The sequence below is a fragment of the Rhineura floridana genome, chromosome 3 (assembly GCF_030035675.1).
Source record: "Rhineura floridana isolate rRhiFlo1 chromosome 3, rRhiFlo1.hap2, whole genome shotgun sequence".
In the NCBI taxonomy this organism is placed as follows: domain Eukaryota; kingdom Metazoa; phylum Chordata; class Lepidosauria; order Squamata; family Rhineuridae; genus Rhineura; species Rhineura floridana.
This window is the reverse complement of record NC_084482.1, coordinates 121,531,165-121,662,084: the sequence shown is the minus strand read 5'-3', so window position 1 is coordinate 121,662,084 and position 130,920 is coordinate 121,531,165. Positions and strand designations below refer to the sequence as shown.

Here is a 130,920-nt window from a genome sequence, read left to right as displayed (position 1 = left end):
GTGTGTGTTTAATATTGCCATTTCTGATGTTGGATTTTTGTCCATTTTTTTCTTTTGCATGAAGACTGATCTGCTTGTCCTATGTAAAATGCAGAAGGGCACTGATGGCAGATAATAGCATATATCACAGTGGATGATGAACAGGTGAATGAATCCTTTGTGTTGTGGATGACATTATTAGGTCTTGTAATAGTGTTGGTAGAATAGACACATTGGGGACACAGTTAGCATCTGGGTCTCCTGCAATGGCTGGTCCCTGTTTCCATATCTTTGTTACATGATTTGTTGTTGCTGGTGACTTTATACAGTAGGGGTTAGAGGAAAAAAAGTGGAAGGCATCCAATAAAAAGAAACAGAAAAAAGGTTGCAAACCAAGATGCCAAGGATGAAAAATTTATGAAAATATATTTATTGTAAATCCTTAATAAGCTGCCCAACATGTTTCAGCCAAACATAGGCTTTCATCAGGGGATTATAATAGCTCAAAACTCAATATGCGCCAAAGAGGTAAACTTACAGTCCTGCATCAATCAAACAAATTTTACATTTCTTTCTTTCTTTCTTTCTTTCTTTCTTTCTTTCTTTCTTTCTTTCTTTCTTTCTTTCTTTCTTTCTTTCTTTCTTTCTTTCTTTCTTTCTTTCTTTCTTTCTTTCTTTCTTTCTTTCTTTCTTTCTTTCTTTCTTTCTTTCTTTCTTTCTTTCCCGCCCTTCCTCCCAGCAGGAGCCCAGGGCGGCAAACAGAAACACTAAAAACACTTTAAAACATAATAAAAAGACCTTAGAATACATAAAACAAAACAACGTTAAAAACATTTTTTAAAAAGCTTTAAAACATCTTTTTTAATAAAACAAAGGATTAAAAACATATTATTAAAGAAAACATATTAAAAGCAATTCTAACACAGATGCAGACTAGGATAGGTCTCAACTTAAAAGGCTTGTTGAAAGAGGAAAGTCTTCAAAAGGTGCCGAAAAGATAGCAGAGATGGTGCGTGCCTAATATTCAAAGGGAGGAAATTCCACAGGGTAGGTGCCGCCACACTAAAGGCCCTTCCTATATTGTGCAGAACGAACCTCCTGATAAGATGGTATCTGCAGGAGGCCCTCACCAGCAGAGCGCAGTGATCGACTGGGTATATAAGGGGTAAAATGGTCTTTCAGGTATCCTGGTCCCAAGCTGTATAGGGCTTTGTACACCAAAACGAAAACCTTGAACTTGGCCCGGTAGCAAATGGGCAGCCAGTGCAATTCTTTCAGCAGTGGGGTGACATGTTGGCAATACCCTGCCCCAGTGAGCAGTCTCACCACTGCATTTTGCACCAGCTGCAGCTTCCGGACCAACCTCAAGGGCAGCCCCACATAGAGCGCATTACAGTAATCCAGCATGGAGGTTACCAGTGCGGGGTCAACAGTGGTCCAGAAACTGCCGCAGCTGTCTTATCAGCTAAAGCTGGTAAGAGGCATTCCTAGCCACGGAGGTCACGTGGGCCTCTAGTGACAAAGATGGATCCAGGAGCACCCCCAGGCTACGGACCTGCTCTTTCAGAGGGAGTACAACCCCATCCAAAGCAGGCAACTGACCAATTATCTGAACTTGGGAACCACCAACCCACAGTGCCTCCATCTTGCTAGGATTCACTCAGTTTATTGGCCCTCATCCAGCCCACCACCGAGTCCAGGCAGTGGTCCAGGGCTTGCACGGCCTCTCCCAATTCAGATGTTATGGAGAAATAGAGCTGGGTATCGTCAGCATACTGCTGACACCTCGCCCCAGGGCTTCATATAGATGTTAAACAGCATGGGGGACAAGATGGTACCCTGCGGCACCCCACAGCACAACTGCCAGGGGGCCGAAAGACAGTCACCCAATGCTGTTCTCTGAGAGTGACCTTGGAGATAGGATTGGAACCACTATAAAACAGTGCCTCCAATACTCAGCTCACCAAGTCGGCCCAGAAGGATACCATGGTCAATGGTATCAAAAGCCGCCAAGAGATCACTCTCGCTGTCCTTCTCCCGATAAAAGTCATCCGTCAGGGCAACCAAGGCCGATTCAGTCCCATAACCAGGCCTGAACCCAGACTGGGATAGGTCAAGATAATCTGTTTCATCCAAGAGTACTTGCAATTGTTGCGCCACAACCCTCTCAATCACCTTCCCTAAAAAGGGGGTATTTGCAACCGGTCGGCAGTTGTCACAAACCAATGGGTCCAGGGTGGGCTTTTTCAGGTGTGGTTGGATCACCGCGTCTTTCAAGGTGCCTGGAACCACTCCCTCCCACAATGATGTGTTGACCACTCTCTGGATCCACTCGGTCAAACCCCCTCGGCAAGCTTTAATAAGCCAAGAAGGGCAAGGGTCAAGGGGACATGTTGCTGGCTGCATCATCACAAGCACTTTGTCTACATCATCAGGCAGCATCAACTGTAACCGTTCCCAAGAAGTTGCAGCAGACATTGCACTGGACACCTCATTGGGGACTACAGTAGATGTAGAGGGGGCATCAAGACTGCTACGGAGGAGAGCAACGCTGGCGTTAAACAACAACACACACAGGCCAGTGGGCACAGCAGATGAGCAACGAGGAACCCATCCATAAGAGGAGTGGCAGCAAGGAACAAGGCACAGATAGCCTTGTCCTCATCTTCTATGATAATTCACCACATCCCTATGGCTATATTTCCCTCTACCCATGATCACTGAAATTGGGGTGGCATCACCCATGTTCTTCTGTACTAAGACTCCTCCTGAACACCTGATATGGACCCAACATGAGCCCACCAACAAAGCCTGCCAGAGCCAATTATCCCAGAAGGCCTCTACGAGAATTGGGAACAGTCATACCCATTCAAACTTTTTCACACAGGGCCCATCTACGCTTCCTCCTGTGTCACATCCAGGGAGGGCCAGCCTTCTGCCAGTTACAGACTCTCACTCTGAAGGCATCTGGTGACTTTCTCCTACCATTCAGTTCACTGCACAAGCTCTCACCCTTTGCAGGAATTGAGTGGTATTGTAGTCTGAAGAATACCTGATTTTAAAAAATCTTAAATTGATGCCTGATTAATCTGAACAGATGCAGTTGTATCCTAGGGCTTGGCTGTTGGTGGATTTTGTGATGTGCTCTGGGTGAAAGCTGAAAGCATAAGTCTGTGTAGCGGTCAGTCAGTTTCCTATGTAAGCAGGGCTTATTTGTCCATTAGTTAGTTGTACAGAAGTATCCAGAAAGTTAACCTCTTGCATGGATTAGCCAAGGATCAGGTTGATGATGGGGTGAAAGCTGTTGAAGTTCTGGTTGAACTGTTCAGGGGTCACCTGTTCTTGAGTCCAGATGATAAAAGGCATGAAAATGAAATGGACTGCCTTCAAGTCGATCCCGACTTATGGCTACCCTATGAATAGGGATTTCATGGTAAGCAATATTCAGAGGGGGTTTACCATTGCCTCCCTCTGAGGCTAGTCCTCCCCAGCTGGCTAGGACCTGCTCAGCTTGCCACACCTGCACAAGCCAGCCCCTTCCTTGTCCACAACTGCCAGTTGGGGGGCAACTGGGCTTCTTGGGACTATGCAGCTTGCCCACGGCTGCACAGGTGGCAGGGCATGTAACCCCTGAGCCACTCACTGTGGGGGTGATCTTTAGCTGGCCCTTTATACCCTGGAGACATGAGTGGGGATTTGAACTCTCAGACTCTGGACTCCCAGCCAGGCTCTCCTCCAATCTTTTAAGTACAATTTGGCTCCTGATTGGTTAATTATCTCTGGCCTGTGGTTGGGGGATTTGCCATAAGGATCTTATGTGGTGACCTGCGGTGGTGCTCCCCCCGGCTTTCACCATCCCAGGAGCCAATTCCCAATCCAGGGCAATGGATCCTGGCAAAATATCCTTCTCTGCCAAGGCTGTGCATGCTCACAACAACCTTGCAGGGTAGACACTGCCACCACCCTTCTATACTGGTTAGCCACTCTGAGCCAAAGGGAAACTCAGAGCCCAGAAAACTTGCCAGAAATTCTAAAGAGCAAGAGCCAAGGAGACACTCCTCTCCCAAGAGCCTCATGCAAACACCCCAATTTACACAGTAGCTGTGGTCAATGGTTAGGACCAGATTCAGAACCAACCTTCTCCTGAAATGAACACACACTGGTAAATAGAAGTAAGTTTATTAAAGAATAAAAGAGTAAAAGAGGTGCACAATTATAGCAGCAAAATGGTTCCTTAATACCCACACCCAGCGGGGCACGGTAAAACATAAAACATGAGAGAGTTCAGTCACAAACAGGAAATAACAAAGACTGGCTAGTCTGAGCTATACTTACAACAAAGACTTGTAGTTGGTTAGCCACCTCTCCTCTGAGAGATAACAGACAGGATAGCTGATGGTAAGTTGGAACCTAACCAGGTCACATCAAGCAGGCATGATGGAACCCAGGGAGGAACAACCCTTAGAATTTTCTGCCCATATGGCAAAATTAAAGCTCTCCTCCCCACTTAAAGGATACTATTCATTTGTTGCCTGAAATTCAAACATCTTTCCTGAAGTTAGCATTTCTATTACAATCATGGGATTTTCCAAGCATGCAAAAGTGCAGTTTTGTAATAAAGCAACAGAGTTTAGGGCTTTCCCAGGGCACACATCCATTGCAATTACCATGTGACTGGGCAGTGGGCACTACCTTGGGATGGTAATTGTTTCCTGTAGTTCCTTAGATTCCTATGCCTGTGCCATTTGCAGATTAAGTTTTTTATTTATTTATATTTGGTTCTCTAGCAAGAGAACTGGGAGCAGAAGGCCAGCCCCTGAACTACACAACTGGGCTCTGTCTTTATTGTAATTAAATACCATCTGGTTCAGTAATCCAAAAAGAGACAGAGCTACCTCCACTTGTAACAGACATGGTTGACTCTTGCATTTAGCACACAACAGATGCACAGGACCTGAATGTGGATATTGTTTTTTCACTGCCTGCGGGGAAGGAAGCCAAAGAGCTTAGCCATTCACAGCCTCTATGGCTAGGCTCTATATCCTATACACAAACATTTTGGTATGGAGGCTGTCACCATTTCCTATATTATCTTAGTACATTATATTTGTATAAGCGTCATGCTACCCAAGAATGCTTCTGCGTAGGCACATGTCTGTGTTGAAGCATTCACAGGTAGCATGAGGCTTACAGGCAAGGAGAGGCAAACCTTGGCTGTGTTGGTGTAGCAAGGAGGAGCCAGCAACAATAATGAGTGGTGGCAGGGGGACCTGGTGAGTGGGGGTCTAGCCAGCACATGAGCAGCAGCAGCAAAGCCATAAGGCAAGTGGGAAGTGGGGGGAGGCTTGGAGACACTTGGCAGGGGTGGGGGACCCTTAATGGGGGTGGGGGTGAGGCAGAGGCAGAGGCTTGGAGAGCTTGGGGGGGCAGGGGAAAACTTGAAGACCCTTGACTGGGGTGGGGGAAGCTAGGACACCCTTGATGGGGGTGGGGGGAGGCTTGGAGACCATTAACAGGGGCACACTTCAGTGACCAGTGCACGCAATGGGGGCTCTGGCGACTCTGGTGGGGTTGGTGGGGGGATGGCTAGGGGCACTTGGCAGAGGCATTGGGGGGAGTGGTAGGGGGCAGCATGGCAGAGGGGATGCAGAGAGATGGCTGGTGGGGGGCCCCTGGGGGTACTGTAGGGTAGGGTGTAGGCAGCGTTGGTGAGTGAAGCAAGCAGGAGCAGCAGCCCCTAGTGCACCCATATCTTCCCATGGCAAATTGCAAGGCTGCTTGGGAAGCTCACAACCGCTAGCATAGGGGTGCCTCAATGAGGTTTTTGGAGAAGAAGCCCTTCATAGCAGTGAGCATTTAGTGAGCCCTTTGGTTTGAATTTTCTTCTTAAATTTAGCCCTCTGAAGAACTTTGTGTGCTCTTTCCATAGCTATCCTTAAGGAACACACAGTAATAAAACAATGCCCTGTTCCAAAATCCAGTAAGTGTGGATTGGCTGTTATACCACTGTCTTTGAACCAGACAAGGAGAGAGGGGTTACCTCATCAGAGAAAGGATAAAATGCAAGTTGGGCCATATCCTTACCTAGATCCCTAAGTAAGTATATAAAACTGTGTTGATGTGTGCGGTATTTGCGTTGTAAGTGCTGTTACACTACAGTATAAGTGGTCAAGAAATCCAAGAACACGACGTAGTGAGGGTTGCTATTCCATTTTTTTGCTGTTTTGAGTGTTCCTGTTTACATGTATATATCCAACAGCTCTGGCCAGCTTCATCCTCCTTAACTGAAAGGGTTTTTATTTTGTTACTCTATTACTGCCAATTTAGTCTTTAGAATTCTACTTGGCCTGCCTGATAGCAGATTTCTATTTGATTAGCCTAAGTGTTCAGGCTCTATTATGCCATTGCTTTGCTGCCTAAAGAATTTGACACTAACTGTATCATTTCATCTACTGTTATGTAATCCTCTTACTGGAGAAATTCTTTCACTAAAAGTGGGTGTGCTCAGTTTAAACACAGAGAGCTTCTCTCTCTCGAGGGTATAGGGTCCAGTTAACGCAACCCCATGTACCAAAGTCTGCACACCATGATGGAAGCTGCAATCCTATCACATTTACCTGAGAGTAAGTCCCATTGAACTCAACGGTGCTTGCTTCTGAATTGACATATAGGACTGCACTATTAGTTAAATCAAGTTGTCTCTCCTTTCACTGGTTCTGTGACAAAGCACAATCTCTTTTTGAATCTAGAAATTGTATCCATGTCATTGCCTCAATTGACATTTAAACCTGAAGGTAATTGAAGTTGCCCAGGATACAAAGTGTTATATACTTCTGCTGCCTCTCCCAATTTCTTTTTGTATTAACATTCAGTTGTTGGCAATCTTAGCAAGAGAAAGCTTAGTTGATTAGCAGCATGGGTTTTACTCAATTAAATTTGTGTATGAGCAAAGCAATAATTCTGAAGCAAAAACTATGCTTTGTTTGCAGATGTATGTATACATCTTAGAGGCATTTCTTTTTATGAGGAAGAAATGCTTCTTAAACCACCACTTTTAATAACTATACATATTTTTTATGGGTTGGATCAAGGCTTAGTAATTCTCTAAGTAAACCCACTCAAGACAATGGAACTTTAATTACTAACCTAAATCCCATTGATTTCAATAGATCCTCTCCAAGCATGGCTAAGGCTGCAATCCAATACAATCTATTCAGAAGTAAGCGCTATTGGTTCAATGGGACTTACTCTCAGGTAAGCATGTATTGGATTGCAGTCTAAGTTTAGATCCAACCCAATACATTCAACAAAATCCTGCTGAGTAATAGCACACTTGTCAATCAAGGGTGTGTTGCTTTTATTGATCAATCCCACATGGCCAAACTAAACTAGTACATCAGTGGTGGTGGTTGCTTTTATTTTAAGTCAATAGTAGGCACAGGGATCCTAACTGGGATTTTGCTGGGAGAATAGGGAGGCTTTAACTCTTTCTGCACTATTGCTGTCCCATAATCTAATATTTATAGTGGAAGGGATGCTTCCATTGCACAAATGGAAGCTTTTATTCCAATGGAAATAGCAGGTTTCAGGGCCAGATCTACATCAGGACCACCACAAACCCAATCCACCCAGGTTCAATCAGGCATCTCACATCTTTACTCTAAAACACTATTCACAATTGTGTGAATGGTGTCAGGTCTAGTTCGGACAGCTGAGACTTCAGCACTAACCCCTATATGTAGGTACCGTCCTTGGTGATTTTCTAGCCTTGATTGTCTTTCTGTATCCTTCATTCTACAAGTACAACTACAAATCCTCAGATTCACTCAGTTGTTATTAATTAAATTTAAATTTGCCCAGGGTGGCAAACAAAAATATTAAAGCACTCTAAAACATCTTAAAAACAAGAGTTAAAAAAATTATTAAAACAAAACATATTACACTTTTTTTTAAAGAACCACTTTAAAAACATCGTGAAAAGCAATTCCAGCACAGATGGAGACTGGTATAAGGTCTCTACTTAAAAGGCTTGTTAAAAGAGGAAGGTCTTCAGTAGGCACCAAAAAGATAACAGAGATGGTGCTTGTCTAATATTTAAGGGGAGTGAATTCCAGAGGATCAGTACCACAACACTAAAGGTCTGCTTCCTATGCTGTACAGAATAAACCTCCTGATAAGATGGTATCTGCAGGAGGCCCTCACCTGCACAGCGCAGTGATCGACTGGGTATATAAGGGGCAAGATGATCTTTCAGGTATCCTGGTCCCTTTCTGCATAGGGCTTTGTACTCCAAAACCAGAACTTTTAACTTGACCTGGTAGCTACTGGATATGTCTTTAATATTTGGGCTCCATACTTCTGTCTCCATCAAATGGTGTATTGTGCAGCAATGAAAAATGCACACAGTAAACATGATACTGTTCATTATTAAATACTAGGGGCCGCCACTCCTACTTGTTTGCTCACCAACCCCACCTAAACCCCACCCTACAGCACCCCAATACCTCCCCCACCCTATCTGCCAGGCACACCCTAGTCATCCCCCCCTGACTCCGCCTGGTGCTCCTAGTCATCCCCCCACAGATCACTGAAGCTCTCCCCTCAGTCCCCACTTACCTTATGGACTTGCTGCTACTGCTTGCTCACTCAGTCACTTGACCCAGTTGGCCAGACCCCACCAGGTGCCCCTCATCATCACCCCCTCCTTACCACCACTGCAGCCAAAGTTTGCCTCTCCTTGTCTGTAAACTTCACACTACCTGTGAACACTTCACCGCAGGTACCCGACTGTGCAGAAGCATTCGTGGGTAACATGATGCTTACAAAAATATAATATAGTAAGATAAGACAGACACCCACACACCCCCATTATTTAAGCGTATGTATGAGTATGGTTTGGTAGGGCAGAAGGCAGGGAGTTCGGCACTAAGTGAAGCCAGAGCCAACTAATTCTAGCTTTGTTCCCATCATCCTCTCCGCCGAGTTCTACAAAGAGCAACACTAAGCAGGAAGAAGCTGACAGAAAATGGCAGCTCCTGGGCTGGTTGTAAGTAAGAAGGTAAGCAAACCAGCCCATTAGTATCAGACTGCAGGGAAGGCTGGAGTCTTAAGGACAGGCAGTTGAAGTCTGGCAACAGATTGGACTCATTCAGGTGGTCTGTAACATATCTACACTAAGTATTCATATTAATTTATTTTTAATTGCATTTTATTGCTTCTTTTATTTCTTTTATTGTATTACAATTTGAATTCTGTGAAATACAAATTGTAATACAACACAAGAAATAGAAGAAGCAATAAAAATACAGTTCAAAAAATACATCTAGCACGGTGCATTACAAGTGCTACAACAGGTAGAAAAATAATTAACTGGTCCACCAAGACCATCAGCAATTTTCAAGTTGTCCATGGGGAAAAAAAGTTTGGGAACTACTAGACTAGATGAAGATCAGTGGCGGTTGCTTCCCCTTTAGGACTTGTGGGGCAGAAGGCAGGGAGGCCAATACTAGGTGGAGCTAGAGCCAACTAATTTGTCCCTCTCCCTGCTAAGGTCTATAATGAATAAGGAGGAAGAAACAGGCAGTTACAAGCCCTAGAGACTGTTGTAAATAAGAAGGCAGGCAGGGGCTGGCTGAGGTTGGTGAGGCAGTGTCCCATTTGCCCTAGTGGGCTAGCCTACACTGAGGACCATGTACCACCTAAGAACTAAACAAATATTTATCTTAAGAATCAACTCTAATGCTTCCTGCATTTACCGCTGGGGTGGTCCAAGTTGGCCTACAAGGCTCGCCTCACTCCCCCCACACACACTTTTCCTCCTTTTCCCCACCCTTGTATCTTCTTTTCTCCCCCTATTCTCTGTTGGCATTGGTATTTTAAGGGCATCACTGGGCATGAGAGAAATCCATCTCAGGGCTGATCTGCAAAAAACAGGTTCTCCTCCTCCCTTGCTTTCGCAGATCATTGCAAGAGGAAATTATATTGCATGCAGCAATGCCTGTAAAATACTGGCTTCTTTCTCCCTACCCCACCCCCAATGAAGAGGGGAGAAATAACTGTTTCGTTAGCCTTATAGTTGGCACTTTGGGTTAGCAATGCCTCTTGTGCTGCTGTTTTCAAGAACCCAACTGGCAGCTGGCTATTAGGAACTCCAGACAAGGACTTTTGAGAAGTGGATGGGACAACACACCTGTTAATCGTATGAATTCATGTGGTTGACAAGGGTGGTGGGGCCCCACCCCCCACCCATCCATCCCATTTGGCCTGCAAGGTCAATCTTGATAAGGATTTGGCCTCTGGAGCCAAAAAGGGTCCCCACCTCTGACATAGTGCAAGGAAAGATGCTCAGGAGATCGTTGACCATGGATAGGCCATTTTTTATAGAGATGTATCCCCTTATGGGGCAGCAGAAGACAGCCTTCCTTTCATCAAAACCAGACAATCTAGAGACATGAAAGCCCTGCAAGCCAAGAAAGGATCCAACTCTCTGGATCATAGTAGGTATTCTTTAAATATCCTGGCAGTTTCCAGACATGCCTAGATCTTAATGTAAAAACAAGTCCCAATCATGTGGCAGGGGTGCATGTAAGAATAGCAGACTTGGGTGCAAATGGCGCACTTAGTAACAAGGGCTTATGCACAGTAACAGGAACTGAGAGAACAGCTCTAATAGGGCCCAATAATAGTTTTCATAAAAATGTAGGAAGCAACCCAGACCGTCAATCACATGGCCTTCGATGTCTGTATACTAATGCCCAGAGTATGAGAAACAAACAGGATGCACATGAACTCTTAATACAGGAAAGTAAATATGACTTATAGGTATAACTGAAACTTGGTGGGATGACTCCCATGACTGGAACACAGCAATTGAAGGATATAACCTGTCCAAAAAGAACAGAAGGGAGGCGGAGTTGCACTCTGTTAAAAATATATATACTTGCACAGAAATACAGGAGGATGAGCTTGATAGCTCCACCGAGAGTATCTGGATTAAAATAAATGGGGCAAGGAATAAAAGGAATATGGTGGTTGGAGTCCACTACCGACCAAGGAGAAGATGAAGATTAAACTTTTGCAAAGCAAATTGCCAGTGTTTTGAGGAGGCATGATGTAGTAGTAATGTTTTCTTTAATAATGTTTTTAACCTTTTTTTAAAAAAAGATGTTTTTAAAGCTTTTTTTTTAAAAAATGTTTTTAACGTTGTTTTGTTTTAATGTATTTTAAGGTCTTTTTATGATGTTTTAAAGTGTTTTTTAGCATTTCTGTTGCCGCCCTGGGCTCCTGCTGGGAGGAAGGGCGGGATATAAATCAAATAATAAATAAATAAATAAATAAATAATAGTAATGGGGGACTTCAATTACCCCGATATCTGTTGGGAGAAAAATTCTGCCAAATATAGCTCCTCCAAGAAATTCCTGGCTTGTGTTGGAGATACCTTTCTCCTACAGAAAGTGGAGGAAGCCACTAGAAAGTTGGCTATCCTTGACCCAGTTCTAACCAATAGAGATGACTTAGTGGATGAGGTAGAAATTACGGGAACTCTGGAGGAAAGTGACCATGTTATACTAGAGTTCTTGATTTTAAAGGAAGCAAAAGCTGAGAGTAGCCACGCATGTACCCTGGACTTCAGGAAAACTGATTTCAGTAAACTCAAAACAATTTTAAGTAAGGTCCCATAGGAAGCCACCCTGATGAGAGAAGGAGTCCAAGTTGTGTGGGAGTTTCTAAAAAAATAAATTCTAAAAGCACAATTGCAAACAATTCCAACAAGGCAAAAATATGGAAGACAGCAGAAGAAGCCAATGTGGTTTCACAAAAAGCTTATAGATGACCTGAAAACAAAAAGGGCACATACAGGAAGTGGAAAGAAGGCCAGGCTACAAAGGAAGAGGACAGACAGATAGCACGGAATTGCAGGGATGGCATCAAGAAGGCTAAAGCTAAGAATGAACTTTGGTTAGTGAGGGATCCTAAAAGCAACAAAAAAGCTTTCAGGTACATCCATACTAAAGGACAGAGAAAATAATGGTACAGCTACTCAACGAGGATGGCAAACGGGTAACAGATGGCAAAGAAAAGGGAGAAGTGCTTAATTCCTACTTTGGCTCACTGTTTTCCCAAAAGAGGGTCTATGATCCTCTTGGCAAACGTGAGGGGGCAGGATTGCAGCTTGAGAGTGATAGACAAATGGTTAAGGAATACCTAATCACTTTGAACGAGTCCAAATCTCCAGGGCATGATGAACTACATCCTAGAGTATTGAAGGAAGAACTCTCAGAACCGCTGTCTAGTATATTTGTGAAATTGTGGAGAATGGGTGAAGTGCCAGATGACTGGAGGAGGGCTAATATTATCCCTATCTTCAAAAAGAGCAATCTGGGAATTACAGACCAGTCAGCCTGACATCAATGCCTGAGAATATTCTGGAACAAATTATAAAGCAGTCAATCTGTAAGCCCCTTGAAAACAATGCAGTGATTACCAGAAGCCAGCATGGATTTGTCAAGGACAAATCTTGCCAGACTTGTCTTATCTCATTTTTTGATCAGGTAACTTCCTGGTAGGATATGGGAATGCTGTGGACCTAATATATCTTGACTTCAACAAAGGTTTTGACAAAGAGCCCCATGATTAGCAAGCTAGCTACATGTGGGCTGGATGGAACAACTATCAGGTGCATTCACAGTTGCCTACAGAATCATACTCAAAATGTGCTTATCAATGGTTCCTTCTCAAACTGGGGGCAAGTAAGGAGCTGGGTACCGGTCCTGGGCCCAGTGCTCTTCAACATTTTTATTAATGACTTGGATGAACAGGGACAGGAAATGCTTATCAAATTTGCAGATTATACAAAATTGGGAAGGATAGCTAATACCTTGGAAGACAGAAACAAAATTTAAAATGATCTTGATAGGCTGGAGCACTGGGCTGAAAACAGAATAAAATTGAACAGTGATAAGTACAAAGTTCTACACCTAGGAAAAAGAAACCAAATGCACAGTTAAAAGCTGGGGATACTTGGCTGAGCAATACTACATGCAAGAAGGAATTGTTGATCTAAAGCTGAATATGAGGCAACAGTGCAACGTGGCTGCAAAAAAGGCAGATGCTATTTTAGGCTGCATTAACAGAAGTATAGTTTCCAAATTGTGTGAAGTACTAGTTCCCCTCCATTCGGCACTGGTTAGGCCTCATCTTGAGTACTGTGTTCAGTTCTGGACACCATACATTAAGAAGGGTGCAGACAAACTGGAACAGGTTTAGAGAAAGGCAACAAGGATGATCAGGAGACTGGAAACAAAGCCCCATGAGAGATGGAAAGAACTGGCCATACTTAGCCTTCAGAGTGTTAGCATTGTTCAAGTACTTGAAAGGGTGTCACACAGAGGAAGGCCAGAATCTCTTCTTGATCATCCCAGAGTGCAGGGCACAGAATAATGGAATCAAGTTACAGGAAGCCAGATTTCAGCTGAACATCAGGAAAAAGTTCCTAACTGTTAGAGTGGTACAACAATGGAACCAATTAACTAGGGAGGTGGTGGGCTCTCCAACCCTAGAGGCATTCAAGAGGCAGCTGGACAGCAACCTGTCAGGTATGCGTTAATTTGGATTCCTGCATTGAGCTGGGGGTTGGACTTGATGGCCTTATAGACCCCTTCCAACTCTACTATTCTATGATTCTATATTCAACATACTACTAAGGTGAATGTTCAGTCAGCACAAGGATTTTTCCTTGCATGCAACATTCTCCCCCTCTTCCTCCCCTCCATGCCCCCTAAATCTGTTCTGAGATACTCCCCAGCCCTCTGGAGCAGATTTGGGGATAGGGTGCATGCTGGGGGAGGAGATGGAGGAAATCCTGTTGTGCTAGCACAAGTATGTAGTTGAACATTATCCAAGGTCTAGCTCTGGTAAGCCTGTCTCAGGGCAAAGGAATATAAGCAAGGCTAAGAGGATGGATGTCGATTCCAAGAGTGAGTGGTTGCCCCAAGAATCCAACTCAGGACAGAAAAATAAAACTTGTTTAGTTGTAATACTTTAATAATGTTGAGAGCCAACAAAAGGTATGTGACTATTATGCCATGCCATGCCCATCTACACTGCTCCCCCAGAGATCCTGCCACCTCCAAGGGTCCATCCTAGCTGCTTCATACCACAAACTTGTTCTTCATCAGGGAACCGCTCTTGGTGGCAGTATCTGCATGAGCCTGATAACCAATTACGACTTTTGAGGACAGGCCCAGGCGCTCCTTGTATACACGCCTGAAAAGAAAAAAAAATTTAAGCAAATCCTTCTGTGACCTGCCTGCCTATATTTATCATACCATGGATAGCTGACTACCTTAGCTCATATCTTTTCTGTAGCCATCTCTAGCATACAGTCATAATCCATTCCAATGGAAGGGCCTAGGCTCCTAGAGACTTCCACAACCCTCTTCCATGTGTGGCTGGCTCAGCTAATGCATAAAGGCTTCAAATGCTCTTTAAAAAAAACAAAGTAAGACACCCCCTTAGTAACCTTATTCATGTTTAACTATGCAAACATGTTCTGCATTACAAAAGGTGGTTGGCATTAGTCCTCTTATATGTGTCTCAGCATTTCACGCCCACAGCACAAGAAAAGGAGCTGTTAGTTACCCAATATGAATGACCCCATCCCGGTTCTCTGCCTCTTGAGTCCAAATTGCAATCTTGTCCCCCTTGGCACGGATGTTGATGACCGCCCCACATACATCTTCACTGTAGTCATCGAACATCTCTCCAATCAGGCACAGCAGCTACACAGAAACAGCAAGAGGAAAATCCATGAAGTGCACAGAGAACCAGATGCAAGCATTTGCATGAGGTACTACAGTTAAATGCAGTGGGCAAGATTTCGCCTCATAAGGGCCTTTAAGCACGGCTTGGGAAGGACCAGAGTGCATAGCTCGACTCAGAGGCCCCAGCAAACATCAGAAGAACCAGGGTGAGGAGAAGAAATAGGAAAGGCCGCCTGAGCAAATAGACACAATATAGCCTTTCCTCTCCCCTTCCATCTCATGGTGTCATGTGGTGCAGGTCACTCTGAACACAATCAGCCAGGCTTTGCCAACCTGGTGCCCTCCAGATGCTTTGGAGTACAACTGCTGTGCTGGCTTGGGCCAATGGAAGCTGTAATCCAAAACATCTGGAGGGCACCAGGCTGGCATAGGCTGCAGTAAGCCATAATAGACTCAGCTGGGAATAGGAACTAATGAAGGAGGACCACTTTGGGGAGCACTCCCACCTGCCCAAGAGACAACAGGACAAACTTTATGCCCAGCCCAGAAGCATGGCCAGAAACCAGGCCAATGCCACATTTCAGAAAGAAGAAGCAAACACCCAGAGCTTCCTCCTTACTTACAGTCTCCAACCAGAAACGGTCAAGCTCCGTATGTCGCTGCTGCTTGGCCAAGGTGATAAGCCAACGCCCACCACGCTTATTCCGGTTATCTTCCCACATTGGCTCAATGCCATCCTGCCAGGAATGCATCATCTCAATACATGGAGGTCCCTCTCTCACACACACAGCTGCATGAAGTTGTAAGACATTCTTATTCCACCACAATGCACTCTATTCCCAACAAGCCATATCTAGTTCTGGGGCCTATGGCAAAGCCCATACAACAAGAAACCCTGCAACTGCAGTTTGAGACGCTCATCCTTATACTCACCTCCTCACAGGAAACACAATATTAACTGAACAGGGGGAACTGGGAACTTCTTGACATATGAGACTTACCTTGAAAAGGGAATAGTCACAGCCAGAGGTCAACTTGCTGGCCAGTTGGATATGGCTATACAGGCTGCAGTCGCAAGGAGAGAAGACAGACATGTCAGAAACAGAGTGGGTGGGTTTGAGTAAGAAACCCATTGCTCCTGATGTTGATGCAAGGTGCCTTGCATGAGCAGCACCAAAGCAGGTGACTCACCCTGGAAACAGTCCTGAGAGCCATTTCACTAATTCCAGGAACACGCCACTGGACACTTGGCTCCCTGAGAGCTCCCTGCAGCACCTACTTATTTCAACCACTTTTAAACATACAAGTGCTGCATGTAGGGCAATTCTTAAGCATATAGATACAAATAGACGTTTTTAAAAATGGATGGACTGAGGTGGAGAACCCAGCTCCCATCATTCCTGTTCATGCTGGCTAGGGCTGATGGCAGTTAGGAGTCCAACAACATCCAGAGGGCCACACATTCTCCACCCTTGGCTCTCAATCCCACAATGGTCTTTTTCTTCAAGGGAAACTGTTACAGGGACTGGTATGCACTCACGCCCAGAAGTCTTCTACAGTATCAAATTTGGTGACAAGCCGCAAGTTCTCCTGCCAGGTCTTGCTCTTGTCATTTTTGAAAAACCACAGGGCCCACCTATAGAGATGAAGAGGGGGCAAAATTAAGCCACTAGCTGCAAAGATAAGCACTCCCCTAAGTGAAGTTCTGTGTGCAAGCATACAGCAGCACATCTTGCCACAAGTCTGAACACTGCCTGTTCTACCTGGAAAGTGATGCCTTGCACTCATCTTAGTCCAAATTTGATTAGACCCACTAACAGGACAAACTTAGTTAGGATGTGGATTTTAAGGTGAGATATGAATTACCAATGATACACACTGGATTTTTTTCAGCCGCTCGAGACAGAATCCAGAAACTCTCTCCCTCTCTCAGTGAAGGGGTGAGGGAAAATAAAGAGGGGTTACTTCAAGAGATAATGGTGGGAGATTCAGGACAGGTAAAGGGAAGCACTTCACACAGCTCATAGTTTAACTGTGGAATTTGTTCCCCACAAGGGCCAGTGACGGCCACCGACTTGGATGCCTTTAAAAGATTAGACAAATTCATGGAGGATAAGGCTCTCAGTGGCTACTAGTCACAATGGCTATGCTCTGCCTTCATAGGCAGAGGCAGTATGCTTCCAAATACTGATTGCTGGAAAACACGGGAGGGGAGAGTGCTGTTTGCACTTAAGTCCTGTTTGTTGGCTTCCCACGGGCAACAGGTTAGCCACAGTAAGAACAGAATGCTGGACTAGATGTGCCTTTGTTCTGATCCAGCAGGGCTCTTTTAAGCACAAGACAGTTAGGTTCCCCTCTCCCCAGTTAGAAGAAGAGGAGCACAAACAGTTAAGGTGAGAGTAAAGATTTTTCCATGTTTAACAGCAATGATTTCTGGAAACACACATTAGCATCCCAAGTGTTCCTTGAAAGCAAAAACAGAAAGGATTTCTGGGCAATAAATATCTGCTGTATCAGAGCACAGCTTTCTTAGCCACATGTACCTTTCTTAGCCCTATTCTTAATTCTTAATATTCTTAATGTTTTAAATTGTCTTAGTATTTTAAGTGTATGTTTCATGGTTTTAATGTTACAAATAGTTTAATTCTATTTTAATTGTATATTTTTGTATGTTTTTTATCTATGTGTAGTTTTTATTTGTAAGCCGCCCTGAGTTCCAGTTTTGGAAAAAGGGCGGGGTAAAAATAAAGAGTAATAATAATAACATGTGGATGCACCTAGCGAGGAAATTTTGGTTAACAGCCACCAAGCAAGGAAAGTTAGTATTTCTCTCTCCAACAGTAGAGGCATTCAAGAGGCACCTGTCGGGATGCTTTAATTTGGATTCCTGCATTAAGCAGGGGTTGGACTTGATAGCCTTACAGCCCCTTCCAACTGTACTATTCTATGATTTTGTGATACATTATTGCACTGGAAGGGCAATGCAAAGAGGGCAAGAGCTATAGAAATGGGAGATCAGTACAATTTGTAGCCCAATACATTTTGCTGCTCTGCTAGTACCTGTTCTGCAGGGGGTGCTTGCCAAAGTGTTCCACAGCCACCTCTCCTCTCCTGGCCTTGTGCATCCGCTGCTCTTCACGAGGACTTGCCTGGCATTTGAATAAGTGGACAGTGCATTACAAGAGGCATTACAGGCCCCTCATGCAAATTTGTCAGGGGTATGTGGTCCCTGGCCTGTACAGGCTTCAACAGGCTGGGCAAAGAACCAAGGCAGACATTACAAGGGGGTCAGAGAGAAGGACTGTTCCTGCAACAAAGCATTAGAGGGAGAAAAAAAAGAAGACGACAAAGAACTACTATCTACTGAGGAATGAGGTATCTTATGGATTTTGTTCTCATGATCTCTTTCAGGGGCAGGAATAAAGGCCGGGGTGGGGAGAACCATTATAAATTGAGAAAACTAGGGTTGCCAGGTGTCCAGTTTTTGCCTGGAGCCTCTGGTTTTGGGGGGTGCTGTCTGGATTTCTGGGTGAGTCACCTTAATTTCCGGACTCTTAGCTTTCATTTTAAAAAAATTAAGTTTCTAGATGGTCTGGTTCAAAAGATATAAATGAAATGTCAGTCTCCCCCCCCCACAACTTCTGTTAGTTCTGACTGCTCTAATCCCTGCCCTTTCAGGTTTTTAGCTAATAAGTGAAGTCAGGGTTGTGATTGACAAGATTTGTTGATCCCCAGGCAATACCTAAACCCACAGTTTCCATTTCCTGCTCGGCTCACACCAGGGATTCAGTAAATATATAGCTTTCAGCAGCATAAAGAGTACTTTCTCTGTACAGGATTCGGACTTGCTTCTGAGTAAACATGCATAGGATTGCACTACTACAGAAGAGCACAGCAGGATCTTGGTAGGCATAAAAGTGTACATGCAGGGGTTTTTTAATTACTTGCAAAAATGGCATATTATACATTTTATCTTTCAAATAATTTTTGAATAGAAGTTTTAAAAAGTATACATTCTGCAGTGTTACACTTTTCTAATTAAGGAGCCAAACAAATTTAAATTTTACTGGACTGTTGAAGAGGGCAGTTTATATGTCTTATTCATAACCTGTTTTGAAAACCTTCCTAATATGAATTTTTCTGGGAGTAAAGCTGCAATGTTAATTCCACATACCTGGGAGTTAATTCCATTGAATTCAGTAGGACTTACTTTTGAGTAGGCATGGTTAGGATTGTGCTGAAAATTAATAGGACTTTTGAGTGAACATAAAAAAGGATTGTGTTGTAAATCTCTCTCCCACCCCTCCGATCCTTCTTTTTTTAGCAGTTAGGCAGGGCTTACTTACTGCTTTTATGTGGCAGGAAACTAATACTTATTTTTTTTAAAAAATGTTCTGCAATGGCCAACTGATGTTGACGACAAACTATTATATTGGGTGCATGTATTTTTACATCTCCAGTGTGTGTGTATGTGGAATATTTCCAACAACCTTGTGAGATAGGGTTGGAAACCAAGGCAGCTCACAACAAGAAATAAATCCCTTTAAAATCTAATAACCATAACAGAAGTATAAAACAGTTGCAAAACAGCTCAACTTGGCATGATTCTGAATTTTTGATTGCGAGAGTGAAGTTCCTTATCACTGAATCACAGTCCTATGCATGCTTCCCTGTCTGAGTAATGCCTATTGAATACATTGGGACTTGCTTCTTAGTAAACATGCATAGGAATGCACTATCAATATCTTTACAGGTTGTGTAAATCATAAACATCTTTGACATTCATGCTTATATAAATATTTCTTCATACTATGTCTTGATATGTATCTGATTTCACACTATAGTTGTAATTATTATTTGTTGTTGTTATGTGCCTTCAAGACGATTACGACTTATGGAGACCCTATGAATCAGTAACCTCCAATAGCATCTGTTATAAACCACCCTGTTCAGATCTTGTAAGTTCAGGTCTGTGGCTTCCTTTATGGAATCAATCCATCTCTTGTTTGGCCTTCCTCTTTTTCTGCTCCCTTCTGTTTTTCCCAGCATATATTTTCTAGTGAATCATGTCTCCTCATTATGTGTCCAAGTATGATAGTTTCTCATTTTGGCTTCTAGTGACAGTTCTGGCTTACTTTGTTCTAACACCCAATTATTTGTCTTTTTCGCAGTCCATGGTATGAGCAAAGCTCTCCTTCAACACCAGATTTCAAATGAGTTGATTTTTCTCTTATCCACCTTTTTCACTGTCCAACTTTCACATCCATACGTAGAGATCAGGAATACCATGGTCTGAATGATCCTGACTTTAGTGTTCAGTGATACATCTTTGCATTTGAGGACCTTTTCTAGTTCTCTCACAGCTGCCCTCCCCAGTCCTAGCCTTCTTCCTGATTTCTGGCTGTTCAGCTATAGTCCTGCTTTTGTGCTTTCCTCTTTAACTTTCATCAGCATTCCTTTCAAATCATTACTGGTTTCTGCTGGTAGTATGGTATTGTCTGCATATCTTAAATTATTGATATTTCTCCCTCCAATTTTCACACCTCCTTCACCTTGGTCCAATCCAGCTTTCCGTATGATATGTTCTGCGTATAGACTGAACAAATAGGGTGCTAAATACACCCGTCTCACACCCTTTCCAATTGGGAACTAATTGGTTTCTCCATATTCTGTCCTTACAGTAGCCTCTTGTCCAGAGTATAGAATCATAGAATAGTAGTTGGAAGGGGCCTACAAGGCCATCGAGTCCAACCCCCTGTTCAATGCAGGAATCCACATCAAAGCATTCCTGACAGATGGCTGTCCAGCTGCCTCTTGAATGCCTCCAGTGTCGGAGAGCCCACTACCTCTCTAGGTAATTGGTTCCATTGTCGTATGGCTCTAACAGTTAGGAAGTTTTTCCTGATGTCCAGTCGAAATCTGTCTTCCTGCAACTTGAGCCCATTATTCCGTGTCCTGCACTCTGGGATGATCGAGAAGAGATCCCGGCCCTCCTCTATGTGACAACCTTTCAAGTACTTGAAGAGTGCTATCATATCCCTCAGTCTTCTCTTCTCCAGGCTAAACATGCCCAGTTCTTTCAGTCTCTCTTCATAGGGCTTTGTTTCCAGTCCCCTGATCATCTTTGTTGCCCTCCTCTGAACCCGTTCCAGTTTGTCTGCATCCTTCTTGAAGTGCGGAGACCAGAACTGGATGCAGTATTCAAGATAAGGCGTAACCAGTGCTGAATAGAGGGAAACTAGTACTTCGCGCGGTTTGGAAACTATACTTCTGTTAATGCAGCCTAATATAGCGTTTGCCTTTTTTGCAGCCACATCACACTGTTGGCTCATATTCATGTGATCAACGACAACTCCAGGATCCTTCTCACATGTCGTACTGCTGAGCCAAGTATCCCCCATCTTATAACTGTACATTTGGTTTCTTTTTCCTAAGTGCAGAACTTTGCATTTGTCCCTGTTGAATTTCATTCTGTTGTTTTCAGCCCAATGCTCCAGCCTATCAAGGTCCCTTTGAATTTTGTTTCTGTCTTCCACGGTATTAGCTATGCCCCCCAATTTTGTATCATCTGCAGATTTGATAAGCATGCTCTGTACCTCCTCATCCAAGTCGTTAATAAAAATGTTAAAGAGCACTGGGCCCAGCACCGAGCCCTGTGGTACCCCACTCGTAATAGGTTGCTCATCAGAACAATCAGATGCTGTGGGACTTCCCGGAAGGATTGCTCCGCCTGTGGCTGCCTCTGAGATGAGCTCTGTCTCAGAGGAAGCTTTTTTCAGTTTAAAATCAGTCAAAAGGGAACTTTGACTGGTATAAATGTTCTCCCAGGCAAGGGTGAACCGAAGAGATTATCCACAGAAACTTAGTTGGGCTGTCGGTGGCTGGAATTGATCAGGAATTCCCTGGGAAAAGAAGGCATACCTAGCAGCCGAGGACGGAGTTAGGACTTCCAGCAAGCTGGGCTGAAAAAAGCGAGACGTTTTTTCTTTTAAACGATCCACAACGGGCGAGCTTTCTTCTGTCTAATCTTATCATTTGGCTTAAATTACTACAGTAAAAGAGATTTGTTTAAGAATCAGAAATCAAGATACCTGGGTGAGTTACACTTCTCTCTTTTATACAAGGAATTAAGGAGGAGGAAAGAAAATTTAAAAAGCTTATCTTATTTTTTATGGCAAAAAGCTGGCCTGAATTTCAATCAATCTTTATTGCGGCCAAAGGCCCATATAACAGGATTAATTACAAAAAGAAGGGTTATAAAATACATATTTGGAATTCCGACATACTAGGACCTTAAAAATCTTCAAGATTAAAATGCATAACAAACGTGAAGTTATGTCTCGCATAGTACTTTTCCCGCTGGCTATATTTCATAATCATATGAAGAAAGGGGGTCCTTCATCATGATAAATGTGGGATTAGGGCTAAACCCAGGGCTGGGTTAAATAATAAGCTGTTTGTTTTAGTGGTTACGTCTAAGAGGAATCATATCGTGGAGTGATGATATGAATTATTGGAGTTAATGTACTAACATTGGAGGATACTCCAGTAGCTTGTATTGAACCTGGGGAAGGATTTAATTTTATCGTTTGGCTTTTAGTTGGGGAACCCAATTCTTCAGGATATAGATAACGCATCGCGAGCCAAGAGGCACTGGTTGTTTGCTTAGCTGTACCCAGAATCGGGTCGTAATTTTGGGGTCTAAGTAGCTCGCTTTCCTTAGTATCAGTTATAGACCTGTTTTTATTACATGGGAGGGGGTCAGCTCTGTTTGGATCAGAACAGCGCTTTGTTAGGAGGGGGAGGGAGAGGTCTTCGTAGTCTGGAGCCTCCGACCCGCAAGACTGAAATTGGGCTTGGGCCAGGGGGTTAGTAGGGGTGGAGTATTTCTGGTTACTCTTTCTACGGGTGTATGACTGAGATCGAAATCTATCTTTCTTTGAATGTGAAGAGGGATGATTAAGGGATGAATTAGAAGAGGCCTTATTTACTTGAGTACTCTGTCTAGCAGGGGATAGCTGAGACCGGGATGTTTCTTTCCTTAATTGTGAAAAGGAATGTTTAAAAAGTGAATTAGGGGAAGCCTTATTTACAAAATAGCGTTGTATCCAGATACCATGAGTGTAAAAGTCTTCCCTGATTTTGTAAATCCACTCAGCAATGTGTGTCGATTGAAAGGTAATGATGGTGCGTCTTTCCGGAAAATGCGAATAGAAGTGAGACACATGCTTGACGCAGTTGTTAGATGAGATGTTCGGGAGATAAAGTTTAAGGTAAGATTCAAAAAGTTGTTTTATTGATGTAGTTGACCTCTGTTCCAACGACGAAGTTAGAAAGGTTACTGCTAGTTTGTCTCTTGTGAGTTGTAAATTCCAATTTGAAACGTTACAGTGGTTGTCCGAAAGTCTGTGAGTGCCTAGGGGTTTGTTAATATCCGGGCTCCTGATTCCATATTTGGACTTTTCAGAACAAGGCTCTCTTAAAAAATTTGCATTCCCCAGTAAGGGGCTAGACTTATTTAAATGGAGAGAAGTATTTTTTGTAACTGTTTTTGTTTTACAGTCTTGCGGAAGGGAATGCTGAGATTTAGTTGAAGCGTCTAGTAGCTTATATAAGGGGTTAAAATTCATTTTCTTTGTTAGGGCAGGCTTTAAGTTCTTTATGTTCTTTGTTTTCTTCATTTTGTTAACTCTCCGAGCAGTCTGGTGTGATGAGTTAATGTTTTTAACTTTCGATTTTGGTTTCCTTATCAAGGAGTTTCGAGAATCTTGGGTGACTGAGGTGGAGTTGGGGGACATTTGTTTCTCCATCAGGAATAGTCCCATAGATTTAGTCAGAGTGGTAAGTAGACTGTTCGTTTCGGTTATGTAAGCTTTTATCAAATTAAGTTCTTCTGTTACAGCTATTCCCCATCCCAACGACAGCAAGTTCAAGCCTTCCAGGCTCTGCTGTGTTGAAGGATTAATTTTGGGGTAGTTCTCTGAAGAGGCAATCCTGGAATCTTGGGGCACATTAGTGTCATCTATAGTTAAAATTTCAGAGGGAAGCTCTTCGTCCTTCTGTGTTGGGATGCAGCCAAAGCCTGCATCCTGAAGTTCTTCAGCGAGGCTTTTAGTGCCGATATCCTCCTTAGGTGGGTTGATGGTTAATTGGTGGTCTAATGACCAGTCATGAAGGTTAGTCGGCTGTGGATGGTCATTTGAGTTATTTATTGATATATCCGGAGGGTAAGGAGAAGTAGAATTTGGTAGGCAAGGTTGGATTATTTTGGGTTGAGCTGGTTCAGGGGGGATTTTCCCTTCCCCCAAGGAGATGCCTAACTCCTGGCATTTTTTCCTGGTAAAGATCATTGTGTAATCATCAGCATAAGCCTTAAAATGGATGGCAGTAGCACAGTTCGGTCCGTTTGGATGGCTGCGTTAATCACAAGGTAAGTAAATAAACTTTTCACTCTGCTAGTAAAGGGGTTTATGAATTAGTCCTAAGTATATAGCATTTATTTAGATGTTCTAAGGCATGGACATAGATATTTCACTTCAGTGTCCCATTTTTCTTGCTCCTTAGTTATACGTTCTGCTTAAGGAAGTCAGTTTGATATCTTAAATACAGCTATGTTTAGGCTTTGAAGTGAAGATTATAGTGCTGGGGAAATCGCCAAGTCTTTAAACTTCATGCCGTCTCTATTTCCATGAAGCTACTAGAGTTAAAGGGTTTAAAAATTATGAGCTAAGGGAGGAAAGATATCGAGCCGGAAAAAAAGCGTCTTACCGGGACCGGAACCGGATACCCCCCCCTCCTGAATTTGGAAACTATGAAGATTAAAACGGATGAGGGGCAACTTACCCGAAGAGAAAATCTGATTTAGATGATTATTTGATTGATATATGTCTGGGACTACTTTTTCTTGGACTACTTTCTTTAGACGAATCTGCTGTTCGTGTATGTTACTAATTGTTTGGCGCTGTGAACCAAATTTGTTTTGCATTCTTGGACATGCGGGAGATAAGAACTGTGCTGGCCAGATGATGTCAACAGGCCTGGAATATTAACTCCCTTATTGCTGGAAAAAGAAGCAAATTACTCTTTGCTTGGGAATTGTGGCTATATTGGAAATTTGAAGGGTTTTTTCTTCGGCTTTAAGAATGACAATCAAAGAAGTGGCAGAGACCCTGGATGTACCCCTGGAAGGGTTTTCCCCTCTGGATATGTTTCAGAAGATAATGGATGAGATTAAGATAACGAAACAAGAACTGGGACAGAGTAGACAAGAGATGGCAACTGAATTTGGTAAAGTGAAACAGGAGCTGAAAGAAATAAAGGATTATATGAGAAAAAAAGCAGATGGACAAGCAATAGAAGATGAAAAAGAAATTAAAGGGAAGGAGCAAATTCTGGAGACTGGATCAGATATATCAAATGTGGAATTGGAAAAAGATTTGGACTTTATGGCAAAAATTAAAGGGAGGATGCAAGTCCTGGAGATTGGAACAGATATATCAAGTGTGGAACTGGAAAAATATTTGGAGTTTGTGGATCCTGGAGATAAAGATTACTGTTTGGAATTCGGCGTCCCTGGAGAAATTGATGAAGATATCAGAGATAAAGCTATTAATGTTTCAATGGAATTTCTGGACTGGAATGATTTGATGGAACTTGAAATAGAGAAAATTTATAGAATTAATTCCAGATATGTGACAATGGAAAAACTCTCAAGAGATGTGCTAGTGCATTTCGTAAAAAAGAGGAATAGAGATATGACTTTACAACAATATTCCAGCAACGCATTCAGAATTGATGGCAAGGAAATATTTGTGATGAAGGAAATTCCCATCAGACTCTTACTATATGACTATGACTATGACAGCAAGATTATTAAGAACATAAGAACATAAGAAGAGCCTGCTGGATCAGGCCAGTGGCCCATCTAGTCCAGCATCCTGTCCTCACAGTGGCCAACCAGGTGCCTGGGGGAAACCCGCAAGCAGGACCCGAGTGCAAGAACACTCTCCCCTCCTGAGGCTTCCGGCAACTGGTTTTCAGAAGCATGCTGCCTCTGACTAGGGTGGCAGAGCACAGCCATCATGGCTAGTAGCCATTGATAGCCCTGTCCTCCATGAATTTGTCTAATCTTCTTTTAAAGCCGTCCAAGCTGGTGGCCATTACTGCATCTTGTGGGAGCAAATTCCATAGTTTAACTATGCGCTGAGTAAAGAAGTACTTCCTTTTGTCTGTCCTGAATCTTCCAACATTCAACTTCTTTGAATGTCCATGAGTTCTAGTATTATGAGAGAGGGAGAAGAACTTTTTTCTATCCACTTTCTCAATGCCATGCATAATTTTATACACTTCTATCATGTCTCCTCTGACCTGCCTTTTCTCTAAACTAAAAAGCCCCAAATGCTGCAACCTTTCCTCGTAAGGGAGTCGCTCCATCCCCTTGATCATTCTGGTTGCCCTCTTCTGAACCTTTTCCAACTCTATAATATCCTTTTTGAGATGAGGCGACCAGAACTGTACAGAGTATTCCAAATGCGGCCGCACCATAGATTTATACAAGGGCATTATGATATCGGCTGTTTTATTTTCAATACCTTTCCTAATTATCGCTAGCATGGAATTTGCCTTTTTCACAGCTGCCGCACACTGGGTCGACATTTTCGTCGTGCTGTCCACTACAACCCCGAGGTCTCTCTCCTGGTCGGTCACTGCCAATTCAGACCCCATGAGCGTATATGTGAAATTCAGATTTTTTGCTCCAATATGCATAATTTTACACTTGTTTATATTGAATTGCATTTGCCATTTTTCTGCCCATTCACTCAGTTTGGAGAGGTCTTTTTGGAGCTCTTCGCAATCCCTTTTTGTTTTAACAACCCTGAACAATTTAGTGTCATCAGCAAACTTGGCCACTTCACTGCTCACTCCTAATTCTAGGTCATTAATGAACAAGTTGAAAAGTACAGGTCCCAATACCGATCCTTGAGGGACTCCACTTTCTACAGCCCTCCATTGGGAGAACTGTCCGTTTATTCCTACTCTCTGCTTTCTGCTTCTTAACCAATTTCTTATCCACAAGAGGACCTCTCCTCTTATTCCATGACTGCTAAGCTTCCTCAGAAGCCTTTGGTGAGGTACCTTGTCAAACGCTTTTTGAAAGTCTAAGTACACTATGTCCACTGGATCACCTCTATCTATATGCTTGTTGACACTCTCAAAGAATTCTAATTATTCTATTATGGGTGCAAGGATGGAAGTTGGAAGATGGAATTAACACTAATAATGGAAAAATGGCTATTGAAATTACTGGACCTAGCAGACTTGATGAGATGGATTAATTGACTTTTTTTTTTTTTGGAGAAAAATCGATGGATATATTTCTCAAGGAGTGGAAACCTCTTTTTGACTTTTTGTGGAAAGAATAAAGTGATGTTAATGAGATTTGATGATTAATTAAGATAACTACTAGAGGAAAGTGATTTTTTAATATATTAAGAGACAGGTTTGTTATATATCATAGACCTATAACTGATCTGCGACAAATCGGAAGTCAACATTTTATTTTATTGTTTAATTTGTTTCTTTTTTGTTTTGTTTTGTGTTTGAAAATTTGAATAAAATTAATGATAAAAAAAAGAACAATCAGATTCTGTGGCACCCCTATTTCCTTTATAGCATTCCATAGTTTTTCATGATCTACGCAGTCAAAGGCTTTGCTGTAATCTATAAAGCACAGGGTTATTTCCTTCTGAAATTCCTTGGTTCGTTCCATTATCCAACGTATGTTTGCGATATGATCTTTGGTACCTTTTACCTTTCTAAATCCAGCTTGGACGTCTGGCATTTCTCGCTCCATACATGGTAAGAGCCTTTGTTGTAGAATCTTGAGCATTACTTTACTTGCATGGGATATTAAGGCAAAGTTCGATAATTACTGCATTCCCTGAGATCCCCTTTCTTTTGAATAAGGATGTATATTGTATACTGTATATTGTACATCATTTACAAATTATTATTTCCTCTACATTTTAAGTGTGCCCTTCTTCCTTGAGGTGGTTATGGTCCCCCCGTTGTTTTCACCCTGAGGGGCAGATTAGGCTGAGAGATGGTATGTAGCCCATGATCACTCAGTAAACTTTGTAGCTTATTTTCATTTTAAAATTTAATTAAAATGATTTATATGCAGGCAAGGTTTATGAAGTAATGCAGATCCACACAATACATTTAAAGCACATTCAACTCTCATTTAAAGCACATGACTTCCCCCAAAGAATCCTGGGAAGTGTAGTTTCCCCCTCACAGTTATAGTTCCCACCACCCTTAACAAACTACAGTTCCCATGATTCTGTGGTGGGATTCGTGTGCTTCTAATGTATGCCGAATTTGCTTTAAATGCATGGTGTGAATCTGCCCTAGTATGCTGTGCATTCATTAGTGAATTGAAAAGAACAATTTTAAAAGATTTTTTTTAAACAGGGAAAGGGCTGTAGCTCAGCGGTAGGGCACATGCTTTGCATGCAAAGGTCCAAAATTCAAGAAGAGACTATTGCCTGGAATCCTGGAGAGCCAATGTTAGTCCATGTCATCAGTACTGAGCTAGATGGTACCAAATGGCCTGACTCAGTATAAAAGAGGAAAGACACCCAAGGGCCACAGTGACTCCAACATTTATTTATCTATTTTATTTACAACATTTATATACTGCTTTATTGTAAAAAACCTCAAAGCGGTTTATAGAAGGAATTAAAACAATACAATTATTGGTAAAAACAGTTAAAGACAGGTATTTAAAAACATTCAAAATAATAAAACCAACAATGAATTAAAAACAGATAAAAAAACATTGTAAGTCCTGTTGCGTTTGGTGGGGCTTAGTTCCTTAGTAAGTGTGTTTAGAATTGCAGCCTTCACAATTAAGAAAGTGGCTGAAAATCTGGAAATAACTATGTTTCAGAAAATAATGGATGAGATTGAGATAACGAAAATTGAATTGAGTAAAATGAAGCAGGAGATTAAAGATATAAGGGTCCCTGTGAGAGAGGTGACCCTGGAAGGGGTCCCTGTGAGAGAGGAGACCCCGGAGATTGGAACAGGGGTCCCTGTGAGAGAGGAGACCCTGGAGACTGGAATAGGGGTCCCTGTGAGAGAGGAGATCCCGGAGATTGGAACCAACGTGGAACAGGAACAAGATTTGGAGTCTATGGACTTTAGAAATAAAATCTATTGTTTGGAACTCAATGTTATCTCTGAAGAAATGAATGAAGATTCTAGAGATAAAGTTATCAATGGCATGGATAATCTTCTGGACTGGAATGATGTGATGGAGCCCAATATAGAGAAAATCTATGGAATTAACTGCAGCCATGTGACAATGGAAAAACTTTTAAGAGATGACCCAGTGTATTTTGAAAAAAAGAACAGAGATATGATTTTACAGCAGTATTTCAGCAACCTATTCAGAATGGATGGCAAGAAAATATTTGGGATAGAGGTAATTCCCATCAGACTCTTACTATATGACTATGGCTTTGACAGCAAGATTATTATGGAATACTGATAATGGAAGATTGGATATTGAAATTACTGGACTTAACAAGACTACTGAAGATGGAAGATGGAAAATGGAACTAATAGAGATAATAGAACAATGGCTACTGAAATTATTGAACCTAACAGATTCTGATGTGATGGATTAATTGAAATGTTTATTTTGACTATGGTTATGACAATAAGATTATCATAATTAGTAATGAGATGGATTAATCGATATGCTTATCTGGAAAAAAAAATTGATAGATATATTTCTTAAAGAATTGAAACCTCTCTTTGACTTTTTGTGGAAAGAATAAAGTAATGTTTATGAGATTTGATGATTAAGTAAGATAACTACTGGAGGAAAGTGATTTTATAATATGACTTAAGAGACAGGATTGTTATATATTATAGACTTATAACTGATTTGATCTTTGACAAATGGGAAGTCAATATTTTACTCTTTATTTTTTATTTTTGTTTTTTTTTTCTTTCTTTTTGTTTAACTATTTTTGATTTTGTTTTTTGTCTTTGAATGTTTTATGATTTTGTCTTGTATGTTTTATGAAAATCTGAATAAAAATTATTGAAAAAAAAAAGAATTGCAGCCTTCAGGGGGATCCATCTTTACTCTTGAGTGTTCCCATCTAACAACTCCACAACATTAGGCTTTCTTCCTACAACGGCCTTCTCGTGACTGGCCTGGCCAGAGGGCACTTAAACCCTACTTGCCAGAAGCAAGTAGGCTAGATTAAATGTTCCTTACCCAGGATCTCTAAGCAGGTGAGAAGGAATGATCTCATCACTTCAGCTGGACCTGGAAACTCCCCCATTCAGCTAAGATTTCTATCTTAATTTCTAATCGGAGATTTTTATTTTTTTTTAAGCGGTATGCTCCAAGCAACTGTGGTTGATGCTTAACCAGAGAGCTATTGCTAGTCAGGCGGTATATAAATTTAATAAATAATAATAAATAATAATAATAATAATTAATGTATCATGCTGAATGACATCACTAGGGCACGCCCCTGAAATCTCAGGGTTTGGGATGCCTCTGACCTGGCAACCCTAGAGGAAATCATGTAGCAAATATTGGGGGGGGTGCATTTTCCCAGGAATGCTAAAAATGAGTGTTTTCTCACAAAGCTTTTTGGGAAAAGCTTCACAAGAGTAGGAGGAGCTTTCCCAGCTTTACTCTGGTCCCAAGGAGGAGCACAACCAGCTTTCCAAGTGCTTAGGCCCAACTAGTTGACAATATCTGTGACAACGGGGCAGGGCCAGTGCCAGACATGCCAGGACCCTTGGGCACCAGCCTGCCCTGGGCCCCGGCACCCACACACACACCACACCCTTACTTTTCTCTTGGCGTGAATGCTGCCCGCACTGTGTGCGCATGTCTGCCATCAACGAAGATGGCAGCTGAGGCTTTCCTATGGGGCTGATGCCTCTGCTGCCATCTTGGTTGATGGCACGCATGCGTGCTACGCGTGTGCATACGTGCCATCAACCAAGATGGCAGCGATAGTAGCGGGGGTTCCTGGGAGCTCCCTCTCTGCAATCTGTGGCAGAGTTGGGAGCTGACGCTATCATGGAAGGGAGCGCTACCTACCCACCCTAACCTGGCCACCCTTTGGCGCCAGCCCTGCAAAGGGGCAAAACTCTATATGGAAGATGTCTGGCCAGCAGCAGCAGTGACCTTTAGCCTGCTGCAGGGGATGGGAGAGCGAGTTTTAAAAGGTCAGTTGCCAGACAGAGTCAGTGACAGGTAAAGTGTTGTTGAAGCTACCTTCTGCCCTTCCCCATGCACTTCATGACAACTGTGGTATAATGGCAGCCCTGCCAACCTCCAAGCTGTCCATCATGGTTTCACACAGACCCTCTCAGGGCAAATAAAGAATGCCACAGCATTATACTTTTTTAAAAGCAAATCAAAAACCAAAAATCATAAGGAGAAAGAACTTGCCAAGCCAAGCAGAGCTATCAAAGAAAGTTCACAGTTCCTTAAGAGAACCATGCAAATTATTTCCACAGACAAGTCCCATAAGCCAGGCTGTCTTGGCCATACTTGCAGTGTCCTCAAGGAACAGCATGAAAATCAGATACATAAGCAGGCACATTTAGGTCCTCCAGGGACTAAAGTTACCAGGGCCAATACATGGCAGATCTAGGAGGATTGACTACTTCTCCACTACTTTGCCTTGGAGTATTCCAGGCAGGGACTGTACAGCTTTAATAACTGCATAACAAGCAGAAAGTCACTAGGAGATGCTTCCCTCCCCCCAACCTGCAATATATAATGGGAAGAGCACCTCACACTCCTGTTAAAGGTATAAGAGTCTTGGAAGAAGCAGCCCTGGAAGCCACAGGCAGGTCTCCTACAAGTTATATGCATAGAAGGGGCTCACCACAAGCCAAGAGGAAAGTGGTAAACCTACTGGGGACTGGCATTCTGGGAGACTTGCCAGTAGGCATCCCATTCCTATGTGCACTTGGTCAGAGACGTCAGTCTCGCTGAATTCAAGACAGTTTGAATTCACAGGTAAAGGTGCACAGACAGAACAGCAGCCTTTGTGGGAAAAAGACCAACTTTGCATCAGAGACAAGATGTTCAGAATACTGAACAGAACAAACACACTGCTACAACCAGAGCAGCTTTCCCTCTCCTTCAGGGCCAATGAAAAATGGAAATAGACTGCCTTCCAGATGATCCAAACTTATAGCGACCCTATGAATAGGGTTTTCATGGTAAACGGTATTCAGAGGTGGTTTACCACAGCCTTCCTCTGAAGCTAAGGGCCAGTGACTGACCCAAATTCACCCAGTGAGCTTCATGGCTGTGGGGGGATTTGAACCCTGGTATCCCAGGTTGTAGTCCTACACTCTAACCACTATGCCACATTGGCTCTCTCAAGGTTAATAAAGTCCCTGAAAATTAGAAAAGGAGCCTTAGAGTGACATCTCTGTTTCCAAAACACAACCTCACATTTACAGGTTTATACCTTAGGAAGACAGAAGAGAACAGCACTTAGCAGAAACAGTCTGTGCTACTATTACTCACCATCATTGTTGTTACTGCCACTGCCTTCCAAGACAGTAAGTGGTCCCACCTCTTCAGAACTCCATTTTATCTCGAAGGCACCTTTGAGAACCGCCTTTAACCTAGAAACCTAACTTGTTAAAGAGCCAGGCCCTTCTTCCTTCATTCCTTCCAATGCCATGGCAGTCAACTGCATTTGTAGAAGCTGTAACTCTGGTCTCCCTCTTTAGGCCAAAACAGGTGACTTAAAGTAATTTGGCCCTGTGGCCCTTCAGATGTTTCTAGACTACAGCTCCCATCATGCCTTATTGGCCACGTTGGCTGGGCCTGATGGGAGTTGGATTCTAACAACTCTTGGAGGATCATAGGTTCCCAGTCCCTGTGCTAGATCATTTAAAAACTAAAACACAAACAAGACAAGGCCATCAGAGACTGTGTCCCAATGGAACCAAAGCGTTATGAAAAGCACAATCTCTAATAGGTAACAAAAGAATACATTGAAATAAGTTGTTTCAGTCCAAGTCCATGATGTAAGGGACAACTGTTGCTGAGGTCTGCAACTAGATGGGCTTGGTCCTGTCTTGCAATCTACCTAAACAAGCTTTAAAATCTTGCCTTGTAAGAGGCCATTTTTCATGTAAAATATTCCGGGTTCCATCAGTACTGGCTCTAGGTTTTATTTATTTATTTATTTTTATTATTTGATTTATATCCCACCCTTCCTCCCAGCAGGAGCCTAGGGCGGCAAACAAAAGCGCTAAAAACACATCAAAACATCATAAAAACAGACTTAAAATACACCAAAACAAAACAACTTTAAAAACATTTTTAAAAGCTTTAAAAACATCTTAAAAGATATTGTGTTTTTTTTTTTTTTTTTAAATATTAAAAAGCAATTCCAACACAGACACAGACTGGGATAGGTCCCAACTTAAAAGGCTTGTTGAAAGAGGAAAGTCTTCAAAAGGCACCGAAAAGATAACAGAGATGGCACCTGCCTAATATTTAAGGGGAGGGAATTCCATAGGGTAGGTGCCTCCACATCGAACTATTGCTTTAATATCCCATGCAAGGAAAGTAATGCTCAAGATTCTACAACAAAGGCTCTTACCATATATGGAGCGAGAAATGCCAGACGTCCAAGCTGGATTTAGAAATGGAAGAGGCACCAGAGATCATATCGCAAACATACGCTGGATAATGGAACGGACTAAGGAATTTCAGAAGAAAATCAACTTGTGCTTTATAGATTATAGCAAAGCCTTTGACTGTGCAGATCATGAAAAACTATGGAATGCTTTAAAAGAAATGGGAGTGCCACAGCATTTGATTGTCCTGATGCGCAACCTATATTCTGGCCAAGAGGCTACTACAGAAAAACCGATTGGTTCCCAATAGAAAAGGGTGTGAAACAGGTGTATTTTATCATCTTATTTGTTTAATCTGTGTGCAGAACCAGAGCTTGGAAAAGTTACTTTTTTGAACTACAACTCCCATCAGCCCAATGCAGTGGCCATGCTGGCTGGGGCTGATGAGAATTGTAGTTCAAAAAGTAACTTTTCCAAGCTCTGCGCAGAACATATCATATGGAAAGCAGGATTGGACCAAGATGGAGATGTGAAAATTGGAGGAAGAAATATCAATAATTTAAGATATTCAGACAATACCATACTCTTAGCAGAAACCAGTAATGATTTGAAAAGAATGCTGGTGAAAGTTAAAGAGGAAAGCACAAAAGCAGGACTACAGCTGAACGTCAAAAATACTAAAGGAATGACAACAGAAGATTTATGTAACTTTAAAGTTGACAATGAGGACTTTGAACTTGTCAAGGATTATCAATACCTCAGCACAGTCATTAACCAAAATGGAGACAACAGTCAAGAAATCAGAAGAAGGCTAGGACTGGGGAGGGCAGCTGTGAGAGAACTAGAAAAGGTCCTCAAATGCAAAGATGTATCACTGAACACCAAAGTCAGGATCATTCAGACCATGGTATTCCTGATCTCTATGTATGGATGTGAAAGTTGGACAGGTGAAAAAGGTGGATAAGAGAAAAATCAACTCATTTGAAATGTGGTGTTGGAGAAGAGCTTTGCTCATACCATGGACTGCGAAAAAGACAAATAATTGGGTGTTAGAACAAATTAAACCAGAACTGTCACTAGAAGCTAAAATGATGAAACTCAGGTTATCATACTTTGAACACAATGAGAAGACATGATTCACTAGAAAAGACACTAATGCTGGGAAAAACAGAAGGGAGTAGAAAAAGAGGAAGGCCAAACAAGAGATGGATTGATTCCATAAAGGAAGCCACAGACCTGAACTTACAAGATCTGAACAGGGTGGTTCATGACAGATGCTCTTGGAGGTCACTGATTCATAGGGTCTCCATAAGTTGTAATCGACTTGAAGGCGCATAACAACAACAGGTGCCGCCACACTAAAGGTCCGTTTCCTATGTTGTGCAGAACAGACCTCATGATAAGATGGTATCTGCAGGAGGCCCTCACCTGCAGAGCGCAGTGATCGACTGGGTATATAAAGGGTAAGATGGTCTTTCAGGTATCCTGGCCTAAGCTGTATAGGGCTTTGTACACCAAACCTAGAACCTTGAGTTTGGTCCGGTAGCAAATGGACAGCCAGTGCAATTCTTTCAGTTGCGGGGTGACACGTTGGCGATACTCTGCCCCAGTGAGCAGTCTCGCTGCCACATTCTGCACCAGTTGCAGCTTCCGGACCAACCTCAAGTGCAGCCTGTGATGTTCCTGTATTAGTGTATATATGGTAAGTGCTGTTTGTATAGGAGATACATGGTAAGTGGAATGAAAGAGAAGGGGGGAGTGAATGGGCAGTAGAATGCTGGATGATTGGCTGAGTGTTGAGAATGGCGGAGAGTATAAATGGAAGGATGACAGTTAAATCTGAGAGGACGTGAGAGGGTTGTTTTGGTGGGTTTGTGAGAGTTGTTTGAGAGGTGGATGTCAGGAGAGTGTGGAGAAAGAGAGAGTGGGAGTTCTAGTTTATGATAAGTCAAGTATCATAGTAATAGATGAAACCATATGCTTATGTGCCTTTATAAAGTAATCTTGTTATCTCTGTTATTTAATAAATACTGTATTTGGTTTACCAAAGGTCTGATCCTTGGCTGGGGTTTCACAGACCAGAAGGGAGGGTAAGGTAAATACCAAGGCTGAAGAGTGACAAATGGTGGCAGCGGGGAAGGGAAGAATAACACCACAAGTATTCAGAGCAAACCAGGATTATCTGCATTGATACAAAGGGAGTGGGACAGCTTAAGCACGCAGTCACAGAGGTAACCTGATAGAGAGACTCAGGCAGAGTCTCTGGGAATACGGGTTATAGGACGTGACTGGTGGTGCTGCCTAGCAGGGGGATCTGGTGAGGTCTATGCTAGAGCGGGGAGAGAAACCATAAAAAAAGGACAGTCCGGACTGGTGGAGTCCCTGGTGGTGCCTAGTGACAGGCAGTAGCCACGAGCAGGTAGGAACCTGACAGGGAGAGCCAGGGAAGGGCGTCACACAGCCCCACATAGAGTGCATTACAGTAATCCAGCCTGGAGGTTACCAGTGCATGGACAACAGTGGTCAGGCTATCCAGGTCCAGAAACAGCCGCAGCTGTCTTACCAGCCAAAGCTGGTAAAAGGTACTCCTAGCCATGGAGGTCACCTGGGCCTCTAGCAACAAAGATGGATCCAGGAGCATCTTGGGCAAAATAATGTCTTTAGACCATGGATCTATGGTGTATCCTTGGAGTTCTGTATACAGTTCTGGTACCACTGCATCTAAAATAGGATACTACAGAGCTGGAAAAAGTGCAGAAAAGGGGAGCACAAATAATCAAGGGACTGAAACTTTTCTATGAAGAAAGTTTACTTGCTTGGTGCTTTTTAGCTCAGAAAATATGCAAGTAAGGGGATGTAAACAATGGGATCAAAGAGAAACTTATACATACACACACAAAAGCTTAAATGTACTTATAATAATTTACAGCAACCATTTACAAATTAGTCTTAATGGTAACACAAACACCCTGGTATGGGCAAGTTAATTACCACCTGTAGTGGGAGTAAAACCTATTATCTCAATTCAGGTCACAGGTGATAGAATTTAACTTCTTAGTAAATTGTTATTCAGAGGCTTGCTAGAGTCTTCCGTTGATGTTCCTTTATTCAAGAATGACTACTGTTAAAATTAGTACCAGAGTGTCCTGAGAGATTGAAATAGTCTCCCATTAATTTTTGAATATTATTCTTTTTGTCAGAAGTGTGACAAGAGCAACTCCCATTTAGACCTCTTTGCATGGGGAGAGAGATAGAAAGATAATCCGTGTAGCTGACTAGGCTGCCTCTGACCTGTGCTCATCTGGTTTTCCTTCCATGTAAACTGATAAGTCTCAGGGAGCTGTGCTCACCTGACTCAGTTTCTTGTTTTTCTTCTCTGCAGACCACCACAGGAGAAGGAGCCATGTTCTATTTGTCTCCTCTAGCCCAAGGGACAATGTCCAAGCATGGCAAATGCAGCCTCCAACCCAGTTAGCTAGAAAGAAGGAGCACCTTTCCTATTTCTATTAATAAAGTAGTATGTTCTTATTTTGAAACAAAGTCTAAATCTGAGTGATTCAAAGCAACGAAAAGCTCGCTTTCTGTCAGGTAAAATCACTCTCACGCAGCACAGAGTGCTGAGCAAGTTACACTGAGCTAAACTTCGCTAATTTACTAAAACTCTGATTGGTAGACCAGCCATTAGAGCCACCAGATTTGTGCCCATTTATTCATTTCCATAATCTGTTTGTCCTAGGTATAGTATAGTGGGGTATTGCTGGCAGATGATGACTTGTATCACATTAGAAGATCAGCAGGAAATGAGCCCCTGTTGCTGTGACTGTAACAGTGTTGTTAGAGTAGACCCAGGAACAGAATTAGCATCTAGGTTTATTACAGCCTCTCTGTTATGTGCCCTGTTGTGGCTAGTGAGTAGCTGCTTTATGGCACTGTCTGTAAGCATGGTCAGGAGTACCACCCAAGGCCTGTGAGAGGAAAGTTTCATTGTCCAGGATGGGCTGTAATTCACTGATGATGCATTGTAGTGGTGTTAGCAGTTGTCTTGGCCTAGCAGCAAAGCACTCATGTCCCAACTTATTCCAGGGAACATTCAACAGGGGTGTGCTTTGTGCCGGGTGTTCAGAAGTACCATACAGCTGCATCTGGGGAAACAAAGGGACATAAAAGAGTGATTGTTGCTGCCGTCTTGGGCTTTTAAAACCCGTGCTTTCAAGCAGGCAAGACAAGAAGATTGTGCTTAGGAATATGCCACAAGAGGGAGCATATCTGTCCTAGCTTCAGCACTCTGGACAGAATTTGATCTGGAGAAAAAGAATACAAATATATGCCATATGTTCAAATTGCTCAAAATACTTATCTCATCCTTATCTCAGTAACCCTGATCCTGTGAAGTCCAGTAGTATTATTATAATAGAAGCAGCGGCTGTTGCTGTAAGTAGGGAAGGGGATTTCAGATCACTCCACAATTTGAAGCAAACTTCCCAGTGCACATCCAACAGATCATGCTTGAATCAGAATGTATATATGTGGATTAGAGGGCATGTCTAACAATATTTCTCGGCATGGCTTATTGCTACTTATGTGGTTTTTTTTAATGAGGTGGTCCAAGGGCATAAACCCGTGGTGGTATGTTATGATGTGCCAGCCACCACATCCTGGGTAAAAAAATGGCTGCCTTCATGTACATTTAATGCAAAGTTTTGTATCTCCCTCATCTTGCTCCTCATTTGAAAGTCTTATGTTCTAGATTGTACTCATTTAGATTACTTCCAAGATGCAGATACCTTCTTAGCAGTATGGAACAGTCTCCCTGAGGAAGTACGCCTGGCGCCGACTCTGCTCTCCTTCCGGCGCCAGGTCAAAACCTTCCTATTCTCTGAAGCATTTTAAGTTACACTGATTTAATTTTAAAAATGTTTATTGTGTTGGATTGTTGCTTGTATTTTAGTATTGTTTTGTTATTTATTGTATTTTTATGCTGTTTTATGTTCACCGCCCAGAGAGCTATTGCTAGTCGGGCGGTATATAAATTTAATAAATAAAATAAATAAATAAATTAGCAGGAGGGCTGTTAAGCACAATGTTGGAATCGTGCCTTTAGTGTGGCAGCACCTATCCTTTGGAACTTCCTCTGATTACATATCAGACAGGTGCTTCTTGTATTGTCTTTTTGGTGCCTGTTGAAGACTTTCCTCTTTTAACATTAGGAAGGCCAAAGGTTCCCCACACCTGATCTAGATCCTTTTCAGTCAGGTTGACAACCTGGTTGTCGAACTGAACAAGTGGACTTTGGTCATCGTGGACAACCTGCAAGAGGAGATGGACAGGAGTACGTTCCTGTTGATTCTCCTGGATCTCTCAGTGGCTTTTGATACCATTGACCCTAGTATTTGTCTGAATTGCGTAGCTGGAAAGAGATTGAAGGGCATTGTTTTGTGGTGGTTCAGGTCTTTCCATATGCTGATGGCTTCCATCTCCATCTCTTCTTCCACTAAATCCTGGGAAGGAATGAGGGTTCTAAATTCAAGGTCAGTGATGGGCTTGTGAACAAACTAAAACTTAATCCAGACAAGCAGGGGTGTTGCTAGTTATTTACAAAAATTGGCATACAAGCCCCAAACACAAATTTGTTGAAACTTTGCATACGCTTATTTATATGTGTATATACAAGGGGGGGGGGAACTGACACTTGCTGTCATAAGAACATAAGAAGAGCCTGCTGGATCAGGCCAGTGGCCCATCTAGTCCAGCATCCTGTCCTCACAGTGGCCAACCAGGTGCCTGGGGGAGCCCGCAAGCAGGACCCGAGTGCAAGAACACTCTCCCCTCCTGAGGCTTCCGGCAACTGGTTTTCAGAAGCATGCTGCCTCTGACTAGGGTGGCAGAGCACAGCCATCATGGCTAGTAGCCATTGATAGCCCTGTCCTCCATGAATTTGTCTAATCTTCTTTTAAAGCCATCCAAGCTGGTGGCCATTACTGCATCTTGTGGGAGCAAATTCCATAGTTTGACTATGCACTGAGTAAAGAAATACTTCCTTTTGTCTGTCCTGAATCTTCCAACATTCAGCTTCTTTGAATGTCCACGAGTTCTAGTATTATGAGAGAGGGAGAAGAACTTTTCTCTATCCACTTTCTCAATGCCATGCATAATTTTATACACTTCTATCATGTCTCCTCTGACCCGCCTTTTCGCTAAACTAAAAAGCCTCAAATGCTGCAACCTTTCCTCATAAGGGAGTCGCTCCATCCCCTTGATCATTCTGGTTGCCCTCTTCTGAACCTTTTCCAACTCTATAATATCCTTTTTGAGATGAGGCGACCAGAACTGTACACAGTATTCCAAATGCAGCCGCACCATAGATTTATACAACGGCATTATGATATCGGATGTTTTATTTTCAATACCTTTCCTAATTATCGCTAGCATGGAATTTGCCTTTTTCACAGCTGCCGCACACTGGGTCGACATTTTCGTCGTGCTGTCCATTACAACCCTGAGGTCTCTCTCCTGGTCGGTCACCGCCAGTTCAGACCCCATGAGCATATATGTGAAATTAAGATTTTTTGCTCCAATATGCATAATTTTACAGTTGTTTATATTGAATTGCATTTGCCATTTTTCCACCCATTCACTCAGTTTGGAGAGGTCTTTTTGGAGCTCTTCGCAATCCCTTTTTGTTTTAACAACCCTGAACAATTTAGTGTCATCAGCAAACTTGGCCACTTCACTGCTCACTCCTAATTCTAGGTCATTAATGAACAAGTTGAAAAGTACAGGTCCCAATACTGATCCTTGAGGGACTCCACTTTCTACAGCCCTCCATTGGGAGAACTGTCCGTTTATTCCTACTCTCTGCTTTCTGCTTCTTAACCAATTCCTTATCCACAAGAGGACCTCTCCTCTTATTCCATGACTGCTAAGCTTCCTCAGAAGTCTTTGGTGAGGTACCTTGTCAAATGCTTTTTGAAAGTCTAAGTACGCTATGTCCACTGGATCACCTCTATCTATATGCTAGTTGACACTCTCAAAGAATTCTAATAGGTTACTGAGACAGGACTTTCCCTTGCAGAAGCCATGCTGGCTCTGCTTCAGCAAGGCTTGTTCTTCTATGTGCTTAGTTAGTCTAGCTTTAATAATACTTTCTACCAGTTTTCCAGGGACAGAAGTTAAGCTAACTGGCCTGTAATTTCCAGGATCCCCTCTGGATCCCTTTTTGAATATTGGCATTACATTTGCCACTTTCCAGTCCTCAGGCACGGAGGAGGACCCGAGGGACAAGTTACATATTTTAGTTAGCAGATCAGCAATTTCACATTTGAGTTCTTTCAGAACTCTCGGGTGGATGCCATCCGGGCCTGGTGATTTGTCAGTTTTTATATTGTCCATTAAGCCTAGAACTTCCTCTCTCGTTACCACTATTTGTCTCAGTTCCTCAGAATCCCTTCCTGCAAATGTTAATTCAGATTCAGGGATCTGCCCTATATCTTCCACTGTGAAGACAGATGCAAAGAATTCATTTAGCTTCTCTGCAATCTCCTTATCGTTCTTTAGTACACCTTTGACTCCCTTATCATCCAAGGGTCCAATCGCCTCCCTAGATGGTCTCCTGCTTTGAATGTATTTATAGAATTTTTTGTTGTTGGTTTTTATGTTCTTAGCAATGTGCTCCTCAAATTCTTTTTTAGCATCCCTTATTGTCTTCTTGCATTTCTTTTGCCAGAGTTTGTGTTTTTATTTTCTTCATTCGGACAAGACTTCCATTTTCTGAAGGAAGACTTTTTGCCTCTAAGAGCTTCCTTGACTTTGCTCGTTAACCATGCTGGCATCTTCTTGGCCCTGGCGGTACCTTTTCTGATCTGCAGTATGCACTCCAGTTGAGCTTCTAATACAGTGTTTTTAAACAACTTCCAAGCATTTTCGAGTGATGTGACCCTCTGGACTTTGTTTTTCAGCTTTCTTTTTACCAATCCCCTCATTTTTGTGAAGTTTCCTCTTTTGAAGTCAAATGTGACCATGTTGGATTTTCTTGGCAATTGGCCATTTACATGTATGTTTAATTTAATAGCACTATGGTCACTGCTCCCAATCGGTTCGACAACACTTACATCTTGTACCAGGTCCCGGTCCCCACTGAGGATTAAGTCCAGGGTTGCCGTCCCTCTGGTCAGTTCCATGACCAACTGGTCTAGGGAATAGTCATTTAGAATATCTAGAAATTTTGCTTCTTTGTCATGACTGGAACACATATGCGGCCAGTCTATGTCTGGGTAGTTGAAGTCACCCATTACTACCACATTTCCTAGTTTGGATGCTTCCTCAATTTCATATCTCATCTCAAGGTCACCGTCTCCCTGAGCATTTTGATCAGGGGGACGATACATTGTTCCCAGTATTAAATTCCTCCTGGGGCATGGTATCACCACCCACAACGATTCTGTGGAGGAGTCCGCCTCTTTTGGGGTTTCGAGCTTGCTGGATTCAATGCCTTCTTTCACATATAGAGCGACCCCGCCACCAATACGTCCTTCCCTGTCCTTCCGATATAGTTTATATCCAGGGATAACCATATCCCACTGGTTTTCTCCATTCCACCAGGTCTCCATTATGCTCACTATATCAATGCTCTTCTCTAAGACCAAGCACTCCAGTTCTCCCATCTTGGTTCGGAGGCTCCTAGCATTAGCGTACAGGCACTTATAAGCAGCGTCCCTCTTCAAGTGTCTTTGGCACTTGTGGTTTGGCCTGTGGTAATTTTGCCCTTCTGAATTTATATCCTGTGCCCCTGCTCTCACAATGCCTACTTCTAGGCCTACCCTTTTTAAAATTTCATCATTTCTTTGGTCTTTATCCCAGGGGGGAGGTTTATTCTGAACCGGACCTTCCTCAGCTCCTGTTGGGTTTCCCCCCTCAGTCAGTTTAAAAGCTGCTCTGCTACCTTTTTAATTTTAAGTGCCAGCAGTCTGGTTCCATTCTGGTTCAAGTGGAGCCCGTCCCTTTTGTACAGGCCCAGCTTGTCCCAAAATGTTCCCCAGTACCTAACAAATCCAAACCCTTCCACCCGACACCATCGTCTCATCCACACATTGAGACTGCAAAGCTGTGCCTGTCTGGCTGGTCCTGCGTGTGGAACCGGTAGCATTTCAGAGAAAGCCACCTTGGAGGTCCTGGCTTTCAGCGTCCTACCTAGCAACCTAAATTTTGCTTCCAGGGCCTCACGGCTGCATTTCCCCATGTTGTTGGTGCCAACATGCACCACGACCACTGACTCCTTCCCAGCACTGTCTACCAAACTATCTAAACGACGGACGATATCCGCAACCTTCGCACCAGGCAGGCAAAACACCTTGCGGTCTGCACGCCCATCACACACCCCACTGTCTATGTTCCTAATGATCGAATCACCCACTACAAAGATCCCTCCACCCCCTGGAGATATATCCTCGGCAGGAGAGGATAGCTGCTCATCCCCCAAGGAATGGGTCCCTTCTAAGGGATCGTTTCCCTCTTCCTCCACTGGATGCTCTCCTTCCCCGAGACCATCGTTCTCCATGATAGCAGAAGAGCTATCATCCTTGGAGTGGGACACAGCTATAACGTCCCTGAAGGTCTCCTCCACACACCTCTCTGCGTCTCTGAGCTTTTCCAGGTCAGCCACCTTGGCCTCAAGGAAATGAAGTCGTTCCTGGAGAGCCAGGAGCTCATTGCACCGAAAGCACACCCATGACTTCTGTCCAACAGGCAGATAGTCGTACATGCTGCAGGCAGTGCAAAACACTGGAAAGCCCCCACACCCCTGCTGGCTTCTTACCTGCATAGTTTTGTTTAAGGTTTATTATGTTAATGGGTTGGGGACTGCGGTTTGGTTGAGGTCAGGGAACAGATGGGCAGAGTGGGGGGCCCTGGCCTCCTCGCCCTGCTGCCGAACTCGCTCTGCTGCTTAACTCGCCTTGACGCTTTGTCAGCTGGGGCCTTGACGCTCCCTCTACTCTGACCAATGGGGTGGCACAAGAAATTTCTGGGCCCAATACACTGTACTGGTCTCACCACAAATCACAGTGGAAGGTGAGAGGAGGCTCACCATCACTGCACTTCCCAGCACATCCAGCTGACCTGTAAGCAAAGTTTTAAAACCCACACCACCACAAATGTAAAGTTTTTAGAGGGGTAGGAGATTGGGTGCTCAGTACAAAAGTTAGAATCATAGTATAGTAGAGTTGGAAGGGGCCTATGTGTAACAACACATCTGTGGAAAAGTCCACTTTCTTCCCTATGAAGTTACCTGTGCATTGAGATCTTATCTGGAGTCCTGCAGAGTTCGTCCCCCCCTTTCCTCTTGATCTGGGATACAGTGATTGGGTACTCAGGACAGGATCTTCTCTACAGTGGCACTGGCATTGAGGGAACTTTAGGGATGTTCACTGCTTCATCCCTGCTGGCTTTTTCAGGCACGGCAAAAATAATTTTTCAGAAGGCTTTCAGGACTTTATGATTATTTTTATTCCTGGGGCAAATCTGCTATTGATTTCACTGTTACATTTTCCCCTCCTTCCTCAATTAGATATGGTGATGACCTGTGTGTTTCCCCCACTTAATTATTGTGTGTTTATCTGGTTTTGCTTGCTGTTTTGTATAATGGATTTTAAACATTTTTTGGGAACAAAAGGTGGGATTGTCAATGTTTTAATAAATAACTGTGCCTGGGGACATGGCTCAACTGAAGCCTTTTAAAATGGATTGTGTAAAGTAATAATGCAGGAGAGTATATCTAAATTTCTATTTATTTGCCTTACCACCACACATGAACTCTTAATCAGTTGTGAAATTAGATTTTGTTTATCTAAAATGTTCTTCTACTTCAGACTATGAAAGAAGAGACTATGAAAGATGGGTCTTCAGAATATAAGAAGAGCCCCGTGGATCAGGCTGAAAGGCCCAACTAGACCAGCGTTCTGCTTCCTGTGGCGGCCAACCAGCTCCTTGTTGGAAGCCTACAAGCAGGTCTTGAAAGCAACCGCCCTCCCCCCACGCCTGCCAATGTTCTAATTCTGCAGCAAACTGCCTCTGAACTTGGAGGTTTCATCATGACTGAAGCTATCTTTCCTCGATAAACGTATCTAATCCCCTCTGAAGCCACGATCCAAGGAAGAGGACACCCAAAACGTGGCATCATCTGCGAGCAGGCCAGGCCTGTGACTGTGTATCCTTCCACCCTCTGAACCGTGGTGGACCAGTGACCACGAGCCGCCGCCCTCTCCGTCCCTCCCCCCTCCCGTGCCAGGCATCAGCCCCGGCTCCTCTCTGCCCCCTCCGCCAACCACGCGTCAGGCTCTCGTTTGCGCGCGGCTCAGCAGCTCCTCCTATGTGCCGGGGCAAGGAAGGCTTCTTTGGCGCCCTCCTTTCGGATGCCCCGCCCCAGGTCACTAGGCCGGCCGCCTTGCAGCACCAGGGGTCCCGCGGCTGCATCCAGGCAGGGCCTAGGGGCGGGGAGCGCGAATTGCGCGCTATGATGAAATCCCTTCGCCGAGCGGGTATAGGGTACGCGGCGGCTCATTGCAATATTCAGCAGCGGCAGCTGTGGCAGGGCGAAGGCGCCGGCGCCTCCTCCGCTCTCTTCGCCTCCTCCGCTCTCTTCGCCTCCTCCTCCCTACCGAGCTGCTCCATGGCAGAGCTGCCCTGACTGCCCCGCTGCACCGCGCCGCCCGCAACCCTGTCTCGCCCGCTCCAGCCCGGAATGATCTGAACCCCCCCGCGGAGACGCACCCGAGTCCAGCGCTATCGCCAATCGCAGGTGACCAGCGCCTTGTGGCGCTTCCCCCCCTCCCCGGTGTTGGGAACATGGGATCGAAGATATCCTTTAAGATTGCGGGGAGGGGGCATAACGTTTGGCGTGAAGGTGAATTCCCTTCCGTCACTGCGCAAGGCGGCGGTGGGATTTTTTTTGGGGGGGGGAGATTCTCCCCATCTCCTGTAACCGTGGTCGTCTTCCTGCCCCCGGGAATCGGGATACTGATGGAGAAAAGAGATGGTTTATACTCCCGGATATTCCACCCCCCAATACCCATCCCAAACAATTAACAGAGAGAGCAACCTCTCCTGTTCTCACCCCTCCTCTCCTCGGTTTCAAGGACACGGAGTCATCCCTGTTTTGGCTGCTTTCATCCTGGCTTCATCCCAGCCTTTCTTTCCCTGCCTGTCTCTCGGGGTATGCGGGACCGGATGCTTTTGAGTTAGGAGGCTTGAGAAGCGGCGATTTCTAAAATGATTGGGAAGGTAGTAGCTGTAGCCATTAGGGCAGGCAAGGTAGGCTGGGCTGACGATGGCAGCTGGGGGAGAGGGCGGCCTTTGCAGCACTAACAGCTGTCTCCAGGCTTGTTGAGTTTGGGGTAGAGGGCTGCCTCTCCAATGGCACCGAGCGGGACTTGGCACCTGGTGCCCTGGGGATGCTTTCCCTCCCTTCCACCTTTGGAGTGATAGTCTCCTGCTTCTTTTCAGCACAACCAGAGAGCAAGCCGGTAGTGAGGCTCTGGCTGCAGTAAGGTACAGCCTGAGGCTGTTGAATTATGGACCAGCCGACTTATTTAGGATGGGGGCCGCTGTGGCTCGAGTCCTAGGGAAGGATCCCTCAGAGCCCTTCCCAGTTTTCTCCAGCTCTCCTAAGCCAGATTCATCGCCTTCTGCCTGGCCATATAATTGTCTCTCCTTCGCTGAAGCAGCAGTAGCTCTCTGCTGAAGCCATCTTGCGCTCTCTCTTGTCTCCCTACAGAGCTCAGTGCCGGGATGGATGCGCTTATGAAGGGCTTGTCCAAGGCAAAGGAAGGGGTAGTGGCTGCAGCGGAGAAGACCAAGGAAGGGGTAGCGGTGGCAGCAGAGAAGACCAAGGAAGGCGTGCTTTATGTCGGTAAGGCTGCTGCAGGGGCTGCAGAGCTGCTCTGCCAGCTGTACCCCCTCCCTTTTGCAGGAGGAAAGAAATCTGCTAGATGGAGGGAGGGGGAGGGATGCTTCCATGTGCTGGGTTTGAGGATCATTCTGGCTGGGTTTGGGGAACATTCAATTGGGATTTTTTAGGGCAGTTGGATGGACACGATTCACAGGGTGATGTCACACCTAGAAATCTCAGAAATGATGCAATAAGGCAATGTCTGCAATTTTCTGTATCACTCTTCTTAAGCAACCCTCTCCCCCATCCTGATGCCAAATGTTGCTTAGTGGTCAAGTGGTATCACCTTCTGGGGCTTACGTTGTGGGGTCCTGTTTAATCTTTCTTTTTCCAAAACTTTCCTGGTTCTTGTTATCCAAGAATCTTATAATGTTTAATTGTATTTAAAGCACTGCTGGCAGGTAGGCCAAAGCTGTAATCCTCTTCTAACCAGTGCACACAGGCGTGAATGACATGCTGATAGCAGGTGACGTACAGTGTCTGTGACGCAATCAGGAATACACGCAGGAATGTGGAACTAATTGTTATTATTAGCAGTTTTATCCTGTTCTTCAGCCAAAAAAATGCTCTCATGCTGGCATGTAAATAGTGATAAAACAGTCCTTGCCCTCATAATTTAGAAGACATGACACAAAAGGAAAAGGGATAAGAAGGGAGAAGAAAAAAACTAAGCTCAGGCTCTTTAGTTACAGAGTTCTTGCGGTGACCAGCTGGAATGGAAAGATCTGGAGAGGAGAAGCCAATGGAGGAGCCATCTCTCCCCCTCCTATAGCCTGATGGAATAGCTGCTGATAGATGACACTTGAGGGAGGGGCCTGTTGAAGAGAGCAGAGCTGATGCAGAGGCCTTGCAGTCCCATCTCTCCCTCTCCTATAGCCTGATGGACTGGCTGCTGATTGGAACGTAGCACTATATGGTTATTCTTTATTCTGCATTTTTTTTGCTTTTCAAGTTGCTGGCCCTGTTAGCCCCATGTGAAAAAAGGGGCATACAATGGATGCAATAGTTAGATTGGATGAAATCGTAGTTTAAAATGGGCATATGAGCTTTCTAATTTCATAGAACTCCTGGCAAGAGTAACAAATGTACTCAAATGAATCATATATTTTTGCCTAATGAATACTGTGAACTAGGAAGGCTTGCTGATCTTCTTTAATGGGTGGGTTGGTCCAATAAAAGAAGTCAGTGTTAATTTATGTCTATATCTGCTCTTGCATGTACAGTGATGAAGCACAAACCATTGGCCCAATGTCTCCCCTTTACAAGTTTTCAACACAAAAACTGCTGCCATTGGATATAGGCCCCCTAAGTTGAAGGATGTCATAATAGTGGAATTCATTAAGGATCCCTTCCCTCCCTCCCCCCAATAATTAGATTTTTTTTCAGTTTCTGATGTACACCCCCTTCAGTGCAGATGCAAGTCCAGTGGTTAAGGGTGCTGTTTTGGGGACTTTCTATTAGGACACAAATGAGGTGTACGGCTGCGGATTCTTGGGGAAAGGCATAGGAGTGGTTCTCTGTCTGCTGCTTTTGTGCTTGGCTTCACATGAGAGCCTGTTGGATGAATATTCATAAATGCCTGTTCTGCATTCAGGGCCTACCTTGCATCTTATGGATTCACCGGCAAAACAGCCCCAATCTGCTTAGACAAACCAAATCTGCTCGTCATACCACTCCCTCAAATCAGGACAATGCGATGTATATCCAGAGTGCTCCTCCTTCCAGGACTTCATCCAACATTTTCTCACTAGTGCTTTTGTCAGCTGTCACTTTTTTTTTTGCTTTGTCCCTCACTGTGCTAGTTCTCATCTTTGCAGTCTTCCTATACAAACTTGCTTCCTCTTCCTAGAACTGTAGATTCCATTAAAACAAAATGTGAATGTGTACAGTTGTGGCCATGCCCCGTGATAAGTCTGATGCAGTTTCCCCCCCAAATAAGGCAGCAACAGAAATCCTTGATGGGACTAAAAAGAACAGCCATGCTCTGAGGAGAGGCAATTGGAAGTAGTAACTGTTTAACTTCTGCTAGGAAAAATGAGCAGAAATAATGAGCTAGGGACTTAGGTGCATGGCAGAAATTTGCCACTAGAAAAAGGAGAGCTTCTGATAAGGGACGAGGGACAAAGCAATAGTGAGATGGGGCCAGACTTCAGTCTGTTAATGAGGTCCAAGCCTTTCTGGGAAAAACTCTATACATTATGATAGTATTGTCCATATCACATTATCTGTTAGAGTCTGCCCAGAGTGGGATGTAAACTCTTCAGTTGAAAAATCTATTTCTTGCTTCCCAGCAGCAAACTTAGGAAACTGACCCTACCTTGAGCATCTTAGACATTAGAGCTAGGCCAGCCATTTCCAACCTGATGCCCTCCAGATGTTCTGGGCTATAACTCCCATCAGCCCCAGCCAGCCTGCATTGACTGATGGGAGTTGTAGTCCAAAACATCTTTTTATTTAGTTGCATTTCTAAACCGCCCTATAGCTAGCAGCTTCCAGGGCGGTGTACAACTGCTTTCAAGCTTTGTTGTCGTATCTCCCAGATTTTCTGAAAATATTCGTCTTATTTTCTGTGTCTGTGTGCTGATACCTTTAAATAAATATATTAGGGGCTCTGGAATTACATGTGTGTGTTTTTTAAAAAAACTGCAACAACAAAATAATTTTACAGCTGCAATAGATGATGCAATTTAGATATGTGCTTAATTTGGTAGCCTGCACACACCTTGCATAAGTTGCATGTTACTTTTTTTAAAAAAAATATGGATTTTTTTATTTGTAAATTTCTATTTAGCATTTAGAGCTCCCCCCTCCATAAATGTAGAAGAAAGAAAATGATGGAACATGTGAGAAGGTGTTGGGGAACAAAATAGAACTTGTAAAGATAGGAAGATGTGTATTGGAAGTCACAGGATGTGGCTGATAGTTAAGTGAAGAAGTTTTACCATGTGAACAATGGATGTCTCCTCAAGCCTTCTTCATTTTGTCTGTTTCTGGCAAAAATGCTTGTCAGATTATCCTCAGCAGCTGTCTGATCCTAGAAACATGCTCTTTAACCTAACAAAAAAATGAAGGCCAAATTCTGAGAATTGTTCTCAAGTTGCTCTTGCAAACTTGTAGAACCATAGCAGCCTTCCCCAACTTGCTACCCTCCAGAAGTTTTGGACTATGACTTCCAACAGCTCCAGCCAGCACAGCTATGCTGGCTCATGTTGATGTAATTCAATACATCTGGAGGGCATTAGATTGGGGAAGGCTGGCCTATGGTACAGCTGGAATTGCCAGCGTGGCACTCATGTGTGCAATGGCACCTTGAGGACTTCACCTGATACCTGAGAAGCCTCTGAACCCTCAGACATTACCTCTCCATGATGAGGTGGCAAGGGCAGTTATCTTCCCCCTCCTCAAAAAGCCCATAGAGGTGAAAGAGGAAGTTGGAAGAGCAACACTCTTTCCCACTTCCTTTTGCAGGTTTCTGTGTGTTTTATGGCTCAGATTGGTACCTGAACAGCTGAACAGAAAGTTGAGCAACTTAGAAGGAATGTAGAGCATTCTGGGACACTTGAGGGAGGAGTAAAATAGTGATGAGGGGGATGCAGGGGGAAAGTGGAGTGCTACAGGAATTAGAGGAGTGCCAGAGAGGGAGAAGGTGCATGCATACACACGTTGGATCTAGAAAAATGGATTCTCTTGAAAATACATACTCCTGTTCATGGCTATCCACAACTTCCCAGCCACCATCAAATCGCAGCTCACATCTACCTTCATTGACCCAACCATGGAAATCATGGATCCTGTCCTGTCCAACACCGCTATAGTGCAAAAACATGGATCTAAGGCATAGAGCCTCATCATTTTGACAAGGGCTTCCTTCAAAACCACCATAAGATCATAGGTTACCTCTGTGTCCACAGATGCATTCTGTGATTTGTTAGTGGTTTTGTTGTCATCCTATGTAAAAATCTTGAAGGTCCATGCCTTGGATGAATGGGTGCTTCCAGACTGTCCCTATCTTCGAGTGGGATTGGTCCCATACCAGCAAATTCGCACTGTGCAGTTATAGTTGACTGGGAGGTCTTGCACAACAAACCCACTGCCCCCAATGGGATTTTTAGTGATAAGGAAAGTAACAGGGAAATATACTGGGAAGTGTGGAATAACATTTGTTTTGATGCAGCAGCATCTATCTTCCCCATAAACAACTCTGAATGAATACTCATTAAAGCCAACATCATATAATTATATCACATCATATCATCATATAATCTCCCTGCAAACAAATTGGGATGAGTGCTCAATAAACAAGTCATCTGGAAGCACCCAGTATTTTTGTGGCATTGGCAAGCACTAGATCTGTGATTTTTACTGTTCAGTCAAACAATGTAAGCTTTAATTTGAGGGGGGGATTGTGTGTGTATAAAATCATGCAAATTCAAAATGATCCATTTTAATTCTATTGGACCTGACTTTTACCCAGACCCTATGGAAAATCAAAGTGTATGTGTGCTTGTTCTATCTCAGTGTGAGTGATCCCAGATTGGGGCGGGGGGGGGGCAGGAAGAGAAGGAACCACAGTGTATGTTTGTTAACCCTTGATATACAAACTAAGAAGTCCAAGTTTTTCCTGGTAAAATAGGCTCTAGCGATCATGGCAAAAGCACTAACTACAAAGGCAGTCCCTCTCCCCACCTCATTATAAACTTATGGATCTTGGAATCATAGTAGTCAGCTGTAAAAATCTAGTCTAGGGATGGGGAACTTGTTGGACGCTCAAGATGTTTTTGGACTCCAACTCCCATCAGCCCCAGCTAGCATGTCCAGTGGCCACTCCAACAACATATGGAGGAGCTAGTTTTCCCACCCCATATTTTCAACAGGTGGGGCAGGCTTGTTTGATGGTTGCAGATAGACATAGAGGAGGGCCTGAAGTCCCAAGTGGGAGAAAATCTTGAGGCAGGTCAGCTAAGATTTGATGGTGTAGCCAGAGCTGCATCTAAGAAAAGTGGCAGGGCCTGGTGTGAGACACTAAGACGGCAGAAGAGGACCAAAGGTATAGAGGAGAAGACAAGGAGTTACTGTCCTTGCATGCAGCATGCGTGGGCCCATGTGCACAGATCTCCGTGGGCATCCCTGTGGAAAAGATGGTGGGTAGAAAGAAAGAGAATAGGATTGTCTGGGACCACTTTCGCAAATGTTTGAGGCATGGATTTAAGGATATTCTGCCCATTACCAACTACATTGTGTTAGTGGATACCATTTAAAGCCCTAAATGATTTAGGCCTAGGATATCTTAGGGATCACCTCATCCCATCCCATTCCTGCCTGCTCCATTTTCTGTGTCCTGCTTAAAGAGGAAGCATAGCTGGGTAGGATAAGAGAGAGGGCCTTTTTAGTGGCTGCATCACTGTTTTTCACCAGTTACTGAAGATCTTTTGGCAGCATTTTATGAAATACAGTTTTAATGTATTTTTTTGAACTGTTGATCCCATCTCTTTCTTTGTAATTTATATTGTTTTATGAAGTTGTAGTGTTAGATGTTGTCAGCCACTCTGAGTGATATACGTACACTAGAAGGCTATGATATCAATAGGTTAATCAATAATAGAATGAATTAATGTAGAATGAAGTGGTACCACTTCTGACTGTGAGCATGAGGTTATATTTTTGAATGCTCCCCCATATAAAAAAGCAAACCATCCTGCATGTAGAGACTTAGCACATTAGCTAAAATGGTTAAGCATAACTTTCTCTCTGGTATGCTAGTGTGCTGCATGCAAGAAGGTTTTATGTGGAAGAACATTACAAAAATTGGTATCCCTTACCTACTATTTGTGGAGATCAGACCTTATCTAGTAATTCTCACAAAAGTAACTAACGTGGCAATCTGTTGTCCACTTACCTAGGAATAGGCCCTATTTAACACATTGGCACGTGATAATGTGATAGCCATCTTCAAATATTGGAAGAACTATCACACAGGCGATGGGCCAGATCTGTTTTCTGTTGCCCTGGTGGGTAGACCCACTCTAATGGGTTCAAATGACAAGGAAAAGGATTTATAGTAAACATTAGGAAAAAGCCAGTGGATTCTCCTTTGTTAGAGGTTTTTAAGCAGAGACTGGATGGCCACCTATTGGGGATGCTGTAGTAGTGGGTTTCTGCACTGGTAGAGGGTTGGATTAGATGACCTCTGAGATGCTTTCAAATTTTCTGCATAAGGTATTATTCTCTGAACGATATCATTCTATTTTTAATATTCATGCTGTGATAGCTTCTGTCTCCAAAATGGCACCACCCACCCACACAAAAGGGAGGTATCAGTATTTTGGGAGAACTCTAAGATTTGAAGAAATACAAAAAGAAAAAAACTTTTTAGAACTGACTATGCTCAGTGGTCGCAGAATGCTGATTCACTGACGGGGAATAAAACGGTGTACCATGGAGAGGAGCATGGCTGGCTGACTGAAGTGTTAAAAAGAGCACTCCACACTGCAACATTTTGTTGCAATTCCCCATGTGTTTCCTTTTACTATTATTATTGTCTCAATAGGCACTGAATTTTATCTGGCTAAGGAATCTGGTTGACAGGAGAATCTAGCCTTGGTCCATGGCAAAAAAATCCAACCAGTCCACAACCCAGTAATTAATTATCTTCATTATTTCTGCATACAAGCAGTGTAACTGAGGAGAGAGAACACCATTTTGCAATTTTTAAATATTGCTGTTTGTGGAAACAAAAGGGTGGGTGAACAGATTTAATTACTGCAACTACTTGGGGCAGGGCTTTAGCTCAGTGACAGAACATCTGCCTTGCAAGCAGAAGGTCCAGGATCAATCACCGCCATCTCCAAAAAAGGCTGCAAATGTCTCTCGTCTGGAAACTGGAGAGCTGCTGCCAGTCAGTGTTAGGCAATACTGAGCTAGATGGACCAGTGGTCTAATCCAGGAAGAGTTCTTGAATGGTGGGATGGCAATTCTAGAATGCAGTGATTGTAAGAAGGAAACGGGAGGGGGCAGATTATTTATTTATTAATTATTTGATTTATATCCTGCCGTTCCTCCCAGCAGGAGCCCAGGGTGGCAATGTGCTGCAGAGTATTTAACGGGGACTAAAGGACTGTGATCTTCTATATGTCCCCAGAGTTGCTGCTTTCCAGGCAGTCTCCCATTCCCTAGGTATGCCCTAAATTTTTTGTTCCTAGATGGATGACCTTGCATGTGGCTGCATCAATGTGTTTTTTGGAACAGGCCCAGCACAGCAAGCAATCCAGATTGCTGGAAGTGCTCTGTCCTCATTAATTACCACTCTAGCCATTTTGTTTCTTGGGCATGTTTTATTGGCAGGGATTTTAATACCTTTCTCTAGATCACTGATTAAAAAAATATATTGAAGACCATTGGGCCTGCAGCTGATCCCTCTGGGATTTTAACGCAGACGTCTCTGGTTTCTGCACACTTAATCATTGGACTGTGCACTTTATTGATGTTGTATGCTGTTATTGTCTTAATTGGAATGTTCCAAGGAAGCAAGTCCAGGTCTTTTAAAACAGTCTTTTATAATGACTCAGTTACGCTTATGAACCAGTGCTTGTAAATAATAAAAAGAGAGATCCTAGAAGATGCTGGATAGCAACACTGGCCATGAAGTCAGGGAATTGGAGTACTGCAGGGAGGATGTGCTTGGAAGCCAGTTGGGTTTCTCCAGTTGTGTTGGAAGGGCATAGTAGTATGAGCAGGAGTGATATCTGTGCACAGAAATCCAAGTAACTCCTTTTCCACCCCACCCACTAGATCTGCTACTGAGAACAGGGCAGAAGCACAAAGAAGAAGCTGGTCTCTACTTCAGTCCCTGACCTAAATCTAAGGAATGGGTGTCTATCATTTTTGGGGTTGAATCCAGTGTTAGTCATACTCTGAGCAGACCCATTGAAATTAATGAGCACGACTAAATTAGGTCTAATAATTTCATTTGGGTCTCCTCTGAGTAGAACAGTTAGATACAACCCTCATTGGAACAGATTTTGAGAATTCAGCCTAAAACGCACTGGCAAGTACTCCAGTTGAAGTGGAAAACCATCTTCTGAGATGAGGGTGCACCATCAGATCTTGTCTGCGTGCTGCATTGGAACAATCTCCCAAGGGTCTCATCATCACAGCTCAGCGGGAGAGGAGAGATGCAGAAGAGCTGAATGGTAGTAGCTGTGCTTTGCTTTCTGTCTGATAACAACAATGGGAAAATCTGTCTGAAACATCAGAGTAGATGGTACAGCGCCCAGGCTAGATGATCCAACGGTCTGTGTCAATGTAGGCATCTTCATATATTCATAAGCCTCCTACCTGAAGACTATTGTGAAATAATGTTATTTCTCACTACCTTGGAAGTCTATTTTCTGTCTTAATATTCTCATCATGATTATTCCCATTTTAGAGTGAATGCTGAAGCAGAGATAGTGTCTCACCCAAGGCTCACTGTGCTTTGAAAGAAAATCAGAGTCATGTGCTAAGGGACCCCAAATTTAAATGAGAAAATTAGAATTCTGCAACCTGTAGAAATCATTCAAATCAGCAGGGTTTTCCCTCTTCCTTAATTGTGCATAATTTATTCTACCGCTGTGCCAGTCATGGGGAGAAGCAAGGAGCTATACAGGGCAATGAGTCCCCATACCTTGATCACTGGGCTTTTTCTACAGTAACTCCTTTGACTTCTAAAAATTCATTAGACATTACTCATTCAATTTCAAGCATCTCTTTACAACCGTAAGGACTAGAAATTTGCTTTTTTTTAAAAAAAAGATGAGATTCTTAGGAAGCTGAATTCTGCTATCAGTATCTCATTCTGCAGATTTTTTACCATCCAATAAGTGCATGGTTGACAAGGGATTTTAGTCTGTACCTAATCTAGTAACTGCCTCCTGCTGGATTATTATGGGCCTGTCTTGAGGCCAAGCTATACTTGATGTTAAATATGTATTTGCATCTTACATGTGCCATGGGAGATTCCCCCCCCAAGCAAATACCACCTTTAGAGGTTAGGGAAGGGGAGGTTCTCAGGACCACAGCAGGAGAGGGAAAGTGTTGCATTTCCCCTCCACCCTGCTGATATTTCAGCTGCCCCCCATCTGACGCAATTTTAGATGCACAGATGCATTTAACTTCAGATACAGTTTAGCCCTCAGTTTCTCCAGTCAGTCTTTCCAAGATCAAGGAGAATATGCTGGTTTTGATGTCTGATCCCTGCGATTCTGAACTATTGATCTCCAGGCAGATGTGCCTTAGAAAAAAATACTTGCTGAAATTGGCAAAACCCTGAGATGTAAATTTCTCCCAAGGGACAGATGCTCCAAAGGTGCATATTTTGGAATGGAAGTTGTTTACAAATGCTCAGGTCACCCTGTTCACCAGGCATCCTGAGAGGGCATGAAATCCTTGGCTGTCGCATGGCCTCTGTACAGTCAACATGATAATGCTCCTTACCAAGGTGGGATTTAACATCTTCAGGGCAATTGCTGGCAAGCTTCCAAGGGAGTAAAACAGCACTTGTGCCAGTTATACTACTGGAAGGAGGCATTGGTAGTAGACAGTGCCTCCAGCATGCTGGACCCCTCTCTTCCCAACTATCCAGCTCTGTCTGTGATCCTTCAGGTACATGCTATGCACATCTACCCCAGCATGTCTCTGTGGGACCTGTTATGGGAAATCAGATCATTTCAGATTACACTACCTAGGAAATGACTTACTGTGCCTGTGCTGACAGCAGCCTCCAACTGTCACACACCACACTTTATGATACTGTGAACTCTTCTTCCACAGCTGATTATAGGATTCCCTGCTGGCAGGGATGGGTGCTGTGGTGTTAGCTTCATTTCCAGGACCTGAAAGGCTATATTTTCCAGCAAATACGGGCTTGCAGCGGTAGGCACATATATTTGCTTCCAACAGGAGCAGTGAAGCTGGGTGAGGAGGAGGAGAAGGCAATCCAGTGGCCCCATATGTTTAAGTATGGATTCTACTATCACATACTTCAGGGAGATTCAGGAAACTCAGAGAGAAAAACTGGATGCAGCATAGGCATCAGTGGTTGGAAAGGATTGTTGGCCAGACAAATATGGCCAAGGGAAGCACTGGGGGAAATTATTAATGCCACCTTTTCCCTGAAGGAAGCACTGTGAAAAGCACAGTGTGCTGACCTAATATGTTTTGCTTACTTTAAAAGGTTTTATTGCATCATTCAGACACTAGTTCCTGCCTTCATCTACCTTCCCACTTGCCCACAGAGCTGCCTGAAGCAGATGGCTTCACCCTGCTGCATGGCAGGGCTAGCCCTAGGGGATCAGTGTTCTTTCAAATGGAAGCATCTTTGCATAGGCTCACCCTTGTGGCTGCACTGTGAGTGTGTGCACGTTGCTAATCCATAGTACAGCTAGAAGACAGATATGGAGTCCTTAGGATTTTGGCAGGCTCAACCACTCTCTTTGTATGTAAATTTATATTTTGTAGCCTTTCATCATAATATTGCAGCATAGAAACTGATTAACCAAAGCTTTAATTTTGATAGCGTCTCATGACTTGAAAACCTGGCAGAACCTTGTAATATCTGGGCTTTAATTTGGCCTTTGTTAACGATCTGACAGCTAGGAACCTCAGGCTTATCTCAGCATACATGTGATGTAAACCAAGCTCCACTTTACCCATACACATACACTCTGGGGGCTGTGCCCTACTTGCTTCACTGACCAACCCTCACCACTCACCAAATTCCCCCCACCCTTCACCAACCCATACTCCCCCTACGGTAACCCCTTTCACCTGTAACTGCTAAGGCCCCCTAAACCATCCCCCTGGGCTCTCTCACTTGTCCGCCCCTCAGTTGGTTCTCTTACTCGTCTGCCCCACAGCTGCTTCCCTCCCTTGTCCACCCCTTATGCGTCTGCCCCACAGCTGTTTTCTTCACTTGTCCAACCCATAAGGCACCTGGTTGCCTTGCTCCTGCACCAGCCATCTTTGTTTCCGTGATGCCCTTGCTTGTCGCCCTGCTCTGCACTGCCCCCATGTCACACTGGGTCATGTCATTGCACGGTGATGGTGTAACATCTTACATTTTTATTATAGAGGAAGATACACCTAGAGTGAAGAGAGGCAGCTAGTGACACTGAAGAGCTAGTACAGTTGTTTCATGCAACAAGCCTGTGGCATTCTTTACCATAATAACTCCGTGGAAAATCACTCACAAAAGATTTATATTACAGAAAGTAAAGGGATGCACTCTTTCTCACTCACATGGCATCAAGGAGCAATTTACAGGTAAAGGCTAATCCAGAAAAAAGCAGAATCTGTGCTTCTCTGTTAGTGGTATACTTAACACTAGCATCGATCTAGTGCCAGTAACTCAGTATCCTGTCTTGATGTATTGGAAAGAGGTGAAGCCTGATATCAAGGCAGAATAACCCTATTCCTGCCCAACGCTTTCAAAAATCAGGGAGGTTATACACTCCAGTACTATGGAGGGGGAATGCACAACCTTCCATTAATACAATTCCATTTTTAAAAGGTAGGGGAATATTGTTGTTGGGTTTTGTTGATATTTACTTTTATTTTAAATGGCTACTGAGGGACCCACACAGAAGGAGCCCAAGGTGGCAAGCAAACACTAAAAACACCTTAAAAACAGACTTTAAAAGATTTTAAAACAAAACATTTTTAAAAATTTTAAATTGCTATATTCAAATTCCAGGAAAAGGAGAAGAAAATGCATCTGCCTTACTGCCTTCTTACATACTTTGCTAGTACTTTTTGCAGTAATCTACATAATGTATATTTGACCTTTTATTTAACATGACATAAATACAAGTTTTAACAACGTACTCAGTATAAAATGAACATCCTTTATCTTGTAATGAAGCTATACAGAACTATAATAGTAACAATAAAAATAAACAGACACTTTAAATGTGCATTTATGTATTTTCTAGCAGACCTGCAACTTATAGCCCTTGTCGCCAGCTTGGGACAGCCCTGTGTGAAATATGAAATGGTCCTGAACCTGCTGGTCCAATTTCTTTTGTCTTCTTCCCAAACTTTTGTAGGCCTGTGCAACCTACATGCGTCTCGAGTTACATTAATTTCAACCTTTTCTCTCCTTACACAATATTTGTTCTTTTTCTGTCTTTTCATCTTCTCTTACCTGGTTTTCTTGAATCTTAAGCTCAAGTTTATACAGATTGGGGTTGGGGACTGTACTTCCTTATTGCCGTTTGTGTGTTGGAAAAGGATGATTTACATTCAACAGAAGTGCTTCCTTGAAGAAAGATACATCTGGGTTCCCTGCCACAAATGAGTAATATTTGTGCACTTATTGTGTATAAGCACACTTAAGTCCAGAGAGGCTCCAATTTTATGGAAGTCCTAGGAACAAGTAAGCCAGATTTATCCACTAGGCGGCCTTTTGCATCATGTCAGAAGAGTTCAAGGCCAAGAAAGCTGGTATACAGGGTTCTTTGCATCAGGGGATAAGCAGCTCCACCTTTCAATATGTGTGGCAGAGTTGTACTAATGAGGATGTCTTTTGTCAGCTCCTGCTGATTCATTCTGCCTAGAACATTTCCTTGCTTCGAGCATCTTGCATGATGAGCGGACAGACACCTGCCACCAGCCATATTCTTTGAGATGTTGTGGAAGGAATACTCTCCAATCATTAGATTGTGCTCCAAAGGACAGAGTTTATTGGAAATACAAAAACCAGTGATCATTGGGAGAGGGGCCATCAAGACCTTCTCTGCCCAAAACATGCCAAGCAGAGCTTTATATATGGGTTACACGTCATACATATGTCATAGTCAAAAGCACACTTTACAACCACGTACAGCAATATCTTACACATTCTGGGTGGTCACTTTACACGTTTTCAGCCCTGCCCATCCATGTGCCAGTAAGGAGAGCACCAGTCTAAAAGCTGTTCTCCACGGACAGCTGTTCACTTGTTTACCTTAAACTGGCTTTCCTGATGTGAAATCTTTCTGCTAACTTCCCATTTCCTGCCTTTCAAGGCATTTCCAGAGTACTTTCGCTTTCAGGCACAGCTAAGCAGCATCTAATGTTGCAGCCTTCCGATTTATAATCAGAAGCACAAGCAGAGACTTTTTGCTGGGCCTGATAGGCCTTCTTAACTTGATGAGTTTTTAAATCATTCCACAATGTCCACCCCTATTTTATTTGGATTCTTTCTTGGTGCCTCTGACCTACCCTCAGGGTCAGCTGTGATATCAGAACTTTGTACTTGACATGAATAGCAACTTAAAACCCAGCATGGCCAGTTGTAGCTTGTTGCCTGGAGCACTGTGAGTGATGTGGAGCCATACTTCTTTGCATGTCAGTGGCTAATCATTAGTGCCTTGTTTTGTTTAAATGCTTCATCTTCTTTTATTTACTACTATACCATGTTTATGTGGTGCCAGGTTGTGCTAAACAGTTTTTTTAGCTCAAGAAGTTTAGAACTGGGGACCTTTTCCTTCCCACATCTGCTACCTACTGCTCTCCCACACTGCTCTAGAGTAGATTCCTCAGCCCTGTCTCCCTTCTTAAGATACCATCTCTTGGCTAGCTCGCAAGACTGCCCAACCTGAGGGCCAAGCCTTAAGAGCTTCAGTCTAAAACATGGGGAAGCTGCAGCCCTCCAGATGCTGCTAGACTACAACTCTCATCATGCCTGACCACTGGCCAAGCTAGCTGAGGCTGACAGGAGTTGGAGTCCAGCAACAACTGGAGGGCACAATGTTCTCTACTTGGGTTTAAGCAAGCTTGCATGCCGCCCCCTTTGACAGGGAGATGTCCCCTCTAGCTAGAATTGGAGAGCATCTCTATGCTTGTTTACCATTATGTAACTTCCTATAGGGTGGGGTTATTTACCTTCTCTTCCTCCTCCTTTGTTATTGATCCTTTTGCATATTCTACTACTACTCTAACATACCACCATAACACCACTGGGGGGGGGGGGCGGGGAACAGATGGAGAAAAGAGCAGTGTAGAGTTATAATGCACATCAGAGGTGTCTGAGTGAATGAAACCAAATATGTGCACCTGGTGAGATGAAACCTACAGGGATGCAGAACCTGTGGCTCTCCAGCTGTTGTTGGGCTTCAACATCAACTCCAGCTAGCATGACAAATGGTCAGGGATGATGGGAGTTGTGCCAACATTTGAAGGCTGCAGGTACCCCATTCCTGCCACAGAACAGGCAGGTTGGTTAGAAGCAGATGTTTCTTAGGCTTAGGCACATGGTCTGAAATGCTGCCCCGTTCCTCCCTAAAAGTGCCCTCTCCCTGAAGGGTTGATCTCCTGAATTTCCTCCCACATTCTTAAGAAGGCAACTTGAATAGGATTGACTACTGCAAATAGGACAGACGAAAGAAGAATACAAGGAAGTGCTCCTTCTCCCATAATTTGTATCCTAAAGGAGGATTATCTCCCTGAGAAGAGTCTGCAGCTGAGACAGTGAGGAAATGTGGACTGGGACTGAGGGGCATTGGCTGTTGCTACTGCTTATCCTGTGTGACTATTGGACTGCACATTTTCTCAACTTAAAGGGGTCATCTCAGGCACTTTTTAACTATGCATCCTTTCTCTTTCTTTTAGGCAGCAAAACTCGGGAAGGTGTTGCAGGTGTGGCATCAGGTACTGGCTGGTTGTGCCCTCCTTTCCCATGGACTGACTTTACCTGGTCACTGAGTGGGTGGCTGTGCTAAAGAGATCATAGACTAATAGGACAGTGATGTCATTAAAACTTCTTATGTAACTGGACCCAGGACAGAGCCTGCCAGCTGCTTCTCATGCGCCTGCAGAGCCAGCTGTAGGGACTGGCTAAGATATGTGACTCCAGTTTTCAGGAGAGGTGGCCATTGGAACCTGGAAAATTGGTGAACTTGAGCTGGCAAAGTAATGAGGCAGGAAAAGGAATGAGCTTACTTACATTGGTGAGGAATTGACAGTGATGCAGTATGGTGCCCCAATGAGGGAAGTGGGTCCTCTAGAAGGATGATTGTGTCCCCTGGAACACACAAGTAGGTATCAGAGGAGGTAGATACAGTTCTTCTGTCTGCTATAGTAGCCTTCAGGCATCAGAGCTCTGCTGGATCACTTTTCAGATAAGATCCTTTTGCCCCTCATCCAGGCTGTGAAAGGTCATATACTGTGAATTTAGAATAAGGAGCTAATTGCATGACCCCATAAGATGTTGGTCACTCTCTTCTGGCTTTCATAGTTGCTGAGAAGACGAAGGAGCAGGCATCCCAGCTGGGTGGAGCTGTCTTCTCGGGGGCTGGCAATATTGCAGCTGCCACAGGCCTAGTCAAGAAGGAAGAATTCCCCACTGACCTGAAGGTGAGCATCCCACATTCTTCAGGTGACCCTGAGAGCTATTTGGAAAAGGTCTGTAGCGAGTGGTAATACAAATCTGCCAGAGAAAGACAGATGATCCTTAGAGTCTACTCAGAATATTAGTAGATATGGCTGGCATTTGAGATTGGTGCAAGATCCCACTTGCCTGGCTCCATCCCACAAAACAGAATCTTGACCAGGGTATTGGGTTTTGCTGAATCTGCTCTAAGCAGAACACCAGGCTGACAGAGTGATCAGCAGAAAATGGAATGGCAATAAGCTTGAACAGTGACATGAAAATGTCCAGGATACCAGGCATCCTGACATCTCTCAGATTCAGAGTTCAGAAAAATGTGTGCAGGTGCAGGCATGCATGTATATAAAAACAAATGCTCATGTATGAGGATATGTATACTGTGTGCCATATAAATAAAATGTGATGAATGCCCACCTGGGCACAGTGCAAGCATGCATATACATCTCCAGGCCAAGAACAATGGTGCATATTCCAAAGATGTATACATCTATGCGTCATGCATTAGTGTGTATTGAGCTGCTTCATTTTTGTGTATTAATGTGTACGTTTGTGCTGGCATGTGCGCAGAAGCGTGCCTACATGCAAGTTTGAGAATGAGCGTGTTTCTCACAGTAGATGGGTGGGTAGACAGCATGCATTAAAATGGTCTGGCAGCTGCAAGGCTGGTCAGTCTGAGGAAGGGCCCTTGAATCTTGCAGCCAAGCTGCCACAGTAAGCTGAGCTGTTTGCTTCAAGCTTAGCTTAAAATAGCAACATCTGAAGAAGAAATGAGGCCAGCGCGGCCAGGCAGGAGCAGGCACTCTCTTCTACTCAGCATGGGGGAAGGGAGGTGTGCAGCGTCCCCCACCTTCTTCCCTCCCTTTTGAACAGCTCCTGTTCTGTGATGGGGAGGGGACTGGTTCTACAGGGCCAACCATAGCTCACCCCTTCCTCAAACTGAAGAAGAGCCGAGGGTTATAGATCTACCAGTCTCGGGAAACCTCTGTAATTGAACTGGGGACGGGGAAATAAAATAATTGGGCATATATTAAGACTTCACCTTAGCATGTAAACTTGGAACCCAGGCCACAGGACCTGCCATTTTCAGTCAGCCCTATTACTTGAAGAACACTACTTTGCATGGAACAGAAATGGAAATTCTGTACTTACTAGTGAATGTTTATTCTTCTCGAGGGTGGTGATTGGCCCCTCCTCTGAGGTTGGGAAGGCAGTCTCCAGTTTTAGAGGAAGGGTCTTTCCCCTCAACCCACAGACACTTCAGTCCAAGGTAGGTGCAGAGCAACTCTAAATTAGAACAAACAAGCCCATAGAGGCAGCCTCAGATTGACCTTGAGCGTCTGAAGTGTAACATACAAATACATTTGTTTACAAAAATAGGTAGTGATAAAACAGCTTTCCCCTGAAGAGTGGAGGGAACCTCCAGATCATTCCCTAGGACAGGAATGGGCAACCTGTGACCCTCCAGACATTGTGGACTCCAACTCCTGTTATCCCTGACCATTGGCCAGGCTGGCTAGGGCTGATGGGAATTGTAGTCCAACAACATCTCAAAGGTCACAGGATCCCCATTCTTGCCCTAGAGAATAATATGTAACTTAGGAGAAAAAAAACAGAGGGAAAGAAAAGGAGTCCTCACAGCTGTGGATCACTCTGCCTACAAATAGAGGACTAAACAGAAATAACGTCCTTGCAGAGAGCCAGTTTTGAAGAGCGTGAGCCTGGCCACCCTCCTTCCCTCTAGCAGAATAGAAATTTATTGGTAAGCACAGAATTTGTTTCTTCCCTCAAGTGAAGCACAGCTAGTGTGTGGGTGTCAAAAAAGCACGCAGGAACTCTATGGCTAATAGCTCTGCAAGGCCAACTCCTTCCAGACAGGTGCAAAGCCCTCTGCTGAAAACATCTTCCAAGGACTCCTGTGGGTAAGGCAAATACGTTAATCTAATAGTGTTAGTTGAAGATATGCAAAAAGGACCAAGTGGCCACCCTGCCTATCTCCTCTAGGGGAGTCCTTTCCCAAAAGGCTGCAGTAGTGGCTGCCCCACCACCCTATATGAGTGTGCCATCGTACCCTCAGGAACTTAACTCAGTAACTACTAGAACTAATGGCCAATGCAATGTGTTCTCTCAGCCAACAAGTGAGAGGCCATGGAACCTTTCTAACCCAAGACTGACTTTGTGAAGGAGACAAAGAATGCACTGTGCTGGTAACGTGGTCTAGTCTAGCCTTTCCCAACCTTTGGGTCTCCAGATGTTTCTGGACTATAATTCTCATCATTTCTGACCACTGGCCATGCTGGATGGGATTGATGGGAGTTGTAGTCCAGAAACATCTGGGAACCCAAAGGTTGGAAAAGGCTGGTCTAGTCCTATCTATGTAGAATGCTGATTGCTCTGCATATTTCTAAGGAATGTTATTACCTCTCAAGCACTGTAGATGACCAGAGGCAAAAGGAAGGAATAGTCTCTTGGGCCCTGTCAAATGCTGTATTGACTTTCGGTCTGAAGGTGGGACCAGGCTGCCTGCAATATTTCCTTGTCCTCATGAAAAACACACAGCTCATTCTGTGACGAGTAGACGCGCAGCTTGGACACTCTCTTAGCTTAGGTCACTACTGCAAGAAAAAAGGCTTTCAGGGTCAAATTTTGAAGTGGTTCAAAGAGAGATCTGGTTAAGGCTTTCAAAACAACATCCAGTCTGTGTACCATGAGGGACACATAAGGATGGGATTCTAAGGAACCTTTTAACATGCGGGTGATATGGAAGAAGATGAATCGCTTACAATGCTTGAAACACTTAAAAGTTCTGAAACGTATGTCTAAAAAGCATTGCAGGCCCTTAGGCTGCCTTGTGGGAATTCCAAGATTTCCCTAAGCTCCTGCCATGATTGTATTTTTATTCATTTGGTGACATAGGTACAAAATAAATACAATGTTTTATTGGTAGGGAAGGACATGGATGCCATCATATTATTACCCCAGGTAATGAGCCTCAGTGAGTCAGCATGTTCCACTCAACATCACTTGGTTAATCTTATGAGTCCTGGATTTTGATGAAGAAAGGGGTCTTGATATAGGAGGCCCATGCTGACCAGTAGGACCCATGGATCATCTGATAACAACCTCATCAGGTCAGAGAACCACAGATGTCTTGGCTACTTTGGTGCTATTACATAATGAGAAGACATGATTCACTAGAAAAGACAATAATGCTGGAAAAAACAGAAGGGAGCAGAAGAAGAGGAAGACCAAACAAGAGATGGATTGATTCCATGAAGGAAGCCACAGACCCAAACTTAACAAGATCTGAACAGGGTGTTTCGTGACAGATGCTCTTGGAGGTCACTGATTTATAAGGTCGTCATAAGTCATAATTGACTTGAAGGCACATAACACACACAAAGTCACCACCACCCACTGTTCCAAATGTTCCAACCCTTAGAATAAGAAGTTGTAGGGAAAAGGCAGGCAGCAGATCTCTGGGCCAATCTGCTGATAGGGCATTCAGAGTCTCAGCTCTGCTAGAACCTTGTTGCAAACCTTAGTATCTAATTATTTGTCAGTGCTGCAAGAGGTCTGTGACAGGTTTCCCAAGTGTTAGGATTAGTTTGTGGAACACTAAGTGGCCTAAAGACCACTTTGTTGATCTAGGCTTTGACAGCTGACCCAATCCCCTTGGGCATGAAGAGTTCCTTTCAGGTGTTCCACCTTCATGGGCTGAAGATAATAATAATAATAATAATAATTTAATTTTTGTGTTGAAGATGTTTCTTCATCCAGGAGAACAGTGACATGACTTTCTTTGAAGAAATTCTCAATGTGCATCTCTGTTGGCATAGGCTTTGCTGCCATGTTGTCTGTCTTGACTAGCATATAATGTCACAGTAGGTGGGAGAAATGGAGTAGTGCTAGTCTGATAGCTCTGAGGCTATGAAATTGATGCTCAATCTATTCTCCTTTGGAGATTTCTGACCTTGAGCCCATGCACCTCTGAGTGAACCATTCAAATTGGCATTCTTTGTTAAGACAACTCTGATGGGCTCCTCAGTGGGAATGTTCTGGTTCAGATGCGTCAGTGATATATCACAGTGATCTGTATATCTTGAGTGGTACTGAGATATTTGGGTTGATGTTGCTGGTGGTTGGTAGCTGGTATCCTAGAAGGAACATCTGAAGGTGTCTGGAGTAAAATCTTGCCCAAGGAATGGAGTCCATGCAGGAGATAATCATTCCCAACAATCAGGAGAGAGGCTGTAATCAGTATCTGGGTCTTGGCCACAGCCTCTCTGCTTAGGATGCGTACAGTTATTAGATTATCTGAAGAGAGAAAACTCTACTACTATTTGAGAATCACTCCCAGAAAAAGCAGAGCCTGTGATGGAATCAGGGTGCTATTCTTTTTGTTGCTGAGAAAGCTGTGTTTCAGTATTTCTTTGGTCATGTCTTGATAGAACTGGCAGTGGGAAGATTTTTTAAATAAATTAGAAGATTGTCCCGACATGGTTAAATATTCCATCATTTTGGTTCTGAGGAGGACCACCAGAATCTTCAAAAATCCCTGCGAGTGGAGGAAAGGCCAAAGAGAAGGGCTCAGAACTGGAATAGTTCTACATACTGTAGCTGAAGCACAGGAATCTATGATGCCCTGGTCTGATTCAGTGGTGCAAATAATCCTCACTCATATCAATGGCTGTCAGAAGATCTCTCTGAGACATACTAGGTAGGAGTACAGGTCGCCATGTCGAACTTGACCTTTAGAAAGTGGTGCTTGATGCTTTTCAGGTCCACAATGGAGTGTCCTAGTTCCTCTTTGGGATGGTGAAAAAGACTAAAAATATCCCTCTGTCTACAAGCGGAACCAGTTTGATGGCTTGTATCTGAAGGACATATGTTGAATTGTTTGTGAGATCCTTTGATGTCAAGAGTTGTTGGAGACTGGAACCAGGAATGACCACTCCCTGGAGATACTGCAAAAACGGATGGCTTCTCTGCTGTCTCCAGAACCCAACAGTCAGGCATAGACACCTTCCAAATCTATGTGAAGATCAGGATCCAGCTTCTAACAGGTGACTCAACCCAGGCATAGTCAGGTTGTGCTGAGTTTTTTTGTTAGTACAGTGGGGGGTCAAAGCTGAGCTTGGTTTTAGGCTTATATTGCTGCTGTCATTTCAGCTTGCAGTCCCTGAGGGGGCTGCTTAAGAAGAGAAAAATGTTTTGTAGGCACAAAACAGCTGAGGCTGTTTGTCTTCTTTCTTGTTTAGGTTGTGCATGGTTTGCTTCCCTTTCCCCTATTTTGCCTCCGTTTTCTCCCAAAAAGGGAACAGTGTGCAACCTTGCATTGGTAGCAATCTCAGGAAGGGGTCGGGATTGCAGTTCGAGATTGATAAGGAGATAGTCAGGAAATACCTAGTTAACCTAAATGAGTTCAAATCTCCAGGGCCTGATGAACTGCATCCCAGAGTATTGAAGGAACTAGCGGATGTACTCTCGGAACCTCTTGCCATCATCTTTGAGAAATCCTGGAGAACGGGAGAGGTGCCGGAGGATTGGAGATGGGCAAACGTTGTCCCGCTCTTTAAAAAGGGTAAAAATGAAGATCCGGGGAATTACAGGCCGGTCAGTCTGACTTCAGTACCGGGAAAGATATTAGAACGGATAATAAAAGAGTCCATTGGCAACTATCTAGATGACAATGCTGTGATTAGTAGGAGACAGCATGGGTTTGTCAAGAAAAAATCCTGTCAAACTAATCTCATCTCTTTTTTTGATCGGGTCACTAGCCTAGTAGATGGTGGAAATGCTGTAGATGTCATCTATCTAGATTTCAGCAAAGCATTTGACAAAGTCCCCCACAACCTTTTGATTAGCAAACTGGTCAAATGCGGACTAGATGGAAATACTGTCAGGTGGATTCACAACTGGTTGGAAAACTGTACTCAAAGAGTGGTCGTCGGTGGCTCTGCTTCGGACTGGAAGGAGGTTTCGAGTGGAGTGCCACAGGGTTCTGTCCTGGGGCAGATACTCTTCAACATTTTTATCAATGACTTAGATGACAGGGTGGAGGGAAGCCTTATGAAGTTTGCGGATGATATGAAACTGGGAGGGATAGCTAACACAATGGAAGACAGGAATAAAATCCAAAGGGACCTGGATAGACTAGAAAATTGGGCTGAAATTAATAAAATGACATTCAATAAAGTCAAATGCAAGATTCTGCATTTAGGCCACAAAAACAAAATGCACGGGTACAGGATGGGAAATACCCGGCTTAGCAGTAGTGCGTGTGAATTGTAGTGGATCGCAAGTTGAACATGACCCAGCAGTGTGATGCTGCGGCAAAAAAGGCAAACGCAGTTTTGGGCTGCATAAACAGAGCTATAGTTTCCAGGTCGAGGGAAGTAATAGTCCCACTATATTCTGCATTAGTTAGGCCTCATCTGGAATACTGCGTTCAGTTCTGGGCGCCTCATTTTAAGAAAGATATAGACAAGTTAGAGCGGGTTCAGAAGAGGGCGACAAGGATGATAGCCGGTGTGGAGAACAAGTCTTATGAGGAAATGTTGAAGGAACTTGGCATGTTCGGTCTGGTGAAGAGAAGGCTGAGGGGTGACATGATTGCACTCTTTAAGTACCTGAAGGGCTGTCACATAGAGGAGGGTACAGATTTGTTCTCTGCTGCCCCAGAGGGTAGGACTAGGTCTAATGGTTTTAAGTTGCAGGAGCGTAGATTCAGATTGGACATTAGAAGGAACTTCTTGACAGTAAGGGCAGTTCGGCAATGGAACCGACTGCCTAGGGAGGTGGTGGGATCCCCTTCGCTGGATGTTTTCAAGCAGAGGCTGGACAGCTATCTGCGGGAGATGCTCTAGCTGTGGATTTCCTGCTGTGAGCAGGGGGTTGGACTCGATGGCCTACAAGGCCCCTTCCAACTCTATGATTCTTGGCTTTCATCAGTACTGCTTCTAAAGATTTCCTGAATAAATGTCTGCTGTAGAAGGGGGCGCTGGCAGGTTTAGGTTGGCATTGATTCCCAGTAATGTAGCTAGGTTTCTCTTGGCTATCACACTAAGGCCATGGTCCTAGCTTCAAGTTGGAGGATGCCCAGAGAAGCGCCTGCCAGGAAAGCAACAGTGAGCGATACTTTGCAGAGGTGTCCCTGTCCAAGGAATTGTTCTCTAGGACCTCATTCAAGTATGTGAAAGCTGCTTAAGCCATCCTGCAAGCTTTAGTGGAGGTCCTGAATGTCAGGGATGTTGGTTCAAATCCTCTGCATAGGATAGCTTTGGCTCATCTGTAATATTGGTCTGTGGGTAGCTCATAGACTGAATAGAGGAGTGCCTTTGCCATAAGGACTGTGAGGCACTCACCTTGGAGGTGGCCAAGTCATGCATAACATCAGAAAGACTATCAGAGAAGCGATGGTGCAATTTGGGTTTGAAAGGCTTGTCCCATTCCCTGCAAATTATGACAGTAAACATGAGGGGAAGGAGCCAGTGGGAAAGCTGAGGTGATACCTGGGGAACCCTTTTCAGTCTGAGGGCTCCAGTCCCTTTTGGTGGTCACATGCCAGTGGTGTCTGGGTCCAGAGGCAAAAGTGAGTGGAACAACGTATATAAATTTTACCTTCTCTCCGTCCTCCAACCAGACAAGCAGAAGGCATTATAAGAGTTCAAGCACACCTTCCAGCCAGGCAACATGCAAGGAGGGTGCTAAGCAGGACCTGTGAAGAGTGTAGCCTGGGGAAAGGCAGAGTGGCTGGGGAGGGTGTGTGGCCTGGGAAGAGTCCCAAGGGCCAGATAAAGAGGTCTGGAGGGCTGCATTTGGCCCCCAGACCTGCTGTTTCCCACCCATGGTTTAGTTTTAACCATGGATTAGCCACCTCCAGATGGAGGTGCCCGGTCTCCATAGGTTATTTCTGGAGTTTTGGAAACAGTTGCATGGAAGGAGGATGTCCTGGGCCAGCCTTTCCTTGGCTCTGTCATTCTTGGGAGAGTTTGCCATCCTTCCTTTCAGAGGCCTCTGAATCTACCTGGGAAAAGGATTCCCTACCAAGGGGCTAAGGGAAATTTCTGAGGGAGGATAGGGATCTTCTAAAAACCTAGACTCCCCATCCCTGGTGATTCCAAATAGAGACCTTGGTCAGGAGTTGTACAATTTTTATAGGTTTGTTTTTTAGTTTAGTTTGTTTAGTTTAAGCTGTTAAATGAGGTTAGTTTATTGGTATTGTTTTATACAATGTTGTATGGATTGATTTTTGTATTTACTTATTGATATGATTAATTCTAATTGCTTCCAATAGATTTTTTGAATTGTTTTATGTATTCTTCACTTGATATGTTGTGAGCCACTTTGGGCACAGTTTTGTGGAAAAGTGGCATACAAAAAATTAAAAGATGATGATGATGATGAGAGCAGTAGCATCTCCTGGACCTACAGTGTCCCTTATGCTGGGGAGACAGGAGTGAGATTTGTTGCAACTCCTGTGGCTGTGACAATCTCTGCAGCAGCTATGTGTGGGATATCTATCTCTAACCCTGCAAGGGACTTATCATTTAAAGGCCTGCTCTTTGCTCTGGGAATATTAGGGCATGCTTGGAAGAGGCTTGAATCCATCTTTCAAAGTGAGTGTGGGTACCGGCCCCCTTCACTACAGGGGGTAGGGCAACATTTTGATTCTTGATGCCCTCTGGTCTTCCCTAGAGAGGAAGATGGTGATTGCCTTAGTGCTCTCCCACCTTGTGCCATAGGGACTACACTTATGATTTCTTATGCTGAAGAGTTCCTCCATGGGTGTCCCTGGAACCAAGACTTATACAGCATTTTGATGTAAAGCCTAGAAGAAGCGAGCATAGGCCTTTGCTCATCATTGTATTTAGTACGTTAGCAGGGTGGCATCTATCTGGAAGGGGTCCAGACTGCAAACTCCCACTGACTGCAGCCATGCAGAAAAGAGACGACCTGTGCTGCAAGGGGGCAAACGGGTTTCCCTGCCAGATCAGCCTAGCTGTGTGCCAGACCACGACAGAGGAGGTTCCTCTCTCTCTCTGTTCCACTTGCCCAACACTTTGCCCTGAGTTTTGTTTTGCTGCTGGGCTCTCATGAAATGCTGGAGTCTAGCTGGAGTCTGCTTGTGACAAATGTAGGGGAGGAAAGGCCCTTCCTCCAAAAATGAAAACTGGAGACTGCTTTCTGAGCTCCAGACTACATAGACACTAGATGTCCTCCTTCATGTGAGGGAAAGGCTCTGAAGATGCTATGTCCTCCTCCCCTTATGGCAAGGTTGGGGAACCAGTGGCCCTCCCAGATGTTACCGGACAACTGCTATCATTCTTGAGTATTGGCCATGCTGGCTGGGGCTGATGGGATGCCAATAACCTCCGGAGGGCCACAGGTTCCCCATCCTTGTCTTAAGTCAAGACTATAATTGCCCAACTTTCCCCATAATGCACTGGACCTATTTACCTCTGTCTTTTCTCTAGTGGCCAGAATGCTCAGTGCTATCAAATCCTTTGTCTTTTTTCTTATTAATATTTTCCAAAAAGTTACTGTAAAAGATGTATGTTTACATCTTACACAATGCTCCCTGGGCTCCACCTCCCACTAAGATGGGCTTTCAGAAGCGATACCTATTGGAAGGGCACTTTTAGCAATTAGTAATATGCACTTCTTTCTCCCACAGCCCGAGGAGGTTGGTCAGGAAGCAGTGGAGGAGCCACTGATAGAGCCGCTGTTGGAACCTGAGGGAGAGAACTATGAAGAGCCCCCGCAGGTGAGAACTGGGGCAATCTGAGAAGCAATTGGATGTGGAGGAATTCTGGAAAATAAATACCTCAGCCTTTCATCAGTCCCCTATGGAACAAATCATACATGTCCTGTCAAATACTGATCCAGGACAGGTGTGGTGCGTACTGAGAGTTCACATGCAAACAGTAGGTGAGGAAAAGGGAAGGATCATAGCTCAGTGGTAAAACACATGTCTTACATGCAAGTAGTCCCAGGTTGAATCTCTGACATCTCTAGGTAGGGTGAGAAAGACTCTTGTCTGAAACCCTGGAGAGTCAGCGTAGACAGTATTGAGATTAGATTGGCCACTGGGTCTTGTGCTCTGGAAAGCTTCATTGGGAATCTTTGGAAACAAGAAACTGACCATATGGCCATACAGGAGAGCAGACTAGCTGTACTCATAGGAACTTTTGTTGGGCTGATCTGTACTGATATATGTATTGAACAGCCTGGAGAAAAGGTCCTATGTGTGAGCTTGTTAGTACACAGTTCAGGGGCAACAGTCAAGTGTGGTAATTAATAAAATCAGTCCAGCCAAAGGAATAGGAGCTTAGCAAGAACAACTGATGAGAAAGCCTGGTATCTGTATCTCAGGTAAGCTTATCCATGTGGTGTCTACCTGTCCACCTCCAATGCTGGGTTGTTTTGGCCCACATCCTTGTTTCATTTCATGCAATTTATTCTTTCCAGGAGGAATATCAGGAATACGAGCCAGAAGCATAATGGCCATCCCTGTTCCTTACACTTCCACCAGCAGCACAATTACAATAACGACCCCTTCCTCACAACCCTTTTCCACCTCTCCAAAGGAAGGCCTTGATGCAGATGGTAACGGAGAGGAGCCCCTACACCCGCATCCTGTCAGGAGTTCTTCCTCGAGTTCTGCTCCAAGGGACCTCATCGGAATCTGTGTTTTGTGTATTGTGGTCTTTAGCGTTAAAAGAGAAGAATTCTGAAGACAAACCCTGGCTGCAGCGGTTTGTGTGTGCGCGCGTGTGCATTTGTAAGCCCAGCCTTACTGCCCTGTCTCCCTCCCAGCACAGTAAGGCCAGGTTTCCTTGTGTCTGTAAGAAGCATGTTGTATCTTCTCCATTTTTAAGCAAAGCATTCCATCACTTCGCTGAGACCCTGCTGTACATTTGCCTGCACGTGAATCATGCCAACTCCATCACCAGTGGTAGAACTTTTTTTTATATCTTAAAATAGATTGTTTACGCCTTTGTGATCTCTCCCTTTCCTGACCTTTCTTCGCCCCGGCCTTGTAACAGACTCCCTGATTTTGACAGTTCAGAAGTTGTGTCTGTGTTTCCCAAACAAATGGAGCACCCTCCCTTTCCTGCCCCCAGCGCTCTGTGTTGTGACTGTGGCATGGATATATACCTCCCACTGTCGCTGTGTGTGCAATCCTGGGGCAGCTGCCAGTGACACAGCTGCCCCTGTGTCCATGAATAAAGCCAGCTCTTGTCTGTACCTGCTTGACTGCTTCCACATTGTTCACAAGTCAAGAAGAAAGCAGTTGCCTTGCTTTGTTCTGTGAATAGGGTGGCTTTTATGGGCCCAGTGTCCTGTAGCTACTGATTTTTCAGAAGCCTAGACAGCACAGGAAATATTTCCTAGGAGCAGGAAATAGTATTGCTTCTAGCGAGGGAAAAAATAAAAACAAATACACCAGTGGAGGTTCCTCAGCCAGATAACCAGACTCAAAGGGCAACCAGGTTCCTTTTCAGTAGTTAAAAAGAAACAGGCATTTCAGCAGACGGACCCTTTAGTCACCCTTTTCTAACAAGCTAGGGATTTAGAAAGAGATCTGGTGTTGTAAAGCCTTTATACAAATCTACTATGTGGGTGCAGTTGGAAAACTATACAGTTCTGGTCACCACATTTCAAAAAGGACATTGTGGAGTGAGGAAATAGGTAGAAAAGAGCAACAAAAATAGTCAGGGGGCCAGATTATTACTATTATCTACTAGATTTATTAGTCAAAGGTCTCCAAGCAACCTGCAACATTGTTAAAAACCAAAATAAGTATATCGTACCATAAAACTAAATCATGAAACTACCACCCCCATATAGCCACAGACAGCTTTGGAAGCACACTAATACAAACAACATCATCTTGGCCTATCAAATGCCTGGGGAAAAAGGTAAGTCTTTCCCTGGTGCTGAAAAGTGAAGGTGCCAGGTGGACCTCATGAGAGAGCATATTCCACAGATGGGGAGCCACAACTGAAAAGGCCCTCTCCCTTGTCACCACTCTAAGCCTCCCTTAGAAGGAGAACCTGGAGAAGGGCCTTGGAAGATGATCCAAGTGTCCAGGTAGGTTCATATTGGGAAAGTTATTCCAAAAGATATTGGGGTCCTGAACAGTAAAGAACTTTATAGGTCAAAATCAGCAATGTGAAATTGGCACAAAAGCATACAGGCAACCACCATAATTAAAACAGAATTGGTGTTGTATGATCTGTTCTCGAACCTGTCAACAATCAGTCAGCCCCATTCTACACTCATTGAAGCTTCCAAACGATTTTCAAAGGCAGCCTCACGTAAAACACATTGCAATAATACAAGCTTGAGGTTACCACACCATAGATTACTGTAGCCAGGTTATCCCTGTCCAGATAGCAACCCTAAGCTGATAGAAGACACTCTGTGCCTCAAGTGACAGCATTGGATCCAGGAGAACCCCTAAACTACAATCTGCTCCTTCAGACCCCATCTAGAGCAGACCGCACACCACTTAGCTTGTCAGAGGAACCACCCACCAACAGCATATCAATCTTGTCTGGATTATGGTTCAGTTAACTGGTCCTCATCCAGCCCATTATTGCAACCAAGCACTAATTCAGCACATCCATTGCCTCACCTACAGAAGATGAAAAGGAGAACTAGAGCTGTGTGTCATCAGTATACCGATGACAACACACTCCAGAACCTCATATGACCCTACTCAGCAGTTTCATGTAGATGTTAACAACATGGAGAACAGACCTGACCCCATAGTGGAGAACCCTGAGAGCCAAGCAATACTGTCTAAGTAAGAACGAAACCACCACAATGCAGTGCCCCCAACACTTTCACTACAGAAGGACACCATGTTTTATGGTATTGAAAGCTGCTGAAAAATCAAGGAGGATTAAGAGTCACACTGCCCCGTCTCTCTCCTGACACAGATCATCGTACAGGGTGACCAAGGCAATTTCCATACCAAACCCAGGCCTGAATCCTGATTGAAATGGATCTAGAAAATCTGCCGCCTCAAAGAGCATCTAGATCTGGTTGGCAACCACCCTCTCAAGAACCTTGCCCAGAAAGGGGACATTTGACACTGGCCTAAAATTATTAGGATCTTCCGGGTCTAGGGAAGGCTTCTCCAGGAATGATCTTACTACCATCTCCTTTAGGCAGATTGGGACCACTCTTTCTTGGAGAGAAGCCCTGGCCTATCCAGCTGTCCCTTCCCTGCCAGATTTTATCAGCTTCTATGAAGGGCAAGGATCCAAGACAAAAAGGGTGCACAAACCTGTGTCCTCAGGCTACAGCAACTGAAACTCATGCAATGACCTTGGACAAGAAAGCGCTCAACACCTTACCCGGATCATCAGCATTAACAATAGAAACCAAATCCCAGCAGATGGAAGTGATTTTTTCCTCAAAATGCCTAGCAAATATGTCACAGCAGGCTTCAGATGGCTCTACCACCTCCTTAGGACCAGTAGGTAATAAGCCCCTAGCCACTCTAAACAGCTCTGTTCGATAGCAAGCTGAGGATGCAACGGAGGCAGAGAAGTAAGGTTTTCTCACTGCCTTCACTGCCACTGAATAGTCTCAGACATGAGCACATACCAGTGTTCAATTACATTCACTGGGAGTTTTTCTTCACCTTCACTTAAACCATCTCACTTCTGGCTTCACTACTCTTAAGCTCCAGGGTATACCATGGAGCTTCCTGAGCTGTGCCAGTTGGAAGAGGATGCTCAGGTGCATCGTGTCAATCACCTGGGACATCTTTGTATTCCACAGATCAACTAGGACTTCGACAGAAGAACCAGCCATGCCAACCAGAAAACTCCCCAGAGCCCTTTGAAAACCAAAAGGATCTATAGTCTCTGGGAGAGTACTATCTTAATAGGTCCCCCATCCTAAAGAGGGAAAAGGCCACTGTAAGTTTAAAACTCACCAGCAGGTGATCTTACCATGATGCAGGGACTGTTTTTATGCCCTCCACCTTCAGATCACCCTCTCCCTGCCCAACTGAGAAAACCAAATTCAGAATGTGCTTTGCTACATGTGTTGGCCTGATAACATGTTGGGATAGCCCCATGGTTGTCATCGAGTACTAAGCTGCCCCAGACAGAATGGACTCAGCATGCTGATATCTTCCAAGACTAACGGTCTTGGGGTCCTCAACACTACATCTGAGACCATGTCCATCATCTCAGATAGGGAGACTGTTGGATAGCAGGGTGGACAGTACACCAACAGAACCCCCAATCTGTCTACTGGCCTAACGCGAGGTACACACTCCAGATTAGTACTCAGATTAACAGGGAGCCTGGAGAACAAGATGATATTCCTGCAGACCACAGCTACCCCCCTCCCTAGCCCTCAGTCCTACCCTTGTGCTAAACGAAATACCTGGGTGGGCACAAGTGGGAGACACTAACCCCACCCGGCTCTCCCACCCAAGTCTCAGTTACACACACCAGGTCAGCATCCCCATCCTCGATTAAATCATGGATGGAGATTTTATTATGAAATGAACTGGCATTGACAAGCAGCACCCGATGACCTGAGGACAAGCTGGCACAGCCCCTACCATACCTTTGGCTGGCTCACCTCTCCTTTGCAGAAAAAGTACACTTCCATGGGGTATGGATTGTAGGCACTGTATTTACAGTGGCTCCATTCCTACCTACAGGGCTGCTACCACAGAGCAGCACTGGGGAAAATGCAAGTAAGTGGGGACATGATCAACATCAGTTTACGCAAAGTGTGGAAAAATGGATATAAGAGTCTCCCTGTCTGATAACATTAGAACCCAGGCTCACCCACTTAAACTGATTGGCAAAAGGTTTGGATGGGAAAAGGATGGGCTTCTTCACACAGCATACAGTTAATTTATGGAATATGCTACCATAAGTTGTGGTGGGTGCTAGCTAAGGTATCTTTAAAAGTGGATCGGATGAATTTATGGAGGATATGTCTATCAATGGCTACAAGTCATGATGGCTATATGCTACCTCCAGCACAGATGTGAAAGGAGAGTCCAGAGTTGTACGACGCACACAGTGGGAACATGGAATGTGAGAAGCAAGGAACGAGGGAAAGTTAGAAATTGTCAAGCAAGAAATGGAATGTATCAACATGACAATACTTGGCGTGAGTGAATTAAAATGGACGGGAAAGGGACATTTTCATTCAGGCAACTACAAAATATTTTATGCAGGAAATGAGAAATTAAGAAGAAATGGGGTTGCTTTAATAGTGAGAAATGATGTAGCAAGAGCAATTAGGAGCTACAACGCAAGGTCTGAGCGAGTTATATCAATGAGATTAAATGGGAAACCTATCAACATAACCATCATCCAAATCTATCCTCCAATGGCAAACACAGAAGAAGAGGAATTGCAGAGATTTTACACAGAAGTGCAGGAGAAAATTGATCACACACCAAAACAAGATGTGCTGATAATCATGGGGGACTGGAATGCGAAAGCAGGGAACCGAGAAGAACTAGGAATTGTGGAGAAATGGGGCTTAGGAGATAGAAATTAAGCAGGAGAAAGACTTGTTGAATTCTGTGAAGCCAATCATTTGCTTCTTGCAAAAACATTTTTGAGCAACCAAAAAGATGACTGTACACGTGGACATCACCAAATGGTCAATATAGGAATCAAATTGATAATATCATTGGTAGCAGAAGATGGAGAAGTTCCATACTTTCTGTGAAAATAAGACCAGGAGCAGACTGTGGAGATCATGAACTGGTCTTATCAAAAATCAGAGTAAAGCTAAAGACGAACAAAGCAATCATAATGCCAAAATACAATTTAAATAACATCCCAGAACAATATAAGATCAAATAAGGAACAGATTTGAGATTTTAAACTTAGTTGACAGAGAACCAGAGGAACTGTGGAGTTAAGACAGAGACATTATCAGGGAAAAAAGCAAAAAGACAATACCTCTAGTTAAAAAGAGAACGACCTCAATGGATGACTGAAGAAACTCTTAAAATGGTTCGAGAGAAGGAAAGCAAAAGCAAGAGGAGACAAACACATTCAGAACCCTAAATGCAACAATACAGCGACTAGTACATAGGGACACAGAGAACTATTACAATAGTTATTATATAGAAATAGAGGACAACAAAAAGGGTAGAACAAGAGCTCTATTCCAAAATATTAGAGAAATGAAAGGGAAATTTAAACCAAGAGTAAGGATGTTGAATAATCAACAGGGGAACACACTGACTGACCGAGATGAAATAAAAGGAAGATGGAAGCAATACACTGAAGAACTCTATAAAAAAGATGCCAGGATGACAGATTCATTCATGGAGGAACCATATGATGAAGAACCAGAAATTTTAGAAGGTGAGGTGAAAGCTGCTCTTAAAATACTTGGAAGAAACAAATCACCAGGAACAAATGGCAAATCAATAGAGTTGCTACAAGCTACGGAGACTGAATCTGTCCAAATTTTGACAAACATTTGTCAAGAAATATGGAAAACTAAAAAATGGCCCACAGACTGGAAGCATTCAATATATATCCCAATTCCAAAGAAAGGGGATCCCAGGGAATGCAATCATTATCAAACTATTGCCTTAATATCCCATGCAAGTAAAGTAATGCTCAAGATTCTACAACAAAGGCTCTTACCATATATGGAGCGAGAAATGCCAGACATCCAAGTTGGATTTAGAAAGGGAGGAGGCACCAGAGATCATATCGCAAACACACTATGGGATGTTTTAAAAGAAATGGGGACACCACAGCATCTGATTGTCCTGATGCGTAACCTATACTCTGGACAACAGGCTACTGTAAGGACAGAATATGAAGAAACCGATTGGTTCCCAATCAGAAAGGGTGTGAGACGGGTGTATTTTATCACCCTATTTGTTTAATCTGTACGCAGAACAGCGGGTTTGGACCAAGATGGAGGTGTGAAAATTGGAGGGAGAAATATCAATAATTTAAGATATGCAGACGATACCATACTACTAGCAGAAACCAGTAATGATTTGAAACGAATGCTGATGAAAGTTAGAGAGGAAAGCACAAAAGCAGGACTACAGCTGAATGTCAAAAAGACTAAAGTAATGACAGAAGATTTATGTAACTTTACAGTTGACAATGGGGACATTGAACTTGTCAAGGATTATCAATACCTCGGTACAGTCATTGACCAAAATGGAGACAATAGTCCAGAAATCAGAAGAAGGCTAAGAGAAAAATCAACTCATTTGAAATGTGGTGTTGGAGGCAAGCTTTGCGCATACCATGGACTGTGAAAACGACAAATAATTAGGTGTTAGAACAAATGAAACCAGAACTGTCACTAGAAGCTAAAATGATGAAATGGAGGTTATCATACTTTGGAAACATAATGGGAAGACATGATTCTCTAGAAAAGACAATAATGCTGGGAAAAACAGAAGGGAATGGAAAAAGAGGAAGGCCAAACAAGAGATGGATTGATTCCATAAAGGAAGCCACAGACCTGAAGTTACAAGTTCTGATTCATGACAGATGCTCTTGGAGGCCACTGACAGGGTCGCCATAAGTCGTAATCGACTTGAAGGTACGTAACAACAACGAGGATATGTCTATCAATGGCTACAATCATGATGGCTATATGCTACCTCCAGTCCTTTGAATTAGTCGTTGTTGGCGAACAATTAAAGGAGAAGGTTATTGCCCTCATGTCTTGCTTTTGGGTTCCCACAAGGTTGCTGCTTCGCCACTGTGAGAAACAGGATGCTGGACTAGATAAACCTCTGGTCTGATCCAGTAGGCAGCGCTGTCCCTAGGGTGGGGCAGCCTTCCCAGAACTGGTGCCATTACCTACAACCTACAACATTACCCTGCTGCCTGGCCAGCCCTGCCACCTCCTCTCAAGAGCAAGTTGGGCAGGGAAGGAGGAGGTGGGAGCAGAGGACCTCACCACCCCTAAAGCAGCAGCAAAAGCAAAAATGTAAGCCAGGGGAGAGGTTGCCACACCATCACCATACCATGAAGAGGGGCAGCAGCAGAGATAGGGGGAAATGAAGGCAAGGTATGTGGATGTGTGGGGACACAATGTGATTTACCCCAGGCCCCACACACCTCTTTAGCCATCCCTGACAAAACAGGAAAAGTAATTTCTTTTATTCATTCAGTATCTGTGTTGATAATAGCTACGTCTTCCACTTTACTAGTGATATGCTAACAATGGTCAATATATGTAGTAAGGGAAGAGGAGTGAAGAAAAAATAGTGCATTCCAAGAACTGAAAAAATTGGCCCCTACAGTGAAGGCCATTGATGTAGATCACAGGGTAGAGAAATTCCCCATATTGAAGGATGGTGACTCATGCTGCAAGTTGCTCTAATTTAAATGATAGAGTGGGAAAGCTTCTGTGCCGATGCCAATCCCTGTAACAAGCAAAATGTCTAGACTATCTCATAGTCAAGATAAAATGGAAACCGGAAGTTAGTACATCATATTGAAAATAAACATGCCAACAAAATGTAAAATCATTGCTATGGAGATAAAGCCTTTTATCCTGTTCCCCTGCCCTCCTTTCTCAGTCAATTTATGAGGTCAACTTTTTTTCTGAACCCTATATGCATTCAGAAAAAAACTTTAGACTTTAGAGAAAAACATCTACAGCACCAGAGGCGAGTATCTATAAAGATATTAACTGCACCATGTAATGAGGAAGAGCTTAAGCAGAGATGTTAGCCAGCCAGCAGGTCATGGCCTGGAAGAGGCTATATTTGTAAATTGTACCAAGATACATATATAGGTTAATACTGTATGCTGCTAACATGCCACTACGTATATGTCACATACATAGTGAAAATCCACAATTACTACTAGCTTCCATTGAATGCATAAACGTAAATACAAGTCTTGCTCCTTGTTCACCGAACAGCAGGCACAAAGAAGTGCGGAAGCACAGGGACATACAATGCACTACCCAGTTACACGCAGAACATCTCTAGGCCTATTAGGCACCAGTAGCTTTCCCTTCTCCACACATTCTACCAGGCATCTGTAGCATATGATGGGATATTGGGATGGGACATGGGTAGAAGGAAGTCCACTTGGAAGGTAGACTGTTTGAAAAGCAAATATTTCATCACAGGTAACGCCTGAGATCCATTCTGATCCAGCCAAAGGAGGGTTTACTTTTCCTTCAGCGTAAGGAAAGTTTAGATGCAAGTGCCATTAACTAATCTGACATCAACAACTACAGCGTGATCCATCAGACTCAAGGTGGCCTGAAACTTTGCTTCCATTAGCAGAAAAGTAATCCCTGTCGGAGAGCTACCCAAGCCAAGCTGTCCAGATTGCAAAGTAAGGTCATAGGCAGAGGAGTAAAGTCTGAAGTAATGAGGCTGGATAAATATACTGTGGGAAGAGAGCAGAGTTTACTAATTTTCTTTTCCTACTAAGCCTTTTGGCTAGAAAAAGCAGCACTGTATAGTCTCACTATGGCTTTGGGCAAAGTCCATATCCAAAACCAATTCTGGATTTTTAAGCCCAGGGTGAAAGCATTTGAAAAAGCCACAGAGAGGAAATGCATGCATACATACAGCAAGAGCTAGCCAATGCTCAGCATAGGAACCAGGTGAAAAACATGATTGTTTGAAAAATCCTTAATGGATTGATTCAGATTTCAAGCTATGAAGATTGAAGATTGCAAGTAATGGAAATATGTACATTCCGTGGAATATTATTCCAAGGACTCTTGTGACCATTACTCTTGAATCACCATACCATTGATGGTATTAATAAATATCTGTATTATTTATTGTAATTCATAAATATCACATCACTGTATTAATAAATATCACATCACCATGCATATATATCAATATCCAAAGTGATTAATACCACTACTTGGTTGCTGAGAATAATCTGAGGAAGTATTCTTCCTAAGCAAGATGGAGAGGCTCTGTTAAAGCTGTTCTTAGTCCAAAGCAGATTCCAATTCTGGCACATTAGCAAAGAACTATCAACCAGAGCAGAGCATTCCCAGCACACACACTAGCAACAGCAAGGCATTAAACAGTGCCTCTTCCTGCACTAAGACATTTACTATGCAGACTGCAATGTTGTTCTGGGATGATTTCTGCAGTGTGACTGAGCAGTAAAGTCCAGGGTGATAGCAAATGACACTTCTTCCCAATACTCCAAGTTATCAGTAGGGGCACATATCACCAGAAGTACTGGTTATTTTCAGTAATGTACTTACAGAATATCCTGGAAAATATCCTTCCTCCAGCTTTACCAAGGAAAACAGTAAAAAAGCACAAAGATTTTCAGCACACAGCAAAACCTGGAACAACTGTTACTAACTAAACAGGCCCCAAGCTGCTAAAACTTGACAAGGCTTGTGATCAGGCAGCCAAATCTGCTGGAGTTCAGAATAGTACAGAATGGTTCATCTCAGTAAGATCCAGAAGAATACCAAGATGTCTACTAGCCACCTAATCTTACATTCATGTTTAGAGATCACAGATGTATTAGAAAGGTATCAATAAAGAACTGAAGACAGACATACAGAAGTAAGGATTCATGCAACCATTTCTTCACAATTAAGTGACTTTTTGTAATCATCTCACAATGGAATTTTACGGGCATCCCTTTTTTCTAAATTATTCTATATATATATATATACCAGTCACAGTCCAGCCCAACCTAAGACAATCTGGAAAAAAACCCACGTCTACCCAACTCATGCTGGTCTAGTCATAACATACATGCTGAAACACTCCCAAGACCAGCTCTATGGTGAGACAACTGCCAAAACTTTTTTGTCATTGAATATGATATTGCAGATCATCTTCTCCAAGCAATGACACACTTGTTGTCAGTAAAGAGATTGCTAGTAGCAAACAGTTCTTCAACCAGTGACAGTGAAGATGGATAATTGCAGATGACAATGTGCAGAAAAACTATGTGCCATCTGAGAGAGAATGGGAGCTGTCCAACACAGTATAGCTAGAAGCAATATGGCCCGAATCATGTGTGACCTTTCTATCAGTCCAATTCCTATCAGTCACCATTTACAACTGGGAAGACCAGAAGTGCCCATCCAGCATGAGGCAAAGTGAGACTTGAACCTACATCCTTAAGGAATGGAAATTCCTTAACTACTTGGCATGTGAGTTATGTGTTAAAATTCCTGCCATTAAATTTGTCAGAATAGGTATACTGGAGCAACAAACTTTTAAAACAGGTTTTAAAAAGCCTCAGCTATTCTCATGAGACTAACACACCACTCACACAAAAAAGTCTTTAAAACCTAACCACCACATCTAGAGGCAGCAGGTCCGTTATGAAGCGGCTGTTTCTTTCTCTTGTCATCCTTCCTTGCTGCTGAATCAGTTACAGGATGCCATGTCTGCCTCTGGCTCCTGCTGTGTCCTAAGCTCACAGCAATATGAGAAGCAGCCTTCAGCCAACAGGCAGAGTTGCTCAGCAAACTAAATGGACAACACTGCAAAAAACATCAGCAGGCTGACTAGATGCCCATGTGATGTTGCTTCTACACCACCAACACTTCATTGGTACCTACTAACCCAACCCAGAATGCACACTGGCATCAAGTGAGATCTTTTGAGTAAACAGTCTCATAGATGCTGCCACTGAAGACACCACAGTCACACAACAGGTATACTGATGCTCATATATACAAGGCTAAGCTCTTACCCAGAGCTTTGGGCGCCAGCACATAGACCCCGTACCAAGACCTCTTCAATCCTTCAAAAGTCATTAAGACAAAAATGCAATGAGATGTTCTTTGTCAGCATGTGGGGACGGACACAAGCTACAATCAAAGATGTGACTGATGTTGGAGCTGTGCTAGAAGTGAGCAAGGAAAAGCAATTTTGATTTTTCTACTGAGATTCAGACAACAGGAAGTAGCAAGATAGGCTCAGCATCTTGTATCAAGCAACAATATGCAGGGATAACAATCAGGCCACAATACAGTATAGCCACGCACTGGTTACTGCTAACATATTCTTTAAAAACAACAACACCCTACTATGACTCAGGTGACAGTCAGCCTTTAGTGTAGCTATGAGGAAAAAAGCTTAAAATACTAGGATGTGAAGGGCACACCATGACTAGCATGCAATGCAGAGAACAGAGACTACAGGTGTGGTTTATATATTGTGGCATTTAGATAGAGTATATGGGGTGTATAGTGCAGGGAATGCATACTAGGACAAAAACGTGCAACAAAACCTGTGCTGGAAGTCAGAAAACCATATTTATGGCAGGGAGAAGTAAAGTAGATTCACTTGTAATGATGGTTCTCATCTGCAAGAGCAGACAAGACAGTACCATCACCACAGTTCAAGAAACAATTAAGGGTTTGGGACAAATGTTAGGATAGCTACATTATGAACATAACCCTGAAACAAGGAGATCAGAGCATTCCAAGTACACAGTAAAGGAAAACCACACACACACACAAGATGACAATGAACTCTAATAAATGCTTAATTTGAAAAGTTATACTGTACAATTCAGCAATGCAACAGCATCCATGAACTGCTGGCACCATCTATAGGTCTAAAAAAAGAACATATTTCCAAACAAATATGGCTTACAACTGGGCATCAAGGAAATTGGGAACAGGACAAGAGGAATAAGATACAAATAAAAGGGGAAGTTTCTAGAACTTCACAGCAACACTCAGGCCTCCTTTTTCACTGTGATGTTCTATCTTTTTTAAGGTAACACATGCTTTTTAAATCTTCAGCCAACAGACAGGAGGCCATCAGGCAGGCAGGCAGGCAGTCTCAACAAGTGAAACTTGACTCACTGTAAACCTTAAAGACCTTTTCAATGGCACAAATGTAGGCAGCAGTTCTTTGGTCCAAGCCTAGGTTGTACCTCGTGGCTGCACCCATGATTTGCTAGAGAAGATAAAACACAAATAGAAATGAGTATGTCCCTGGAACCTTGTCCTAAGCCAAAATTTCAAAAGTGGTGGTTACAAGGAATCTGTGCCATTGCAGTAATGAGGACTGGACTTCTATGTTACACAAGCATACAGAAGGATATTGGAGAAGTATCTATGTGATAGTGAGAGTGTAACCTGGGATCCTAAAAAAACAGAAGAGTTGAGTGAATAGACACCTACCTTGGCTGACCGTTCCATGGTGAAAGCTAGTCCTGAGTGTACAATATCCTTCTCTGAGGCACCCTATAAGAACAAAACAAGCCTGAGAAAGATGCAGTACATTTCCTATGAATATTTACATATGGTTATGACTCTCCTATAGCTGAGTAATTTTTACAGTAAAGTGGACAGAAGTTGGACCTGGACTGTGAACCATGAAATTCACAGCACAAGTCATTATCAGCATAACTTACCTCACAATGTTGCAAGAATAAAATAAGATAACCCCATGTACACAGTCCTCTTGAACTTCTGGAGGATGGGTGATAAATAAATTGAATGTTGTGCATCCTTCTCAACAAGAAGCTGTTGGACCCTAAACAAAGCTTCAGCCACTAGCTCCTCGTAAACCCTTTCTGATAACTACTCTAGTGTTTTTGAGCACTTTATAGAACCACACAAGGCTTCATGCCTTTCTGGATGTTGTTGAGCTGGATCAAAGCTGAAGTGAATGCAAACCATGGCAAGTATATTCTCCTGAAGACTTAAGAGGGCATTCTACCTCACAGATAAATCTTAGGGTGTCTTTTACAGAATAGCCTGGCCAGGGTCTGTTCTATCTCCTATGCATCCAAGGCATGCTGTGTCGAGTCTGGCTCCAGGCAGGAATGAAATTATACCATGTAGCCTCTCAAGAAAGTAATAGAGAGGCCTAAAGGTTCTTCCACCCAGGGCCTGTACTGAAGGAAAAGAAAGACAGAGACTGAGTGCACTTAAGGATACTTACGGACACCCTGGCCTGGAATTCTGGCGTGGGCACAATAGGGATGTTTCCAGTATCTTGCCCAAACTTTCTTTCCAGACTTTGCTGCACTGACATCAGCAAATGGTAGTTAGAGTCACGCTCATATTTGAAGGTGAGGCGCCCATAACTGACATGGTTCAGGTTCTTCAGCCACTCAAAGAAAGAGACTATCACACCACCTGCATTTATGTACAAATCCTGCCCAAAAGAAACAAGTGGCTGTTACAGACTACTCCACAAATTTCTACCTTCATAATACGGCACAGCTCAGTCAAGCTTGTTTACATAATTGTACTGCAAAAAGCTTGCCCAATGCCGCTCCAAGGGAGAGGACGCTACAGAGGAGAATGCTCAATAGTGACAGCTTAGCCAGAGACAAGGATCAAGGCATGAAATAGAGCAACAGTGGAGTCAAGAGATGTGTCAGACATACCGGGAGGACAAGGATCTTTCTCTGCAGGAAGATGTCATGGGCTTCTGGAGTTGTAGGGCCATTGGCACCTTCAGCAATAATCTGTGAGGTGGAAAAAGATAACAGGAAGCATAAGAAAAACCACCTAAAAGACAGACAAGGCTCAAGCAATCAACTTGCCAAAGTATTTTTTTGTGGAGAACGGAAATAAGGCTGTAATTTACTACAGTTCAAGAGCCCTCTAGGGGCTAAGGGAAATTTATATACAGAAGATTGCACTCAACTACCTATTTAAAATGGAGGAGTGTTATGAAGAATGCTAAGCCCAATATACCCACCTCTATCCTAAACTGGGAGATCATGTAGGACCCACATACTGTATCTCCTATGACTATGGGGCCACATTTTCACTAGCTATAATCTGCTGCCACTTGTGTTCTGCAGCACAAGTAAGAACCCAAAGAATTTAGCAACCAATACTAGGATATTCAGACATCATATTTTCTTTTCTCATACAGATTGGGCAGGGCCTAACCTTTTACTCTATTATTGCATAATATTGCAAACAATACTGAGATGAGGAACAAGATAAATAACAATAAAGGCTGTTTTGCATGTTCCTCCCCCACCCACCCCCAGAACTAAAGAATCCCACCACATTACTCCTGTTGGGCGGAAGGGTGGGATATAAATCAAATAATAAATAAAAAATAAACATTACTCATTCCATCTGTAACGAAAGTTCCATGGGTTTCCAGTTCTAGTCCTGGCAGCTCCTGGTAGATTGCCTCAGGAGTCTCCAGAAAAAATGGCCTGTGATCTGTTGTCTAGGGATACTTTCATACAGGGAAGCCTGTCAATTATAAATCTCAAAACAGTATGAGTTTTCTTCTGAAGCCACCAGGTGGGGTGGAGCCACTAAATTAGCTTTGAAGCAGGTGGATCACTGTTGTCACTAGGAAGGACAGAGGCAATGCCACTGGGAAGTCAGCATGGTGCAAACACACCAGTGGACCTAAGCCGATGCTTCTGCTGGTGCATTTGCACCATGCCAATGTCCCTGCTACATTGCCCCTCTCCCTCTTAGTAAACCACAGCAATCTATCTGCCAGGAAGCTGGTGTAGCTGCTCTGCCCTACCCAATGAGCCACTTCTGTTAGGAAGTTTACTCAATATACCAAGAGTGAATTTGATCAGTTAACCACTATCCAGTGACCACATGGCCATATATTTGTAGCATGTTTAATAAATGCATATAAGCACATAAGCTCTATTATGGTCCTATACTGGGCAGATCTCCTCCTCTTCGGATACGCACCTTAACGTGGTGAGGGGGTTTGAGCGTGTTGAAGAAGCTCAGAGCAAAGCTGTCAGGAGTCTCGACCAAGTGGCTAGACTCCTAGCAGGGGCACCCAAGGCAGAATGGTCAAAGCTGAAACACCAGACTAAGATGCATCCAAACTCAGAGGAAGGCAATGGTAAACCACCTCTGAATATCTCTTACCACGAAACCCTATGAACAGAGTATCCAAAATGCAACACGAGATAGTGCTGGAAGATGAGACCCCCAGGTCAGAAGGCACTCACCGAGCTACTGGGGAAGAACAAAGGACAAGTACGAGTAGCGCTGTGACTAATGACGCAGCAGGGTCAAAGCCGAAAGAAAGCCCAGACGCTGACATACACAGATGCGAAAGGAGAGTCCGGAGTTGTACGACGCACACAATAGGAACATGGAATGTGAGAAGCATGAACCAGGGAAAGTTAGAAATTGTCAAGCAAGAAATGGAACACATCAACATTACAATACTTGGCGTGAGCAAACTAAAATGGACAGGAATGTGACATTTCCAATCAGGCAACTACAAAATATTTTATGCATGAAATGAGAAATTAAGAAGAAATGGGGTTGCTTTAATAGTGAGAAGTGATGTAGCAAGAGCAATTAGGAGCTACAACGCAAGGTCTGAGCGAGTTATATCAATGAGATTAAATGGGAAACCTAACAACATAACCATCATCCAAGTCTATGCTCCGACGGCAAATGCAGAAGAAGAGGAATTGGAGAGATTTTACGCAGAAGTACAGGAAGAATTGATCACACACCAAAACAAGATGTGCTGATAATCATGGGGGACTGGAATGCAAAAGGAGGGAACAGAGAAGAACTAGGAATTGTGGGGAAATGGGGCTTAGGAGATAGAAACGAAGCAGGAGAAAGACTTACTGAATTCTGTGAAGCCAATAATTTGTTTCTTGCGAACAAATTTTTTGAACAACCGAAAAGATGACTGTACACGTGGACATCACCAAATGGCCAATATAGGAATCAAATTGATTATATAATTGGTAACAGAAGATGGAGAAGTTCCATACTTTCTGCAAAAACAAGACCAGGAGCAGACTGTGGTACAGATCATGAACTGGTTGTATCGAAAATCAGAGTAAAGCTAAAGAAGACCAACAAAGCAATCATAATGCCAAAATACAATTTAAATAACATCCCAGAAGCATATAAAGATCAAATAAGGAACAGGTTTGAGGCTTTAAACTTAGTTGACAGAGAACCAGAAGAACTATGGAATGAAGTCAGGGACATTATCAGAGAAGAATGCAAAAAGACAATACCTCTAGCTAACAAGAGAGAAAGGCCCCAATGGATGACTGAAGAAACTCTTCAAATGGTTAAAGAGAGAAGGAAAGCAAAAGCAAAAGGCGATAGAAACACATTCAGAACCCTAAATGCAACAATACAGCGACTAGTACGTAGGGACAAAGAGAACTATTACAATAGTTACTGTATAGAACTAGAAGAGGACAACAAAAAGGGTAGAACAAGAGCCCTGTTCCAAAAGATTAGGGAAATCAAAGGGAAATTTAAACCAAGAGTAGGGATGTTGAATAATCCACAGGGAAACACACTGACTGACCAAGATGAAATAAAAGGAAGATGGAAGCAATACACTGAAGAACTCTATAAAAGAGATGCCAGGATGACAGATTCATTCATGGAGGAACCATGTGATGAACCAGAAATTTTAGAATGTGAGGTGAAAGCTGCTGTTAAAATACTTGGAAGAAACAAATCACCAGGAACAGATGGCATACCAATAGAGTTGCTACAAGCTACTGAGACTGAATCTGTCCAAAGTTTGACAAAAATCTGTCAAGAAACATGGAAAACTAAACAATGGCCCACAGACTGGAAGCGTTACATATACATCCCAATTCCAAAGAAAGGGGATCCCAGGGAATGCAGTAATTATCGAACTATTGCCTTAATATCCCATGCAAGTAAAGTAATGCTCAAGATTCTACAACAAAGGCTCTTGCCATATATGGAGCGAGAAATGCCAGACGTCCAAGCTGGATTTAGAAAGGGAAGAGGTACCAGAGTTCATATCGCAAACATATGTTGGATAATGGAACAGACCAAGGAATTTCAGAAGGAAATCACCCTGTGCTTTATAGATTACACCAAAGCCTTTGACTGTGTAGATCATGAAAAACTATGGAATGCTTTAAAAGAAATGGGGTGCCATAGCATCTGATTGTCCTGATGTGCAATCTATACTCTATACTGATTCTATACGCTGGACAAGAGGCTACTGTGAAGGGGGTGTGAAAACTGGAGGGAGAAATATCAATAATTTAAGATATGCAGACGATACCATACTACTAGCAGAAACCAGTAATGATTTGAAACGAATGCTGATGAAAGTTAAAGAAGAAAGTACAAAAGCAGGACTACAGCTGAATGTCAAAAAGACTAAAGTAATGACAACAGAAGATTTATGCAACTTTACAGTTGACAATGAAGACATTGAACTTGTCAAGGATTATCAATACCTTGGCACAGTCATTAACCAAAATGGAGACAATAGTCAAGAAATCAGAAGGAGGCTAGGACTGGGGAGGGCAGCTGTGAGAGAACTAGAAAAGGTCCTCAAATGTAAAGATTATCACTGAACACTAAAGTCAGGATCATTCAGACCATGGTATTTCCGATCTCTATGTATGGATGTGAAAGTTGGACAGTGAAAAAAGCGGATAAGAGAAAAATCAACTCGTTTGAAATGTAGTGTTGGAGAAGAGCTTTGCGTATACCATGGACTGCAAAAAAGACCAATAATTGGATGTTAGAACAAATTAAAACAGAACTATCACTAGAAGCTAAAATGATGAAACTGAGGTTATAATACTTTGGACACATCATGAGAAGACATGAGTCATTAGAAAAGATAATAATGCTTGGAAAAACAGAAGGGAGTAGAAAAAGAGGAAGGCCAAACAAGAGATGGATTGATTCCATAAAGGAAGCCACAGACCTGAACTTACAAGATCTGAACAGGGTGGTTCATGACAGATGTTCTTGGAGGTCACTGATTCATAGGATCGCCATAAGTCATAGTAAACTTGGAGGCACATAACAACAACAACAGGGCAGATCTAGGCAATGTGAAAGAGCCTTAAATCAGCTGCTGCTGCACACCAAATTTTGTTAAAAAAACAGCAGTTCCTCTTTTCCTTTGAACAGATTTTGAGTTATGCAAAAAAAGCAATACCCCCTGTAAATGCTACCTTTGCGTTGACATGCTGAGCATTCTCCTTTGTAAGCTGTTTCTCAATAGCAGCTGGGATGAGGATATCACAAGGCACTTCAAGGGCACTGCCTTCAAGTTTCTTTGCTTTCGGAAAGCCAACTATAGTACCATGTTCCTAGAACGATAAACATAGTTCATCTTACCTAGCCTGAAATCCAAGGCAAATAGATGTGCAAGTGTTTCCCTACAGTACAACGTGGCTCTTTCCCTGGCTGAAGCAGATCCTCCACTGGCATTGGAGGGCAGCCCCACATCTGGTTACTGCTAGGCCTTATAACCAATGAGGCACTATTATATGGGAGAAATCATACTGACCTTTAAGGGCTATTTATTCAGTATTTTTTTTGAGAGAGATAAAACACTCAACAACACCTCCACATAGATCATGTCCCTAAGTAATTGAACATACCTGCTTATAGTCTTGTAGCTCCTTAGGGTCAATCCCATCATTGTTGTAGATGGCACCATCTAGCTCCCCAACACATATGCAGCGTGCTCCATAACGACGCAGATACCGCATGCAGTGCAGACCCACATTGCCAAACCCCTGAAGACAGAATCAGGAAGCACGGAGCAGATTTTCAGGCAGCAAGAATAATTTATTTATTTATTTATTACTCAATTTATTAGTCGCCCATCTGGCTGGTTAACCAGCCACTCTGGGCGACGTACACAATAAAACGATACATTAAACATTAAAATTTAAAAACCTAACAATAAAAACTTAATCCATCCCAAAAGCTTTCCTGAAGAGCCAAGTCTTCAGAGTCCGGCAGAAAGTCATCTCAGAGGGGGCATGACGGAGATCATTTGGGAGAGAATTCCATAGGGTGGGGGCCACTATTGAGAAGGCCCTCTCTCTAGTCCTCACCAGTCTTGCTGTTTTTACCGGTGGGATCAAGAGAAGGTCCTCTGAGGCTGATCTTGTTGAGCGGCAACCCTGACGATGCTGGAGGCGCTCCTTCAGATAGACTGGGCCAAAACCGTATAGGGTTTTAAAGGTCAGAACCAACACCTTGAATTGGGTTCGGTAAGCAACCGGTAACCAGTACAACTCCTTTAACACAGGAGTGATGTGATCTTGCTGGCGGCTGCCTGTAATCAGACGAGCCGCTGCATTCTGTACCAGTTGCAGCTTCCGGACCGTTTTCAAGGGTAACCCCACGTAGAGCGCATTACAGTAGTCTAGGCGAGAGGTGACCAGGGCATGTACCACCGGTGGGAGTAGATGGATAGGAAGGTAGGGGCGCAGCCTCTGTATCAGATGGAGTTGATACAGCGCCATCCGGCTCACAGCCGAGACTTGAGCCTCCATGGACAGCTGGGAGTCCAAAATGACCCCCAGGCTGCGGACCTGGTCTTTCAGGGGCAAACGTACCCCATTGAGCACCAGGTCCACATCCCCCAACCTTTTCTTATCTCCCACAAACAGTACCTCAGTTTTATCTGGATTCAGCTTCAGCTTATTCCTTCCCATCCAGCCACTCACCGACTCCAGGCATTTGGACAGGGTTTCTACAGCCAACCTTGGTGAAGATTTGAATGAGAGATAGAGCTACGTGTCATCTGCATACTGATGACACTGCAGCCCAAATCTCCTGATGATTGCCCCCAGCAGCTTTATATAGATGTTAAATAGCATCAGGGAGAAGATAGAACCCTGTGGCACCCCACAAGTGAGAGGCCACGGATCTGAAACCTTCTCCTCCAATGCTACTCTTTGGTACCTACCAGAGAGGAAGGAATGGAACCACTGCCATACAGTGCTCCCTATACACAATCCCCTCAGGTGGTCCAAGAGGATAGCGTGGTCAACGGTATCAAAAGCCGCTGAGAGATCAAGGAGGACAAGGAAGGTGCATTCGCCCCTATCCCATGCCCTCCTCATATCATCCACCAAGGCGACCAAGGCTGTTTCAGTCCCATGTCCAGGCCTGAAGCCCGATTGAAATGGATCTAGATAATCCGCTTCTTCCAAGTGTGCTTGCAACTGTTTTGCCACCACCCGTTCAGCCGCCTTGCCTAAGAATGGTAAATTTGAGACTGGGCGAAAGTTGTTCAGATCTTGAGGATCCAAGGAGGGCTTTTTTAAGATTGGTTTTATTATTGCCTCCTTGAGTGCTGATGACATTACTCCCTCTTGAAGTGATGTATTTACCACCATCTTGATCCTCTCACCCAGTCTCTCTTTACAGCTCATAATGAGCCATGATGGGCAGGGATCGAGTAAGCAGGTGGTTGGCTTTAAGGTTGAAAGCACCTTGTCCACTTCCTCGGATGGAAGAAGCTGAAACCGATCCCATAACACCGGAGCTTTACTGGTCACCTCTGGCTCACTCACTGTGTCCACAGCGTACGGTATAGCACTCTTAATACGATCGATTTTCTCCGCAAAGTGCTTAGCAAACTCGTCACAGGAGACCTTATCATGTTCCATTGGTTCCGGAGCAACTGGACCGACCAGGCTTCGGACCACTTGGAACAGTCTCCTGGGACAGCACTCTGCAGATGCAATAGAGGCAGCAAAAAAATCTTTCTTTGTTGCCCTTATTGCCACATGATAGGCTGTTGCAACCGCTCTAACATGTGTTCGGTCATCTTCAGAGCGAGATTTCCGCCACAGGCACTCTAGCTGTCTCACCTCCCGCTTCAGAACTCGCAACTGTGAGGTAAACCACGGTGCCATCTGAGCTCTATTTCGGGGGAGAGGGCATTTTGGAGCCACCTGGTCTAATGCTCCGGCGATTACACACTAATCCTGACCAATATGAACTGCCTCTCATTGGACATCTAAGAGCTCATTCGGCTGTAAAGGGAGATTTAAGTTGTATCTCTACAATATTGACACACATTCTTCCAGGCAGAACTGGCTACTTTGAAAGGTAACCATGACACTCTTAGGAAGGAATAGCGCAGGCTAGAAAGTATGGTGTATGTTATTGTGCTTTACAATATTTTATATTCATCCTATCCAGATGTCATTAACGAACTCTTTTGGTTTACTATAATTGTGTGCTAAGAGCTGTGTGGTTAACACGAAGGAACTGGTGGTGGCCGGGGGGGGGGGGGAGAGGAATGATCAGTGTTTGGATACTGAGTGTACATAAGCAGCAATCCCCCCCTCCTTACATAAGGCCTTTGCAATTGAGGACATCACTGCCAGAGTTCTGTAGAGAATAAAGCAGCTTTTCCCAACCTGGTGGTGTTCAGATACTTTAGATTACTACTCCCATCATCTCCAGTCAACACTGTTCTGCTGGCTGGAGCTGTAGTCCAAAACATCTGGAGGGAGTGGCTCGGAGAAGGCTGACACAAAGCCAAGACCAAGAGGCCTAAGTGGAGCCTGAGGAACCTGCTTGTACCTCAGAGCATTTGGGGTCACAAAGGGGTAATACCCAGGAGAAAATAACTGGAAGCTCCTTTGTACTAAAAACAGGAGTGTTAGGGTTGGCCTAATAGTAGGGGGGAAATGATTATCCTTCCACCAAATTGACCATTTAAAAAGAGCAGCTCTGAATTGCTCAGAAAGGTTTTTCCTTTGTCCCAGGAGAGGACAGTATTTTCCTTTTTTCTATTAGTGTTTACAGGAGTAAGGGCCCATATCTAAATCACTTGTATCATTTAACATCTTAACTAACTGTCCCTTCACCAAAGTATCAGTTGTTTGAGCGAACTTTCCAAAGGAAAAATCCATAGGCACAGCAAAAATCAAACATGACAACTGTGATAGAGTCTTTCCCTAGGGCAGCCTTTCCCAACCAGTGTGCCTCCAGATGTTGTTGGACCACAACTCCCATCAGCCTCAGCCAGCATTGCCAATGGTCAGGAAAGATGGGAATTGTGGTCCAACAACATCTGGAGGCACACTGGTTGGGAAAGGCTGCCCTAGGGGAATAGCAATGGTCAAGGCAACAGGCAAACACACTGCATAATCCATTCTAGTTTAGCTTAACTGCCAAGAATAAATAGGAGGAAGATGATTACAGACGGGAAGGCATACACAGTAGCTGACTTCTTCCCCTTGGAGCAACCGTTCATCACTGTTTAGCTCCTAACTCATCTGCACACACACACACACATGATTACTTTGAGGAAAACTGAAACATGATTTATTGGACAATGAAAAACAATTCACAAAGACAACATTCCCCAAAGACTAGAGGGCTTCCCCTCTCAGTTTAATTTTCTTGGTAAGTTAATTAAAACAAAGAAAGTATTCTTCAGGGGAATGCTCAGCAAACTTAATTCAATAGAGGTGACTTAAAAACAATTCTTGGTACAAGCTCAGCTTTTTCAACATGATGGAAGGATTGCTTAGTGGACAAACATATTTCTCTTGGGCTGAAGGAAACTGGCAAGCTGAAATCTTAAAAACGTACACAAGGAAATGTATTAGAAATTCTGATGAAAAGCTGGTATCCAAAGGAGTCTCCCTCCTCAAGCAAAATGTTACTCTTGTTCAGTTAATCATGCTACACCCAGCAACAAAAAGAATTATGTGGAGTCCAGAAGGGTAGCTGTGTTATCCTGTTGCAGCAGAAAGAATTCTATGACACATTAAAAACATGGTATAGTGATCAGATGTTTGTCTAGGATCAAGGAGGCCCATGTTCAAATCTTCTCCTCAGGTGGCCATAAAGCATCTTGGGTGACCCCTGGCTAACTGCTCGTTTTCAGCCTAACTTCATATAGAGTTGTTGTTAGGATAAAATAGAGGGAATGATGTCACCCTGTGCTCCTTGGCAGAAAGGCAGGGTACAACTGTAGTAATTTGTGGCATAAGCTTTCCTAGGCCGCAACTCACTTTGTGAGTGGTATAGTCACCCAACCAGCTTGCACCCTGAATTACTTTTGCAGTGAACTAGCCTTTCCCAGGATTTTGCTGAGTCCAAACTTCACATTGGCCACACTTTCATGTAACACTGGCCACAAACCATAGTTTGGCAAATTAGCCTGTGCACAAGCAGTCCCTGCTTTGTTCGTTACTTTCTAGAGCAGGAAAAGAAACCATAATGTGACCAGTTTAGGGCTATGTGCGAGCCTGCACTTGTGGTTCATTTCTCACAAACCAACCACAAGCAGGAAGCTAAGAACAAAGCTCTGCAACAGCATGCAGGTTTTGCACAGGTTAATTTGCCTAACTGGGGCTTATGGCCAGCATTACAGGCAAACGTGACCAGAGTCAAGTTTGCTGATGAAATCCAATTTGGCAGTTTCACATTAGAGTGTCCCTCTGAAATTTGTTCACACAAGTATGGTAACCTCTACGTTTTCTCCAGTAGTGCTAAGGAAACCTTTTCAGTCAGAGGGTCACATCTCCTTCTGGGACCACATGCCAGTGGTGGGTGGAGGCAGAAGCAAAAGTCAGGAGAGCAATCAATGTGAATTTCACCTCTGTAGAGCAGATTCATTTCTTCACACTCACACATCCCTCTCTATCTTCCATCCAAGCAAACAAGAAACATTATTAGAGTTCAAGGACACATTAAGGAATATACCTTCCTCGTCCTCCTGGACCTCTCAGCAGCGTTCGATACCGTTGACCACGGTATCCTTCTAGATCGCCTGGAGGGATTAGGAATAGAAGGCATTGTTCTACGGTGGCTCCATTCCTATCTTTCAGACAGGCACCAACGGGTGGCATTGGGGGATGAAGTTTCAGACCCTTGGCCGCATAATTGTGGAGTCCCACAGGGTTCTATCCTCTCCCCCATGCTATTCAACATCTATGTAAAGCCGCTGGGGGCCATCATCAGGAGATTTGGGCTGCAGTGTCACCAATATGCGGATGACACTCAGCTCTATCTCTCGTTTAAATCCTCACCAGAGTTGGCTGTAAACACCGTGTCCAAGTGCCTGGAAGCCATAAGTGGATGGATGGAAAGGAATAGGCTGAAACTAAACCCCGATAAGACCGAGGTGTTACTCGTGGGAGACAAGAGAAGGTTAGGAGATATTGACCTGGTGTTCAATGGGGTAAGACTACCCCTGAAAGACCAGGTCCGCAGCCTTGGGGTCATTCTTGACTCCCAGCTGTCCATGGAGGCTCAAATTTCGGCAGTGAGCCGGGCAGCTTGGTATCAATTACATCTAATACAGAGGCTGCAACCCTACCTTCCTATCCATCTGATCCCACGGGTGATACATGCCCTGGTCTCCTCCCGCTTAGACTACTGTAATGCGCTCTATGTGGGGTTAGCCTTGAAAATGGTCCGGAAATTACAGCTGACACAGAATGCAGCTGCACGTTTGATTAAAAACAGCTGTCGCCGTGATCATATTACTCCGGTGTTAATAGATCTACACTGGCTGCCAGTTGTTTACTGGGCCCAATTCAAGGTGTTGGTGTTGACCTTTAAAGCCCTATATGGTTTCGGCCCAGTTTATCTGAAGGAGCGCCTCCAGCGTCACCAATTATGCCGCCCGACGAGATCAGCCATACAAGACCTTCTCTCGGTCCCACCAGTTAAGATAGCTAGGCTGGTGCGGACCAGAGAGAGGGCATTTTCGATTGTGGCCCCCACCCTCTGGAATTCCCTTCCTTTCGATCTTCGCCATGCCCCCTCCCTGATAGGTTTCCGCTGGGCCTTGAAGACCTGGCTGTTCAGGCAGGCCTACGGGATCTCTGGGGTAGATTAGCTTTTAATGCTGTTATTAACTGGAAGGGTGGTGTTTAGATTAATTATTGATTGTGGTCCTCATTGGTTTTTATATTGTATTTTACTGTGTTATGTACGTCGACTAGAGTGGCCGTTCATTCGGCCAGATAGGCGACTCATAAATACAATTTTATTATTATTATCCCAGCCAGGCAAAAACATTAAAGGAAAGTGCAAAGCAGAGTGGGTGAGGAGTGTGGCTCAGGAGGGTGTGTGGCCTGGGGAGTGTTCCAAAGGTGAGATAAGAGAGGCCTGGAGGGATGCTCTTGTCTCCCAGGCTTGAGACATCCCATCCCTGTGCTACAGAATGTCCTGAGATACAAAGAAACCTCAACAGTTAATGTTCTATTTGAGTCCTTTGCCCTCTTGTAGAGAGACAAACCTGTTTGACTTATGTGAATGGCACTGTTGGCAGATGCCAGTGCATATTATGTTAGAAGATATGCAGATGAATGAGTCCTTAACCCATTTTTAAGCAACCAGGAGCAGGTTGCTTATTTACACTTCCTATTGGACCACAAATTCCCACTGTTAATGTTATGTTAACCACGATGGCTAACGCTCGCCAAGATCCCCGCTTACCTCAGGTTTCAAAATCAGGGTTTTATAAATAGCAGCATATGAAACAAGGTGTTATGCTATATGAAGCATACTAAATTTACTCAACAGCACCCATGCTCTCTCATCTCTATTCCCTTTGAGGAAGGTCCTCCAGTTTTCACCAAAAGTTTCCCCTCATTTATCTTTGCAAATGCCTTGCCTTATTGTCACTACCCAGTAGTAATGACAAGCTGGAGTTCCATTTTTTTTCTTTCAAAGACAAACAGGTGTGCACATCTGTTATCAAGCAGGGGTGTAGTAGTCCAGGGTCTTGGGGGGGGGGTCTTAGACCCCTTATTTTGGGGGGAGCAGGATCTCTATGTCTCCAGCATCCAACGAGACAATCAGCATGAATAGGGAATGTGTTAGTCACTGAGAAGAGTCTAACATGCTTCCTCGTCCTTGAGTAAAAGGAGGAGAGTCGACCACTGAGAAGACTCTTCTCAGTAACATTTTCCTCTTTCATGCTGATTGGCTCCTAGGGACATCTGTTGTTGTAGGAAAAGGCATGATCTTTTTCCTAACTGAGCAACAATAAAAAGGGAGGGGTGTGTGGCTGGGACTATCATGAAGGGACCCTACACTTCTGAATTTGCCACTACACTACTGGTTATCAGCAACCAATGAAAGAAAAGAAGTTAAAATGCCCTTCTGGAAACAGTAACTACAACAACATTAGAAGAGGAGTAAAATCAAGTTCTCTTCTATATCCATACATCAGACCCTTGCATTTAAAAAATGACCAATTCCTCTAACTTTTAATAATAATTTGAAGTACAGAACCACCATGATACAGTTGACAAACAGTTGGACTTTGATCCAGAAGACTTGACCACAGGCAGATCACTTTCTGTCAGCCTCGCTCCCCCATGTTTACATATTTTTATTAATGTTTAAAACACTGACAGTAGAATACATAAAACAATTTGATCAAACATTTGAGAAATACGAGATAATTTATTCTGAAAAAGTGCTGCCCAACTTCTCTCTTCCTAGACTCATAGTCCAGAGATAGATAACACTAAAATCTACCCACCCCTTCTGAAATTTCCCTTATCTTTTTTAGCCACTCAGCAAGTGTAGCAATCAAAACCTGCTGCCAATGGTGACACAACCATCTTCAAAGCAGTAACCAAATTTGTTACTACTTTTCTTAGATTTCCCGGAAAACTGTCAGCAAAATCACCAAACACAATCACCAAGGAGTACATGGGACCATAACATGTAACCTTTTGTTTTAGTTCCTCAACTGTAATTGGCACCTGCAGAGACCTAACTCACAGGATTGTTATGAGAGTAAATACAGTAAAAATCACCAGCACTTCAGCAAGACTGAATTAGTCTCACACTTACCTGGATGCCCCCTACTCACAATTCCAAATTTGGATGGCACCAGTTTTCAGCACAGAGCTGGGGAAAAAAATTCCTAAGTATCAGCCTCAATTTTAGACACAGATCATGAATCAGCTGGGATTTTCTCAATCCTGAAATGCTTGTGATTCTATCAATATTACAACAACCCAGTTCTGCGTTTACCTGCAATACAAATGTTTTGCCAGTGAAGCCAGTTTTGAGGCCAATGAGATCCATGTACGGTGTGCTGTTGATGTAGTTTTCAATTCCATGTAAAATTCCACGGCCTGTGGCTGAGACTCGTCCATGGATTCCTCCTTGACTGATGGGCTTCCCTGTCACACAAGCATGGGAATTGATATCCTACAATTCCAAACATGAGTCAGCAGATGACAGGATTGTTTCATCTTGAGCATTTACTATACAGAAGACCAGACAGCTTGACTACGCCCACTCCAGAAGCTCATGTAGTCAGACAATCCAAAAGGAGAAGATAATTTAAAATGCTAAACAGAACCAAGTCTTTAGCATCAGATCACACCAAACTTTTTCAGAAAGATAGTAACCAAGCTGCAGCGATATTGCCTCCTTTTAGAAAGCAGCAGCATGCTAAACATTTTATACAAAGAATAAACATTACCCTGTATCCAAGAGTGTTTGAGTAAGTATCAGCGATCCAGGACATCTCCCTTTCTCCTGTACTGATGTCAGGAGCAGCTACATCAATTCCAGGACCTGCCAGGGACAGTAGATCTGTCAAATCTTCTTCCTCTCACACATTAAACAAATTTAGAGAATTCAGTTTTTTCATAGGTTCATTCCAGCCAAAAATGTTGCCAGAGAGAATGCCGGCCTTTGAAATCTGTAGAGGCCTAAAACATATAGGAGTTCTGTGCTTTATATCAATACATTTCAGCAGAGGGCATTGCTGACCCTTCCCAAACTTCATACAGAACCCCAAATACATTAGGACACAGCACACATGTTACAAAAATTACATAGCCTAATTATACAACCCTTTAGCCTATGATATATTTCTCTTTTGTCTATCAGTACTAAACAAATTGTCCAGGTCTGGCTTACTCCCAAGTAATTAACTATTTGCAATCTTTCCATAGTTTGGGCCACTATGTTTTAGAACTTAACAATGGGGGCTAGTAAGACATGGATGAGTATATTCTGCACTGGAAAAAATGTACAAAATTAGTAGAATTATGTGATCTGCAACAATTAAGCAAACTGAGTTGCATGATTTTGTTCATTTTGCAACATTTTCTCTGTTTAACCTACTCATGGGTAGAGGCAAAAATATTTAAGAGGCACCGAAGCCCCACTGGAAGTCTTACTCAGTCACACCTTTGACTTCTAAGATTTCACTAGGCATTTGCTAAATTTTTAAGCCTGTATTCACAGGTCACATCCACACCATACATTTAAAGCATATTTACAGCACTTTAACCATCATGGCTTCCCCCAAAGAATCCTGGGAACTGTAGTTTACCCCTCACAGAGCTGTAATTCCTAGCACCATTAACAAAATACTGTTCCCAGGACTCTTTGGGAGAAGCCATGTGCTTTAAATGTATGTGTAAATGTGACTATATGGACTAATTTTTTTAAAAAAATGAAAGGATATTTATAGGAACCTGAATCCACAAGCAAGGCCAAATCCTGTGCTTTTTGTGTTCTTGTACAGAATCATAGCATACATATACCGTTGGTGAAAGGATGGGATTCTCCAGATTTTAATGTGCATTTTAGCTAACCTTGGATAATATGGCTCACACTTGCCCTGCAGAGATGGCAAGCACTAACCTAGTCAATTTGTCTCCTTTTGCCAATGGGACAGCCTGTAAGCCAACCATTTTTTATACAATCCTGCCAGAAAAAGTGCAAAGGAGAGACCCTCACCTATAAATCCTTTCTTGGCCAATTCTATCGTGAATTGTCTTGTTATTTTCTCCAGTTCATTCTCCTGCATAAGAACATCAACATCCATCTGTTACTATAGGATCTTGCAGGGAGTGCCAACAGATCCGAGATATAGATCTATGGCATTCAGGCTAGATTAGGCTTTTTTTAAAAAAAGAGGAACGCTGCATCCTGATGAGACAGAAATCTTCAACGATATTTTGCCCAGAGACACTTCAAGGGTTTGCACACCTAGTGCTGAAGAGTCCAGTTGTCCTCAGATGGGGCTCTCCATTTTGTATGCAACTATTAAAATGCTCATTCCTCCCCACTTCACCTTTACAATGACTCACCACCCACCCACTGTCCTGTAATGGGCATAATGTACCAGCTCCAGTCCTGCAACTGTTCTTTATTATCTGTTTGGCTAAACAACTGATAATCAAAAATTGGTGTATGACATCTTCCTTCCCTTTCCCTCACCCCAGATAAGTTTGCTTGGGTTTTTTTGCAGCCATTGAGCAAGGAATATTCATTAAAAAAAATCCTGCTCGACACTGAGGGCTAGCTTGCAGATTACAAAAAGCATCCATGTGATGTTCTCCGATTATTCCTGGAATAATTCATGGGGAAGATTGCAGCATGTGAACTGAGTTCCCCCCATCCACCCAATGCATAGCCACAGATTCTCCGCAGCAATTCTGTAACTGCAGTAGTTGAAAACTGACCATCATGATCACAGGAAGTACCACTGGGAAGCTGTGGCTGTATCTGGGGCAGCTTGAATTCTCAATATAAATTTGAATCTCAAGGGTCAGCTGGAGCACATAACACAATGTTCTATTTAATGTGTGAATCAGGCTTTAGATATGCTCACATCTGAAGAATAGTTATTTACTAAACTTCTCAAATACCTGCAAACAGGCAATGTGTGTATCCCCTACAAAGTGAAAAAGTAAAGGATATACACTTACTGAATAATTCCTTGGATCAATAGTCACACCAGCCTTAGCACCACCAAAAGGAACATCTGAAAAATACCAGACAGACGTCAGAGGCCGGCCATCTCACCTCCTTGTTCCTAATCTAGCCATACAGACATAGGGTGAGAGCAACTGTTTTAAGAACTACTGAGACTATAGCTCAATGGTAGATGCATGCAATCAGTCACGGGTTCATTCTCCATTTTTAAAAATGGTCAAGTATCTGATGATAGGAAAGACCTCTGCCTATACCTAGATTGCTCTTTCAGTTAGAGTACATAGTACTGAGCTACCTGGAGAAATAAACTTGACCTGGTATAAGGCAGCTTCCTAATTCATGTGGACTACAGGCTTGATAAAATGGGTAATGGAGAAAAGTGAAAGATACAGAGCCAGGAGGCAAGTTCCTCCCACATCCCAATCTTTGATCCATTTCATTATGTCCTGTTATCATCTCCACTCTATCAAGTCAATTCCATTGTGCACTTTAAGCACATACTACAATGTGCTTCTAAAACTGTTGGTCCAGACATATTCTAGAGTGGGCCACACAATAAAGAACTTTTTTTACTTTCACTGGGCTGACAGCACACCATTATTGTTACATGGCCCCTTTAAAAGATAGGCTCCCTCCCTCCCAAAATATATGCAAAAATTCTATTCAAATACATACAGCCTATTTATGTTAACATTAAAAACGCAAAATAACATATAAAGTTGTTCAGTGTCAGCCAATGTGATATTCTTGCAATTTCTACTGTAGAGGGGTCTCTCAGCATACTGCGTTTCTGAAATGTGCACCAACCCTTCTGAATATCGCATCAGTAGGTTATTTCAGTAGTGCTACCTCCTGGCCTGTTGAGCTCATCCTAATATTTTCCCCATATAGTGCTAACTTACCTACCACTGCACATTTGTATGTCATCAAAGCAGCCAAGGCTTTTACTTCATCAACACTAACTGCACTGCTGTAACGAATCCCTGGGGAAAGACAGAGAAACAAAAGGCATGCAGTAGTCAGTGAATATTCAACAAAAATGTATCCATTTGTTTTTATTTACAATCCTTCCCACCTACTCCAGTTCTTAAGGACTCTGAGCAGCGCATATAAAAACATACCATTTTCTGTTCATGGTGGGCTCTGAATCTCCATCAATAGATAAGAGACTGTTGTGTTGGTATAATCACTTTGGAAAGATGACATCCTGTTAGTATAAGGCAACTCAGGCTGTGGTAACTTCTGAGTCATCTGAAGACAGATACTTGTTCCAGCCACAGATCACCATATCACAAAAGAAAAAAAAAAACCTGCAGAAGCATCTAGATGGACTTATCTGATCTAAAGTCACCCAAGTATGCACATTATTCCACTACCCTTTTGTGGCACACCGAGGGTTAATGAGGGAACTGATGGATAATATAACAAAAAGTGGGTGGGACAGGGAGATTGGTCTAATTTAATGTATATTAGTGGACAGATTCTTCCCTACTACTATTTTTAATTCCCCCCCCTATTTGCCAGCTAGCAAAACACTCATATCTTATGGTGTAGAGGTTTACAAACTAATCTCTAACTCTGGGTATATTTGTAATTATTTTGAGCTGATAAGACAGAAAGTATTATATATATTCCAATTTTCTCCAAACCGTCCGTCCACCCCCTCCCCCGGCTTCCAAATGTCTGGAGTTCTAGTTTTCAATACAGAGATCAGCTTTCGTTAAGTTCTTTTTTCAAAACAACTCACCACTTTCTGATTGGATTATAAAAGAGCCATTTGTCTTCTGGACAGTGCTAATGATCACAGGCTAGAAAGTACAGCCTATCAGATAGTAGTGCCTGTATACTGAGCTAGATGGTAGTATTAACCAAATAAGAGAAAAGAAGCAGGGTGCACACCATATTTCAAAGGAGTTCAACTCTTGCTACTACTCTACCACCCTCATTTCATTACAGGCCAGGAATGAGAAAGCCAACTGCCTGTGCTGGGAAACAACCAATTAAGAAAATATAAAATGTATTTATTAAAAATGCTTTCATACTGTTTTTTCTGGCAGCTCAAAGCAGATGACAATAAAAAACATGGATCAGAAACTATTATACAGAATATAAAACAAGTGTCAATGTTAACCATCATAGGTTAAAACAGCAACAGAAAAAGAGGCCAGTTCAACCAAAGATTTGTCAAGAGGCAGATTTTGCAACCTCTCTGGTAGAAAGACAGCTTTTCTAAACTCTTCAGGGAGTTTCTATAGTTTTGAAGCCAAAAGTGAGAAGGCTCCTTCCAGCTGTTACTATCACAACCTACCATAAGGATGGAAAGGACAACAAAACTTGTTGACTAGTTGCTTATTTATTATTTGGAGGATTTATAACCCACACTTTAATACATTTCCAGGTTACAAAAAGTTAAAGTCACAATAAAGTTAATCTGAGCCTCCAGAAAAGTAGCCATGTTATCTTTCTATTGTAACAAAAAGTCTTACGGCACCTTAAAGAACACATTTTATTAGTCCATGGAAGGTTATGCAATAATGAAATCTGTCAGTCTTCAAGGTGCCATGGGACTCTTTATTGTCACAAGTTCAACTGGTGAGAAAGCTCAAGCAGCAGGCTTGGCATTTAAACCTTCATAGGGTATCAAGTCTTTAAGATAAGGAGTCCAATAACAAAGAAAAGCTAGGAACACAAGGAAGTACGTTGTGTGAAGTAGAAGGAAAGGCAGCCACCAACTGAGAGAAAGTCCTGGCTTGCTTTAGGAAAGGTGGCTCTTGGAAAGTCAGTGAATTGACATTAGGGATGTTTACAGGGTGCGGGGGAGGGGTCTACTAGAGAGGATATAGCTTTGGGCCTAGGGCAAGGATTGAAAAGGAGGCTGTTAGATGTGTGGACATGCTATAAGTACACCCATCATTTCTCATCCTTCGCTTGCCTTGCAACTCACTCCTCCTCATCCCATCTAAGAAGTCATGATGATATTAGGCTTCCTAAGAAAAGAAGAGCTACTACTGTATATGACACTTCTGAAATGGGGAAACATTTCTGGTTTGCCTCATCCTGCAACTATTCCCAACATTCACGTGTGGAATCTTGTGCAACTGCTGCCACAAGAGGTAAAAGCAAAGCTGCACAGCTTGTACCCAAACCAAATTCAGTTCACCAGTGATGCCTGTGGCCTGCCAGGTGCTTGATCAACCCCTCTACTGTTTTTGCAGTCCCACCCTTTTGTGGCTGTTGTGCTTGATATAACACATCCAGCAGATAATTTTCTCTGCTTTTAACAAATTCTAGAGTGGTAGCCTACTAGCCTGCTAAATGAAAAACACACAAATAGTCTTGTGACACCTTAAAGATGCACATATTTGTTGTGGCATAAGCGTTTGTAGAGAAAAGTCCACTTCATCAGATACAGGATAACTGGAGGCAACATTTCATGTATTTAATGAAGTGGGCTGCGGCCCACAAAAGCCCCTACAGCAATAACTGTGTAATTTCACTCAGAATTAAGTTCCATTGTCTTCAGTGAGGCTTTCTCCTAGTAAACGCGGTTGGGATTTCAGCCTTTAGACTTTCAAATGCCACTAGATTCGTTTGTAGCATGTTTAGTTTTAAAACCTCTGCCAGCAGACGTAATGCGGAAAATGTTCCCTGCAGGCTCACCCCCTTTGCAAGGCATGCGGTGCTGGCTGTGTTGGGCCCGGCAGCCCCTGATCACTTCCCAGCTGCCACAATCCCTACGGATAGGGAAGGCCACTTCCAGAACGTGGCCGCAGCTCTGGATCGCTTTGAGGATCCCGCGAACCCGTTGCACCCGCTCATTCTCGTCCTTGGGAGTGCGGAGCCGGTTCACCAGCTCCTTCTCGACTACTCGCGTCGCCCGGTCGCAGAATATCTCGACCATGCCCAGGAAGCTGGGCTCTCCATCCTCCGTCCCAGTGTGCTTCCACCTTTGTGGCAACAGCGCTTTCCCTCTGGGGGCGGCTTCTTGGGGTTGCCATGGAAACACGGCCTGGTGTCCTCGGAGCCCCGCTTGGGGCTGCAGCCACAAACAATCTAGCACTGAGGCCGGTTCCAAAGACGGGACCCGCACCCTCAACAACCACCGCATTTCAAATACGGGAAGTGAGAGAGCGCCACCGTTTCCACCAGCCCGAAAAAACCACACAAATACGCTACTGCCTGAGCAGAAGGAAAAAGCAATCTAAACGGCGGTTCTACATGAATACAAGTTACGGGCGGGACGTCGAATAGATTGTTTCTCATTGGATAGGAGCTTCCCCAATGGGAAAGAAAGCGGGGAGATGAGGTCGTGGTCATTGGAGGAGAAAAGGAGAGAGCTGTGAAAAGGGTGGGACATGCTCAGGTTTAGAAGAAGGTGTTGAAATGCGGGTGTTATTGAAGTGACTGTTTGCTGGAGGGATGGGGGATACTGTGATGCAACATAATTAAATGTAGCCCAGAGTTCAATGCTGGAGAAAACCCTTTCGATTATTGAGCAGATGAAGGCGTAGGTATGCGCAGACTCCCCATTTCTCTGCTGTTTCTCAAAACCATGATGGCTACTACATCTATTTTAGAAAATAGAAGTTGAAATGAGAGGCCTCAGAATATCTGGGGTTCTCAATAGTTGTCTTCGTTTATTACATTCTTCATGCAATTTTGCACAGGCTGGAAAGTGGAAGGACAATCTCTAGGCTTTCCTGATTTATCCATGTTCTAAAAGTAGGATGAGTAGCCAGTGTGGTGTAGTGGTTAGAGTGTTGGACTTGGACCTCGGAGACCAGGGTTTGAGCCATGAAGCTGACTGGGTGACCTTGGGCCAGTCACTGCCTCTCAGCTTCAGAGGAAGGCAATGGTAAACCCCCTCTGAATGCTGCTTACCATGAAAACCCTATTCATGGGGTCGCCATAAGTCGGAATCAACTTGAAGGCAGTCCATTTCCATTTTCAAAAGTAGGATTGTTATCAATTTTATTTTCTTGTTTACTTACTTGCATAAACGACATCTTATTTCTCCTGTGTAACTGACAGAAATGTATCTCTGTGGTGCATGGCCCTTTTCCCAGGGTCACAGCCTTTGCTGGCTCTGCTTTGTACCCTCTGTGTTTGGCTGGAATGTGTCTTTGAACTCTGATAATGTTTCTTGCTTGCCTGGATTGAGTATATAGAGAGGCATGTTAAGTGTGTGTAGAAACTATCATACTATACAAAAATAAAATGCACATTTTGCATACCACTGGCATGTGGCCTCTGGAAAATTGCCCAGAAGGTAATGCGGCTCTCTAGCTGAAAAGTGTTTCCTCAGTCAATTCCTCTGCTGAGATCAGAATTTCCCAAGTTGTTCACTTATCTGAAAGTACTGAAACCACAGAGGTACTCATCCCAGTTGTATGTTACAATAGGCACTCCACTGTCTGTGGTTGGTGAGCTGATATAGGAACATATGCCTCAGTCTAGATGCTAAATTAATCGCTCTTTGCTTTTTGTCTGTTACTTATCGAAGATGGATCATCTCTCTCTTTTTAATAACAATCCCAATTTTTAATAGGGGCCCTCAGTAGTGAACATGGGTATGTTGATTATATGTGTGATGTAAAGACATGTGTGCAAATTAGCTAACTTTGCTCTTGACAAACTGCATGTGTAGAAATATTGTCTTGTGAACCTTGAGCCTTGCCCCAGCCAAGTGACCTTGCAACCTCTCCAGAGTACAGTGTAAATGAGTAGGGGGGGGGACACTAGCAATGTACAGATGCTAAGTATGTAGTTTGCTATATGAATGCATGAAAGTCCCCCCCCAAATGCAGAAGTATTACATTATGCATTTAGGGAGGAAACTTTGACAACTATTTTATGTATCCAGGTCAGCACTCTTAATTTTTCTTTGTCCTGTGTACTAATACTAGTGCATTTTGCATACATACACAGTTCCTTTCTTCTACAACTATTGAACTGCTATTTTTAGAATTATTTTTTATGTTCAGTCTTGCACTTGCATCCCTGGTGTTTATGAAATGATATTTTGAAATCTGGCAACCAGATCACTTATTGCTGTATTGGTGCCACTTAGGGAGGGGTGGAATAATCCCCTCTTATATTTCAGACCATATGTTCCTCTATCTCTGATCAGCTCACTGACTCAGTTGGAGTGCCTATTGTTATGTACAACTGTGGGCCATCCAAGAACACCAAAGGCATAAATCCCTTAACTTTGGGAAAAGCCTATCTTTCCTTTGTTGTCAAAGGCATGGTCTATTGCAAATTGGGAAATGCATAGGCTATCTTCATATAGAGAACTGGGAGTGAATGGGGATTGTTGACAAAGCAAGACATTTCTCAAAGAGGCTGGGTACCTCTGTGGTTTCAGTATTTTCAGAAAAGTGAACACCTTGGAAAATTCAGATCTCGGCAGAGGAAAAAAAGAGATTATTGACAGAAAATTACAACATGCTCACAGAGCTAGGAATATAAATTGTTATTGCAGTGCTATTTAATGCCACCTAGGCTCAATAAGATATAAAAAGTTACATGATTTATTTATTTATAGTCTGGGGCTCAACCCAACAAAGTTACATGATTTCAGTGTTGGAAGTATTTAGCTATTAATGCAAATTTACTTTGTATGTGATGGGATTATCAAGCAGCATATGACTACTGGAAGCAAACTATATCTGCTGCATCATAATTCAAAAGAACATGCATGAGATTTAAACCCTTTGTTAACACTATTCACTTGGGTACAGGATGGTGTCCAAAGGTAATGAAATCTTTAACTACAAACGTATTGATTGCAGCAAAAACTGCATGGGCACATAAGTGGAAAAGCCCACAACCTCCAACTGTATGGGAATGATTATTGAAATGCCTAGATCTTGCAGAGATGAACTAATTAACTGACATGATATATAGAAGGTGGGGCAGCAATCAAGCAATAACAAAAGATTGTTATTATTGTTGTTGTTGTTATTTATTACATTTCTATCCCACCCTTCCTCCCTGAAGGAGCCCAGGGCAGTAAGCACTAAAACACTAAAAATGTCTTTAAAAATCCCCCCCCCGAAATCTTAAAAACATTTTAAAAGTAAAACATATTTAAAAAATCTTTTAAAAATGTTTAAAAGCATATTCAAAAGCAATTCTAAAACAGACACAGATTGGGATAAGGTCTCTACTTAAAAGGCTTGTTGAAAGAGGAAGGTCTTCAATACGCACCAAGAAGATAACAGGGATGGTGCCTATCTAATATTTAAGGGGAGGGAATTCCAAAGGGTAGGTACCACAATACTAAAGGTCTACTTCCTATGTTGTATGGAATGCATCTCCTGATTATATGGTATCTGCAGGAGGCCCTAGCCTCCAGAGCGCAGTGATCAACTGGGTATATAAGGGGTAAGAAGACAATATTTCAGGTATCCTGGTGCCAAGCTGTGTAGGGCTTTGTGCACCAAAACCAGCACCTTGAACTTGGCCTAACAGCTCATGGGCAGCCAGTGCAATTCTTTCAGCAGCAGGGCGACATGTTGGCAGTATCCTGCCCCAGTGAGCAGTTGCGCCACCACATCTTGCACCACATGCAGCTTCTAGATGAAAAATTAAAGTATTGGAAGAAATATTATGGAAATTAACAAATTGAGAGAGGAATTTATTTGATAATTGCTGAAATTTGTGGTATGGATAACATGGAACTTGTTTAAAAATATTTTAAAACATTGTTGTATTTATGAAGAGGCACTTTAAAGAAATAATGGCAGGAAATGCTCTGAAAACATATTGCTGTTTGCAATTTAACTATGAGTGTAACCAACACCAGGCTGCTGCTGGACTTTGCTGAATCTTGGTCTCCTACTCTAAAAACTTTTTGCCCCCTCAGCTGAAATGATGGTGCCTCCATGTACCATGGGAGTTGTCCTGGGGTGTTCCACAGGGTTCTATCTTGTTCCCACACAGTATTTAACATCTATATGAAGCCACTGGGAGCTGTCATCAGGTGATTTGGAGTGAGTGTCATCAATATGCAGATGATACCCAACTCTCTCTGTTCCATCTGAATCTGGAGAGACAGCTGAGGTGCTAGACCAGTGCTTGGAGTAGTGATGGGCTGGATGTGGGTCAATACATTGAGGCTAAATCCTGAAAAGACAGACATGTGGAGTGTCTTGAGTTCTCATGCCTGGGAGTTCTGGATGTGGTTGCACTCCCCTTGAAGGAGCAGGTCTGCAGTTTGAGGGTACTCCTGGATCCAACACTGTTGCTGGAGGTTCAGGTGGCCTCAGTGCCTAGCAATGCCTTTTCCCAGCTCCAGCTGGTTTGCCAGCTTTGCTCTCTTTTGGACAGAGAAGACTTGGCCACAGTGCTCCATGCTCTGGTAACTTCCAGAGTGGATTATTGCAATGTGCCCTACATGGGGCTGCCCTTGAAGACAACAAGGACACTTCAACTGGTCCAAAATGCATAAGGCAGATTACTGGCTGGGGTTCCCTTTAGATTATTATTATTATTATTATTATAAATTTATTTATACCCTCCCTTTCAGCCAAAGGCCCGCAAGGCTGCTTACAAAGAAAAATAAACACAAGTATAAAAATACATCAATTTACAAAAATTAAACAAAATAACAAATAACATTATTAAAAAAAAAAATGTCCAGGAAAGAAACACAGAATAAATTACATACATCCACCCCTGCCCTGCCTTGGGACAGATGGGTACGGGTTTCCCCAGGCATGACATCTTCAGCCAGGCAGGAGAAATAGGAACAGAGGCAAACATAGTGCCCCATCCAGGCTCTTTGACGCCAGGAGCATGGAGCAAAGGATGGAGAGTCCGCGGGCTAGGGCAGGGCACGCCCATCTTCCCGTGCGGGGGCAAAGAAGTGTCCCCCCAGCGGGTTTAGTTGTTGGGGGTGCAGGTGGGGTGTAGCTGGTCCGGGCTGCCAACACTGCCGGTGCTGGAGCTGCCGTCACCCAGGTCACGGAGCCCGTAGGGCAGGCTAAGCTCTGAGGAGCCACTGCCGGGGTTGGGCTAGCGTCGGGCCGCACGGAGGCACATTCTTCCTTGAGGGCCAGGCAGAGCTCCTTCAGCTCCAGGTTGTCCTTGGACAGGCGCTCCTGGAGGCCCTCCAGGCTGGCCAGCTTGCGGAGGCAGGCGGCCACCTCGTCGCGCAGCACCTGCACCGCGTGGTTCCCAAAGAGCTGCCAGTTTGTTTCTCGGCTCAATTTAAGTTTCTCAGGCTAGTGTTTAAAGTCCTAAACAACTTAGGTCCCAAATACTTGAAAGACCACCTCCTTCCCTACAGACCTTAGGTACTGAGATCAGCAGAGGGGGCCATTTTGTTGGTTCTGCCACACTCGGAAGCTTTGAGTGGTAGTGGTCCGACAGATGGCATTCCCTGTGGTGGCCCCTAAGTTGTGGAACTCCCTCCCCACCAAGATGTGTCTGGTAACTTCATTGTAACTTTTACGCCAATGCTGAAGACACTCTTTTTTCCCTGGCCTTTAATACCTGAGATGTATATTTTTAGGACCCATCCTATTTTGTGATTTTAGGTAGTTTTTGTTTTTAATGTTGTATTTTAAAATGGTTGTAAGCTACCCTGGGACCTTCGGGTGAAGGGTGGGTAATAAACAATGATAGTCGTAATAATAGTAATGTCATGCATTGACTTCTCTGTGATATCCACCAATGGGCAGAAAATCCCATTTTTTTTAATGACATTAATGAAATTATCCATTGGCGTATTAGTTGATTACCTTATCTTGGGCAAGTCACTTACACGCAACACACAACACACAAATCTCTGAGATATATATCTGATCTACTGAGAACAACTCGCACACAAAAACTGGTTTTCCAGTGTAGATCCTTTTCTGAATCAATTTCTTTGGGTTCAGAAGGCTGCTGAATACACAGGTAGTGTTGCTGGAACCCTACCTTGACACCTAGAGCTCCAATAGTGTTAACCACCTGTGAGGAGGGCAGAAGAAACGCACACACACACACACACACACACACACGAGCAGATTGGTGATGAATGCCAGTAATCTGTTAGATCTGAAGACTGGACCTGTCATCTTTGTTTATGCTTCCATAATTGTAACATGGGGTATTTCCAGTTTTCTGTAAAAGCCAAGCATCATTATGGTATATTTTTGTTAAACAATGAATAACATTGCCCATTTATTCCCTGTTCATTTTTGCAGGCATGGATGCAGAGGGTTAATGGTTGTGCTGGTAATAAAGGACTGGTAGTTCCCTAGTCAAATATTTGAGACAGAACACACCACACTCTTAGTTCAGATCAGTAATTAGAATTTCTTTGAGAAGGCATCATGACATAAATGCTCTGCAGTAATAGTATAATATGATCATTTGGAAACTTATCCCTCAGAACTGTCAGCTGCACACCGCTCCTTGACACTAAGTTCATCATAAAACATTTTAAAATAAATAAAATTGTTTCATTTTATTTTTTAAGGTTTGTCAAAAATATTTAAGCTTGCTTAATGAAGCATTCACCTGATAGGGTTTTCATGGTAAGTGGTATTCAGAGGTGGTTTACCATTGCCTTTCTCTGAGGCTGAGAGGCAGTGACTGGCCCAAGGTCACCTAGTGAGCTTCATGGCTGTGTGGGGATTCGAACCCTGGTCTCCCAGGTTGTAATCCAGCACCTTAACCACTACACCACACTGGCTCTCCGTACTAACATTTAGGAGCCTAGAAAATAATTCCCCCCTGTTTCTTGAATTTCCCCATCAGTGGTTTCTTAGGTTGTTGATGTTAACAACTAAGCCTTAGGTTTTAAGGTTTCATAATGTGCACTCTTACTTGGAAGTAATCCCATTGCATTCAGTGGGATTTATGTCAAGGTAAATATACATAGGATTGGGCTGCACTGTAGTTCATCCAGTATTTAGAAAAAAATAAGCAATTTGTAGATCAGTAAATATTGAAAGCTTCTAGAGCAACGACTGGGTGGTGGAGGACTTCAGGCCCTTGGGCTGGATCCAATCTGTAGTTCACCCTTCTTGGTCCTACCCTTTTCACAGCTGTTAGGCTGAGAAAAAAAATCACAGAGGAACCAATGGAAACTGTTTTTCTATACCTATTTATTTATTATATTTATATCCTGCCCTTCCTCTCAGTAGGAGCCCAGAGCTCCAAACAAAAGCACTAAAAACACTCTAAAACATCATAAAAACAGACTTTAAAATATATTACAAGAAAACATCCTTGAAAACATCTTTGTTAAAAAAAGTTTAAAAACATTAAAAAGCAATTCCAACACTTCAATACGCACCAAAAAGATAACAGAGATGGTGCCTGTCTAATGTTTAAGGGGAGGGATATTCCAAAGGGTATGTGCCACCACACTAAAGGTCCGCTTCCTATGTTATTTGTGTGGATCAGACCTTCTGATGGTTTCTGCAGGAGGCCCTCACCTGCGGAGTAATCGACTGGGTATATAAGGGGTAAGATGGTCTTTCAGGTATCCTGGTTCCAAGCTGTATAGGGCATTGTACACCAAAAACCAGAACCTTGAACTTAGCCTGGTATCTAATAGGTAGCCAGTGCAATTCTTTCAGCAGTGGGGTGACAAGGTGGTGATACCCTGCCACAGTGAGCAGTCTTCCTGCCGTGATTTGCACCACCAGCAGCTTCCAGACCAGCCTCAAGGGCAACCTCACATAGAGTGCATCCAGAAGCACCTCCAGACTACAGACCTGCTCTTTCAGAGGGAGTACAACCCCATCCAAAGTAGACAACTGACCAATTATCCAAACTCGGGAACCACCAACCTATAGCACTTCCATCTTGCTAGGATTCTGACTCAGTTTATTGGCCCTCATCCAGCCCACCACTGACTCCAGGCAGCAGTCCAGGGCTTGCATGGCCTCTCCTGATTCAGATGTTACAGAGAAATAGAGCTGGGTATCATCAGCATAGCGTTGTGATCCTCAGGAGAGGCCCTTCTCTCAGTCCCAACACCTTTGCAAGCGCGATTGGTGGGGACGCGAGATAGGGCCTTCTCGGTGGCTGCCCCCAGGTTCTGGAACTCTCTTCCTAGGGAAGCACGAATGGCCCCTTCCTTGCTATCCTTCCGTTGGCAGGCAAAGACGTTTTTATTCCGACAGGCTTTTGGACTAGAAGATGTTTAAGATAGGGCCTCATAAGGTCCGTTGTATTGTTCTATGGTCCTATTCTTAATGTTTTAAATTGTCTTAGTATCTTAAGTGTATGTTTCATGGTTTTAATGTCACGAATAGTTTAATTCTATTTTAAATGTATATTTTTGTATGTTTTTTTACCTATGTGTAGTTTTTATTTGTAAGCCGCTCTGAGTTCCAGTTTTGGAAAAAGGGCGGGGTAAAAATAAAGATTTATTCATTCATTCATAGTGCTGACATCTCGCCCCAAATCTCCTGATGTTCGTTCCCAAGGGCTTCATATAGATGTTAAACAAAATGGTACCCTGCAGCACCCCACAGCACAACTGTCAGGGGCCAAAAGACAATCACCCAATGCTATTCTCTGAAAACAACCCTGGAGATAGGATCGGAACCACTGTAAAACAGTGCTTCTGATACCCATCTCACCAAGTTGGCCCAGAAGGATACCATGGTGAATGGTATCAAAAGCCGCTGAGAAATCAAGTAAGAATAACAGGGTTGCACTCCCCCTGTCCTTCTCCCTAGTTGCTGGAGAAGGGGCTCATCTGAGGAGATAAGGGTTAACCCTCTAGAATGTAGAGTAAAAATAATTGTTTCATGCTGCTTGGTTTTGCAATAATAAACAATGGATGTCAAGAGATACAAGAGGACATCTGGGCTCAGGTGCAGTTTTCATACTGAATCAACCTTGGTCAACTTTGGTTGACCTGTATCAAGAGCAGAACAAGGGGAGTGTGACACCATTTCTGCTTCTCAATTTCTTGACGGCTTTTGATACTATTAACTATGGTATCCTCCTTTGTTGGATAAGTACTGGGATAATAAAATAGTAATAATGAAATCTGAATCCCTTCCCATTAAAGTAATGTGTTACATTGGTCCTGCTCCTACAACAGGGTTCTAGCATTGGGAGTCTGTGTTTCGGCCCCATAGTCCCTTTGTTGTGGTGTGCCACAGGGTATGATCATGTGCCCAACGTTAACATTTATGTGAAGCCACTGAGTGCAGTCATTAGGAGTTTGGGAGCAAAGTGTCATCAGTATGCTGATGACGTGCAGCTCTACTTTTCCATGATATCTGGTCAGGAGAGTGTGCATGATGTGGACTGTTGTCTTGGTGCAGTGGTGGACTGGATGAGGGCTAATAAACTAAGCCTGGGAAGTCAGAGGCACTGTAGGTTAGTGGGTCCCATGTCTGGGAGACTGGACAGTTCCCTGTTCTGGAATAGGTTGCATGCCCTCTGAAAGAACTGGTTTGGAGTTTGGAGCTGCTTCTGGCTCCATTTTTTATGCTGGAGCCTCAGGTAGCCTCAGTAGCTAAGGAGTGCCTTTTACCAGCTATGGCTGATATGCCAACTACAGCCTTTCTTGGACAGGGATAGTCTGGCCACAATGATCCATGCATTGGTAACCTCAAGAATTGATATTGCAATGTGCTGTATGTGAGGCTATCTTTGGGGCTGGTCTGGAGGCCACAGCTGGTGCAAAATGCTGCAACTAGACTGTTGATGGGGACAAACTATTGCCAGCACATAGCTGTGGTGCTTGCTTGTACTGGCTGTCCGTATGCTACTGGGCCAGATTCAAGGTTCTTGTGTTAACTTTAAAAGCTCTTAACAATTTTGGTTCAGAATACCTTATGGTTCTGATTCCTTATATCCCTGTCCAATCACTGAGGTCTTCAGAGGAGTCACTGTTAGTGGTCTCTCATGGCTTTGATGTATGGGTCCATATCCACTAGGAACCATGTGTTCAATATTGTGAGCCCAATTTTATGGACCCCCATTCAGTTGAGGTCAGACAGCCACCACCACGCCTTCCTCTTGAACGTCTGGCACCTACTGAAGACTTTTAATTCAGCAGGCATTTTAACTGAATTCTGATTTTATAGTTTAACTGATTCTTATCCTCATAGAATCATAGAATTGTAGAGTTTGAAGGGACCTATAAGGCCATCAAGTCCAACCCCCTGCTCAATGTAGAAATCCAAATTAAAGCATACTCAACAGATGGCTGTCCAGCTGCCTCTTAAATGCCTCCAGTGTTGGAGAGCCCACCAGCTCTCTAGGTAATTGGTTCCATTGTCGTACTGCTCTTACAATTACAACTTTTTTCCTGATGTCCAGCTGAAATCCGGCTTCCTGCAACTTGAGCTCATTATTATGTGTCCTGCACTCTGGGATGATTGAGAAGAGATCCTGGCCCTCCTCTGTGAGGCAACCTTTCAAGTACTTGAAGAGTGCTATCATATCTCCCCTAGTCTTCTCTTCTCAAGGCTAAACATGCCTAGTTCTTTCAATCTCTGCTGATAGGGGTTTGTTTCCAGTCCTCTGATCATCCTTATTGCCCTCCTCTGAACCTGTTCGTTTGTCTGCATCCTTCTTAAAGTGCAGTGTCCAGAACTGGATGCAGTACTCAAGATGAGGCCTAACCATTGCCAAATAGAGGGGAACTAATACTTCACGCTATTTGGAAACTATACTTCTGTTGATGCAGCCTAAAATAGCATTTGCCTTTTTTGCAGCCATATTGCTCTGTTGGGTCATATTCAGCTTGTGATCAGCAATAATCCCAAGATCCTTCTTACATGTAGTATTGCTGAGCCAAGTATCCCCCATCTTGTAACTGTATATTTGGTTTATTTTTCCTAGGTGTAGAACTTTGCACTTCTCCCTGTTAATTTTCATTATGTTGTTTTCAGCCCAATGCTTCAGCCTATCAAGATCCCTTTGAATTTTGTTTCTGTCTTCCAGGGTATTAGCTATCCCTCCCAATTTTATATTATCTGCAAATTTGCTAAGCATTCATTGTATTGTTGTGTTACTTGTACAATGCTTAATTATTATAATGAAGCAGCATATAAATTGTATAAATAAATAAATATCTGCAAGCCTTTTAGTTATACTGTTCATCAGTCATTATGGAAAATTAATTAATATTCAGTTACACAAGATGCAATAATGAAATAGTAATAATGATATCTGAATTTCTTCCCATTAAAGAAATAACTACACATATTTTTGCTTGCATATGATACAATACATTTAAAAAGGGCTAGTATCTTTTACATTGAATAGAGAACCAGGATATTAAAATATGATTTGGAAGTGTTTTGTGTGTTTTTATAGGCTACTTTTTAATAATATTTACTAAAATATTTGCAAGAATTAGCAACTTTTCTATTCTGCTTGATTAATAGTTCTGTGTAAATCAAAAGTTGGCATGACAACAGCTGCCAGTACCAAGTCCCACTTTTGCTCATTCTTCCATCTCTCTTCATCAAGCGCTTGTCTGCATGGTGCTTTCTGCATAGTGCTTGCACTTAGGTCATGCTGATCCCCAGCTAGATGGTGGGAATTGTGGATTGAGCACATTGTGCATCGTCCACATCACAGGAGCAGTGTTGTTGAGGAGTTCTAAGTGCTGAACCTGGAGCTCAGAAAACTGAGCCAGAGAAAACAGAGCACTGTTTTTCTTCTGAAATAATAGGATTTCTTCCCTGGTCAAAGGGAAAAAAAGCAATTCCATTTTACTTATGGAAATGCAGCTAGTGTTCTGTATGTTTTCTTTTCTTTCTTTCTTTCTTTCTTTCTTTCTTTCTTTCTTTCTTTCTTTCTTTCTTTCTTTCTTTCTTTCTTTCTTTCTTTCTTTCTTTCTTTCTTTCTTTCTTTCTTTCTTTCTTTCTTTCTTTCTTTCTTTCTTTCTTTTCTTTCTCACATTTGCATTTTCCCAAGCACTTAGACCAGGAACGTAATCCTCACAGCTCTTCAAGGGAGATTAGGCAGGGAGAAAATAACTGGTTCAAAGCCACCTTGGTAGCTTCATAGCTGAACAGGGATTTGAATTCAGGTACCCTTAGCCCAAATTTGGCTCCACTAACCAATATATAGACTTAGAGAGTGTATATAACAGAGAGAGAGAGAGAGAGAGAGTCCAAACAACACTTAGAGCACTTAACATAACATAGTACCATAAAATAATTTTAAACCTGTTTTTAAACTGGGAGTGGGGGATGCACAAAGGGGGAAACTAAGAAGGGACTAAAAAGGGCAGACTTTGAGATTAAGGGAAGAGACGCACTCACTGTTCTGCCTGTTCCAGTGCATCTCCACCTCTCTCTTCTGAAAACGGGCACACAACACTAGTCAAACTGTGCCACTTTTTGCTGTAAAACCTAGTGGGATCAACTAGAGTGCTTTTTTTAAAATTAGCTTTAAAGAGATTTCGTAACTGATCAGCAGGCCAACCTGTTCCCACTCCAGGTGTGGTTAATGGAAATGCTTTGCTGTAGGCGACTAGTGTGTTCACATTCACAGCCTAAGTTCAGCACCAAAAAGTCTATCACATTAAAGGCCTGATCCCCTTCTGACCAAAGATGCCATGACGGAATCTCCAAACAGCTGCTGGTATTGGAGCATGGGTTGAGATTCCTGGAGCAGAACTTGATTAAACCCAAAGGGGCTATTTTGTTCAGTTTCTTACCATTATCCTACCATCCGCCTTGGTGTTGTGTTTTTTTAAGCAGTATTCACTAAACAGAAGGTTTTCATTTATTCACTCAGATCTCTCTTCCCAGAGTTTTCAAGTCATTTGAAGCCTTAAAGGCATCGGCCTGCCACTTTGTCACAGTGAACATATCAAAGGAGACCAACTCATCTTTCTTTTTTATTATGATGATGATGATTGCAGAGGAAAGTATGAGTTCTCATTTTGGAAGGCGTGAGAATCTCAATTTTCATTCTTACAAAGTTTCTCATTCTAAAAAAAGATTTTTTTTGTCCCCAGAAAACATTCTGGGGGAAAAGCTTGAAGTTACTGCAGCAGTTTCCTCTTTTGAAATTATAAGCAATTTCTCATTATATTTACTCAACATGCAAGCACTACACCTCCCATTGGCAAAGTCTATGCTTCTGTTCTAAATAGACTCACAAGAATATCTTTTTTTTTTCATTTGAAAGTACAATGTTTATAATGTAAGATAATGTCAGTCGACTCTATGATGGATGAGCAGCTTTCAGCAGCATTAATGCAAGGTTTTTCACTTAGACAATGCATGCATCTATGCTGCAAGGCATTCTATTCTTAACAATGACTTCATAATTCATAGTCCATTGGTTGCCACCGCTTGTCATTCTCGTAGTGTTTTGCAAACAGCTGTGGCTTGATATTTGTGGGATAAGGGAAGCTCTTGGGAATTAGAGGAGCAACTGGGTCCTATACAACCCAAGGAGAAACTGAAAAGACTATCCTGAATGTATCCATGTCAAATCTGTTGTGACGGAGCAAGCCATTTGGGGGGCATTTAGATTTTTCAGATCCCCTTGGTAACTCTCAAAAATGTTCTTTCAAAAATGCTTTGCTACTCTTCTGACCAATCACAAGAATTCTCTTTTTGACACTGCCAAGTCACTCATTTGTACAGCAGGATCTGTTGAAGAAATACTTTTTTGTCTTTAAAAAGACAGTTATGGATATTTATTCCACTTTAGCTCCCCCATCTTAGGAAGGAGGATAAGTAGTGTTACATTAAAAAAAAGAAAGAGAGAAAGTTCTGATTGAATTTATCCATGTAAGTGAATCCATCTATGAAGCCTACCAAAATAGTAGTAGTAATAAATGTCAGATACGTTTCTTTGCCTGACTAATGTTGATGCAGAGCTTATTAGTACTAAGTGACAACATAGGTCTCAGGTCAGATCTATTGCCAACTAAGGGGGAAATAATCATATTCTGACCTTTAGTTTCCAATTATCTAGATGGTCAAGCATGACCAACAATATAGTCAGAATCCCCTAATTATAACTGTAGCACTTATGTCAAACTAATGAGCCATGTCGTCCAAAGTCCTGTCTCTAGCCATTGCTACTTTGGAGGATGTTACAGGATCATTTCATAGAGTGACCCAGCTTTAGATGTTTCTTCACAATATAAACAGTTGCATGAAATGAAAGATAGCAGGGTCCTTAAATTGTATCATGCCGACCCCCATATAGGTTTAATCATTTTAACGGAGTTATACAGAGGTACACAAAGGGTTCTGCTGCAAATTTCATGACCCTCTGCTCCAAAGCTAATCCCTTGCGGCTAGAAATGAACATCTTACAATGTGTGTTAATAAGCATAAAATGTACCAATGCATCACAAAGATTAATATTCTCAGAGGTTCTCCCATTAGACCTTGATTTTTTTTTTGCATTTGCCATTAGAAGTGATAGGACCCAATGACTATGAAGCTTAAAGCCAGGTGAGCATTTTGTAATTAATAACCATCTTTTAATACATTCTGAACAAAGGACAAGTACGAGTAGTGCTGTGACTAATGACGCAGTTGGGTCAAAGCTGAAAGGAAGCCCAGAGGCTGATGCGCACAGATGTGAAAAGAGAGTCCGGCGGTGTACAATGTACACAATAGGAACATGGAATGTGAAAAGCATGAACCAGAGAAAGTTAGAAATTGTCAAGCAAGAAATGGAACATATCAACACTACAATAATTGGCGTGAGTGAATTAAAATGGATGGGAATGGGACGTTTTCAATCAGACAACTACAAAATATTTTATGCAGGAAATGAGAAGTTAAGAAGAAATGGGGTTTCTTTAATAGTGAGAAGTTATGTAGCAAAAATAATAAGAACCTATAACACAAGGTTGGAGTGAGTTATATCAATGAGATTTAACGGGAAACCTATTAACATAACCATCATCCAAGTCTATGCTGCAACTGCAAACACAGAAGAAGAGGAACTGGAAAGAATTTACGCAGAAATACAGGAAGAGATTGATCACACACCAAAACAAGATGTGCTGATAATCATGGGGGACTGGAATGCAAAAGTGGGGAACAGAGAAGAACTAGGAATTGTGGGAAAATGGGACTTAGGAGATAGAAATGAAGCAGGAGAAAGACTTATTGAATTCTGTGAAGGCAATAATTTGTTTCTTGTGAACACATTTTTTGAGCAACTGAAAAGATGACTGTACACGTGGACATCACCAAATGGTCAATATAGGAATCAAATTGATTATATAATTGGTAGCAGAAGATGGAGAAGTTCCATACTTTCTGCAAAAACAAGACCAGGAGCAGACTGCAGTACAATTCATGAACTGGTCATTTTGAAAATCAGAGTAAAGAAGAACAAAGCAATCACAATGCCAAAATACAATTTAAATAACATCCCAGAAGAATATAAAGATCAAATAAGGAACAGATCTGAGGCTTTAAACTTAGTTGACAGAGAACCAGAAGAACAATGGAATGAAGTCAGAGACATTATCAGGGAAGAATGCAAAAAGACAGAGCTTGGAAAAATTACTTTTTTGAACTACAACTCCCATCAGCCCAATCCAGTGGCCATGCTGGCTGGGGCTGATGGGAGTTGAAAAAAGTAACTTTTCCAAGCTCTGCAAAAAGACAATACCTCTAGTTAAAATGAGAGAAAGACCTCAATGGATGACTGAAGAAACTCTTAAAATGGGTAAAGGGAGAAGGAAAGCAAAAGCAAGAGGAAACAGAAACACAGTCAGAACCCTAAATGCAACAGTACAGCAACTAGTACGCAGGGACAAAGAGAACTATTACAATAGTTATTGTATAGAAATAGAAGACAACAAAAAGGGTAGAACAAGAGCCCTATTCCAAAATATTAGAGAAATGAAAGGGAAATTTAAACCAAGAGTAAGGATGTTGAATAATCAACAAGGGAACACACTGACTGACCAAGATGAAATAAAAGGAAGATGGAAGCAATACACTGACGAACTCTATAAAAGAGATGCCAGGATGACAGATTCATTCATGGAGGAACCATATGATGAAGAACCAGAAATTTTAGAATGCGAGGTGAAAGCTGCTCTTAAAATACTTGGAAGAAACAAATCACCAGGAACAGATGGCATACCAATAGAGTTGCTACAAGCTACTGAGACTGAATCTGTCCAAATTTTGACAAAAATCTGTCAAGAAACATGGAAAACTAAACAATGGCCCACAGACTGGAAGCATTCAATATATATCCCAATTCCAAAGAAAGGGGATCCGAGGGAATGCAGCCATTATCAAACTATTGCCTTAATGCAAGGAAAGTAATGCTCAAGATTCTACAACAAAGGCTCTTGCCATATATGGAGCGAGAAATGCCAGACGTCCAAGCTGGATTTAGAAAGGGAAGAGGTACCAGAGTTCATATCGCAAACATATGTTGGATAATGGAACAGACCAAGGAATTTCAGAAGGAAATCACCCTGTGCTTTATAGATTACACCAAAGCCTTTGACTGTGTAGATCATGAAAAACTATGGAATGCTTTAAAAGAAATGGGGGTGCCACAACATCTGATTGTCCTGATGCGCAACCTATACTCTGGACAAGAGGCTACTGTAAGGACAGAATATGGAGAAACCGATTGGTTCCCCATTGGAAAGGGTGTGAGACAGGTGTATTTTATCATACTATTTGTTTAATTTATACGCAGAACATATCATACGGACAGCGGGATTGGACCAAGATGAAGGAGGTGTGAACACAGGAGGGAGAGATATCAATAACTTAAGATATGCAGACGATACCATACTACTAGCAGAAACCAGTAACGATTTGAAACGAATGCTGATGAAAGTTAAAAGAGGAAAGCACAAAAGCAGGACTACAGCTGAACGTCAAAAAGACTAAAGTAATGACAACAGAAGATTTATGTAACTTTACAGTTGACAATGAGGACATTGAACTTGTCAAGGATTATCAATACCTCGGCACAGTCATTAACCAAACTGGAGACAATAGTCAAGAAATCAGAAGAAGGCTAGCACTGGGGAGGGCAGCTATGAGATCCTCAAAGGCAAAGAAGTGTCACTGAACGGTAGAGTTAGGATCATTCAGAACATGCTATTCCTGATCTCTATGTATGTATGTGAAAGTTGGACAGTGAAAAGACCTGATAAGAGAAAAATTGACTCATCTGAAATGTGGTGTTGGAAGAGAGCTTTGCACATACCATGGACTGTGAAAAAGACAAATAAATGGGTGTTAGAACAAATGAAACCAGAACTGTCACTAGAAGCTAAAATGATGAAACTGAGGTTATCATATGTTGGATGCATATTGAGAAGACAAGATTCACTAGAAAAGACAATAATACTGGGAAAAAGAGAAGGGATTAGAAAAAGAGGAAGACCAAACAAGAGATGGATTGATTCCAAAGGAAGCCACAGACTTGAACTTACAAGATCTGAACAGGGTGGTTTATAACAGATGCTATTGGTGGGTGCTGATTGATAGGGTTGCCATAAATGGTAATCGACTTGAAGGTATATAACAACAATATATTCTCTTAATGCACAGGTCCCAAAACTATGACATACAGAAGTAAAGGGAAGGAATAAGTAAGGCATTGTTTCCTCTACTTGCTTGCCACTTCTGCTTGGTTCAATTCTGTTCACCTTGGGTATATAGGTCATTTGTCCTTATCATAGGTTCCCATATTAGGAATGCATTTTACTTCCATGCACTGAGCTATTAGACCAAGTGGACAATTCCTCAAATATGTGGGGATGATTTGTTTCCATCATCCTTGTAGGTTCTCCACCTTTTTCTAAGGCTGCAAACACATTAGTTGCTTCAAAAGCAGCCAGACTGTTTTCTCTGGCTATGTTTTGAAACTGTTCTGCGCCCAGCTGGACACATCTCCCTTCTCCACTGCTGATTAGGATCGCCCACAGCAAAATGTTGGGCCAATGATAGTGTCTGTCTGACCTTACAGCAAAGCATTTTAATTGGACACACTTGGAGTGGCAATGAGATTGATGGCCAGTCAACTGAGCGAACCCTATATGTCTGTCACTCTTCAAAAATCCTGATCAGTGGCGGCTCCCCAGTTTTGAAATGCCCTTAGGCTGGAAATTGACATGGTGCCTACTCTGGTAGGTTTTCAGGGTCAGCTAAAACTGACTCACCACCAGGCTTTTACAGGGACCTGAAGTTTTAGGCCACTAATTTTTGGGAACAAGAAGTAAGTAAGTAAAAGTAAAATTTAATTTTTGTGTCGCCTATCTGGCCGAAGCCACTCTAGGCGACGTAGACATTAAAATTCAATACAATACAATACAAAATAAAATACAATGCAGTCAAGAATGGTCATTTTTAAAATAGCAGCAGTTATTAAATATTAAAATAGCAGAAGGAGCAGTTTTATTTATTGTTTTGATTGTTTTAATATTTTGTTGTATTTGTTTTAGTGTTTTTTTTTAGAGTTTATATCTGAGTTTATTTGGGATGAAGAGCAGGATAGAAATGAAATGAAAGTTTAAATTCTGTGTTATTTCTCTATGGGAAGATTGTTGGAAACTGTGCAGGTAGCACACATGCTTGTACAATGCATTTAAAAGATGAATCACACAAACCTCTACAGACAATACCATTGATCCGGGGAGCCTGGACCCTAGGAAGAGCATGAGCCTGCTTTTCAAAGTACATTTTAGTGGTTTTGATCTTAGCTTACAGACACTGCTTGAGAAGAAAAGGAGCTTTCCTCAGATGACCCAGTGCACACCCAAAAATGTACAAAACAAGTTAGAAATGGTTAAAGGCTATGGGGCCATCACCATTTGCTGATGGGCAATTAATTCATGCAGACCTCTGAAGTGATGCCCCTGTGAGGAAATGTTAGAAATGTGGGGCTTTTTAATTTTGAAAAAAAAGGGGAGGATTAGGATGAGCATGGAGTGGAGAAAGTGAACAGGTAGAAGTTTTCCTCCCTCATAATGTTAAAACCTGAAGTTATCCAACGAAGCTGTATGTTGGAAGTTTCAGGACAGACAAAAGGACACATTTGCTCCCACAAGATGTAATGATAACCACTAACTTGGATGTTTTTAAAAGGAAATTCATGGAGGATAAAGCTATCAATGACTGCTACCCAGGATGGCTGTGGCTGTGTTCACTGTTGGATACAGTATGCCTCTGAATACCAGTTTCATTCATGTCCTACTTTTGGGCTTCCTATTAGGGTTGCCAGGTCTCCTGTTTTCATCTTGAGATTCCATTTTTTGGGGGGGGGGTCCTCCCTGGATATCTGGGTGAGTTCAGAGCTTGGAAGATTACTTTTTAAAAGTAATAAATTACCGTTACAATTACATGGCCCAAAAAGTAGTAATTACTGTTACAATTGTAATTGCTCTGAAAGTAACTGATTACTTTGCTTTTTCTCAAAAGTAATCACTGCAATTACATTTCAGTTACTTTTTTAAAAAAATGCCTGCAAGGTGCTGGCCTTGGCTGCTTCACATCTAAGTAGCCTAAAACAACATTAAAAATAAACACACACATACAGAGATAGTAGAATAATTATTTTTATAAATAAGATAGCAATGGTGGTCTCTCCACTGGTAAGGGAGGTGGGGAGGGAGGCAGAGGCCACTACTCAATCTTTGCATGTCAAACCAAGTGCAACCACGACCCCCACTCAGCCAGCAAACATAATCTCTCTCACGGACCCTGCCCTGCCACCAACTAAGGGACATTCACCCAAGCAAACATTTTCCCCTGAGATGCAAAAAAGTTAAAATACTCAAATGCAGTACAATAGCCAACAGCCAGAGAGGGTGGTGAAGGCCATTTTGTGTGCCAAGTGCAAACACAGTATTCACACACACACACACACACACACACACACACATCATCTTTTACCTCCACAGTTATTTATCTCCATTCTGCTGCTGCCTCCTTCTCCTTTATCCATGTTCTTGCCCTCCAGCTCCTTTTTCCCTCCATTCCATTCTTCACCACCACCACCATCCATTTTTTTAAATAATTGTTCACTCCACCTTGTCTTGCATGAGGCATGAGGGAAGAGTGATGCTGCACAGAAGCACAGTTTGAGGCACATGATTTTCATGCCCAAAAGTAATGTTGGAAACATTACAATTACTCCACAAAAGTAATAAAATTTCTCCTAGTTCTATTACAATCAAAATGTAAAGGAATTACCCACTCGTTCTTCAAAAAATTAATGAATTACAAACTTCGAAGCTCTGGGTGAGTCACCCCAATCTCCAGACCCTTAGCTTTCAGTTAAAAAAATTAAGTTCCTAGGTGGTCTGGTTCATGAGACATACAACAAAATGTCACCCCCCATAACTTCTGTTAAGTGAGCTAGTAGCCGACTTCTCTAACCCCATCCTTTTCAGGTTTTTAGCTGATAAGTGAAGTCATGGTTGTGATTGACCTCCAGGCAATAGCTAGAACACATTGCAACCTTGAAAACAGTTGCCTTATCTTGCTTGTCTGCACATCAGGAGTTGAGTAAGTTTATAGCTTTCAGCAGCATCAAGAGTGCCTTTCTGTGTAATCTATTATTATTTTATTAATTAATTTATTAAATTTTTATCCTGCCCTTCCTCCCAGAAGGAGCTAAGAGTGTCAAACTAAAACACTAAAAGCACTTTAAAACATCTTAAAAACAAAAGACTTTAAAACATATTAAAGCAAAACATCTTTAAAAAGTATTAAAACAAAACATCTTTAAAACACCTTTAAAAAACAACTTTAAAAACATATTGAAAAGCAATTCCAGCACAGACGTAGACTGGGATAAGGCCTTATTACAACTGTTCGACTAACCCCATTTTGGTTCAAATGGAACCCAGGAGGTGCAAGGCCCTGGAGCCTGCTGACTAAAATTCCCACCCCACACACCCCTTGTATGGCTGGCTATGCGTTCCTGAGGGTACTGTGTAACAAGGTCATTCTGTGTGCAACAAAAATAACCAAGAGCAATTGGAATACATGTTATCTCCTCCTTGGCAGATTTCCCTCACACCTAGCAGAATAATCCCATTGTTCAAGCAAGCATTAGAAAGTAGCCTGAGTTCTCAGTGTCAGCTAGAAACACACACACACACACACAAAATCACTTCATACCCAGACCCCTCCTCTGCAGGGGGGTGAGAGAAAAAATCTTTTTTAAAAGAGGCTTGAATCTAAGAAGGGGGGCTATTGGCGATCTGAGCTCCAACACGTTAACAATGCTCTCCAAGCAGGACTGCAGGGACAGAGCCAGGAAGGGATTCTGAGCCTCGGCCCAAGTTTTGAGGCAGATTCCTTCCTGATTTCAGGTCAGAGCCCTTCCACATTGCTTCAGATGTATTCAGCTGCCTACTCCTGGGCCTAGGATAGGTAATCTCTCCTACCTGTCACTTCTTATAGTAACAGGGTCCTTTGATCTCTTTAGTTTAAAGTTATGAATGGGTTAGGATATTAATGATTAATGCTGCCATGCACCCAGTAATTTTGTAATACTATTCTGCTCTTTTCTCTCGATAAAATAAAGCTTTGCTTTAGTCTGGTTTGGACCTCCATTTCTTGGGTTATACATGCACCATTTAGGCACACTTCAGGGCAAAGCGAGCACTTGTTTATCCCTAGCAAAAGATCCCCCTCCTCTCAAGGAGGTGTGTTTCATGGGACATGTGGGTGGCAAGTTCACACACTGAGGATCCCAAGAACACATGTCATAACAGCCTCTACTTAAAAGGCTTGTTGAAAGAGGAAGATCTTCAATAGGCGCCGAAAAGATAACAGAGATGGTACCTGTCTAATATTTAAGGGGAGGGAATTCCAAAGGGTAGGTGCCCCAACACTAAAGCTCTGCTTCCTATGTTGTGTGGAACAGACCTCCTAATAAGATGGTATCTGCAGGAGATCTAGAACTGAAGATCACAGCAGGATCCTGGTAGGCATGCACAGTAAACAATTTCAGTTATGATTATAATAAAAGTGTACATGCAGGGCTTTTTATAAATTACTTGCAAAAATAGCATAGTATACATATATTTCAAATAATTTTTGAACAGAAATAAAAAAAACTGTACATGCAGATTATGATGACATTACAGGGTGTTATACTTTTCAAATTAAAAGGAGTCAAACAAGTTTAAATTTCCTGGGCTGTTGAAGAGGGCAGTTTATTTGTCTAATCATAGCCTGTTTTGAAAACCTTCCCAATATGAAGCTTTAATCCTGTACTCACTTTTCTGGGAGTAAGGTTGCAATGCTAATCCCACATGCCTGGGAGTAAACCCCATTGAATTCTTACATTTGAGTAGATATGGTTAGGATTGTGCTATAAATCAATGGGATTTTTGAGTGAACATAGCAAAGGATTGTTTTGTAAATCTTTCTCTCCCCCACCCTCCAATCCTATTTTTTTAGGATTAGGCAGGCCTTGCTTAGGTGTCACTGCTCTTTTTTGGTAGGAAATTAATACCTTTTTTAATGCTCTGCAATGACCAACTGGTTTTGATAATAGACTATTATATAGGGTGTATGTATTTTTACATCTCCAGTGTGTGTATATATGGAGTTTTTCCAACAACCCTGTGAGGTAGAGTTGGAAACCAAGGCAGCTTAAAATAAATCCATTTAAAATCCAATAACCATAAAAACTAGTATAAAACTGGCAAAACAGCTTAAAGTGGCGTTATTCTAAATTTTGGGTTTGGTGAGTGACGTTCCTCATCACTTGAGGTTGCAGTCTTGTGCATACTTCCCTGTTTGAGTAAGTCCCACTGAATACATTGGTACTTGCTTCTGAGTAAACATGCATAGGATTGCACTATAAATATTTTTATTGGATTGTTTAAATAGATAATTGACAGTCATGCTTATATAAATGTTTCTTCATACTATGTCTCAATAAGTATCTGATTTCACACTATGGTTGTAGATTATTATTTCCTCTATATTTTAAGTGTGCCCTTCTTCCTTGGGGTGGTCATGGTTCCCCTCTGTTGTTTTCACCCTGAGAGGAAGATTAGGCTAAGAGATGGTGCATAGCCCATGGTCACCTAGTAAATTTTGTAGCTGATTTCCATTTTTAAAAAATAATTAAAATGATTTATATGCAGGCAAAGCTTATGAAGTAATGCAGATCCACAAAATATATTTAAAACACATGACTTTCCCTAAAGAATACTGGGAAGTGTAGTTTCTCCCTCACAATTATAGTTCCCACCACCCTTAACTAGCTACAGTCCCCATGATTCTGTGGTGGGATTCATGTGATCCAAATGTGTGTTGAATGTGCATTAAATTCATGGTGTGGATCAGCCCGAGGTATGCTGTGCATTCATTACTTAATTGAAAAGAACAATTTTAAAAGATAATGTTTAAACAGGGAAAGGGCTGTAGCTTCAGTGGTTGGGCAAATACTTTCTCCCTCACTCCAAACCTATTTTTTAAGCAATTAGGCAGGTCCTGCCTAGGTGCCACTGCAAAGGTCCAAAATCCAACCTCTGGAAAAGACTATTGCCTGAAATCCTGGAAAGCCAATTCTAGTCCATGTCATCAGTACTGAGCTGTACCAAACAGCCTGACTTGGTATAAGGCAGATTCCTTTGTTCCTAAAAGAGTGAAGAGACCCAAGGGCCACAGTGACTCCAACATTTATGTATTTTATTTATAACATTTATATACCAGTTTATTGTAAAAACCTCAAAGCAGTTGACAGAAAGAAGTAAAACCATAACATTATTGGCAAAAACAGTTAAAGACAGGTGTTTAAAAACATTCAAAATAATAAAACCAACAATGAGTTAAAAACAGATAAAAAACATAATAGCGTCTACCTGCCTGGGTAAGTTTTCCTAATCAGAAATGTTTTTAGCAGGTACCAGAAAGAGTACAATGGAGGCACCTGCCTAATGTCAATAGACAGTGAGTTCCAAAGTGTAGGTGCTGCTACACTAAAGGATCAATTTCTTACAAGAGCAGAACAAGTACTATGTGGCATCTATAACATAAAAAGGATATCCGCGGCGGCGGAGGAGAGCAGGCGTTGTGAAGGGGCGGCTCTGCGGTGGTGAGAGTACCGCAGAGGAGCGCCTGGCGGCAGTGAGAGAGCCGCGGGAGAGCGGCGGTGAGAAAGCACCGGGTGGGAGCAATTCTGTGGCGGTGAGAGCGCTACGGAGGAGCCCCTGGTGACGGTGAGAGCGCCGCGGGGGAATGCCCGACGCCGAGTGCAGCCGTGAACATCGACTCTGCGGCAGTGAGAGCGCCACGGGGGGAACGCCCGACGCCGAGTGCAGCCGCGAACATCGTGAAGAACGACTCCGCGGTGGTGAGAGCGCCGCGGGGGGGAACGCCCGACGCCAAGTGCAGCTGCGAGAAAACATCGTGAATGAACAACTCCGCGGCGGTGAGAGCGCTGCGGAGGAGTGTACAACGCCAAGTGTGGCCGTGAGAGAGCACTGCGAAGGAGCACTTTGGCGGCGGTGAGAGCACCGCGGGATGGGAGTGCTCGACGACGAGAGTGGCGATGAGAGAGTGCTGTGAGGGAACGATGTGGTAGTGGGGAGTGCACTGCAGAGGAGCGCCCGGCGGCGGTGAGAGAGCTGCGGGAGAGTGGTGGCGAGAGAGCACCGTGTAGGAGCAACTCCGCAGCGGTGAGAGCGCTACGGAGGAGCCCCTGGTGGCGGTGAGAGTGGGAGTCTTGTTCCATCTTTGGCATCTTCGACCTCGGGCGCCACGGCTCCGAGCTGTTTCTAGATCCGGCACTGCTTTCC

General features: G+C 43.1%; 3 protein-coding genes and 1 pseudogene across 4 annotated transcripts; 1 reads left to right on the top strand and 3 right to left on the bottom strand.

Moving 5' to 3' along the window:
- Nucleotides 1-13,996: 13,996 nt before the first annotated feature.
- On the bottom strand, nt 13,997-32,458 carry EIF4E1B (eukaryotic translation initiation factor 4E family member 1B). The gene is made up of 7 exons (XM_061621962.1): nt 32,330-32,458; nt 17,803-17,891; nt 16,283-16,378; nt 15,744-15,807; nt 15,366-15,479; nt 14,621-14,760; nt 13,997-14,245 (listed from the first exon to the last, which is right to left on the bottom strand). The coding sequence occupies exons 1-7, from the start codon at nt 32,333-32,335 to the stop codon at nt 14,131-14,133; spliced, it is 624 nt and encodes a 207-aa protein (XP_061477946.1). The 5' UTR covers nt 32,336-32,458; the 3' UTR covers nt 13,997-14,130.
- A 12,291-nt stretch (nt 32,459-44,749) lies between these two features.
- On the top strand, nt 44,750-73,438 carry SNCB (synuclein beta). 2 transcript variants are annotated; one of them, XM_061617561.1, is made up of 6 exons: nt 44,750-45,187; nt 46,163-46,297; nt 60,962-61,000; nt 61,587-61,705; nt 71,416-71,505; nt 72,329-73,438. In XM_061617561.1, exons 2-6 carry the CDS (start codon nt 46,177-46,179, stop codon nt 72,473-72,475), a joined length of 516 nt encoding a protein of 171 aa, XP_061473545.1. In that variant the 5' UTR covers nt 44,750-45,187; nt 46,163-46,176; the 3' UTR covers nt 72,476-73,438. The 2 variants fall into 2 exon arrangements, with proteins under 2 accessions (XP_061473545.1, XP_061473546.1); XM_061617562.1 differs by having other exon boundaries at nt 44,755-45,187; nt 72,210-72,421.
- A 10,780-nt stretch (nt 73,439-84,218) lies between these two features.
- LOC133380387 (glutamate dehydrogenase, mitochondrial-like) lies at nt 84,219-106,438 on the bottom strand. The gene is made up of 12 exons (XM_061617549.1): nt 105,858-106,438; nt 103,100-103,180; nt 102,191-102,246; nt 101,217-101,280; nt 99,946-100,040; nt 99,489-99,668; nt 91,103-91,240; nt 90,671-90,808; nt 86,111-86,191; nt 85,660-85,875; nt 84,894-84,956; nt 84,219-84,666 (listed from the first exon to the last, which is right to left on the bottom strand). Exons 1-12 carry the CDS (start codon nt 106,303-106,305, stop codon nt 84,550-84,552), a joined length of 1,677 nt encoding a protein of 558 aa, XP_061473533.1. The 5' UTR covers nt 106,306-106,438; the 3' UTR covers nt 84,219-84,549.
- Nucleotides 106,439-111,086: 4,648 nt separating this feature from the next.
- Nucleotides 111,087-118,781, bottom strand: LOC133378784 (coiled-coil domain-containing protein 85B-like; annotated as a pseudogene).
- Nucleotides 118,782-130,920: the final 12,139 nt, after the last annotated feature.

Bases quoted from the DNA above. Each gene is read 5' to 3' on its own strand.
- EIF4E1B (XM_061621962.1), bottom strand. The intron at 16,379-17,802 runs GTACTAGCAGAG...TCATCTCTATAG, and splicing joins AAGCACCCCCTGCAGAACAG to GTGGGCCCTGTGGTTTTTCA. The intron at 14,761-15,365 runs GTAAGTAAGGAG...GTTTCTGTGTAG, and splicing joins ACCGTTTCTGGTTGGAGACT to CTGCTGTGCCTGATTGGAGA.
- SNCB (XM_061617561.1), top strand. From the start codon at position 46,177: ATGGATGCGCTTATGAAGGGCTTGTCCAAGGCAAAGGAAGGGGTAGTG. The intron at 46,298-60,961 runs GTAAGGCTGCTG...TCTTTCTTTTAG, and splicing joins GGAAGGCGTGCTTTATGTCG to GCAGCAAAACTCGGGAAGGT. The intron at 71,506-72,328 runs GTGAGAACTGGG...ACCTCTCCAAAG, and splicing joins ACTATGAAGAGCCCCCGCAG to GAAGGCCTTGATGCAGATGG.
- LOC133380387 (XM_061617549.1), bottom strand. From the start codon at position 106,305: ATGCGGTGGTTGTTGAGGGTGCGGGTCCCGTCTTTGGAACCGGCCTCA. The intron at 103,181-105,857 runs GTGAGCCTGCAG...GTCTTTCCCCAG, and splicing joins CCGCATGCCTTGCAAAGGGG to GGATTCGTTACAGCAGTGCA. The intron at 100,041-101,216 runs GTGAGGGTCTCT...TGTCCCTGGCAG, and splicing joins GGCCAAGAAAGGATTTATAG to GTCCTGGAATTGATGTAGCT.